Raw genomic sequence first — 143,259 nt, 5'->3', positions numbered from 1 at the left:
CCCTAATCAGAATTCCTTTTTGCTTGTTAAGTGGATTTTCATAAAGGGAGATGGGAAATGATTTTTTTATTGTAAAATAAACATAACATAAAATTTATCGTTTTAGCAATTTTCCAGTGTACAAGTCAGTGGCATTAAGTACATAACCAATGTTGTATAACCATCACTACTATCTACTCCCAGAGGAATGGGATTTTTTTTTTAATTCATCAAGAGAAAAACACTTAAAATGGCTTTCTAAACTGTAAAACTTGATTTTAAGTCCGTATTTAGAGCTGAGCTCCATTTCAATCATCAGTCTCTTTGACCAAGCAAATTAGTTCTTCTATAAGAAAATGGAGTTATGCACATGTTACAAGAAGATGTTGTTCTGGTCAGCCAGGGAAGCACTGAGGCTGTAAATAATGTGATCAGAGTGCCCATTACTGTTGGGAGGTTCCCTGCAGGTGACAAGTGCTCCAAGCCACCAGTTCATCATTCTACACAGCAACCATTGTATTAGATTCTTCTTCATCTTTCCAGTGTGTCTTTAAGGAAATACCAGCAAATATGATGATATCTTTTTTTTACCCCCTTACAAACACACACAGCACAAAATATCACAAAAGGCGGTACATTATACTATATGCCCAGTTCTGCACCTTGGTCTCTGTTGTGGTTGCACTGGGCCTCCCAGGTATGTTGGAGTCCTAATCGCTTTGCCTTTGAATGTGACTCTGTTTGGAAATAGAGTTTTTCTTTTGTTATCAGTTAAATTAATTTTTTTTTTTTTAATTAAACCAGAGTAGGGTCATGTCATAGGTTGAGTTGTGTCCCCTCCAAAATATGAATATCAAATTGGCTAGGCCACGATTCGCAGTATTGTGTGATTGTCTACCATTTTGTCATTTGATGTGATTTTCCTATGGATTGTATATCCTATATAATGTTAATGATGTGGGATAGGTGGCAGTTCTGTTATTGAGGCAGGACTCAATCTGCAAGATTGGATTGTGTCTTGAGCCAGTCTCTTTTGAGATATAAAAGAAGGGAGCAGAGAGACGGGGGACCTCATACTACCAAGAAAGCAGTGCTGGAGGCAGAGTGTCCTTTGGACCCAGGGCTCCTGGGTGGAGAAGCTCCTAGTTCAGGAGAAAATTGATGACAAGGACGTTCTTCCAGAGCCCACAGAGAGAAAAAGCCTTCCTGTGGACCTGACACCCTGAACTTGGACTCCTAGCCCCCTAGACTGTTAGAGAATAAACTTCTGTTTCTTAAAGCCACCCACTGTGGTATTTCTGTTACAGCAGCACTAGCTGACTGAGACAGGCGGGTCCTAATCCTAATCCCTTCTGAGTGGTGTTTTATAAAAGGGGAAACAGAGTCACACACAGGGAAGATAGACACCATGTGACAACGGAGGCAGATGCATCTACAAGCAGCAACGGAACACCAAGGATTACTGGCAGCCACCAGAAACCAGGAGAGAGGCATGGTGCAGACTCTCCCTCAGAGCCTCAGAAGGTATTGACACAGTCAGTACCCTGATTTGGACTTCTAGCCTCCAGAACTGTGAGAGAATAAACTCCTGCTCTCTAGATCCACCTTTAAGCACTTGGCTGCTAACTGAAAGGTTGGCTGTTTGAATCCACCAGCCACCCTGCGGGAGAAAGATATGGCGGTCTGTTTCCTTAAAGATTACAGCCTTGGAAACCCAATGGGGGCAGTTCTCTTCTATCCTCTAGGGTCATTAGGGGTCATAATCAACTCAGTGCAAGGGGCTTAAAGTCACCTACCCCAAAAGATCAAAATACATGTCAAAAGAAACTCTGAAACTCGCTCTTGAATGTACAGTTGCTAAAGCAAATGGAAGAAATGATGAAGTAAAAGAGCTGAACAGAAGATTTCAAAGGGCGGCTTGAGAAGACAAAGTGTTATAATGACATGTGCAAAGACCTGGAGTTAGAAAACCAAAAGGAAAGAACAAACTCAGCATTTCTTAAGCTAAAAGAACTGAAGAAAAAATTCAGGCCTTGAGTTGTAATATAGAAAGATTCTATGCGCAAAATATTGAACAACACAGGAAGCATCAAAGGAAGATGGACGGGAATACACAGAGTCACTATGCCAGAGATAATTGGTCAATGTTCAGCTGTTTCAGGAGGTAGCCTATGATCAAGAACTGATGGTATGGAAGGAAGAAGTCCGAGTTCCACTAAAGGAACTGGTGAAAAACAAGGCTCCAGGAATTGAAGGAATACCAATTAAGATGTTTCAATGAATAGGTGCAATGCTGGAAGCACTCGCTTGTCTCTGCCAAGAAATTTGGAAGACAGCTACCAGGCCAACCAACTGGAAGAGATCCATATTTGTGTCCATTCCAAAAAAAGGTGATCCAACCTAATGGGAAAATTATTGAACAATATCATTAATATTACACACAAGTAAAATTTTGCTGAAGATCATTCAAAAACAGTTGCAGCAGTACATCGACAGGGTACTGCCAGAAATTCAAGCCGGATTCAGAAGAGGATGTGGAATGAGGGATATCTTTGCTGATGTCAGCTGGATCCTGGCTGAAAGTAGAGAATACCAGAAAGGTGTTTACCTGTGTTTTATTGACTATGCAAAGACATTAAACTGTGTGAATCATTACAAATTATGGATAACATTGCAAAGAATGAGAATTCTGGAGCACTTAATTGTGCTCTTGAGGAACCTATACATAGACCAAGAGGCAGTTGTTTGAACAGAACAAGGGAATACTGTATGGTTTAAACCCAGGAAAGGTGTATGTCAGGGTTGTATCCTTTCAGCATACCTATTCAATCTGTATGCTGAGCAAGTAATCTGAGAAGCTGGACTATATAAAGAATGTGGCATCAGGGTTGGAGGAAGACTTATTTTACAACCTGTGATATGCAGGTGACATAACCTTGCTCGTTGAAAGTGAAGAGGATTTGAAGCACTTACTGATGAAGATAAACTACAGCCTTCTACATATGCAAAACCAACCGCCAACATCATTCTTAATGGAGAGAGTCTGAAAACATTCCCCTTGAGAACAGGAACAAGGATGCCCTTTATCACCACCCCTATTTAACATTGTGTTGGAAGTCCTAGCTAAAGCAATAAGGCAAGAAACAGAAATAAAGGGCATCCAACTTGGTAATGAAGAAGTTAAACCCTCCCTATTTGCAGATGATATGATACTATACGTAGAAAACCCAAAAGACTCCATGAGAAAACCACTGAAACTAATAGAAAGATCCAGCAGAGTAGCAGGATACAAGATAAACATACAAAAATCAGTTGGATTCCTCTACACCAGTAAAGAGAACAATAAAAAGGAAATCAGGAAAACAATACCATTAATAGCCCCTAAAAAATTAAAATACTTGGGAATAAATCTAACCAGGGATATAAAAAAACCTATACAAAGAAAACAAAACACTACTGCAAGAAAATGAAACACTACTGCAACAAACCAAAAGAGATCTACATAAATGAAAAACATACCATGCTCATGGATGGATAGACTCAACGTTGTGAAAATGACAATTCTACCCAAAGTCCTAGAAATATATCATAGAAAAATAAGAGCTGTCACATGAATAGACATATGCACACCCATGTTCACTGCAGCATTGTTCACAATAGCAAAAAGACAGAAACAACTTAGATGCCCTTCAACAGAGGAATGGATAAACAAACTGTGGTATATACACACAATGGAGTGTTACGCAACAATAAAGAACAATGATGACTCTGTGAAGCATTTCATAACGTGGATGAATCTGGAGGACATTATGCTGAGTGAAATAAGTCAATCACAAAAGGACAAATACTGTACGAGACCAGTTCTGTAAAAATTCATGAAAAGGTTTACATACAAAAAGAAACAATCTTTGATGGTTACAAGGGAGGGAAGGGGTGGGGTTGGAAAAACACTTAATAGACAATAGATAGGTGGAAACTTTGGTGAAGGGTAAGACAGTACACAGTACTGGGGAAGCCAGCACAACCTGTACAGGGCAAGGTCAGGGTAGCTCCGTAAACAATCCAAGCTCCCTGAGGGACTAAATTGCTGGGCTGAAGGCTGTGGGGACCATGATCTCGTGGGACATCTAGCTCAACTGGCGTAACATAGGTTATAAAGAAAATGTTCTACATTCTACTTTGCTGAGTAGCGTCTGGGGTCTTAAAAACCTGTGAGTGGCCATCTTGGATTCTCCAGTGGTCTCACCCCTTCAGGAGCAAGGAAGAATGAAGAAAACTAAAGATAACGAGGGAAAGATTAGTCCAAAGAACTGATGGACCACATCTACCACGGCCTCCACCAGACTGAGTCCAGTACAACGAGATGGTGCCCGGCTACCACCACTGACTACTCTGACAGGGATCACAATAGAGGGTCCCAGACAGAGATGGAGAAAAACGTGGTACAAAATTCTAACTCAAAAAGAAAGACCAGACTTGCTGGCCTGAGAGACTGGAGAAACCATGAGAGTATGGCCCCTGGACACCCTTTCAGCTCAGTAATGAGGTCATTTCTGAGGTTCAACCTTCAGCCAAAGTTTGAACAGGCCCATGGAACAAAACAAGACTAAACGGGTGCACCAGCCCTGGCGCAGGGCCTGGAAGGCAGGAGGGAACAGGAAAGCTGGTAATAGGGAACCCAGGGCTGAGAAGGGAGAGTGTTGACATGTCATGGGGTTGTTCACCAATGTCATACAACAATGTGTGTACTAACTGATGAGAAACTGGTTTGCTCTGTAAACCTTCATCTAAAGTACAGTAAAAAAAAGAAGGAAAAATAAAACTCTAGGACCAAAAAAAAAAAAAAAAAAAAAAAACCCCAAAACAAGACTACAGCCTTCAGTATGGATTACACATCAACATAAAGAAAACAAAAATTCTCTCAACTGGACCAATAAGCAACATCATTATACATGGAGAAAACATTGAAGTTATCAAGGATTTTACTTGGATCCAGAATCAGTGCCCACGGGAGCAGTGGTCAGGAAATCAAACTGTATGTTGCATTGGACAAATCTGCTGCAAAAGGTCTGTTTAAAATGTTAACAAGCAAAGATATCACTTCGAGGACTAAGGTGTGCCTGACCAAAGCTACAATATTTTTAGTCTTCTCACATGCGTGCAAAAGCTGGGCAATGGATAAGGAAGATAGAAGAAGAGTTGATGCCTTTGAGTTATGTTGTTGGTGAAGAATACTGAATATACCATGGATTGCCAGAAGAACTAACAAATCAGTCTTGGAAAAAGTACAGCCAGAATGCTCCTTACAATCGAGAATAGCAAGACTATCTCAAGTACTTTGGACATGTTATTGGAAGGGACCAGTCCCTTAAGAAGGACATCATGCTTGGTTAAGTAGAGGGTCAGGGAAAAAGGAAGACACTCAAGGTGGATGGACACAGTGGCTGCAACAATGGGCTCAAACATAGCAATGATTGTGAGGATGACATAGGACTGTACAGTGTTTTCGTTCTGTTGAACACAGGGTCGCTATGAGTTGGAAGTTACTTGATAGTACCTAACAACAACAACTGAAAATCAAAACCTGTTGCCGTTGAGTCTATTCTGATTCCTAGGGACTGAATAGAACTGCCCCATAGGGTTTCCAAGGCTCTGGTCTTTACAGAGGCAGATTGCCATCTCTTTCTCCCAAGGAGCGGCTGGTGGGTTCGAACTTCGAATATTTCGGTTAGCAGCTGAGTGCTTAACCACTGTGCCACCAGGGCTCATAAAGCCACCTAATTGGTGGTATTTTGTAATGGCAGTCCTAGGAAGCTAAGGCAATCTCTAACAAAGAGTTAATATTCATAATACACGAAACTCGTTAATAAAAAAAATACCCCCAATAGACCAAAGAAAGAAGGATGTAAGGAGGCCATCAATTCATAGAAGCCTCAAATGATCAAGAAATACAATGAAACGATGCTTCACTGCGTTAGCATGGCTGACATGCAGAAAGCTTAACAATCCAGCCTGGAGAGGAGGGACCTGTGCTCGAATCCCAGCTGGGTCAGAACTGCCCTGCCCTCGCCTGAGAGAGTCACTGACCAGCTGTGTGACTTTGGGCAGGTCACCTAAATGGCTGGTTTCCCATATGTCTGAGTGGGCTGATCCACACTGGCACCTACTTCATAGTTTGTTGTCAGATGGTAAACACAACAAGGACAAAGATCAGCGGGTGGCAGGTGTTCAGCTCCGGCAATGTCAGCTGTTATCTGTGATCGGTGTCATGTACATTAACACCACACCGGCATACGTTTCTCAACTGGGCAACGTTAAAAAGATAGACAACATTTGGTGTGGCTGATGGTGTGGTGGTGTAAACTGATCATGATTTTTGGAGGGCATTTTGGAAGTACTTCTCCAAATTCAAAACGGAAATATTTTGCAAAAAGAAAAGAGAACTGGACAGAAGAGAGGGACATGACCATATCTTCAAATAGAAGGTCTAGTAGGAGGAAGAGGCATCAGACCTGTTAGTCTAGGCGACAGACCCAGGACCTGTGGGTGGGACACCCAGGGAGAAAGACTTTGGCTCAGTATAAGGAAGGAGAAGTTTCCGTTCAATCAGAGTGGTCCAAAGATGGTGTGGACGGCCCTGTGGGTAGTGAGCTCCCTGTCACAGACGCACCACTCAGTCTCGGCCTCCATCCTCATGTGGCGTTCTCTCTCTCTGTCTCTTCTCATAAGGACACCACTGGGATTGAAGCCCTGGTGGCACAGTGGTTAAGAGCTGCGGCAGCTATCCAAAAGGTCAGCCGTTGTACTCTGCCCTGTAGGGTCATTATGAGTCGGAATCGACTGGAGGGCACATACCAACAACAACATATTGGATTAGGGCTCACCCTCATGACTTTATCGTACTTCAATTACATCTTTAAAGACCCTCCTGTTTTTCAAACAAGGTCCTGTTCACTGGTACAGGGGTTAGGAATACAACATAACTTTTTGGGGGGCACCATTTATCCCATAAGACCCAGCAAGCACTCGCCCCCCCAGTTCCTGTAGGGAGAGGATACTCGAGTGTAGAAGCGGATGGGCGTTCCTGGTCTGAACGATGTCATAGCTGCCTGGTCACCCTAGCCTGGCCCTAAACCATCACCTGGCCCAAACCATGGTCCTTGGTGGTACAGCCCTGCCCCAACAGCCATGGCCCCTATATCTGGGTGTGTGCCCAGGGTGGGCTGACCCATTGGGTGGGCACAGTGCCAGGGCCCATTGGACCCTCAGGAGCCCCCGATGGTACTTTAATCTCTTATAATCAGAAGGGAGGCATGAACTTTTAGGTCAAAGAAAACATTTTAATATGCATTATTAATATACTTAACTCACAGTTGTAAAATATACTTTTTAATATTTTTTATGGGGGAAGGGGTCATGCAGGCAAAGGTGCCTGGTGCCCGTGAGAAGCATAACGCAGCCTGAGTGCCTGCCGTCCCTGTGTGGGCCGGACCCACCGCAGGGCTGACCGCACAGTGCCCCCTGCCCCAGGACGTACCCAGGGAGCGGGGTCCGCGTCTGGTGGGCTTTCCATTCTGGGATTATGGCTCTGAAGGAGTCTTTGGGTCTGTTTCAATACAAACACTGGGATGCTTTAAAAAAATAAAACGTCCAAATAAAAGCTCTTAGACCATGGGTTTTAAGCATTAAATTCTCGTGGGTAGTTGCAGAATGAAAACCACGTCAGCTCCTTGGCTCAGCTCCTGGCCTGCAGTGCCAGGAGGGAAGCTGTCCTCTTAGGCGCCTGGAGGCTTGTGGGGCTTCCCCGCCATGACCTTGGGCACCATCGTAGGTGCTTGGCTGTGAGCTGGGCCTTTATTCTTCGCTAGAGCTCGCTCCTTTGCCTGTAAACCTGCATGACCACACCTGGGTTCCCCCTATTTTTACACCTGCCAAGACACCCATTTGTGGTGTTAAAACACTCCAACTCCTTAGCAATGAATGAAAATGCCCCCAATTTGTAAAGGGCAAGCAGTCTTGTGGTAAGTCGGCTGCGTTAGGAGTCCCCCGGATTGCCCCTCAGGAAGAACCTGGCAGGGCCCAGCCAGCCTAGGGGGCACCTCCCCAGCTGCATGGCCACCTCCAGGCCATGCTGAGCCCCCTTTCGCCCAGCCTCCGAAGCCCTCTGCCCCAGACTGCCTGGCACACTGAGGCTGAGCCCCAGAAGCAGGTCCCAGGGCGGGGTGGGTTGGAGCGGCTTCTGCAGAACCTGAGAGCCGATGGTTCAACCTTGAGGAATTTCCCAGCTGTTGTGTGAAAACCAATGTAATACAAGCTAAAACTCATCAATTCCTGATTATTTTCCATTTTACTCCTACCTCAACCCTGGCGGTATAGTGGTTGAGCGCTCAGCTGCTAATCGAATGGTCAGTGTTTCAAACCCACCAGCTGCTCTGCGGGGGAAGTTGTGGCAGTCTGCTTCTCTACGTGTTACAGCCTTGGAAACCCTGTGGGACAGCTGTACCTGTCCTATGGGGTCGCTAAGAGTCAGAGTCGACTCAACGGCAATGGGTTTGGTGTTTTGGTTTTATACCCTTGAGGTCCTGTCTCCGTGTGGCGGAAACACTACCCAGTACTGCGCTGCTGGGCACCTCTTCCCAACTCCTGGTTCAGTGAGGTCACTTTCAGCCGAGGGGGCAGTATGTACACTGTGGACATCGAAGGAGAGAAAATACATTTTCTGTAGTGTTTTAGTATTAAAATAAGAGAGAATATATTTTCTCTTTTAGCTGTATAAGCTGTGATTAAAATCTTCAGTCTTTGAAAACGTCGATTACTTGCTCTGGAATCTGTCTCATAATTGTTCCTTTGTAGAAAAACAAGGTAATCAAGATTTTTTGTTCTTGATTAAACCATGTTTCTCTCTGAGGTGACAAAAACAATGAGCGATACGATCAGTATCCGAGATAATTGAGCAAAACCCGGACCTATCTTGTGACCAAAACCGGGATGGCGTAAAGAGGCCTACAAGACATCAACAACAGATCACTTCGTCAAACAAGAATCAACATTCCTGGAAATCTCTAAACCCTGGCCCTCTCCCTATAAAACTCTCTTGTAGCCCTCTGGGGGCAGACAGAATCTGGGGGAAAATTTGCCCCCTCTGTCTCTTGAACACGGTGTTCGATAAAGCCCTCTTGCTGCTTACCTCCTCCTGTCTCAGTATTGGCTTGCGGCAGGCGACTCAAATCCGAGATTCGTGGTAACAACATCGGCAAATGCTTCGCACGAGGGCTGGACTTACTGTCTGGCTGACGGTCTAAATTTAAGAAGGTGACAGGGTGAAAGTGATGTCAGTCGTGCAGACCAAACTGAAAAGCACGCTGTGGCTGTAGCCGTCACATGGGGAACAACACCAAATACTGAGGATCCAAGAACTGCTGTCCAAGCCAGTAGTCGCTCACATCATTGACAAACGAGTGACATTTCCACCCCCATGTTTCCTCTTGTTAAAATGAATGAAAATATCAACTCAACATTCATGTCAGAACTACCCTGGGTCGTCGGTTCCCACCAGAGGTTGGCTGTGGAGATGTGATCAGCAAAAACCAACAAAAGCTTTCAAAGAGAATCAGTTGGCATATGGAACTCATAATAAATAAAGAGTACTGTATATTTTAAAGTGACGTGCTACACTTTTTATATCAGTAGTATTTTATATATATATATATATATATATATATATATATCTGAAGTCCCTGGGTGGTGCAAACAGTTAACACGCTTGAATGCAAACCAAAAGGTTGGAGGTTTGAGTCCACCCAAAGGTATCTTGGAAGAAAAGCCTGGCCCTATTCTACTCTGACACATGTGGGGTCTCCATGAGTCAGAACAGACATATGAATATAAATGTACACATACATGTGTATATGTACACATGTATATATGCATTTTTTTCAGAGTTGTTAATTTCCAGCACTCCATTGAGAGGTGTCCCAGGTGTCTGGGCAGACTCTGAAAGGCGGGGGGCCGGGTAGCAGGAAGGCCAGGCAGAGAGGGGGTTTCCGCAGGACTCTGTGTTGGCCAGAACCCAGAGCTGGGAAGAGTGGGCTGGGGAGGGGCATGTCCCTGGTTTGGTCCTTTCTGTTCTGACTGTAGGGTGCCGTGGTGGCCCTCATCCCCCATGGGGCAGAGCCAAGGGATGGAGGCCCTGGATAGGGAGGTCTCCTCCCGCCTGGAGCAGCCCTGAGGATCCCATCTCAGCCCCTGGGGATGTTTGCTCACTGCCAGGATGCTCTCCTTCAATAGCAGTCTTCCAGTTGCCTTTCTCCTTTAGCCCCCACGTCCATGAGAAGGGATAGCTGGCTGGATCTAGGGGTGCTATAGGGAGGGAGGTGGGACTACCCCATGTCCACGTGAAGGGATGACTCACTGGATCTGGGAGTGCTGTGGGGAGGGAGGTGGGAATATCCCACCATGGTTCCAGTTCCATCAGTGTTTTTTTTTTTTTAATTTTTATTGTGCTTTAAGTGAAAGTTTACAAATCAAGTCAGTCTCTCATACAAAAACCTCTATACACCTTGCTATGTACTCCTAGTTGCTCTCCTCCTAAGGAGACAGCACACTCCTCTCCACCCTGTATTTCCATGTCCATTCAGCTAGCTTCTGTCCCCCTCGGCCTTCACTTCTCCCCTCCAGACAGGAGCTGCCCACATAGTCTCATGCGTCTACCTGGGCCAAGAAGCTCACAGTATTATTTTCTGTCTTATAGTCCAGTCCAATCCCCATCAGGCATTGTTTTCACGAACAGACACATTAAGGGACCTGAAGGTGGCTTTCCCACCTCCGTTTAGCTGACCTCAGGCTATAGAGGCTTTCTGGGGGTCTGATACTGTCATGGCACAGTCAAGGGTGGGTAGGGGGAATAGGGGATAGCAGGGGTGGTACAGGGTGGAGGGGAGGGGTGAATGAGAACTTGTCACAGTGACTGCATGGGCAGAGTCCCAGCTGCTCTGACCCGGGGTCCTGCTGACCTGACCCTTGCCCAGAAGAAGGGTAGGGGGTATTGGTGCCCTCCCCTGGCACCCAGTGCCCTGTGGTTGATCCCGCTGGCCAGTGCAGCATCAGGCCTGCCGCTGAGCTCAGCGGGCTAAAAAGTGGGGGCACTGGCTCCTGTCCCCCGATGCTGCTTCTTTTATCTTGATGTGTATTGCTTCAGTTTTCTGATTACTCAATATTGATTCATATAGAAAGAAAGCATAAAGAAATAAACGTCACTCGTAATTCCACCTTCCAAAGATAACTCCGGTCTACGTGTTGGTTGCTGGTTTGTATCCATTTCTTCACTTCTTCTTTTTTGAACAATCTCATTTATGTTTTATGTGAGGAGCCCTGGTGGTGCGGTGGTTAAGTGCTTGGCTGGTAAGAGAAAGGTGGGCAATTCAAAACCAGCAGCCGCTCAGTGGGAGAAAGATGTGGCGGTGTGCTTCCGGAAAGATTTACAACCTTGGAAACCCTATGGGGGCAGTTCTACTCTCCCCTGTAGGGTCGCTATGAGTCAGGATCGACTCGACGGCAGCGGGTTTGGGTGTGGGATTTTTTATGTATGTAAGGCACACACACACACACACACACACTCACACCGTTGGGATCATGCTGCCTGTATTGATATGCCTTTTCTCTTCAGTAAACAATTTACTATATTTTCATCATGTTGCTAAGTATCCCCTTAGCTACGATGCTAATAGCTGCATACTATCTCATTGGATGAATACCTTGTTTTGGTACGGTCCTAAATATTTTCTAATTTCCATAGTGATTTCTTCTTTGGCCAAATATAGTTATCTTCTTGTTACTGATTTCTGATTTAATTGCACTGTAGTGAGAGAGAGTGATCTAATACCAATCCTTTGACATGCCTTGAGGCTGCCTTTATGGCTGAGCGCACCGTTCTCATAAATGTTCCCTACAATTAAAAAAAAAAAAACCTGTGCTTTTCAGATTACTGGGTGCCATGTCACATCTATACATGCCCATTCAGTCACGCTTGCTCATTGTGTTGTTCAAATCCATATCCTTAGAGGTATTTTTTCTACTTGATTCACCACTTACTAAGAGAAGTGTTTTAAAGTATTTCACCCACTGTCACGAGCAGTTGGCTTCTCCATGTAGTTGTTGCCTATAGGCATGTAGTTTTCATCCTTTGCCTTTAAGTCTTTCTGAATCCTATTTTAAACAAGTCTCTCGTGAACATGGAAACCCTGGTGGCGCAGTGGTTAAGAGCTACAGTTTCTAACCAAAAGGTCAGCAGCTTGAATCCACCAGGCACTCCTTGGAAACCCTGTGGGTCAGTTCTACTCTATCCTGTAGGGTTGCTATGAGTCAGAATCGACTCAACAGTGACGGGTCTTGTGAACATTCAGTTGAATTGTCTTTGTTTTTACCTGGAGAGTTTATTCCACTTACATTTACTCTTCGGACTTATTCTACCATTTCATGAAGTGGTCTCTACTTTTCGCATTTGTTTCTTCTCAGCCTCCTTTGTCACCTTGTTTTGGAAAAAAAAAATTTTTTTACCCCTTTTTTTCTTATTCAACTTCCCTAGGTCTCTCTAGTTTTCAAAGCTCTGCATTATATGATTGCAACAACAAGAATTTAATGTTTAGCCTAGCTCCTTTAATGCTGGTATTTTACCAAGTCTAACGTTCATCAGGATCTTTAGATTTCTTCCAATAATACAAGGGCAATGACGAGATGGAGTTGGCTTAAATGACAACTGTTTTATTTTTTCTTTTTTACATGGGAAGCCAGAAGGAGTACGTTCCCAGAGAGGCGGGTGGCAGAGCAGCCCTGGACATTTCCCCTTGGGGACAACATGGGGACCTCAGGGCTCTTGGCAGCATACTTTAGGTCCCCTTTCTTTATAAAACTGGGACTTAAACTAAACAGATTTCCTATAGGAAACACACAACCATGCTGCTGCTAGAACTGCTTTTATGGACATTTCCCCCAGAAATATTTCTTCTCTCTGGAAAAATAAATTCACAGGATGTAATTAAAACCATTATGTGTGTATGTTGGCCTGGGCCTTCCTTAAGTGCTTCACCAACTGGGCCACCAAACACAGCAGTGAAGGCCGGCTTTGTTCACAGCCACTGACAGTGTACGCGCTCACTGAGGCACAGGCATCCTCCCGTGAGTTTACGGATTCAGAAACAGCTGTTTGTGGCTGGGCCCTTGCTGAAGGCCTGCACTGACGGTCCCCCTGGGTGACTGCTGCAGAGAAAAGCTCTGTGTCAGCTGGATAAAGGTGACCGTCCGAGCTTCCATGGGCAGGCCCTGTCTGGGCGTTTGTTTTCTGGCTTATGACCATTGAGAAAAGAAAATAAATTTACCTTGATTCAAACATCAGAAAAATTAATTTCTATAAAAATGTGCTTTTTAGAACTTTTTTTTAAATTTTAACTTTTCAGCAAACAATTCAGTGATATTAATCACCTACGCCCTGTTGCGCTGCCATCAACATTCCACATTCCCGAAACTTGTCCATCACGTAAAAGTGAAAGACAAGGTGATAATGGAAATAGAGGTGAGAGACAGAGGGGGACTGAAGGTGCTGCTTGCCTGGAAGGTAGAGGAAGAGGCACAAGCCAAGGAATGCGGGTGGCCTTTAGAACCCGCGTAAGGCAAGGAAACAGATTCTCCCCCAGGGCCTCCAAAAGGAACGCCGCCCTGCAGATGCCTTGATTTTAGGACTTCTGCTCTCCGGATCTGTAAGAGAATACACTTGTTGTTTTAAGCTACCTAACAAGTAACTAAGGAGCTCCTGGGCAGCACAAATGGTTATGCACTCAACTACTAGACAAAAGGCTGGTGGTTTGAACCCACCCAGAGGCACCTCGGAAGACAGGCCTGGTGAGCTGCTTCTGAAAGGTCCCCGCCTTGAAAAGCCTACGGAGCACAGTGGTACTCTGCACATACTTCACAGCAACCATCGACAACAAAAACAACCACTAACCACTTGTTGTGGGGCTGATTCTGCTCATGGTGACCCCAAGTGTGTCAGAGCAGAACTGTGTTCTGTAGGGTTTTCTTTGATATAATTTGTTTTAATTCTGTTGTTGTCATTGAGGATATACAAAGGAGAACGTACACCAATTCAACAATTTCTACATGTACCGTTCGGTGACAGTTATTACATTCTTTGAGTTGTGCAACCGTCCGCACTGTTTCCAAAACTTGTTTTGTTCATTACCCCAAACAGAAAGACAATGCAATGATGGAAGCAGAGGCTGGAGAAAGAGAGAGAGAAAGATTGGAAGATTCTGTGCTGTTGGCTTTGAAGATGGAGGAAGAGGCCACAAGCCAAGGAATGCAGGTGCCTTCTAAAAAATAAAAAAAACAAACCCATTGCCATCGAGTCAGTTGCAACTCATAGCGACCCTATAGGACAGAGTAGAACTGGTCCGTATGGTTTCCAAGGAGCACCTAGTGGATTCGAACTGCTGACTTTTTGGTTAGCAGCTGTAGCTCTTAACCACTACGCCACCAGGGTTTCTAGATGCCTCTAGAAGATGGAAAAGGCAAGGAAATGGATTATCCTCCAGAGCCTTCAAAAGGAAAGCAACATTGCAGATGCCTTGACTTTAGGAGTTCTGACCTCCAGAACTGTGAGAGAATAAATTTATGCTGTTTGAAGCTACCTAGCCAATAACCTCAGGTCCCTGGTTGGCGCACCCTTGTTGGTGGTTCGGCAGTTCGAATCCACCGGCTGCTCCTTGGAAGCCATATGGGGCAGTTCTACTCTGTCCTAGAGGGTCGCTATGAGTCGGAATTGACTTAAGGGCAGCAGGTTTGGAGTTGGCAGTGATTTGCTGCAGCAGCCACGGAAAAAAATTTAGGGATCCTGGTGGTGGAAGGGGCCCTGGGCTCGCAGATGGAGCCTGATCTAGCCTGCCACCCCTTCCTCTGTTGAATGGGGCCACCTCTGGCTCCCGCATTCTTTTCTAAGGTGATAGATAGGAACAAGGTGCCACCTCGCGCTTCTCTTGGAGGTGACGTTTTGAAAAGGGCCTGTTGCCTCTCGCTGCCCGCCTGCCTCACCCCGTCTTTCCATCATGTATTCACTCATTGGCCCCTCCTTCCTCACCCCACCCTGTCCTGCTGCCACCCTCTCTCGCCTTCCACAGCCCCTCACTAGCGCTGCTCCTCCCCCGCCTCCCTTCACGCAGCAGCTAACTTGGACCTTTGCAAACCTGAGTTAAGACAGGGAGCAAAGGCCCAGAGATCTGAGGGTGTCTGTCTGAGGAATAGCAAAGAGACTGGTGTGGTTAGAGGAGAAGCAAGTAAATGAGAGATAGGCTATACTATCAGGGAGGTAATAGGGGGTTGGGTGTAGAACCTAAGGACTTATTAAGACAGAAAACAGAGGGCCCCCCAATTCTACAAACAAAATAACAAGAAATGGGTCAGGGCGCAGAAATAAAGCCATTCCCTGGAACAGTGGGGCAGGGTATTAGAAAATAGCCCGTAAACTTCTTTGAAGTTGCCTTTCAGAGGCAGCTGGAGAAAACCAGCCCCAGGGCCATGCGCAGAACATCCACCTGTGACCGCCGTGTGACCTTCCACCAGGGGCAGTGAGGGGCTGCAGCAGCGGCCAGGGAATAGAATTTGGGGAGCGAGTGACTGCGCAGGCGCGACACCCATAATAAGTCCTGCTACAAATCCCAGAGGCCTCTGGGACAAGAGCCATCTTGCAAAGCTGCTGCAGCACGCACTCTGGGTAACATATCCCCACCTATGCCTGTGAATAAACATGAGTTTCTTCCCGCCTAAGAACTCATAAAAACTCAGGCCACCTTTTGTTCTGTGAGATGAGGGTAAGCGTTGCTCTAGGCCCTCCTGGTCTCCACTTACAAGCCTCTTCAGTAAAGCCTTGCACGTGTGGAGAACTCTGTGTTCCTTACCTGCTCATTCTTGACCAGTGAAAGGCAAGAACCTTACTCTGGTAACAAAGTCTGGACGTGCACTGCCTAGTGCAAACCCCTGGAGACTCCCTTTAATATCAGGACAGAGCAGAATACGTGAACGGGCCTCCTTCGGGCCTTGTCTCAGTGGGTGACCTGTGACTCGGGCCACTCCACCAGACTGTGGGTTCCTTGGGACAGTGCCCGGCTTTGCCCATCCCGTGCCCCTGGACCATGCACAGGGCCTGGACATGGCGTTTGTGGATCCTGGCTGATGAATGATTGTCTATTTGGTCAATAACAAGTCCTGGGCAGGTTCCTGCAAGGAAACCAAATGTCAGCCTGGCCCCGTTTTCAGGGAGCCTGTGTCTGCCGGGGGTGATAGGAGGGCTCCTCAAGGGGCTGTAACTCAAGGTGGGAAGAGATAAGCCCTGCCTGCGGGCTGTGGACACGTGGATGGTGTGGATGGCATGGCAGGGAGCCAGGCACCCAGCTGGCCAGGTGGGTGGGGACCCCAGGAGGCATCTGGAGGGAGGGATGCCACTGGGACATGGGTGTGGGTGAGGAATGGCAGGACAGAGGGCCCCGGGGAGGAAGCTGAGTGTAGACTGACTCAGATGAGAGTGGCAGCCTGGAGGGCTGGGTCCAGACGGCGTCTGGGGAGCTGCAGCAGGGGAGGAAGGTCGGGGCGCTGTTGTTAAGGGTCCTGAGTGCCCAGCTAAGGGACACAGCCAGAGGGGTCCAGACGTGGCAGGGTGGTGAGGGAGGGTGGGGGAGTCTCTGGTACTGCCTGAGGAAGAGGGAAGGAGGCTGGTGGGGATGGAAGGAGAGGCTCACAACTCCCTCTGCTTTAAAAACTAGAAGCTCTATGTTCGGGAACCCTTGCATCCCAGGCACACCTGGCTGGCTGGCCACTCTCCAGCAACCTGCCCCTCTGCTGTGAGTCACCACCCTGGGGTCTGGGGGCAGGCCTCTCCCTGCTCTGGGGACCCAGGGTATGTCTTCATTGCCTCCGCCCCCCACCCTGTATCCCCTGCAGTGTCTGGCTCACCATGGGTGCCTTACGCAGGCATTGGCAGGAGAAAAGGGGCAGGCCTAGGTGGCAGACATGCAGTCTTATTGCTTGCTGTGGAGTTCTCTGTCACCAGGGAAGACAGCTGAGCAGCTTGGGGACACACGTTTAGAGGGGCCCACTGCTTGGCAGGGCCACCACGGTGGCCTAGTGTCCGCCGGTCCTCAGTCATCTCTGGTGGCTGGTTCATCCTGTCCTCCCCAGGGGCTCCACTCCAGGCAGTGGCTGACAGGGCTGGGTCAGGGTGGGCTGTAGAGGGGTCTCATGGGCATTTGCCCTGCTCCCCGGACAGCAGCGCCCCCTGCTGCTAGCCAGGCCCTGACCTGGTGCCTCCCTCACTGATCAGGATGCCCTTCTCCTCCTAACTGCAGCCTCCTTCCCATGGGCGGGTGCCAGGCCTGCTGGCAAATGTCCTGACCTTCCCATGGGCGGCCTTGCTTTGTCTGCACCAGGCGCTCTCCCCTGCCCCTCTGGGGTCAGGGCTCAGGACCACAGCAGTGGGCTGGTGCCCTCCCAGGCGTGCTCCCACTATGCAGGATGCCCAGTGCCTGGAAGGGTCTGGGGGCTCCTGGGCTTCAGGACCCCCACTCACACTGAGACCCCATCATTCTGCATCATATGCACATGGCTGCCATGCCCACAAGGGCACGGGTGCAGTGGGGCCAGACCTGCCCTACTCTCTCCAGCTCAGGCCTGTGACCACACCCCTTGGGTAGACTGACTGTGGCTGGGTCTGTCCCTCTGGGGAGGGGTCTGCTCCCTCTGAGATAGCCCACCTGGCACCCCCGGCCAGTCAAGTGAGCTGGAGGGCTCGAAGAGTCAGCTGGGGACAGTTTCATACTGATTTGTAACCCAGTTTTTGTGACCACTTGATGCTTGGTTTCAGAGAGCCATTTGATTCTTCAAAGCGTGTGGTGACAGCCTGTGAGAGCCCAGAACCAGCTGTGGGTGAGGTGTTCAGGGCAGGACAACTACTGTAGCTGGTGAAGTGGCCCAGGGCAGAAGAGCCTACTGTTGTCATTGTTAGCTGGCGTTGAGTCCGCTCCACCTCATGGCGACCCCATGTGCAACAGAACGAAACATTGCCCGGTCACGTACCGTCCTCAGATTGTTGGTAGGTTTGACCCCAATGTTCCAGCCACTGAGTCCATCCATCTCAAGAGGGAGGTCTGCTGAAAATCACAATGCAGCCCTGACTTGATCGATAAAGCACACATATTCCCAACACAGGCAGATCGACAGCATCATTTAATGGCTGCTTAGAGGCCACAGGAGAAAGACCTGGTGATCTGCTTCCATAGAGATTACAGCCAAGAAAACCCTACGGAACAGTTCTTCACTGTCGCATGGGGTCGCCAGGAGCCAGACTGACTCGGCAGCAGCGGGTTTGGGTTTTTAACGATCCACTGATAATACCTGACTACTGCCGACTCACCGACCGCGCCGTTGTTGGAGGCTGAGGTTGTCTGCGTGTTGAGTGTCCCCGGGTTCTCCCCACCTCCCCTGTCCAGCTTCGGGGTGTCCCCAGGTTCTCCCCACCTCCCCTGTCCAGCTTCGGGGCTGAGGGCCTATTGGGACCCTGTGCTCTGGCTGTGAGCTCTGCTTCTCTCCCAGCCGGGGGAGAGATGGCAGGTGGGCCTGACCTGGGGTGGGCAGCGGAAGGGGACAGACCAGGCCTGCCTCAGCCTCTTGTCTCTGATTCGCAGAGCTGTCCTGGGCACTGCAGCCATGGCCTGTACCCACTGGTTTGGGGTGTGGCTCTGCACTGGGAGGTGTGGGCCTTGCATGGAGTTTCTTATTCTGCGACAGCCCTGCGAGGTGGACGTCGTCTGCCCCACATTGCATGGGAGGAGACCGATGCTTGGAGGAGTTGGGCCTTGTTCTAGGCACTCAGCCAGAGGGGTCCGAGCAGCCGAGTCTGCTCCTTGCCCTGGGAGGGTCCTCAGTGAGAAGGCTCTGGGGGCAGATACGGCTCCCACAGGGGACCCTGGAGCCAGGCAGGTCTGCTGAGCAGTGGCTAGCAAAAGTGTTTCCAGGGGACAGCCCAGGGTTCAAGCTGCCTTTGTCTCCTGGCCTAACCTGGGTAAACCCCCAGAATCCCCTACTTTCTCATTGGAAGCCAAGGGTGGAGGGAGGAGGGGGCAGAGGATAGCCTTCAAAAGAGAAGAGAGACCTGAGACCATAGCCCTGGGAGGAAGAGGCCCCAACCAGCCCATAGGGCCCAGAACCTATTCCCAGTGTCTGCCAACCAAGTCTCCAAGGTGGGCCCCTGGAGCTGCCCACAGTGCCCAGGAACCTGAGCCTGGGTGGGGGAACACACCCCTGGGGGGCTTCTAGCTGCCACCTAATACTTGCAGTGGGTTTCCAGAAAAGGCCTCTGACTCCTGGCAGTATGTGTGTAGGGGTGGGGGAGGTGGGGGCAGGAAGGGACAAGGAGGGGACCAGGGCCTTGTTAAACATGGAGATTCCTGTCCCTTCCCAGGTTGGCTGAACCAGAACTAGTGCTGGACATTTTTAGCTCCAAAATCCTGCTTCGTGAGCACTGCTGTGGCTAAGTCTCCCACATACCTGGTCTTTTCCTCAGAATAGAGGCCAAAAGGAACAATTTCTGAGCTGGGATTATGAATGTTTTATGCTTTGGATAGACTGCCAAGTTATCCTCCAGCGATACTGTGGTCAACTCCAGCAGTGGCCACCTGGGGACACAGGTGCTTTATTTTGGGGACATAAATGAATGAGTGGCTGTGGGGAAGGTCAGGGCCACCAGAAGGCAACAGGAGATGAGGGCTGGTTGTGTGGGTGGGAGAAAGTAACAGGGGGTATGTGAGGGTGATGTGGGGACTTGGGGGGCAAAGACAACCCCTACTTCACCTGAGATAGTGTGGATCTGTGTCTGAGTCTGCAGCTGGGATGGTATGGACACTCCCTTAGGCCGTAGAGCACGGTCTGCATCGACTGACCACCTCTTCGTTGGTAGGTGGGTCATAGGAGGAAGTGGGACCCAGAGAAGGTGCAGCCTGGGGAGGGAGAAGGTCCTGGGTTTGAGTCCCCCTGCCCAACCCCTGTGGGCTCAGCCCTGGGCCTCTCTGACCCTAGTGTCCTCTGAAAAACAGGTCATGGTTTTGGCAGCCTGTGAGGCGGAGTAAGCGTTCACTCCCAGTACCTGATGGCATTGAAAACCCCCTGTGAAGAGACATGAGGTGTGCCACGGGGCATTTAGGGGGAGAGAGGTGAGCATACTTGAGCCCTCTCCCACCATGTGTCAAGGGGGCTGTGGTTCTTCTCAGGAAGACAGGACCCCCAGGGCAGCCTGAGAACATGACCAGGCTCTGCCCAGGCCAACTTCACACCTTGATGCCAAGGCCCCCAACAAAGGGGGCATTCACTGCGGGCCTCACGGGACAGGGAGTCAGCAGGGATAGAAGCTCTCCAGCCTGATTCACCTGGGAGCCAAGGGCACCAGAATCTCAGGGGTGGTGACCCAGACTTGTTTTTTTTTTTTGTGTGTGTGTGATAAATTGTGAAATATATACATAAGATTCACCAATTCAACAATTTTTACACGTATTATTCAGTGCCATTGATGGTGCTCTTCAGGCTGTGCAACCGTTTTCACTCCCCTTTTCTGGATTATTCCACCACCATTACAGGTGTCAGTGTTTTTAAAGCCTCCAGGTGTTTGCGAAGTGCACGTAGGTGAAGATTCAGCGAGCTGGCACCCCTGGCGCCCTGCCGTGCAGTGTCCTCAGTGTCACCGTGTCCCCATGCCAGCAGTGCTTGCTGCTGTTTGTTATCAGGTCCAAACACCCCACAGGCCCTGCCAGGTCCTCGGCGGGTGCATCTGGGCCACACCCCGGTGGGCATCGGCCGCCCTCCTCTGCTCCAGCCTCCTCCTCCTGAGATAACAGCCGCAGCACGCCCTGGGCTGTGCTCACGACTGCGGGGGCTCAGGGCCCCAAGCCCGGCAGTCCCCACCTCCAACACTCAGGCCAGGCCCTTTAGCCTCCCTGCAGTACCCTTCTTCCTGCTCCTATCTACTGAACCCCTCCACCTCCTCCCCATGCTCGGAGCCTTCTCCCTAACTCCACGGGTGCGTGGCCCCAGCCAAGGAAACCCATGCGTAAGACCCCAACTCAATAAGCACAGGTGGACAGTGTTGCAGCATTTGAACTTGGGTTTGTGCAGAAAAAATGATTTGTTCGTTAGCTCATTAATTATTCACCCATTCAACAAACAGTCTGTGCTGTAGACACGATCCCTGCCTTGCGGTCCTTTGGGGGTGCATTCCTCTAACTCCTCAATAATGTACATATCCGGCCCCTAGCGCCCAGGGTGCACCTCCCACCCTCCAGGGCTGTCACTGCCCGCTCCTGTGCACGGGGAGACACCTGTACCAGGTCGGCGCAGGATTCGAACACTGTCCCCTCTCTCGGCCCCGCCCACATGGGCGGAGGCCACGCCCCTCCCGCGAATCACCTGGCGTTTCCAGGGACATGCAAATTAGGCTCCCGAGCCCCACCCACAGCTGGGCGAATTTTCCCAGACTCCTCCGCTCCCTCCGGAGGAATAGCAGCAGCCTCCACACCCCCGACGGCCCTCAGACAACCCGCGTTCCCGGGGCCCAGCGCTCCCGACGGCCCGCGGGGCTTCCGCTCGCCCTTAAGTCTCCAGGAGCGAGGCCTGCGGGGCGGGGGGCGGGGGCGGGGGCGGGGGCGGCACCGGAAGCCCCCTGCTCGAGGCCGGAAGTCCGCCGGCCGGAAGTCACGCCCCGACGGACCGCCGCGGCGCCGGAAGCGGCAGGTCGCGTAGTTTCCGGCGGTGGGCTGCGCGGGCTGGTGCCGCCGGAGCGGGCTGTGGACGTGCCGAGGCCGAGGCGCCCATGGCGGAGGGCGGCCGCCCCGACGGGCGCCCCGGGGCGGGCCTGCAGGCCGGAGCCGGGCCGGGGCCCGCAGGTACCGTGCGCCGGCCGCGGGGCGTGTGGGGCAGCGGGGGGCTGGAGCGCGGCAGCCGCGTCCCCACGGTGGGGCCCGCGCAGCCGGGGGTCGGGGCGGCCCGGCCGAGGACGCGTCCCCGCCCCGGCCCCTCGGGAGCAGCCCTCGCGCTAGGTTTTCTCTCCCGCGGAGCTCGCGTGGTAACCGCCAGTCGGTTGGCCGATGCGGACTCGATATGCCCCAGCTGTGGAAGTAGGACGCGGCTCGCCCTCCGCTTTGAGTGCAGCGGGCAGGTCGGTCCGCAGGGCAGGGACCGTCCCCATCGCGCCTCCTCGGGCCAGCCCGGGGCGGGGAGCGGGGCGCAGGCGAGGGACAGCGGTAACGCCGTTCCCGGCGTGCTTGTCAGTGACACAGCATGTCAGGGCCCTTGGCCGGCAGCAGGGGAGGCAGCCCTGGCATAGTTTGGCTTAGAAAGCTAGAAGGGCTAACGACCACCCCCAAAATAGCCTTCCGACCTTGGGTATCCCTCTCGAGATAATCGTACTACCTAGACGTGAATTTACCGGCGAAGGGAGCCTTTTACCCTAGGCTTTCTATTGCAGTGCAGGGGGCTGGAGGAGGGCTGAGTCCAGGAGGGCTTCAGGGAAGTCAGGGAAGGGAAAGCCAGGGGGCCGGGGCTCTGCAGGGGGCCCGGGGCGGAGGGAAGGCCGGAGAGACTTTGTTTGCCCGGAATCTTCCCAGGGTCTTTGCTCGTGGTCGGGAGAGGAGGGGTCCCTCTTCCCAGTGGTCTGGTCTGATGGGAGAGTTCCCTTCTTGCCTGCTGTCTGAGCTTGTCCTCTGTACCTAATGCCCTCACGTGCTCACCTGTGTCATGCAAAAATCTCGAAAATGGGCTATAATGTTGACTTGGAGAGCAGTGGGAATAGTCCTTTTCACCCATCCATCCGACCACATCCAACTCACGTTTATTGAGGACCTACTTTTGACTGGATCCTTTTGGGGACCGGGGATACCTCAGTTAACAGAGTGAGTAAGACATAGTCCCAGGGTTTGGTGGTTGGTATTGACTTTGACCCCAGGGACAGCCAGGACCCTGTGGGGTTCCAACTGTCATCTCCTGTGAGAATGCAAGTTGGAATGAGAGATGTTTAATTGGAAAAAAGAGGCCCAGCAGCCGCTTCCAGGGCAGAGAGTCATCCTGTGGAAGAAACACCGGCTTTGCCCTAAATGCAGGGCTTTTTTCTATACCCCCACGTGCTACCGGTTCGTTAGTGTGTTAAAGTTTACGTGCTATCCTGGGGTAGTGTTGTCTTTGGAGAAGCTGGTTGGAAAAACACAAGTTTGGAATTGTCTTTGGAGCTGGAACTGGAGGAGAGGAGCCAGCGTTGAGCTGACCAGGCAGTGTGAAATGAAGCCAGCAAAGGGAGTCCCAGAGGAGAACGCCGCAAAAGCTCCTCGAATCCTATGTACCTGTTAATTATTGTCCATGCCTTCTGCATCTTCCTTACCCCCACTTTGAACTTCCCCTCCACAGTAATTGTGATTACGGAGTGATTACAGGGTGTGGCTAAGAGCTTGGGTCAGCAGTTTGAATCCCCAGCCGCCCCGTGGAAGCCCTGTGAGGCAGTTCTTCTTTGTAGGGCTGCAGCGAGTCAGAGTTGGTTTGGTTTTTTGTATAGGGTGGTGCAAATGGTAGTCTGCCCAGATGTGCTTCGGAAGAAAGGCCTGTCGTTCTACTGCTGAAAACCCTGTGGAGCAGAGTTCTGCAGTGACACATGTGGGGTCGCTGCGAGTTGACGTCGACTTGACTGAAAGCGGTTGGTGTCTTGTAATGACTGGGAAAGGGGTGGGATGGCACTCGGTGGCGTTCCTAGGCTCGATGCCTGCCTGCTGATCTGATTCTGGTGTGGGATCGATGTGCGTGACCGCATGTTCGTGGACCTCTGCTGCTTGCCCACCTGCCTGTCACCTTCACCTTACCTTTGCTGGTAGACTGTCAGGTCCTGGAGGGCAGGGATACTGACCTGTTGCTGAGCCTTGTATGCAGTAGGCCCTCAGAGGAGATATGAGTATAAAGAGGAACCTCAGCACCTGCCAAGGCCCGCAGTGGAGTGGTGCGCGGTGCGCGTCGTAGCCGTGTGCTCGGTCTCCTGCTGGTGTAACGTGGCGGGCAGAATTTCAGCTCACGCGCCTTCCGGCGCACCTCCCCGATGCTTTTCACAAAGCCCCACGTTCATCTGGAATCTGTTCTGGGCTGTTGCTGAGGTGAAGAACAGAATTATTTCCAAGCAGGTGTCTCATTGTACAAATCCCGTTTGTTGAGTGCTCTTCCGTCCTCATTGACCCTGAGGCTCATTTACCATATATTAAGTTAGTTATACTCAAGTCTTTCCTGGGCAGTTAATTCAGCTTGGTTTATTTATCTTTTTATCATGATGAGAGAGGAGCTTTATCGTCAGTTACTTCTCATTACTCTTGCAGAAGAAACAAAAAGCTAGTTCCACTTATTTATATTTCTGAATTAACTTTAGAATATTTTTGTCATATCTGAAATCACAATCCCAAAGAGAGTTGTTAAACCTCTTCATTTATTTGATAACATGTTTAAATTTTCCAAGTATGGAATCTTCTCATCCAAGTTTATGGTATGGTTTTTCCATTTATTCTAGTCTCTATTGTTACTCAGCTCTCTAGTCTTCATTATATTGTTGTCAGCTGCCCCAGCTCATGGCAACTCCATGTATGAAGGAATGAAACACTGCCCAGTCCTGTGCCATCTCCGTGACCAGCTGCGATCAGACCGTTGTGCTCCAGAGGGTTTCCATTGTCTGATTTTTGGATGTAGATTGCCAGGCCTTTCTTCCTAATCTGTCTCGGACTGTGTCTTAGTCTGGAAGCCCCACTGGAATCCGCTCAGCCCCACAACACCACGCAAGCCTCCATTGGCAGACCAATGGCTGTGCATGAATTGCGTTGGCCAGGAATTGAACTTGGGTCTCCCACACGAAAGGCGAGAATTCTGCCACTAAACCACCAGTGCCCCCCTTCGTTGTAAAGGACCGGCTTTATATTGGTGTCTGTCACACTTTTCCTTTTTACTGATGTATAACTTACACAGCTAAGTGTCTCACCTAAAGTGTATAGCCTGGTCACTCTTACGTCGGTAGACAGCCCCGTGGCCATCACCCAGGCCGGCGTGGTCGAGAGTCATCATGTTGCAAATAGCAGCGTTTGCAGGCTATGGGATTTTGTCAGATGTCTTCTTTTTGTAAAGAGGAGATGGCTATGTGGTTTCCCCAATATTAACACATTTCTGTATTCTTGGGATGAATTAATCTTATGATGGATTTTTTGGTTCTATATTTCTTATTTCAGTCTGCTAATACTATATTGAGGATCTTCTGTATTAAGCTGGTTTGGTTCATTTTCCCTGACCCTCAAATCTTTTTAAAAGTTGTTTTTGTCAAGTTTCGCGCCAGGAATGTGCTGACTTCTTAAGGGAAGCGTCTTCCTTTTTCAGTGCTCTGGAAGTTTCCATAGCATGGGGCTGATTTGTTTTTTGAGGGTGGCGCCCCCTCCTGGCTGGCCCTGCCAGATTCCCTGAGCTGGTTGGCCTGGCAGGTGCTCAGAGCTGACGGAGGCCCTCTCTTCAGTGCAGGTCCTAATCTGAAGGAGTGGCTGAGGGAGCAGTTTTGTGATCACCCTCTCGAGCACTGTGAGGACACAAGGCTGCATGATGCAGCCTACGTTGGGGACCTGCAGACCCTCAGGAGCCTGTTGCAAGAGGAGAGCTACCGGAGGTGAGTGTGCCGCTGAGTCTTGGGGCCCCGGCGGGTCTGCACCAAGCAGCGGCCTGCAGCGTCCTCTCCTGCTGGGCCCTCACTGTCTGTAAGGGGCCGTTGCTGTCTCTGGCTTGCAGACAAGGTTTCTGCAGCCTGAAAACCCTCCATGCTTTGTGTCTGGCTGCCCGTTCAGGGCTAGGATGGCAGTGGGCTGGTGGAAGGACTGCCTACATCAGTGCTGAAACTAATGCACCCTTGTTCCTGTGAGAGGGATTTCTGACAGGACAGGAATGTATTTCTTCTTTTCCTTCTACTGTCTCAGCATTACTTCATCAGAATAGATATCAGTGTTTAAAAAAGAATCCCTGAGTACCCAGAAAGGATTGTCATACAAAGACATCGGGGGGATTACCCACTAATATTTACTGCGAATGACTCAAGCCCAGTGAAGCCCTTGATTAAACTTGCAGATGCAACAGGAGAATATAAGCATTCAGCAGGTCTTAGGCCACACGTTCGCATGCTGCTTTTCCAAGTTCTGTTTTCCCTTTCTCCTTGCGCTCAGGTTCAGAGGCTTTCCCTGTTTCCCCTTGTGCTCAGGTTCAGGGCTCTCCCCATTTCTTCTCACGCTTAGGTTCTGGGGCTGTCCCCATTTCCACTTGTGCTCAGGTTCAGGGGCTCTCCCCATTTCTCCTTGCGCTCAGGTTCAAGGGCTCTCTCAATTTCTCCTCGCGCTCAGGTTCAGGGCTCTCCCCATTTCTTCTCACGCTTAGGTTCTGGGGCTCTCCCCATTTCCACTTGCGCTCGGGTTCAGGGGCTCTCGCCATTTCCCCTTGTGCTCAGGTTCAGGGGCTCTCCCCATTTCTTGATGATATTTTTGATTGCTGTTTATTTCTTTGGTCCCTGGGTGGTGCAAACGGTTTGTGCTCTTTTGCTAACCAGAAGGTTGGAGGTTCAAATCCACCCATTGGTGCCATGGAAGAAAGGCCTGGCAATCTGCTTCTCTAAGATTACAGCCATTGAAAACCCTGTGGAACACAGTTATACCCTGACACACATGGGGTCGCCATGAGTTGGAGTTGGCTTAGTGGTAACTGGCTGGGTTTCTTTTTCCTTTGGTGATAAGTCCTTGGCACTTTCCTCGGCCTTCCTGGCCAGGTGAAGGGGAACCCAGGCCTGTTTGAGGTGATGTTGCCCTGGGGGTGTTTCTGGATCCCGAGCCTTGTCCTGAGCTGCAGCCTGAAGAGGTGCATGTGCCTTGCTTTGTTGGTGACTTGGTGGATCAGTGAGCTCAGGCCCATGGCGGTCCTTGGGGTGTCTCATTCTGACTGTGACACTGACTCAGAGCCCAGTCTGGACAGCTTGCCTCTGCTGCTGTCAGCCGGGAAGGTGGCCTAACATTGCTGAGGGATTCCTGCAGCCTGTCCCAGTGGTCCTCTGGCCCTGGTGAGGATGCTGAGGCCAGAGACAGCCTCAGCCTCAGGCCTTCTCAGGTGCTTACTGAGGACGGGGCCTTGGGGCCGTGCCTTCAGGCCCCTGTCGAGTGCACTGTCCACATTCCGCACTGCCTCCCTGCACAGGCCCTGCCCTCCTTCGTAGAGGAGAGCGCTCTGCAAGAAGCCCGAGCTCTGATCTCGGTGTGAGTCAATCAGTCTGTACCCTGGCTCCTCATCTGTAGAAGGGGCTGGCGGTGCCCGCCTGCCTGCCTGCCCAGGGCACACTCAGTGAGGTGAGCCTGCCAGAGCGTATCCTAAAGTAGGGCCCAGGTGGAAGCCTCCTGGTCTTTGTGTTTTGTCACCAGCGTGGGAGAAGACAGAGCAGCTGGTCCAGGTCCTAGGGCCGCCCTCACAGCCTCATTCCTCTGTGTTCTTTCTGCAGCCGTATCAATGAGAAGTCTGTCTGGTGCTGCGGCTGGCTACCCTGCACACCACTGCGGATCGCGGCCACCGCCGGCCACGGGAACTGTGTAGACTTCCTCATCCGGAAGGGGGCAGAGGTCGACCTGGTGGACGTCAAGGGGCAGACTGCCTTGTATGTAGCTGTGGTGAACGGGCACCTGGAGTGCGCCCAGATCCTCCTGGAAGCTGGCGCAGACCCCAATGGCAGCCGGCACCACCGTAGCACCCCGGTCTACCACGCCGCACGTGTGGGCAGGGCCGACATCCTGAAGGCGCTCATCAGGTCAGTGCACCTGTGTCTGACCAGCATCGCTGCCCTGCACTGGCCACATGCCCCGTGCCCCTGCAGACACGGTGGCCACGCCAGTCCTGGTTCCCGCAGCCGGTTACTCTGTCCTTGTCGTCTGTGTTTGCTTTTTTCCTCTCTCTCCTTAAAATTAGGCTCCTTAGAGGGGCTGTGTGTTTGTTTCTTCAGAGAGCTATTTCTTAGCTTTATTTACCTGTTGTAGTATTTTTTAATGATTTGTTTGTCTGTTTTTATCCTTATTTCTTTCCGTTTTTGTTAATTTTACTTGACTATGTTTTTTTTAGCTTCTTGGGTTGAATCCTTAATTCATCGGTTTCTTCGTTACTGGTGTAAACCTTCAAGGTTATTAACGTACCCTTGAGGATAGCTTTGGTCATTTCCCCTTAAAATTTTTCCTTGTTTTTTCAGTAGTTATAATTGAAGCCAGTTTCCTCTTTGTCCTTACAGTTATGGAGGAGAAAGTTTTTATACAGATTTTTATAAATTCCTGATTTTATTGTGCTCAGAGAATCTGGAGCATCTAGTTTCCGTTTTGGAGGTACTTTGAGTTTTTGTTTTTTAGTGTCGGGATACATTGTTGAAACAAGATTCAATGAAACGAAACACACACCCGCGGGCGCGTCATTTGCAGAGTGAGATAAATGAGCCTGAAATTCAGTATTCAAATTCTGTCTTTTAAAGCCTGTTTTGCCCTTTTCTTCTGCTCCAAATGCAGAGCGTGTGCCAGTCTCCAGTCCCCGTCGGGCCCTGTCCATCTCCTCTTGTGTTTCTGCAGTTCTCACCTTGTGTGTTTTGATGCTCATTGAGCTCATGGAAGCTCTTGTGTGTGGATCATGCCCAGGGCCTCAGCTTGCTGGGACAACACAGAAATGTACTGCCTCACAGGTACGGAGGCTGGGAGTGTGGACTCAGGGTGTCAGTGGGCCATGCTCTCTCTGGAGGCGCTAGGGGAAGATTCTCCTCGTCCCACCAGCTTCTGGGGCCCCAGGTGCTCCCTGGCTCATAGAAGCATCTTCACCTGGTGTCTGTCCTCAGTCTTTGGGTCTCTTCTGTAAAACATCACTCAGATTGGATCAGGACCCTCCCTATTCTGGTATGTCCTCATCTAACCGATAACATCTTCAAAGACCCTGTTTCCAAACAAGGTCACGTTCACAGGTACTGGGGGTTAGGGCTTGAACCTTTTGGGGATACGGCTCAACCTGTAACACCCATTATCAAAAAGGTCTTGTTGGTGTCGTGGAAGGCCCATGTACATACTCTTCGTGGCTCAAGTCGTGTTGTGTGGGCTCACCTGTCATGTGACCGTCTGGGATTTGTGTTTAAATGCAGTTGACATTGCCATAGCTGATATCGGGTCTGTTTCTGCCATCTTTTTGTTTCTTAAAATTTCTTTTATTTTATACCTTTGTTCCACGATCTGTGTTTTCTTTGCTCTCCCCTTACTGTTCTTTCAGAAGGTCAATGGTTTTGTTTTAATTGCACTAATGATCACCTTTATTCTTTTATTTGAACTGAATTATCTTTTTGTTTTGTCTCCAGTGAATTCCTTTTACCAGAGTTGCTTTTCTTCCCTCTCAGCTCTGGAGGCCAGACCCTTCTGTAGTCGCACAGCATGTGGTTTTGGTAGCTAGTTCACAGTGAAGTAGTTCAGTGTTGAAAAGGACGTGGCAGGGCTCCCTAGTTCCAGGCCGCAGCCCAGGTGTTCTGGTGGGCGGAGGGCTGGCACTCCCCCCTGCCTAGGGCAGAACATGGACTTGAATTAGACACTGAGTGTCTCTCTATCCTGTCCAAAGGCTTTAAATGTGAAGTGGGTCTGGAATTATCTTTGGGGAAGGTAAATGAGAGTAATAAGATTTTTATGTTAAAAACAAACCAAACCCACTGCGTCCAGTTGATTCTGACACGTAGCGACTCTATGTTGTTATTAGGTACTCTGGAGTCTTCCAACTCATAGCTACCTTACGTACAGCAGGATGAGACACTGCCCAGCCCTGCACCATCCTCACAATCGCTGTTATGCTTGAGCCCATTGTTGCAGCCACTGTGTCAGTCCATCTCATTGAGAGTTTTCTTCTTTTTCGCTCATCTTCCACTTTACCAAGTATGGTGTCCTTCTCCAGGGACTGGTCCGTCCTGTTAACATGTCCAAAGTAGATGAGACGAAACTTGCCATCCTTGCTTCTAAGGAGCATTCTGGCCGTACTTTTTCCTAGACAGATTTGTTTGTCCTCCTGGCAACCAAAACAAACAAACAAACAAAAAAACCCATTGCTGTCAAGTTGATTCCAACCCATAGCGACCCCATAGGACAGAGTAGAACTGCCCCATAGAGTTTCCAAGGAGCACCTGGTGGGTTCGATCTGCGGACCTTTTGGTTAGCAGCCGTAGCACTTAACCAGTACGCCACCAGGGTTTCCTTCTTTGGCAGTCCATGATGTATTCAGTATTTCTATAGGGCAGAGTAGAACTGTCTCATAGGGCTCCAAGGCTGTAAATCTTCATGCAAGCAGACCGCCACATTTTCCTCCTGCTGGAGCAGCTGGTGGGTTTGCACCACTGACCTTTTGGTTAGCAGCCAAGTGCTTTGACCACTGCACCGCAGGGCTTTTCAACTTTTATGTTAGAGGGCGATAAGCCTGTGAGGACTTTTTTCTGTTTAAGGATTTCTAGTCTGATAAGGGGTCGTGGGGGCGCAGTTTTTAAGAGCTTGGGTGCTAATCAAAAGGTTGGCCATGTGAATCCACCAGCTGCTCTTTGGAAGCCCTATGGGGCAGTGCTGCTCTGTTCTGTAGGGTCGCTGTAAGTTGGAATTGACTTAACAGCGATGGGTTTTCTTTTGAGTTTTGGTTAGTCCGCTAACCTACACTTCCTCAGTCCCTTCTCTGTGTCTTGGGGAGTGTGAGTTGTTACTTAGGAGATTTTTTTGAGTAGGATCAACCTGTGAAACTTAGCTTCGTTCCAGAAACCCCTTTGGGCATCTCAGTCAGTTCACGATGTACAACTGCCTTAAATTAATGATACAGATGCCCTTCTTGAGAAACCATTGCGAAGTCATCCAACTCCTTCACTGGAGCACAGGGCATCACCTTTATAGCGTGGTACCAAGACCATCTGTTACTCTACTGAAAGGTTTCTGTATTCTAAGCTCCTGGGCAAGGGGTGGTGTTTCTGCATTGCAAAAGTTACGCTGATTTACTGAGTTGTCCCCAGCGGCTCCTGGCCAGCAATATTAAAAGCAGTAGGGGGGTTTTGGAAGCTATTCAGGATGGAAATGAACTGGATCCCATCCAGTATGTTTTTATGAGTGGATGAAGGGCTGTCTTTCCCACAGCTCAGCTAATACCAGATAGTCCTATTGCCCAAAATTACAAACATTTTGGAAGACTTACCACCAAGAATAAGGAGAAAGAAGGAAAGGGAAAAAACATAACCCGCCATTCCGGATCTAGTTCTCCTTTTCTTGGTTGGTTGAATGTGTAAAATGAATTCTCACCTTCTGCTTGGTGCGTGTGTGTTTTAGAGTGCTTCTCGTGGTGTTCGCAGAAGGTCCTGGGAATGGTGCAGTGTCTGAGGTACTCCATGACCCCATTTCCGTTGATGGGCCAGTTGTACCAGCACACGTCATTAGTGTCACGTCTTCTTCCGTCTCCCTCGTTCTGCAGCTGCTCTGTGGTTTCTTTCTTGGGCTTTCATGGTTTGGTCTGCACGCTTCTGAAGATGGGTTACAGGCCACTTACTAAGGAGAATGTTGGTCGGTTTGGGTTTGTCCAAAGTTTACCCAGATCCAGGTGATGCCACCTGGCAGGAACCTCACGGAAGTGGAGCTGTGTTCTCCATCACGTCCTGTCAGGTTGCACGCGATTTCCGTTTGTCCTGTGACCAGTCATGTTCACTTTGATCTTTGGATTGAGGTGGTGTGTGCCAGGCTTTTCCATTGCAAAGTGACTCTTTTCCCCTCTGAAATCACTGTTTTGTGGAGAGGTACTCTGCATCCTCATCCAATTTTTAATTTATTCATTTATGTTAGTGTAAAGTCCTGGTTTCCTGTGTCCTCCAGTGATCTGTAATCCATCGTTGTCATCGTTGTTATGCTGCTCCAGTTGTCTCAGATGTGGTCGCAGGGAGGCCGTCCAGCCAGCTCTGTGTGTGAGGTATTTCCCCATCATGGTTTGAGCACTTCCTTACTATCTCATTCAGCAGTGTATGCTAGGCTCATCTTGCACCTGGACTGTATCAGCCCTGAGATAGGTCATTTCTCCAGGGAAGCCTGCTTTGCTGTAGTGGAGGATGCTACTTAGAAACCAGGACCTGGACGCCAGCTTGTTGTAGTGGAGGATGGTACTCAGAAACTAAGACCTGGATGCCAGGAGAGCTTGTTGTAGTGGAGGGTGGAACTTAGAAACCAAGACCTGGACGCCAGGAGAGCTTGTTGTAGTGGATGGTGGAACTTAGAAACCAAGACCTGGACGCCAGGAGAGCTTGTTGTAGTGGAGGGTGGAACTTAGAAACCAAGACCTGGATGCCAGGAGAGCGTGTTGTAGTGGAGGATGGTACTCAGAAACCAAGACCTGGATGCCGGGAGAGCTTGTTGTAGTGGAGGATGGTACTCAGAAACCAAGACCTGGATGCCGGGAGAGCTTGTTGTAGTGGAGGATGGTACTCAGAAACCAAGACCTGGACGCCGGGAGAGCTTGTTGTAGTGGAGGATGGTACTCAGAAACGAAGACCTGGATGCCGGGAGAGCTTGTTGTAGTGGAGGATGGTACTCAGAAACCAAGACCTGGATGCCGGGAGAGCTTGTCATAGTGGAGGATGGAACTTAGAAACCAAGACCTGGACGCCGGGAGAGCTTGTTGTAGTGGAGGATGGAACTTAGAAACCAAGACCTGGACGCCAGGAGAGCTTGTTGTAGTGGAGGATGGAACTTAGAAACCAAGACCTGGACGCCGGGAGAGCTTGTTGTAGTGGAGGATGGAACTTAGAAACCAAGACCTGGACGCCGGGAGAGCTTGTTGTAGTGGAGGATGGAACTTAGAAACCAAGACCTGGACGCCGGGAGAGCTTGTTGTAGTGGAGGATGGAACTTAGAAACCAAGACCTGGACGCCGGGAGAGCTTGTTGTAGTGGAGGATGGAACTTAGAAACCAAGACCTGGACGCCGGGAGAGCTTGTTGTAGTGGAGGATGGAACTCAGAAACCAAGACCTGGACGCCGGGAGAGCTTGTTGTAGTGGAGGATGGAACTCAGAAACCAAGACCTGGATGCCGGGAGAGCGTGTTGTAGTGGAGGATGGAACTCAGAAACCAAGACCTGGACGCCGGGAGAGCTTGTTGTAGTGGAGGATGGAACTCAGAAACCAAGACCTGGACGCCGGGAGAGCTTGTTGTAGTGGAGGATGGAACTCAGAAACCAAGACCTGGACGCCGGGAGAGCTTGTTGTAGTGGAGGATGGAACTCAGAAACCAAGACCTGGACGCCGGGAGAGCTTGTTGTAGTGGAGGATGGAACTCAGAAACCAAGACCTGGACGCCGGGAGAGCTTGTTGTAGTGGAGGATGGAACTCAGAAACCAAGACCTGGACGCCAGGAGAGCTTGTTGTAGTGGAGGATGGAACTCAGAAACCAAGACCTGGACGCCAGGAGAGCTTGTTGTAGTGGAGGATGGAACTCAGAAACCAAGACCTGGACGCCAGGAGAGCTTGTTGTAGTGGAGGATGGAACTCAGAAACCAAGACCTGGACGCCAGGAGAGCTTGTTGTAGTGGAGGATGGAACTCAGAAACCAAGACCTGGACGCCAGGAGAGCTTGTTGTAGTGGAGGATGGAACTCAGAAACCAAGACCTGGACGCCGGGAGAGCTTGTTGTAGTGGAGGATGGAACTCAGAAACCAAGACCTGGACGCCGGGAGAGCGTGTTGTAGTGGAGGATGGAACTCAGAAACCAAGACCTGGACGCCGGGAGAGCTTGTTGTAGTGGAGGATGGAACTCAGAAACCAAGACCTGGACGCCGGGAGAGCTTGTTGTAGTGGAGGATGGAACTCAGAAACCAAGACCTGGACGCCGGGAGAGCTTGTTGTAGTGGAGGATGGAACTGAGAAACCAAGACCTGGACGCCGGGAGAGCTTGTTGTAGTGGAGGATGGAACTCAGAAACCAAGACCTGGACGCCGGGAGAGCTTGTTGTAGTGGAGGATGGAACTCAGAAACCAAGACCTGGACGCCGGGAGAGCGTGTTGTAGTGGAGGATGGAACTCAGAAACCAAGACCTGGACGCCGGGAGAGCTTGTTGTAGTGGAGGATGGAACTCAGAAACCAAGACCTGGACGCCGGGAGAGCTTGTTGTAGTGGAGGATGGAACTCAGAAACCAAGACCTGGACGCCGGGAGAGCGTGTTGTAGTGGAGGATGGAACTCAGAAACCAAGACCTGGACGCCGGGAGAGCTTGTTGTAGTGGAGGATGGAACTCAGAAACCAAGACCTGGATGCCGGGAGAGCGTGTTGTAGTGGAGGATGGAACTCAGAAACCAAGACCTGGACGCCGGGAGAGCGTGTTGTAGTGGAGGATGGAACTCAGAAACCAAGACCTGGACGCCGGGAGGGCGTGTTGTAGTGGAGGGTGGAACTCAGAAACCAAGACCTGGACGCCGGGAGGGCGTGTTGTAGTGGAGGATGGAACTCAGAAACCAAGACCTGGACGCCGGGAGAGCGTGTTGTAGTGGAGGGTGGAACTCAGAAACCAAGACCTGGACGCCGGGAGAGCGTGTTGTAGTGGAGGGTGGAACTCAGAAACCAAGACCTGGACGCCGGGAGAGCGTGTTGTAGTGGAGGGTGGAACTCAGAAAGCAAGACCTGGACGCCGGGAGAGCGTGTTGTAGTGGAGGGTGGAACTCAGAAACCAAGACCTGGACGCCGGGAGAGCGTGTTGTAGTGGAGGGTGGAACTCAGAAACCAAGACCTGGACGCCGGGAGAGCGTGTTGTAGTGGAGGGTGGAACTCAGAAACCAAGACCTGGACGCCGGGAGAGCGTGTTGTAGTGGAGGGTGGAACTCAGAAACCAAGACCTGGACGCCGGGAGAGCGTGTTGTAGTGGAGGGTGGAACTCAGAAACCAAGACCTGGACGCCGGGAGAGCGTGTTGTAGTGGAGGGTGGAACTCAGAAACCAAGACCTGGACGCCGGGAGAGCGTGTTGTAGTGGAGGGTGGAACTCAGAAACCAAGACCTGGACGCCGGGAGAGCGTGTTGTAGTGGAGGGTGGAACTCAGAAACCAAGACCTGGACGCCGGGAGAGCGTGTTGTAGTGGAGGGTGGAACTCAGAAAGCAAGACCTGGACGCCGGGAGAGCGTGTTGTAGTGGAGGGTGGAACTCAGAAAGCAAGACCTGGACGCCGGGAGAGCGTGTTGTAGTGGAGGGTGGAACTCAGAAACCAAGACCTGGACGCCGGGAGAGCGTGTTGTAGTGGAGGGTGGAACTCAGAAACCAAGACCTGGACGCCGGGAGAGCGTGTTGTAGTGGAGGGTGGAACTCAGAAACCAAGACCTGGACGCCGGGAGAGCGTGTTGTAGTGGAGGGTGGAACTCAGAAACCAAGACCTGGACGCCGGGAGAGCGTGTTGTAGTGGAGGGTGGAACTCAGAAACCAAGACCTGGACGCCAGGAGAGCTTGTTGTAGTGGAGGGTGGAACTCAGAAACCAAGACCTGGACGCCGGGAGAGCGTGTTGTAGTGGAGGATGGAACTCAGAAACCAAGACCTGGACGCCAGGAGAGCTTGTTGTAGTGGAGGGTGGAACTCAGAAACCAAGACCTGGACGCCGGGAGAGCGTGTTGTAGTGGAGGATGGAACTCAGAAACCAAGACCTGGACGCCGGGAGAGCGTGTTGTAGTGGAGGATGGAACTCAGAAACCAAGACCTGGACGCCGGGAGAGCTTGTTGTAGTGGAGGATGGAACTCAGAAACCAAGACCTGGACGCCGGGAGAGCGTGTTGTAGTGGAGGGTGGAACTCAGAAACCAAGACCTGGACGCCGGGAGAGCGTGTTGTAGTGGAGGATGGAACTCAGAAACCAAGACCTGGACGCCGGGAGAGCGTGTTGTAGTGGAGGGTGGAACTGAGAAACCAAGACCTGGACGCCGGGAGAGCGTGTTGTAGTGGAGGGTGGAACTCAGAAACCAAGACCTGGACGCCGGGAGAGCGTGTTGTAGTGGAGGGTGGAACTCAGAAACCAAGACCTGGACGCCGGGAGAGCGTGTTGTAGTGGAGGATGGAACTCAGAAACCAAGACCTGGACGCCGGGAGAGCGTGTTGTAGTGGAGGATGGAACTCAGAAACCAAGACCTGGACGCCGGGAGAGCTTGTTGTAGTGGAGGGTGGAACTCAGAAACCAAGACCTGGACGCCGGGAGAGCGTGTTGTAGTGGAGGATGGAACTCAGAAACCAAGACCTGGACGCCGGGAGAGCGTGTTGTAGTGGAGGGTGGAACTCAGAAACCAAGACCTGGACGCCGGGAGAGCGTGTTGTAGTGGAGGATGGAACTCAGAAACCAAGACCTGGACGCCGGGAGAGCGTGTTGTAGTGGAGGATGGAACTCAGAAACCAAGACCTGGACGCCGGGAGAGCGTGTTGTAGTGGAGGATGGAACTCAGAAACCAAGACCTGGACGCCGGGAGAGCGTGTTGTAGTGGAGGATGGAACTCAGAAACCAAGACCTGGACGCCGGGAGAGCGTGTTGTAGTGGAGGATGGAACTCAGAAACCAAGACCTGGACGCCGGGAGAGCGTGTTGTAGTGGAGGATGGAACTCAGAAACCAAGACCTGGACGCCGGGAGAGCGTGTTGTAGTGGAGGATGGAACTCAGAAACCAAGACCTGGACGCCGGGAGAGCGTGTTGTAGTGGAGGATGGAACTCAGAAACCAAGACCTGGACGCCGGGAGAGCGTGTTGTAGTGGAGGATGGAACTCAGAAACCAAGACCTGGACGCCGGGAGAGCGTGTTGTAGTGGAGGATGGAACTCAGAAACCAAGACCTGGACGCCGGGAGAGCTTGTTGTAGTGGAGGATGGAACTCAGAAACCAAGACCTGGACGCCGGGAGAGCGTGTTGTAGTGGAGGGTGGAACTCAGAAACCAAGACCTGGACGCCGGGAGAGCGTGTTGTAGTGGAGGGTGGAACTCAGAAACCAAGACCTGGACGCCGGGAGAGCGTGTTGTAGTGGAGGGTGGAACTCAGAAAGCAAGACCTGGACGCCGGGAGAGCGTGTTGTAGTGGAGGGTGGAACTCAGAAACCAAGACCTGGACGCCGGGAGAGCGTGTTGTAGTGGAGGGTGGAACTCAGAAACCAAGACCTGGACGCCGGGAGAGCGTGTTGTAGTGGAGGATGGAACTCAGAAACCAAGACCTGGACGCCGGGAGAGCGTGTTGTAGTGGAGGATGGAACTCAGAAACCAAGACCTGGACGCCGGGAGAGCTTGTTGTAGTGGAGGGTGGAACTCAGAAACCAAGACCTGGACGCCGGGAGAGCGTGTTGTAGTGGAGGATGGAACTCAGAAACCAAGACCTGGACGCCGGGAGAGCGTGTTGTAGTGGAGGATGGAACTCAGAAACCAAGACGTGGACGCCGGGAGAGCGTGTTGTAGTGGAGGATGGAACTCAGAAACCAAGACCTGGACGCCGGGAGAGCTTGTTGTAGTGGAGGATGGAACTCAGAAACCAAGACCTGGACGCCGGGAGAGCTTGTTGTAGTGGAGGATGGAACTCAGAAACCAAGACCTGGACGCCGGGAGAGCTTGTTGTAGTGGAGGATGGAACTCAGAAACCAAGACCTGGACGCCGGGAGAGCTTGTTGTAGTGGAGGGTGGAACTCAGAAACCAAGACCTGGACGCCGGGAGAGCTTGTTGTAGTGGAGGGTGGAACTCAGAAACCAAGACCTGGACGCCGGGAGAGCGTGTTGTAGTGGAGGGTGGAACTCAGAAACCAAGACCTGGACGCCGGGAGAGCGTGTTGTAGTGGAGGGTGGAACTCAGAAACCAAGACCTGGACGCCGGGAGAGCGTGTTGTAGTGGAGGGTGGAACTCAGAAACCAAGACCTGGACGCCGGGAGAGCGTGTTGTAGTGGAGGGTGGAACTCAGAAACCAAGACCTGGACGCCGGGAGAGCGTGTTGTAGTGGAGGGTGGAACTTAGAAACCAAGACCTGGATGCCGGGAGAGCGTGTTGTAGTGGAGGATGGAACTCAGAAACCAAGACCTGGACGCCGGGAGAGCTTGTTGTAGTGGAGGGTGGAACTCAGAAACCAAGACCTGGACGCCGGGAGAGCGTGTTGTAGTGGAGGGTGGAACTCAGAAATCAAGACCTGGACGCCGGGAGAGCGTGTTGTAGTGGAGGGTGGAACTCAGAAACCAAGACCTGGACGCCGGGAGAGCGTGTTGTAGTGGAGGGTGGAACTTAGAAACCAAGACCTGGACGCCGGGAGAGCGTGTTGTAGTGGAGGGTGGAACTCAGAAACCAAGACCTGGACGCCGGGAGAGTGTGTTGTAGTGGAGGGTGGAACTCAGAAAGCAAGACCTGGACGCCGGGAGAGCGTGTTGTAGTGGAGGGTGGAACTTAGAAACCAAGACCTGGACGCCGGGAGAGCGTGTTGTAGTGGAGGGTGGAACTCAGAAACCAAGACCTGGACGCCGGGAGAGCGTGTTGTAGTGGAGGGTGGAACTCAGAAAGCAAGACCTGGACGCCGGGAGAGCGTGTTGTAGTGGAGGGTGGAACTCAGAAACCAAGACCTGGACGCCGGGAGAGCGTGTTGTAGTGGAGGATGGAACTCAGAAAGCAAGACCTGGACGCCGGGAGAGCGTGTTGTAGTGGAGGGTGGAACTCAGAAAGCAAGACCTGGACGCCGGGAGAGCGTGTTGTAGTGGAGGGTGGAACTCAGAAACCAAGACCTGGACGCCGGGAGAGCTTGTTGTAGTGGAGGGTGGAACTCAGAAACCAAGACCTGGACGCCGGGAGAGCTTGTTGTAGTGGAGGGTGGAACTCAGAAACCAAGACCTGGACGCCGGGAGAGCGTGTTGTAGTGGAGGGTGGAACTCAGAAACCAAGACCTGGACGCCGGGAGAGCGTGTTGTAGTGGAGGGTGGAACTCAGAAAGCAAGACCTGGATGCCGGGAGAGCTTGTTGTAGTGGAGGGTGGAACTCAGAAACCAAGACCTGGACGCCGGGAGAGCGTGTTGTAGTGGAGGGTGGAACTCAGAAACCAAGACCTGGACGCCGGGAGAGCGTGTTGTAGTGGAGGATGGAACTCAGAAACCAAGACCTGGACGCCGGGAGAGCGTGTTGTAGTGGAGGGTGGAACTCAGAAACCAAGACCTGGACGCCGGGAGAGCGTGTTGTAGTGGAGGGTGGAACTCAGAAACCAAGACCTGGACGCCGGGAGAGCTTGTTGTAGTGGAGGGTGGAACTCAGAAACCAAGACCTGGACGCCGGGAGAGCGTGTTGTAGTGGAGGGTGGAACTCAGAAACCAAGACCTGGACGCCGGGAGAGCGTGTTGTAGTGGAGGATGGAACTCAGAAACCAAGACCTGGACGCCGGGAGAGCTTGTTGTAGTGAAGGGTGGAACTCAGAAACCAAGACCTGGACGCCGGGAGAGCGTGTTGTAGTGGAGGGTGGAACTTAGAAACCAAGACCTGGATGCCGGGAGAGCGTGTTGTAGTGGAGGATGGAACTCAGAAACCAAGACCTGGACGCCGGGAGAGCTTGTTGTAGTGGAGGGTGGAACTCAGAAACCAAGACCTGGACGCCGGGAGAGCTTGTTGTAGTGGAGGGTGGAACTCAGAAAGCAAGACCTGGACGCCGGGAGAGCGTGTTGCATTTGGGGCATCGCTGTTTCCAGGCCCCCAGGTGGACAGATCTCAGGCTGCGTGTGTGCGTACACTACGTCTGTGTTTCTGCGTCTGGATGTATTGACAGTTGTGAGCTCGCAGCAGTAACCTCCCGTCCAGTCTAACCCAGGATTCATCCTTGTTTTCTCCTCTTTCAGATCCACTGCTCTCTTCCCGGCGTGAGAAACCTCGCTCCCCTCCCTAAGTGGGTGTCAGAGTCTCCTCTTGCCAGGGTCTTCCTCCCCTGGAGAGTTGCTCTCCTTACCACTTCGGGCACTGATGGAGCCCCACGCCAGGCAGCTGTCCTTCACGGTGCCCTGCTCGCTTTGCCAGGACTGACACTTGAGTCAGGCTGCCCTCCCTGCCATGGTGCCAACCCCTGCTTAGAGTAGAAGTAACCCCTGGTGGGTGGTTTGCATTTGGGCTGGGAGAACTCCATAAACGCCTGATCAGAAACAAAACAAACCAAGCAGACTAGTTGCTTTTGAGTCCACTGCAGCTTGTGGCGGCCCCACGGGTGTCAGAGTAGAGCTGTGCTCCGTAGCGTTCTCTGTGGCCGTGACCTCAGGAGTGGATCGCCAGGCCTTTCATCCAAAGTGTGTCTGGATGGGTTTGAACTGCCAGCCTTTTGGGTAGTAGCTGAGAGCTTAACTGTCGTGCCACCCTGGGAATCCTCCGTGCCTGATAGGAAGCCATGTGTTTGGGCTTTGCCAAGCGCAGTGACAGGCAGCCTGGTCGGGAGCCTGAGAGCTGTGCTGTAGAGTCACTGGAGACAGCGCCCCTGGGGGAGCAGGAGGCTTCCACGTCAGGCAGCTCAGCGCCTGCCAAGGCGAGACTCCTGTCCTCACATCCGAGCGGTCACTTGGGGGTCAGGAGAGGACAGGTGGGCGGCCATGTGGACTACCTTGTGGCCTGCTGTGAGTCCTGCCTTTGAGGAGGGTACCATTGCCGTGCTGTGCTTCCTGGGCGAGAGGCTGAAGCTTAGTGGTGCCTAAGGGACAAGCATCCGGCACGCATCGCACTGTGGCACCGCTGGGCTCCTTGTTTCATTTTGCTTTCAGTTTTTAGGGGTTGCTTCATTACTTCATCTTGTTCTACTGCATAAGGTATTTTCATGGTTCCAGAGTCAAGCCTGTAAAATGAGATATAGTAAAAGCAGTCTAGCTTCTGTTATTGTTCCCTTCAGCCCGCTCTTTCCCTCCCCTGTAGACAGTCATTCATATTTTGTGGTTTCCGTCCGTTGTTAAAGAATGAGCAAATCCACGTCCGTGTCTGTGTGTGTCTTAAACGTACGTACTGCACCCTCCTTCCTCGGGTGAGCAGTAGTGCACCACATGCGCTCTTTCCTCACCTGCGGCTCTCACTCACGATGAGCTGGGGACATCTCCTTCACTCCGGGACACGCAGCTGTTTTTGCACCTTGGCTGTCGTGGGTGGTAAGGAGGTTTCTAGTGGTGCTGTTGCTCACCGTCTCCTCAGGGTGGCGTGGGAACCTTAGTTGACTGGGGTCAGTCCAGCGCCAGGGCTGATCCCTTGTGTTCCCTCCCTCTCCCTCAGATACGGGGCCGACGTTGACGTCAACCACCACCTGACTCCCGAGGTCCGGCCCCCGTTCTCCCGAAGGCTCACCTCCCTGGTAGTCTGCCCCCTGTACATCAGTGCTGCCTACCACAACCTCCAGTGCTTCAAGCTGCTCCTTCAGGCAGGGGCGAACCCCGACTTCAACTGCAACGGTCCTGTCAACACGCAGGGCTTCTACCGGGGCTCGCCCGGATGCGTCATGGACGCTGTGCTGCGCCACGGCTGCGAGGCAGCCTTTGTGAGCCTGCTGGTGGAGTTCGGAGCCAACCTGAGCCTGGTGAAGTGGGAGTCCCTGGGCCCAGAGTCGAGGGGCCGGAGGAAGGTGGACCCTGAGGCCCTGCAGGTCTTTAAAGAAGCCCGAAGTAAGTGGCTGGGTCTGGCGCGGGTCCGACTTCTAGTCTGTGTGGAGTGGATGATCCAGGATATAGCTTTTTTTTTTTTTTTTAATTAATAGACTTGATTTTTTGAGAGGAGTTTTAGGTTTGTGGAAAAGACGTGCGGTGGGTTCCTGTGTGTGTTCTCTCCCAGTACATGCATTTTCTCCTATTGTTGATGGTTTGCGTTTGCGTGGTGTGTTTAAGTTCAGGAGTGATACCTTACTGTTCATGTACTACTAGGCGTAGTGTTAACGCACTGTAACACACGTTAGCACCACCTAATGTCCCAGTGTGCACTGGGGTTCACCTTAGAGCTCCCTCTCTGGGCTGTACATGCAGTCCCGTGGGTTTTGACAAAGGCCTGATGGCCACGTATCCAACATTGTCACAGGGATGTAGTGTTATTTAAAAAACCTCTAAGCGCTAGGTGGGAGTTTGGTTAGGACTAGACATTTTCCAGAATGGTCTTCCAGACAGGTTTTCTCTTTTTTAGATTCCTAGATACCAAGAGTTGATATAAGCAAACCCGTAAAAATGCTTTTTGTCAGAATTCCTAGAATTACATCCTCTTTACTCTTTTGCTCTCCTTTGTGACCCCAAATTCTTAGCAGAAACGACGGCTTTAAATGATGCCGTATAGGAATTTCACACCCTTCTTCTGGGGCCCTTCTTCCTCCAACTCCACTCAGACACCAGGATTTTAGAGTCTGCTGTGATAAGTCTGCTTCGGTTAGAATAAAGTCTGCGTTTTGCTTATTCATGAAGAAAAGTTTTGCTACCCAATTAATGAATGCTAGCAGGAGAGTTGGATTTGGGGCTGGCCCCTGGCCTTGTCCCCGGAGGCTCTCTCCTCCGCCGGCCCGCGTGGCCTTCCCGCCTGGGTCTTGAGGGCATCCGAGTTAACAGCCTCTGTCTAAGCCCTCACCTCCCAGAGCTTTAAGTTCCTTGTTCTCTTTTGTTATCAGGTTTTTCTAAACCAGTTCATTTAAAATGTACCCTTGTTATTCACCTTCTTAAAAATAGCTGTCTTGTGGTAAGTTGAGCTCCTTGAGAGAACAGAGCTGCCTGTGATGGTGAATATCCACTTGGCGCCCTCGTCACTCGCTCAGGCTGACCCTTGGCTGGGCTCTCTTGACCCAGAGCCAAGCTCATCTGCCTGTCCCCTCACGGCCAGCGTGACAGCCTCCCCCGCCTCCCTCAGAGCCCCCGTGGTTGACCAAGGGCATAGCTGACAGGGTAAGGGTCTGGAGGCAGGGTTCGTTGCTCAGCGGTCAGCTCTGTTTCTTTGTTTAGGAGCTTAACTGCGGCCAGACGGAGTTGATGTCTCCTGAGAGCAGATGCTGTGGTCCCATAGGTGGCAGTGGAGGGCCACATCTGCTGCAGGTGGAAGGAGTCTGTCCCTAAGGAGACTTTCCTGGTCAGGACCGGCTCTCCCCACTCAGAGCAGAGAGTTGGCAGGGGTTAGTGGGCTCTGTCTGTCAGCCCCAGCGACCTTTTGCTTGCAGAGGCTGAGGAGTAACCTCCCTTTCTGTGTTTTCCTCCTCCCCTGATGCTCTAGGTATCCCCAGGACCCTGCTGGGCTTGTGCCGCGTGGCCGTGAGGCAGGCTCTGGGCAAGTACCGACTTCATCTGATTCCCTCACTGCCTCTGCCAGACCCCATAAAGAAGTTTCTGCTTTACGAGTAGGAAGAACACGCAGCCATTGGTGACAGGCAGGAAGAAGAAGTGCTGCGGTGACAGTGGTTCTTCGCCCTGTGACCCACGTCCTGTGCTCCCCGATTGTCCCCTCTGGCTGTGGCAGAGAAGAAGTGGCCTTGTTCTCGTGGGTCGCAGTTCCGTTTCAGGTGCTTGGGGCACTGGGCAGTCCAAGGTCATTGTCAGCGAAGAGGCCCGGACAGAAGTTAATTTTGGTCTTCTTGAATATACCTCTTCTGGCTTGTCACAGTTGCGTATTAGTGAGATGGGCCGTGGAACGTGTGCAGGTGGTGGCCGAAGTTGGAGGCCTGCTAACCCTCCTGGTTGGGAAGACACCTAGCACTCTGCAGGGCTGTGATTCTGTGCATCTTTCAGATTCCAAACCTCACTGTTGAGGGGCGTCTGCTCACTGATCTCCCCGTGCATGGCGAGTTTTGGTGGAAAGAAGTGGGGAACAGAAATGCAGCTTGTGAACTCTTCAGGGCAGTTTTCCCTGCTCCTGGGGTTCACCGACAGGTGGCATGTGTCACACCCCCACTCCCACCACGTCAGGGTTCTCTCCTTGTGGTGGGGTGTCGGGTCAGTCGTCTTCCTTCAGGGATGGCTTCCTGGCTGCACGGCTTGACCACGTTATCGCAGTTGATGCGTGCGTCTGTGCAGACTCTGAGGAGATGACAATGCCTGGCCACGCGCCCACAGGCCTCTAGGCTCTGCCGTCCATCGTAGGGAGCTTTCGGATGTGGTTGGTTTGGGGAGGCCCATGCCGCACTAGCCAGGAAATGACTGCCTGCAGCTGGACCAAGGACTGTCCCAACAGCACTCACTGCCAGCTCTAAGGAGAAAACGCCTGTGGCCTGTCTCCTGGACCTGAACATACCAAGAGTGGAAAGTCCTGTCAGCTGCTGTGGTCTCCTGTCTTGCTTGCCCTGTGTCCTGGGCACAGAACGCCTGGTGGCTAGGGGGTTGCTGTTCACCTTTTTGGGTCTAAGTGTCTTGGTACCTGCTCACAGCATCTCAGAAAGGGACCAGCAGCGAGGCAGACGCCTCTGGCTGCCCTGCCTGTGGGAGAGGGGAGAGCTGGCCTGGTGGTTGGCCAGGTGCCTTTGGCCGTGTGGGCTCTCGATGAAGGGCTTACTGTCACACCCTGGCTGCTTCGTCACTGGCAGGGGGCGGGCGGTGTCTCTGCACTCCCGTGTAGTCTCATAATTTGAGGCCTCAGAGGACCATTGAGTGGTCCTCGGACTTTGGGAGTGTTTAGAACAGCAGGTTTCAAATCTGTTTAGACTTTTCCGTAGTAAGAGAAATTCAAGGTGCAATGTCACATCGATCCGCATGTGAGCTGGTCAGATGGTGGTGGCGCTGCACAGCCCCTCCCTCACCTCCCCCATGTGCCGTGGACAGCTCTGCCGGGTTGCCCAGGCTGACCTTCATGTCTGTGTGAAGGCCTGGGGGCATGGTGAGGCCATCGGGTGATTCGGGAAGACTGAATGCTGTCAGCTGAAATGATGTCGTCTGAGCTGGGACAGCTGTGTACATGCGGGGTTGACTCCTGGGGCCTGAGGTTGGGCTGTGCGCTGCTCCTGAGGGGACGGGGCCCCATGTTGGCTGGGCTCACTCAGAGCTTGCAGCCTTGGCCAGGAGGGTTTTGGGGTGGGGCTGAATTGAGTCAAGAGAGGCCCTCAGAGGGGAGAGGGTTGCGGGCTGTGGCGGCTGAGGGGGCACCACAGCCATGTCCCCGTCCTGGGTAGCTGTAACCCTGGGGTAGTGGGCCTATTCTTTGTGGCACTTAGGGAGCACTAGGGCCAGCCTTAGGCTGGGGCAGGAGCAGAGGGAGGCAGGGCTTTGCCTGGGGGCAGGAAGGACTGAAAGTTTGAGATGGATGAGACCACTCAGCACGTATAGGCCGTGGCCCTCACTTCCTGGCCGGGCTGAGGGGGGCTCCAGGGTGGGTGGTGAGCTCACCCACCTTAAGCTCTTCTCAGCCCTGAGCCCCTCCTCCTGCTGCCCATTTGGCTCCAGGGAGAAAAGGGAGGGTTTCTTTAGGTAGGCTGTTGTGTAGGCTCAGAGCACGCCTGCATCCTCCCTCTGTGTGGCCTCCACAGTCCTCCTGCTGTGCTCTCTGTGGGGCACGCCTGTGTCCTCTGGCTGTTCGTTCTGCGGGGCACACCCGAGTCCTCCTGCTGTGCTCTCTGTGGGGCACGCCTGTGCCCTCTGGCTGTTCGTTCTGCGGGGCACACCCGAGTCCTCCCGCTGTGCTCTCTGTGAGGCACGCCTGTGTCCTCTGGCTCTCTGCTTTGCGGGGCACGCCCGAGTACTCCGGCTGTTCTGTCCTGCGAGACATGCCTACATCCTCTTGCTGTGCTCTCCACAGGGCACGCCTGTGTCCGCCCGCTGCGTGTCCTCCACGGGCATGTTGAGGACAAGGCCTCTTCACCCTCCCCTTGCCCCTTGAAGGAAGGGCAGTTCTGTTCTCAGACCTTCTGGAAAGCAGCACCTGAACGCTGCCAGGGCTTGAGTCCCACCCATGCTGGTGTGACGCTGTGGCCACACAGAGACGGGCCCTGGCCCAACTTGGAGTGTGGTTCCCTGGCCCAACTTGGAGTGTGGTTCTGTTCCTGTGGCCAGGGAAGCAAGTGTGGGCTTGTGTCTGGGGCACGAGCCCTCTCTCCATGGTCTCTAGAAGGAGTGAGCCATGTTGATCCCTCACAGTGGGGCCTTGCCCAGACCCAGCCAGGGAGGTCCTGTGTCTGTGGAGGGGGGCTGAGGGCCAGGCCCTCCCCGCCTTACCCTGGATACTGTGTGCCTGGGGCTGGTCGCAGAGTGTCGGGCCTCAGTTCTTCATTTGCAGAGGACAGGTTCAGCTGCCTCGTGACCCAGGCCAGCCGTTGCTGATCTTCCTGGACCCACCAGCTTTGAAGTTCAGTCTCTTGGTGAAATAAGATCCTGCACGGATCTGAGGAGAGTGTGGGAAACTGTTGAAGGTTCGCGCTTGTTGTCGTGACCATGCCGTTGGCAAAGGTGGGCTTCAGAGTAGGGAAGAGCAGCCCCGCTGTGCACAGTCGTGTTGTATCCCTGGGCACCCCGCGTCCCACATGGCCAGGAAATGTGGGTGTACTTGCGGGGGCTCCCCAGAGAGGCGGCATGATGGAAGAGCAGGGCCGGGCCGAGGGTCCTCACGCACCCGGGGAGCCCTGGGGGCCTGGGTGGTGCATGTCGACTGTGAGCAGGTGGACCAGTAGGGGCAGCAGTGGTACTCCTGAGGGTTCTGGGAATTGAGCCTCAGCATATCCGGGGGAGGAGGCTCGATGTATTCCCAAAAGCCCACCTGCGTCACGCGTGCTCAGTGCCTTCTGTGGCGTGTGTTATTTATGTATTTATTTATTTATACCTTGCTGCGTTCCGCAGAAGGATCAAAGGCAGTGAGGCTTGTGTCTTCTGCATTGACATTTGATAAGCTCAGCAGAAATGCATTTCTTAAAATAAGTGATTTTAAAAGAACACAGTGATGTTGAATGTGTTTCTATTATCAGGTGTAAATGCCATCATTTTAAGTTTTTCTTTCTGTGAATTCATTCTTCAAATGAAAGATTCCTGAGAAATTAGAAAGAGGAACATAGAGCAAACAGAGGGCTGCCCAAAGTGGGGAGTAAGCCTGAGGGAGCCCCTCGTGCTCTGAGCCTCGCTGCTTTTACCTGTGTGGTGAGGCCACGTGGCCTTTGGCACCGGAGGCTGTACTTCCCTATGGGTGGAGTGCCCCTGTGCCTGTCTCCCGGGGTGTTAATGCCACACATGAGAGAATGCCTGAGATAGCACTTGGTGCCCTCGCAGTCCTGTGCAATGTAAATGCAGTCATCAGCTATTGTCCCTGTCCTCAGAGGTGTGCACCTGAGGCCTTCACAGGCCAACAGGGCAGCGTGTGGCCTGCGGCAGGGGGCACTCTACAGAGAAGAGTCAGGGCAATGTGATGAATTATTGATGAAGTCAAGTTTATTCGGCTAAAGGATTGGCTTTTATTCTGAGATGATGTCCTTCCTGCTTTAGGTGATAAAATGTCTTTTATGTAATGAAGGTTTTAGTAGAGGGTGATATATATACATATATATTTTTTAAGTTTGCCAGGCTCTGAAATTCCCAAGTTGGGGAACCAGGGGTCTAGCTATAGTGTATGTCTACTTATTGGTGAGATAGTCTCCTTGGATCGTTGTCGGAGGCATCGCAGCGTGTCCACTGCCTCGCAGTCCAAGAATGGGTTCCAGGGTCACTGTGCACAGTTGTAGGGCATGTATCCCTGTGTCCTGGCACCAATGAGCAAGAGCCTCTGCAGTTCAGACCTCTGGCCGCCCCTGCATCCAAGAGAGATGGAGCTTGTATGGCCTTCTCCAGGAGAACTGTCCCTTACCTCAGGCCTGGGCGCCTGTGGCACCTCCTGTGGTAATGGCAGCAGGGGTCAGTGCTGGCACTGGGGCTGCAGGCTCCTGCTCGGCCACCTCGCCACGCGGTGACCAGGCCTGGCCTCCAGACGTCTGGATCTTGGGCCTGGGAAGTCTGCATTTGGTCACGTGGCACTTCCCTCTCTCCCTTCCTTCCGTTCCTCCCCGCCCCCATACCCGAGTCCCTTGGTGTGAAATAAAATAATTGGTATGGGGGCATCAGTGGTTAGTGAGGTTCACGTCACAGGGGGCGTGCAGATCCTGAGTCGTGCAGTGACTTGAGGAACACCCTATAAATTCTAGGCACAGAGAGGACGGGGAGGCTGGGGTGGTGTAGAGGGGGCCCCTTCCTGTTGCCTTAACACATAACTGCTCAGTGTCTGGGGTGCATGGGGGTCCTTCCTTCCTAGGGTGTTCTGATTTCAAGGTCTCTCAGATGTGCCAAGCACTGTATGAACGTGTGGAAGCCCAGGTTGAGTGGTACTTACTAACCTTGTGTACGGGTCAGGTTGCAGTATGGTGCTGTAACTTAGCCAGCAGTGGCCCTGCTCTGCTGTGGTGTCCGCGCAGCGTGCACTGCTGCTGCTGGCTCTTGGCACGTGAGCTGTGACGTGCAGTGGGGCCTGTGTGCCCGAGATTCGTTGAAGGCAGTGCTCGCTAGCAGCCGTCAGTTCCTCCTTTCTGTGTGCTGCAGCAGCTGGGACCGTGACTGTTTTTGCCTCTGTGCCGAGTTCAGAGCTTTCAGAAGTATGGTGGACACCTTTGATGTGCCATTGTGACTTTAATAAATGCTTTATTTACCTTCGAGTTCTCAAACATGCCTTATTTTTTGTGGGCTGTTTATCTTAATGGGTAGAAATGTTCTCAAGAAGGTGTGGTGTGTGCACTTCAGGTAGAAGCGGCCTGCTCTCTGGAAGATTTCAGATGATTAGAGAGAAGAACCTCTTTAAAACAGAAGTTTTAAGCTCTTCTGAGGGGCCCTGGAGGTCCATGGCCGTGCTCAGAATGCTCCACAGGTGTACACTGCTTGACTGGCCTGTTTCACTTAGTGGGGTTTCTGGTTTGAAGAGAGTTGTGCCCCTAAAAGTATCTGAAACCTGTGGCTTTCGAGCAAGGTGACGTTGTCTCTGCGTCGTTCTGTGGGGTAAGGAGGTGGAGAATGTGGACGAGACAGCTGTCTCTGGCCCCGTTGTTATACGTGACTCATTTTGTTAAGATTTGGGATGAACCCAGGAATGAATGAACTAAATAAAGACACTTATTTATCTCCAGATGAGTCCCTAGCATGTCTCTCTACCTGCTATTTCAGATCTTTTCCTCATTTCTCACATCCTGAAACCCCCATACCTCTTCTGCTGGCAGCCGCAGGCACCTCTGTAAGTGGTTGTGGTAAAGGGTTAAAATCAGGAGAATTGGTTAAGGCCTGTTTCAAACTCTCCACTCCACACAGTTGTGTAGTTGTCCCTTCTCCAGCCCAGTGGAGACTGAAAGGAGGGTGCCGTGTTCAGCCTTCAGTAGGTAAAATCCTCTGCTCTCGACCCCCTACTTGGCTTTGGGGCTCCCGGCATTCAGGCTCTTATCCTCTAGGGAGGAAACGGAACAGAGACTTCTCTCACCAATCTGGAAGGAAACACCTGAAGATACCGATAGTGAATGTGGCCAAAGAGATGCTTGTACTAGATGATGTTACGGTGGATTCCAACATATACTGTATTTTTACGCAAATAACGCACACATTTTTTGTCAATTGCACAACCCTGCACATTTTCCTAGGGTTGCTATGCACGTTGTGTGTGTGGGAACACTTTCACATGGGTGTGTTATTTGCAAAAAAATACAGTAATTTGAGACAATTCTGAGAAATGAAGACTGCGCATTTCCAAATTCCAAGGGCTAACCAAGTGCCAACACTATGGAAGAAGAAAGAATTTTGCCAAGAAACACCATTGTAAGGAAAAATTCTACCCTGGAGAGAATAAACAGGTCGCATAAAAAATACTGGGAATCAGAATAGCTCCGGACTTCTCATCAGCAACATTGGAAAGTAAAACAGTGTAGCATTTTACTTTCAAAACTCTGAAGGAAAATTATTTCTAGCTAGATTAAAAGTCAAGCTAAAGACACGTAGGGTCTTAAAATTTTCATTTTCCACACACTTCTTTCTTAGAAAATTACTGGAGGATGTGCTCCACCAAAATGAGAGAGTAAACCCAAAAAGGAGAAGACATGGCATACAGGAAATGGGGAATCCAACACAGAGAGGCAATATGACTACCCCGGAAAATGATGAAAGGAGAATTCAGAATGGCGGCTGTAAACCAGGCGTGGAAGGCAGCCAGTGTAGATTAGAGGTTAAAAGGCTCCAGAAAAGATTTAATTGTTAAAGCACCTGTTGCATCTGAACATATTGACAAGGAAATTAGATTTAGGGATTTGATAGGAAGTTGGGATTGAATTATTGACAAGTACATGGAAAACCAAGAAACATAACTCCAAGGAAAACAAAAGTTGGGTAAGAAAGAAAAAAGTAATCACAGTATACAGCATGACACAGCTGTGACAGCTGTGATTAGCATTTACATAGTCCTGTGGACAGACAGTTAAGAGCTCAGCAGTTAACCAAAAGGTTGGCAGTTGGAGGCCACCCCGAGGCTTTTCAGAAGAAAGAGTTGGCAGTCTACTTCCAAAAAGACAGCCATTGACTATCCCTATGGAGCACATTTCTACTGTGAAACACATGAGTTGCCATGAATCCTAATTGGCTCAATGGCAACTTTTTTTTTTTTTTTTAGTTTTAATAATGTCAACAATCAGGAGGAACCGTATTACAATAGCACTCTATTAGGGAGGTATGGGAGATGGGAAACGTGTGTGTGTTTGTGTGTGTGAGTAAAAGCTAAGTTTCATTTTCCACAGGAGAGGTCAATAGAAAAGGCCTAAAACTGAAAACCAGGAAGTTGTTACACACCCATATCACGCAGAAATACACAGAGCAACACTCATCACAGTACGATAAGACTAGAAAGTATAACAACATGTTACGAAAAGAAAAAGGGCCCTTTATCTGGCAGTTAAAATATCTATTAAGCAACACTTGGGTGAAAGTGGAAAACAAAATTAGAGAATTTCTTAAAAGAGATAACATGGAGAAACACTGTCAATTTGGGGGTTACATTTAAAGCAGCAGAGGGAAATTCAGATTTAAATATATCAATAAAAATAATTGTTGTTGTTGTTGTTAGGTGCCTTCGAGTTGGTTCCGACTCATAGTGACCCTGTGCACAACGGAATGAAACACTGCCTGGTTCTGCGCCATCCTTAAAATCGTTGTTATGCTTGAGCTCATTGTTGCAGCCACTGTGTCAGTCCACCGCGTAGAGGGTCTTCCTCTTTTCCGCTGACCCTGTGCTCTGCCAAGCATGATGTCCTCCTCCAGGGACTGATCCCTCCTGACAACATGTCCAAAGTATATAAGATGCAGTCTCGCCATCCTTGCCTCTAAGGAGCATTCTGGCTGCACTTCTTCCAAGACAGATTTGTTCATTCTTTTGGCAGTCCGTGGTATATTCAATATTCGTCGCCAACACCAAAATTCAAAGGCATCAGTTCTTCGGTCTTCTTTATTCATTGTCTAGCTTTCACATGCATATTATGCAACTGAAAATACCATGGCTTGGGTCAGGTGCACCTTAGTCTTCAAGGTGACATCTTTGCTCTTCAACACTTTGAAGAGGTCCTTTGCAGCAGATTTGCCCAATGCAGTGCGTCTTTTGATTTCTTGACTGCTGCTTCCATGGGTGTTGATTGTGGATCCAAGTAAAATGAAATCCTTGACAACTTCAGGCTTTTCTCCATTTATCATGATGTTGCTTATTGGTCCAGTTGTGAGGATTTTTGTTTTCTTTATGTTGAGGTCTAATCCATACTGAAGGCTGTGGTCTTTGATCTTCATTAGTTAAGTGCTTCAAGTCCTCTTCACTTTCAGCAAGCAAGGTTGTGTCATCTGCATAACGCAGGTTGTTAATGAGCCTTCCTCCAATCTTGATGCCCTGTTCTTCTTCATATAGTCCAGCTTCTCGTATTATTTGTTCAGCATACAGATTAAATAGGTGTGGTGAAAGAATACAACCCTGATGCACACCTTTCCAGACTTTAAACCAATCGGTATCCCCTTGTTCTGTCCAAACAACTGCCTCTTGATTTATGTAAAGGTTCCTCATGAGCACAATTAAGTGTTCTAGAATTCCCATTCTTCGCAGTGTTATCCACAGTTTGTTATGATCCACACAGTCGAATGCCTTCGCATAGTCAATAAAACACAGGTAAACATCCATCTGGTATTCTCTGCTTTCAGCCAGGATCCATGTGACATCCGCAGTGGTATCCCTGGTACCACGTCCTCTTCTGAAACCGGCCTGAATTTCTGGCAGTTCCCTGTTGATATACTGCTGCAGCCGTTTTTGAGTGATCTTCAGCAAAATTTTGCTTGCATGTGGTATTAATGATATTGGTCTATAATTTCCACATTCGGTTGGATTACCTTTCTTGGGAATAGGCATAAATATGGATCTCTTCCAGTCAGTTGGCCAGGAAGCTGTCTTCCATATTTCTTGGCATAGACGAGTGAGCACCTCCAGTGCTGCATCTGTTTGTTGAAACATCTCCGTTGATATTCCATCAATTCCTGGAGCCTTGTTTTTCACCAATGCCTTCAGAGCATCTTGGACTTCTTCCTTCAGTACCATTGGTTCCTGATCATATGCCACCTCTTGAAATGGTTCAACATCGACTAATTCTTTTTGGTATAATGACTCTGTGTATTCCTTCCATCTTCTTTTTTTTTTTTTAATTAATTTTTATTAATTAATTAAAAAAAAAAAGATGGAGCTTCAAGTGAACATTTACAAATCCAATCAGTCTGTCACACGTAAGTTTACGTACATCTTACTCCCTTCTCCCACTTGCTCTCCCCCATTGAGTCAGCCCTTTCAGTCTCTCGTTTCGTGACAATTTTGCCAGCTTCCCTCTCTCTCTATCTTCCCATCCCCCCTCCAGACAAGTGTTGCCAACACACTCTCAAGTGTCCACCTGATTTAATTAGCTCACTCTTCATCAGCATCTCTCTCCCCCCTGCTGACCAGTCCCTTTCATGTCTGATGAGTTGTCTTCGGGGATGGTTCCTGACCTGTGCCAACAGAAGGTCTGGGGAGCATTGCCGCCGGGATTCCTCCAGTCGCAGTCAGACCCTTAAGTATGGTCTTTTTATGAGAATTTGGGGTCTGCATCCCACTGATCTTCTGCTCCCTCAGGAGTTCTCTGTTGTGCTCCCTGACAGGGCAGTCATCGATTGTGGCCGGGCACCAACTAGTTCTTCTCGTCTCAGGATGATGTAGGTCTCTGGTTCATGTGGCCCTTTCTGTCTCTTGGGCTCTTAGTTGTCGTGTGACCTTGGTGGTCTTCATTCTCCTTTGCTCCAGGTGGCTTGAGACTAATTGATGCATCTTAGATGGCCGCTTGTTAGCATTTAAGACCCCAGGCGCCACATTTCAAAGTGGGATGCAGAATGTTTTCATAATAGAATTATTTTGCCAATTGACTTAGAAGTCCCCTCAAACCATGTTCCCCAGACCCCAGCCCCTGCTCCGCTGACCTTTGAAGTATTTATTTTATCCCGGAAACTTCTTTGCTTTTAGTCCAGTCCAATTGAGCTGACCTTCCATGTATTGAGTGTTGTCTTTCCCTTCACCCAAAGCAGTTCTTATCTACTGATTAATCAATAAAAAACCCTCTCCCTCCCTCCCCCCTTCGTAACCACAAAAGTATGTGTTCTTCTCAGTTTTTACTATTTCTCAAGATCTTATAATAGTGGTCTTATACAATATTTGTCCTTTTGCCTCTGACTAATTTCGCTCAGCATAATGCCTTCCGGGTTCCTCCATGTTATGAAATGTTTCACAGATTCGTCACTGTTCTTTATCGATGCGTAGTATTCCATTGTGTGAATATACCACAATTTATTTACCCATTCATCCGTTGACGGACACCTTGGTTGCTTCCAGCTTTTTGCTATCGTAAACAGAGGTGCAATAAACATGGGTGTGCATATATCTGTTTGTGTGAAGGCTCTTGTATCTCTAGGGTATATTCCGAGGAGTGGGATTTCTGGGTTGTATGGTAGTTCTATTTCTAACTGTTTAAGATAACGCCAGATAGATTTCCAAAGTGGTTGTACCATTTTACATTCCCACCAGCAGTGTATAAGAGTTCCAATCTCTCCGCAGCCTCTCCAACGTTTATTATTTTGTGTTTTTTGGATTAATGCCAGTCTAGCTGGTGTGAGATGGAATCTCATCGTAGTTTTAATTTGCATTTCTCTAATGGCTAATGATCGGGAGCATTTTCTCATGTATCTGTTAGCTGCCTGAATATCTTCTTTAGTGAAGTATGTGTCCCTATCCTTTGTCCACTTCTTGATTGGGTTGTTTGTCTTTTTGTGGTTGAGTTTTGACAGAATCATGTAGATTTTAGAGATCAGGCGCTGGTCTGAGATGTCATAGCTGAAAATTCTTTCCCAGTCTGTAGGTGGTCTTTTTACTCTTTTGGTGAAGTTTTTAGATGAGCATAGGTGTTTGATTTTTAGGAGCTCCCAGTTATCGGGTTTCTCTTCATCATTTTTGGTAATGTTTTGTATTCTGTTTATGCCTTGTATTAGGGCTTCTAGGGTTGTCCCTATTTTTTCTTCCATGATCTTTATCGTTTTAGTCTTTATGTTTAGGTCTTTGATCCACTTGGAGTTAGTTTTTGTGCGTGGTGTGAGGTATCCTTCCATCTTCTTTTGATGCTTCCTGTGTCATTTAATATTTTCCCCATGGAATCCTTCCCTATGTCAACTCGAGGCTTGACTTTTTTCTTCAGTTCTTTCAGCTTGAGAAATGCCAAGTGTTTTCTTCCCTTTTGGTTTCCCATCTCCAGCTTTTTGCATGTTATTGTAATAATTTACTTTGTCTTCTCGAGAGGCCCTTTGAAATCTTCAGTTCTTTTACTTCATCAATTCTTCCTTTTGCTTTAGCTGCTCGACGCTCAAGAGCAAGTTTCAGAGTCTCCTCTGACATCCATCTTGGTCTTTTCTTTCTTTCCTGTCTTTTCAGTGACCTCTTGCTTGCTTCACGGATGATGTCCTTGATGTCATTCCACAATCCGTCTGGTCTTCGGTCACTAGTGTTCAGTGCATCAGATCTCTTCTTGAGATGGTCTCTAAATTCAGGTGGGATATACCCAACCCAGTGCCGTTGAGTCGATTCCGACTCATAGCGACCCTATAGGACAGACTAGAACTGCCCGATAGAGTTTCCAAGGAGCGCCTGGTGGATTCGAACTGCCGACCCTTTGGTTAGCAGCTGTAGCACTTAACCACTATGCCACCAAGGTGGGATATACTCAAGGTCATATTTTGGCTCTCGTGGACTTGCTCTGATTTTCTTCAGTTTCAGCTTGAACTTGCATATGAGCAATTGATGGTCTGTTCCACAGTCAGCCCCTGGCCTTGTTCTGACTGATGATATGATTTCCATCGTCTCTTTCCACAGATGTAGTCAATTTGATTTCTGTGTGTTCCATCTGGCGAGGTCCATGTGTATAGTCGCTGTTTATGTTGGTGAAAGAAGGTATTTGCAATGAAGAAGTCATTGGTCTTGCAAAATTCTATCATTCGATCTCCGGCATTGTTTCTATCACCAAGGCCATATTTTCCAACTACTGACCTTCTCCTTTGTTTCCAACTTTCGCATTCCAATCACCAGTAGGTATCAATGCATTTTGATTGCATGTTAGGTCAATTTCAGACTGCAGCAGCTGATAAAAATCTTCTCTTTATCTTTGGCCCTAATGGTTGGTGCGTAAATTTGAGTAATAGCTGTATTAACTGGTCTTCCTTGTAGGCGTATGGATATTATCCTATCACTGACAGCGTTGTACTTCAGGATAGATCTTGAAACGTTCTTTTTGACAATGAATGCAACACCATTCCTCTTCGAGTTGTCATTCCCAGCAGAGTAGCCTATGTGATTGTCTGATTCAAAATGGCCAGTACTAGTCCATTTCAGCTCACTAATGCCTAGGATATCAATGTTTATGCGTTCCATTTCATTTTTGACGATTTCCAATTTTCCTAGATTCATACTTTGTACATTCTAGGTTCCGATTATTAATGGATGTTTGCAGCTGTTCTCATTTCAAGTCGTGCCACATCAGCAAATGAAGGTCCCGAAGGCTTTACTCCATCCACATCATTAAGCTTGACTCTACTTTGAGGAGGCAGCTCTTCCCCAGTCATCTTTTGAGTGCCTTCCAACCTGAGGGGCTCATCTTCCGGCACTATATCAGACAATGTTCTGCTGCTATTCATACGGTTTTCACTGGCTAATGCTTTTCAGAAGTAGACTGCCGGGTCCTTCTTCCTAGTCTGTCATAGCCTGGAAGCTCAGCTGAAACCTGTCCTCCTTGGGTGACCCTGCTGGTATCTGAATACCAGTGGCAGAGCTTCCAGCATCACAGCAACGCGCAAGCCCCCACAGTACAACAAACTGACAGACATGTGTAAAAATAATTGCATAATGTGAATTCAATTCTCAATTAAAACAAGTGGGAAAATAACAAGCTAAAAGAGAATAAAGATAAAGATGAAGAAAAGGCAGAAATTGATGGCGATCAGAAAAGCAGAAAGAGTAATTAAAATCTTGCTTCTTTTATAAATTAGCAATTTAGATAAACCACTAGCTAATCTAAACATTAATTTTGGGTATGTGTATGTGGGTATGCGCACACCTGTATTTCTGTAAATGTTTTTACTGTGCCCTATTTTTTAGGAAATTGGAAGTTTGGGGTTGACAAGTAACAGTTTTTCCCCCATTGGAAAATAGGCTCCTGGTTAGATTTTTCACACACCAAAAAACCCCAAGCCCACTGCTGTTGAGTCGATTCTGACTCATAGCGACCCTATAGAACAGAGTAGAACTGCCCCATAGAGTTTCGAAGCAGTGCCTGGCAGATTCGAACTGCCGACCTCTTGGTTAGCAGCCATAGTACTTAACCACTATGCCTTCACACATAACATCTAATTTTCAGGGATATATTGCTGATATTAAGTGGGAGATACCTGTAAAGAGCAGAAGTTCATTAAAAAACACAAATGTACAGCAGAGGGCAGTAACAAAGCAAAAAACTGGTTCTTTCTAAAGGGCAATAATGATGAACCTCCAAGGTAGTCTAATCAGGACAAGAACATCCAAATCACAGTTAAAACGGGGGCATTTCTACATACGCAATACTAAAAGATGGTAAAGTATAAACAACTAAATGTGAAAATTTAGAAGAAATGAACAAATTCTTCGGAAAATACAACATCAAAACTGATTGAAGGAGGGGCTTGACCTGGGAGCACAGCAGCCATCATCCTGGCAGGAAATGGCGTTTCACTGCAGATCCTGGGAATCTTAGTGTGTCTCCTTAGGGGGAAGTGAAGCCTGTCCCATTGGAAACAGCATCTGCCAATGCCCCTTGTGATGTTGAAGGCTGTGTGCCTGTGTGCCATGCGGCGCTGGGCCAGTGAAGACACAGAAGGAGTGTTTCTATGCATGTGGGCCACCTTGGGATGAGACTTCCGGTGCCCTCCTCTTGGTCATTTTGTCTGCTCTTGAATGTCACCCAGTCACACTCTGAAGTGCTCAGTGGGGACTGGCTCTGGGGGGTTCCTTGCTGGCGTTCCTGTGGAGGCAGAAGTGCTTATGGACTGCACAGGGCTGTGTGGCCGCTGAGGACGTGGCTGTGTACTTCCCCCTGGAAGAGTGGAGGCTCCTTTATAAGGCTTGGAGTCTTCTGTGTTGTGATGCTGGAGGACTTTGCCTTTTTGGCCTTCCTGGATTGTTGCTGGAGTGTAGGACAAGGCATCTTCTGAACAAGGTGCTTTTCTAAGAGTGTCTGAGGTCAAGACTCCCAGGGCAGGCCCATCCACTCAGAAGGCCCGTGCGTGTGAGTTGCGTGGCCCAGTCTTGAAAGATGTTTTGCCCTGCCTCAACACCAGGGAACATGCCCCAGGGAAGATCTGTACATGTGCAGGGCATTTGGGAGAGGCTTCAGCTTCAGTGTAAATCAGCACAAGAAGAAGCACAGAGAGAGAAATGCTATAGAAGGGCAGTGCCTTGTTTGTGAAGAGCTGTAGGTCCACATGTCAGAGAAGCCTTTCTGGTGCAGAGAGAATGGCAAGGACTTCCCAACCAGTGCTGAACTGCTTGAGCACCAGGCCACTCACAGTGGGGGAAAGCCACACAGGGGCACCGAAGGTGGGGAGGCCTTTTACACTGGAAAAAGCCATTTTAAGTGTAGCAGATGTGGGAAAGCCATCAGCTGCAAATACACAGCCAAAGGCTTAATCTTAGCACTGGAGAATCCGTGCTGAAGAAAGACCTTAGGAGTGCACTGAATGTGGGAAATTCTTTAGCCAAAGCTTCAACCTTATTGAACACTTGAAAATTCGCACTGGAACAAGGTCTGTGGATGCAGTGAATGTGGACAGTTCTTTAGCCACAGCCCCAGCTTCATTCAGCTTCAGAGAGTTCACACTGGAGCAAGGCCTTACAGTGCAGTGAATGTGGGAAAGCCTTCATGCTCAAAACACATGCTTGTTTAATACCAGAGAATCCCCACTAGAGAAAAACCTATGCTTGCAGCCAATGTGGGAAAGCCTCTAGCTAAGGGTACACGTTCGTTCGGCACCAGAAGCTTCACACAGAAAGGCGTTGTTAGTGCAGTACATATTGCAGAACCCTTAGCTACATCTCTGGGCTCATTCGGCATCAGAAAGTTCACACTGGATAAAGTCTTTATGAATGTATGGAATATGGGAAAGCATTCAGTCAAAGGTATGCTCTGATTTAGCACTGGAAATTTCTTTATCTTGCTTACTGGGTCATCTGCCCTGTCAGGATAGTAAATTTGAAAAGAGGCTTTGATTTTGTAGGAAGGTGCTGTGGGATTGGGACAGAGACAGATGCTAGCCATAACTAGAAGTAGAATCTTCGATGTGGTGAAAAAATGTGAAATTGTTCACCACAGATGATTTGGTAAGCAAGGTGAGTACTGTGTTTACTTGCCTATCGGCTAATCCACCCCTGCCTATAGCCACGGTCACTGTCAGAGCAGATAATCTAAAGATTTTATGGTGGTTGCAGCCCACTACAGGGCAGGGAAGTTCATGCAGTTTGTTTCTATTTGGAGGGCCAAGGCTGGTGGGCCAGAAACCATCTGCGGGGGCGCCAAAGAAATTCGCTGGGAAGCTGCCTGCAGAGGGTGCTGTTGAACTTGCTGGGAAGCTGGATGGTGCAGATTGGTCTCCCGGGAGTGCTGGGAAGCCATCTGTGCAGAAGTGCTATGGGAAGCCAGCGGGGACACTGCAGAACTCAACCAGAAAGCTACCTGCTGGGGTGCTGCTGAGACTTGCTGGGGGTGGGCTCCACTGGGTGTCGCACATGCCAGCCAAGTGCCTCAGGAGCAAGAAGGAAGGACAGCACGGTGGAACCAGGGACAGAGCCCCTTACTTCTCCAAGTGTCCTTCCAGCACCTTCTCCTGACAAAGTTTAACATCATGCCACCTGGTAAGGAAGAAATGATCCAGTATGAGTGCAGTGAAGAATGGATTTGGAGCTGAGAGGCAATAAATTGATAACTCGAACAGCTCCGCGTTTGTCTACTCAGCTTTTATATACACCCTCTATATATACTTGAAACAACTCTGTGTTTCCACCTAACAACGTACAGGCTTTCTTTGTACAAGTGAAGTAGTTATCACTGTTTCCCCAAATTAAGTAAACACAGTCCCAACAGTCATCATATTCATTATCAGCTCTATAAATTACTTCTCAAATTCAGTTACAGTCCTGCTGAATATACTATTACTGAGGACTGAGCTGTAAAGTTAACCTCCAACAATCTGTGCAAAAATAATGGAAAGAAGAGCAAAGAAAATGATCAGCATATACAAATAAACAATACGGTTAAGTAAAAAAAAAAATATATATATATATATGTAAAACTGCTGTACATATAGAGGGTCAGCAAAAAAGAGGAGGACCTTCAGAAGATGAATTGACACAGTGGCTGGAACAATGGGCTCAACCATAACAACGATCATGAGGATGGCGCGGGTCCAGGCAGTGTTTTGTTCTGTTGTACATAGGATCGGAACTGACTCGATGGCATCTAACGAAAACTATAGTCCTTATTTCTGTAATTGGTCATGGGGTCACGGTTGATATCTATGGCTTTCTTCATTTCTCATTCCATATTTCCCTTGCTGTCAGCCAGAACCTCAGCTAGTTGGGGTTCTTAATGAAGTGACCCAAACCTTCCTTCACGAAGGATCTGAATCCTTGACTATCCTGCCTTTGCTTGGGTTGCTGTAGCTTTCCATAAATCTTTACCTACTATTGGACATGGACAGTGTTCTGCTATTCATAAAGTTTTCACTGGCTAATTCTTTTCAGAAGTAGACCGCTGGGGTCCTTCTTCCAAGAAGCTGGGCTGTATGAGGAAGAACGGGGCATCACGATTGAAGGAGAACTCATGAACAACCTGCATTAGACAGATGGTGCAACCTTGCTTGATGAAGGTGAAGAGGACTTGAAGCACTTACTGATGAATATCAAAGACCACAGCCTTCTGTATGGATTGCACCTCAATATAAAAAAAACAAAAATCCTCACAACTCGACTGATAAACAACATCATGATGACCGGAGAAAAGATTGAAGTTGTTAAGGATTTCATTTTACTTGGATCCACAATCAACAGCCATGGAAGCAGCGTCAAGAAATCAAAAGATGTATTTTATTGTGCAGATCTGCTGCAAAAGACCTTTTTAAAGTGTTGAAAAGCAAAGACATCACCTTGAGGGCTCAGGTGCGCCTGACCCAAGCCGTGGTGTTTTCAGTCTCCTCATATGCATGTGAAAGCTAGACAATGAATAAGGAAGACCGAAGAAGAGTTGGTGCCTTTGAATCATGATGTTGGCAAAAATATTGAATATACCTATGGACTGCCAAAAGAACGAAAAACCTGTCTTGGAGGAAGTACAACCAGAATGCTCTTTAGAAACAAGGATGGTGAGACTACGTCTCACATACTTTGAACAGGTTATCAGGAGGGATCAGTCCCTGGAGAAGGACATCATGCTTGGTAAAGTGGAGAGTCAGTGAAAAAGAGGAAGACTCTCAACAAGATGGATTGACACAATGGTTGCAACAATGGACACAAGCATAGCAAGAATTGTTAGGATGGCACAGAACGAGGCAGTGTTTCTGTGGTGCATAGGGTCAGTATGAGTCAGAATCGACTTGACGGCACCTAACAACGACAACAACGTTGGATATAGGAGTACTCTGAGTACTACTGGCAGAGAAACCCTTGGGTTCCAGACATAGCCCTCCTTGACCCCACTGTAGCAGCCACTCAAGGGCATCTTGGTAATTGGGATCATGGCTGCAGCCAGTGGAGTAAGCCCTTTTCCCACCTGTTGCTTCACTGGCCTACGAAGCCCGAAATGGCCAGATGGCAGGCTCAGCTTCTCACTCAGTCAGGCTGTTGTGCAAGCATTCTCCCTGGAGGACTAAGATGCCCAAGTCAGCAGAGCTCGAGATTGCGGGGAAAGGGAAGCAAACATTCCGTGAGTGGACTATTGGGTGTCATAGTGAGAGGAGCCACTTCTGCATCTACCTCTTGCCCCAGACCCATGAGTTATGGCTGTGGAGTGGCAGTGCCATATGTTCTCTGAGTCAAAGCGTATATTGCATCCCGTAATATATAACCCTGCTCTTTCAGGGTGCTGTCTCACAAATGGTGCTGTAAACTGGATCTTTAGTTACCCTTTCTGTGTGTGGGTACCCAAAACCAAACCTACTGCCATCGAGTAGATTCCAACTCATAGCGACCCTGTAGGACAGACTAAAACTGCCACATAGGTTTTCCAAAGAGTGGCTGGGGGAGTTGAACTGCCGACCTTCTGGTTAACAGCTGAGCTCTTAAAACCACGGCGCCACCAGGGCTGTCCATGTGTGGTAGCCACTTGGAGTTCTCTTGCTTTGGATGTCATTAAGAGGAATCAGTTGCTGGAGGAAGACATCACATTTTGTGAAGTAGTGGGCCAGCGAGGGCGAGGGAGACCCTGAGTGAGGCAGACGGGCACAGTGGCCTCACAGTGGCCTCCAACATGGCTGTGATTGTGAGGATGACACAGGACCGGCAGTTTGGTTCTGTTGTCCACAGGGTCACTGTGAGTTGCCACTCGACCGCAGCTGATAACAGTGGTAGTGGATGTTTCCTCTGGAGACCAGCGCCCTTGGTTTTGAAAGGGGCAGCCACTGCATTTGCTCTGTATTCTTGGTCAATTAATTGTTCAGGGCCTGGTTCACAGTAGGGGCCTCATACCTGCTGGTTGAGCGCATGATGGAATGATGGGTTTCAACAACAAAACTCATTTCGTGGATTGACTTGGCCTCCAGGGAGCCCCTTTGCAGGGACCCCACCATGCAGGCCCCTGGCCCTGTCTGACTGGACCACGGTGCCCCAGAGCTCTGTCCCCCTAGGGTCTTGTATCTGGGGTGTCTGGCTTTGCATTCTGTGCCTGGGGATGGACTTGGGAACACTTGGTTTTATGAGTTTGGAATCACAAATGTGATCTCCACATTGCTCTGGCCCAGGGGCTGCGGCCAGGAGCCAAGATGTGGGAGCCATGGACCTGGACAGCTCTGGAGGACCACAAGGCCTGGCGCCTGGAGCCATGGCCGCCTGGCAGCTCGAGTTTCATGGCTTGTAGAATCCCAACGCAATTGCAGGTGTGAGAGATAAAACCACACTTAACGGTAAAGTAAGGTACCGGCCTGGCGACTTGGGGATGACCTTGAAAAGCTTTGTCTATTTGCATGGCCAAGGCAAGCTGGCTCCTTACTCCTGACCATTCCTGCGGCCACATGGGGAAGGTACCCGGCCTGTGCCGGACATCTCAGGGGTTTGTGACTGTAGGTGGAATCTGCTCCACAGGCTGGGGGCTGGGGAGCTCCCTAGTCTTGGCGTTACTGGTGCCCACCTCATGCTGCTGTGTGGCCTGTCTGCCTCCTGCCGTCTGCTGCTCCACCCTCCACCACCCGCTGCGGGGGGGTGCCCTCCCGATTAGCCCCAGGCCCCTCTGGATCTGGCCTCCCGAGCAGCCACATGCCTGCCGCCGTCATCGTGCCCCTCCCACCTTTAGCCACTAATTCCCTTCCCACCACAGGCCGAGTGTCCCCCTTCCCTCCCACTCCAGGCCTTTGCACCGCTGTGCCAGGAACCTTCCTCTCAGCATCCCCCCTCCCCAATCTTTCAGCTGTCGCTCTGCCAGGAAGCCCTCAGTTATGGGTTGAATTGTGTACCCCCCAAAATAGGTGCTGTAAATCCTAATCCCTTTACCTGTGGCTTAATCTCATTTGGGAATAGAATTTTCTTTGTTATGTTAATGAGGCTGTATCAGTGTGGGGTGTGTTTTAAACCAATCACTTTTGAGATATAAAAAAGCAGATTAGGTGGAGCTAAAGAAGCACACACAGAGGGAAGACGGCGCCATGTGGAGACTGCCACACAGGGAAGACGCGCGCCACATGGAGATTGCCGAGGAGTGCTGAGGACGGCAGAGAAGCTGACGCAGGGGCTTTGCCCCAGAGCAGAGAGAGCCTCCTCCTAGAGCCAGCGCCCTGGGTTTGGACTTCTAGCCTCCTGAACTATGAGACAATGGCTGTTTGTTAAAGCCGCCCACTTGAGGTATTTCTGTTACAGCAGGACTAGGTGACTAAGACACGCTCCCAGCTGAGGGGCCCCACCGTGTTTCTGGAGGCCCGTAATCTTGGACACCCTGCACCCATGTGTCTGTTGTGACTGTCTGGGCACAGGTTTGTGGTCCCTACTCCTCGAGGGGCGGGGTCTGGAACAGATGCTGGTGAACACGTGTAGGTCACTGGCCCAGGGTGGGGAGACAAGCTTAGAGCATGTGGGGGTAGGGTGGGAGCTGGGCAGAGAGTTGGGACAGCGTGCAGTACCCGAGGCCCAGAGTCCCTGGTGTGGAGAACCCGAGGGCTGGGCAGGGGCCAGAGTCACCGCTCAAACCCCAGTCCGGTGAAGAAGCAGGAGGCTGGGGGAGCAAGGTTTCCTGTGGCCAGACTGGATGAATGTAAGGGCTCTGAGGCCGTGACTCACCTGCTTTCCTGGTGTCTCATCAGGACGCAGCTGGTCTAAGCGTCCATCCTGGGCAGAGGAGGGGCTGACCCTACTCCTGCAGCACACGAGCTCACCTGAGCCAGGTTCCAAGTGAGGTGTGGTCCTTGCCGTGGGGAGCTGTCGTTCTGGGAGCCAGCGAGGACTTAGACATGGGGCTTGTGGGGTGACACACAATAGGAAGGCAGACCCGGCAGGTGGGGTGGCTGCATGTGGGGGTCAAAGAAGGCTGGCTGGCAGGGGCATTTGAGCCCACACCTGAGAAGAAGGAGTGGCTGTACAGGTGTTGGGGGAAGGAAGACCCCTCTGGCAGGGAACAGTGAATGCAGAACCTGGGCTCAGGGTGGTATACTGAGCACCAGTAGATGGCCAGTGTGGCAGGAGCACAGTGAGCAAGAGGGGTGCTGAGTAGGAGCAGAGGGGGGCCTAAAGGTGGGGGGCCTGGGTCATGCCAGCCTCTTGCACCCAGAGGCTCCCACATGTCAGAGTAGGAGGGCAATGGGGGTGCCAGGTCTGGGCAGGAGGAGTGAGGAGCTGGTCAGCGGTGGGCCTGGAAGCCCGCTGCAGCAGGTGTGGGAATCTCATTTCTGCCCTCTGGGTCAAGACACCCTTCTGAGTTTCACTGTGCTATTCCCATACAGTCCCAGGAGAGGGGCAGGGTGCGGGGGAGGGGGGTGGTGGTGCGATGGGGATCAGAGTTGTAGGGCTTGAGGCCCCACACTTCAGTCCTTGTCTTGGCCACCAGCCCCACTGCAGGGTCTCAGGAGGAACCTCTCCCCTTGAGCCTCAGTTTCTTCTGGGGCAAAGTGAAGGTGTCTGACTTGATGATGTCTGAGGTCCCTGCCCCCCATCACAGCATGCCTGGCCACCAACCGGTCTTGGAGAATGTCAGTTCTGACACAGTGAACAGACCAGGGCAACAGAGCTCTCAGCTGATTGCCCAAGGGCCACTTGTCCTAGAGACAATGGGCTCCACTCCACACATGGTTAGGTAGGATTCTGAGGGCCATAAATCAATGTCTGCTTCATTCACACAACCCAAGCTGACCTCCGCCCGATAGCAGCTTAAGAACTTTTCATCTCTTCTTCGAGGGCACTAGAAGTAGATAGTTTTTACCTTTGCATGAAAAAACTTACAACATTTTCATAGAGTTCAGCAGTATACAAGATCAACATGCAAAAATCAGTTGTTTTATATATCAGCCATCAACAGTCTGAAAAGGAAGGAAACAGTTCCACTTACAACAGCATCTAAGAGAATAAAGTATCCTGGGATACATTTAACCAGGGAGGTAACAGAAGACTTGTACACTGAAAACTGTAAAACATTGCTGGGATTAAAGAAGACTTAACGAAATGGAAAGGCATCCCATGTTCATGGATTGGAACCCTTAATATTGTTAAGATGTCAATACTACCCAAGATGATCTACAGATGCAATGCAATCCCCGTTAAAATTCCAACAGCCTTCTTTGAAGAAATAGAAGAATCAACCCTCAAATTCATAGGGGTTTGCAAGGGATCCTGAATGGCTAAAATAATCTCAAAAAAGTAGAACAAAGTAGGAGGACTCACACTTCTTGAGTTCACAATGTATTGCAAAGCTATAGTAATCAAAACAGTGTGGTGGTGGTCTAAGGATACACAGATAGACCAATGGAATAGAATCGAAAGGCCAGAAATAAACTCACACATCTGTGGTCAGTTGGTTTTTGACAGATGTGCGAAGTTCATCCAATGGAGTGAAAGAATAGGCTCTTCAAAAAATGTTGCTGGGACAACTGGATCTCGACATGCAGAAGAATGTTTACAGTGTTTTTGAAAATTAACTAAAAGTGGATCAACAATCTGAATATAAGAACTAAAACCATAAAACTCTTATAGAAAAACATGGGGGTAGAGCTTCAGGACCTTGTTTTTGGTGATGGGTCTACAGATATGATACCAAAAGCACAAACGATAAAGGAAACCACAGATAAGTTGGACCTTGTCAAAATAAAGAACGTTCATGCATCAAAAGACTTTATCAGGAAAGTGAAAAGACAGTCTACAAAATGGGAGAAAACATTTGCAAACCATATATCGGAGAAGGGTTTAATATCCAGAATGTGTGAAGAACTACAAGTCACAACAAAAAGACAAACAACCCAGTTAAAAAATGGGCAAAGGACTGGAATAGACATTTCTCTAAGAATATCTACAAATGGCCAATTAGCACATGAAAAGATGCTCAACATCATTAGTTATTAGGGCAATACAAATCAAAACCACAATAAGATACCAATTCACACCCACTAGGATGGCTATGATTTAAGGAAAACACACACACACACAGAAAATAAAAAGTGCTGGTGAGGATGTGGAAACGCTGGTGGCATAGTGGTTAAGTGCTACGGCTGCTAACCAAGAGGTCAGCAGTTCAAATCCGCCAGGTGCTCCTTGGAAACTCTATGGGGCAGTTCTATTCTGTTCTGTAGGGTCGCTATGAGTTGGAATCGACTCGATGGCAGTGGGTTTGGTTTGGTTTTTGGTTGGCGAGGATGTGGACAAATTTGAACTTATCTAGCTTTTCCATTATTTTTGTCAGGGAGTTTGGTCTGATAAAACCTCTTCTACCCTGCCAGAAGCAGATTGATGAAATAATTCCAGGCTCATTTCCGTAGTCGTGTGCATTTTGCAAAGTATTATCGGATGATTTTTAAATTTGATTTTCACCAAAGTCCTGTGAGGTGGTTAGCAGAGTCCTCATTTTGCAGATGGGGACACTGGGGCTGGGGTTGGGTAAAGTGGTTGACCGAGTCTAGGCAGCTGGTGTGTGCAGGGCCATCTTCCCCTCTCGCTGTTGCTGACACCATCTAACGGGATCCAAGCGGGGCTCGGGGGAACAGGAAACAGCAGTCACCGAAGAAGAATCTGGTGGGGGCAGTCCAGTCACTCCGTTAAAAGGAAGGCTGTCCACGAAACATGAGTGGAGTTCTCTGTGAACAAACACCGTGTGGATTCGGAGTGACTGGGAAGCCCCAGCGGGAAATAAACCTGGGGCGCTTGCAGCAAAGCCAGTTGTCATCGGAGCGAGGCCCTGGGAGGCCGAGAGCCTCCGCCTTCCTGGTCAGACGCGGCTGGGGGCTGGGGCGCCCTCTGGTGGCTGCCGGCTTCGGGACAGCCTCTTCGTGCAAAGGGCAGCCTGGGTGAATCCTGGTCTTGGCCGGTGTTGTTGGCGGTGAACTGATCACAAAAAAAAAAAAAAAAAAAAAAGATCACAAGGAGAGTATTATTTGGTCCGCCTTTCCTGAGGGAAGTAAAGCTGACAGGCGAGGCAGTCAAGGCCCCTCGGGTTGATGACACCCCCAAGATACAGAGCCATAGCAGCGGGTACTGGGACCTGAGCCTGGCTCCCTCTCAGGAGGGGCACCAAAGGAAGGACCCCTTTATTGTTGCTGCACGTCTCTGCGGGAGGCAGCCCACCTCGGGGGCTCCCTGGGAGTCCGCTGGGACCTGGAGAGCGAGGGCAGGGCTTGCAGAAACTTCAGGAGAGTCTGGTGTTCCTGGAGGTGATGGAGTAGGGCCCCTGTGAGTGTGAGGAGAGCACGAGGGGACAGTGGACGGCGTTAGGGAGCGTGAGGAGAGCACGAGGGGACAGCAGATGGCTCTAGGGAGCGTGAGGAGAGCACAAGGGGACAGTGGACGGTGTTAGGGAGTGTGAGGAGAGCACGAGGGGACAGATGGCTCTAGGGAGCGTGAGGAGAGCACAAGGGGACAGTGGACGGCATTAGGGAGCGTGAGGAGAGCACGAGGGCACAATGGACGGCATTAGGGAGCGTGAGGAGAGCACGAGGGGACAGTGGACGGCGTTAGGGAGCATAAGGAGAGCACGAGGGGACAGCAGATGGCTCTAAGGAGTGTGAGGAGAGGACGAGGGGACAGTGGACGGCATTAGGGAGCGTGAGGAGAGCACGAGGGGACAGCAGATGGCTCTAGGGAGCGTGAGGAGAGCACAAGGGGACAGTGGACGGCATTAGGGAGCATGAGGAGAGCACAAGGGGACAGCAGATGGCTCTAGGGAGTGTGAGGAGAGCACGAGGGGACAGTGGACGGCATTAGGGAGTGTGAGGAGAGCACGAGGGGACAGTGGACGGCATTAGGGAGTGTGAGGAGAGCACAAGGGGACAGCAAATGGCTCTAGGGAGCGTGAGGAGAGCACAAGGGGGCACAGTGGACGGCATTAGGGAGCGTGAGGAGAGCACGAGGGGACCTTGGATGGCGTTAGGGAGTGTGAGAGCACGAGGGGACAGCAGATGGCTCTAGGGAGCGTGAGGAGAGCACAAGGGGACAGTGGATGTCTATGAGGAGAGCACGTGGGGACAACAGATGGCATTAGGGAGCGTGAGAGCATGAGGGGACAGTGGACGGCGTTAGGGAGCGTGAGGAGAGCACGAGGGGACAGTGGACGGCATGAGGGAGCGTGAGGAGAGCACGAGGGGACAGTGGACGGCGTTAGGGAGTGACGAGAGCAGGAGGGGACAGTGGACGGCGTTAGGGAGCATGAGGAGAGCACGAAGGGACAGTGGTCGGTGTTAGGGAGCGTGAGGAGAGCACGAGGGGACAACGGACGGCTCTAGGGAGCGTGAGGAGAGTGCTGGGGGACAGTGGATGATGTTAGGGAGCTTGAGGAGAGCACAAGGGGACAATGGACGGCTCTAGGGAGCGTGAGGAGTACTGGGGGACAGTGGATGGTGTTAGGGAGCGTGAGGAGAGCACGAGGGGACAGTGGATGGTGCTAGGGAGGGTGAGGAGAGCATGAGGGGACAGTGGACAGTGTAGGGAGCATGGGCTTCTGGTCTGGGGACACGTAGTGCCACTCTCCTGTCACCATCCCTCACGTGGAGCACCCAGCTCTGAGTCTGCACAGCATCTCCTGCGAACCCCAACTTCAGCCCCCTCAGCGTGTGGTGCCAACCCACAGAGATCCCAGGAGGGGGCAGGCGGTGTCACAGACGCTTACCCTAACACCCCTCACATGAGCCTCCTGAAGCTGCTGGGCGTTTCCCATGGGCACAGCCCGGGGCAGGTCCTGGGCAACCTCCAAGTGATCACACCAACCTGAGGCCCCAGGAGTGAGTGTGTCACATGGGTGCGCTTTCACCACCACCCAGATGCCCTGCCTCCGCAGCCTCTGCGTCCTTTAAATCAAAACGTGGACGTTGTGACCCACTTCCCAGAGGACGTCTCAGTACCAGCCACGACCTGAAACGGACCCCCACCCCATATTGGGAAGCTGCTGCTCACCTGGTTTCCCAAAGGCGTTTAGCTCGTGGAGCCCACAAGTCCTACAGTCTCCCCAAGTGAGCAGAATGAAGAAGGTATTACACGTATGTATGTACACACACATGCTCACACTCACGCACACGTGCACACATGCACACAAACATGCGCTCACACATGCCTGAAAAATGCACGTGCCTGACCACACGCGTGAGCTCCCACAGCTGTAGGTTGGCGTGTGCATTTGTGGCCAGTCATGATGACTGAGCAGTGACTTGTTCTTGACTTGGGTGCAGGCCCTGGGCTGCTCAGGGAGGGCCCTGTGGCCTCGCCTTTCTGATTGTCACCTGGTCCCCAGCACTCATCTGTACAGCAAGTGCTCACCACCTGAGGCCTGGCCTGGGACCACTTGTTAGGTCACCCATCCTGGAAGCCTTTCTTGAGCACCAGCCAAGTTCTGGTGTGTGCACTGGGTGACAGGACAGACCTGGTCCTGCCTGCAGTGACACACACAGAGAAGGGGATGTTTGGGAAAGTGCTCTCACCGGTGTCCTGTGGGCCCCAGGAGGGTTTCACCTGCGCCCACAGGGACCTGGCTCATGGGTGACTCGTCAATGTCCTGGGGCCTGGGGACGTCAGAGGAGCCTTGGCGCATGCCTCAGGAGGCCTCAGAAAGGAGGGGACCTTTGGTGCTAGGACTTTTCCAGAACAACCTAGAAGATGAGGGAGGGCAAGGGCAGAGAGATGGCCCGGAAGGGTGAAAGGGCAAGGTCCAAGGTTCAAGTTTAATGATATCATCCTCGACATGGCCTGAATCAGTTTTCAAGTGATGGTGGCTCCAGACATGTTCCTTTGGGGGACTGGTTGGTGTCTGTGGGACCTCCCCGAGGCTGCCACATGTGCGGGCACCCCACATTCCCCACATCTTGCCAGTCTTTGCTTCTAATGAGCCTTACCTTTAGCTTACATGGCAGACCTGAGGTGGGCCCCCATTCCTACAGCGTGTTCACGATTGTTCAGACTCCTGACAAACGACTACCCTCCCCCTTGTCCCAGCCATCCCCTCTCCGCGTCTCCCCCTCAGCCCAAGTGGCTCCTCAGGCTCGGGGGGCCTTGGCGACAGTGCGTAGTGGCAGACCGTTTTCAGGAGAGTGTTCCTTTCCTCTTGCCCTAACGCCCCCTCAGAACTGCTCAGAGGAAGAGCCTGAGCGGCCAGCAGCGCTTCAGAGGCTGACGTGGAAACGAGACGTTCCTCTGCCAGGATTGATGTCCGTCCAGCATTGGTCTCTGTGTGACCCCACCCACTGATTCAGAGGCAGGAGCATCTGTGTCGCTGTCCCCTGGGCTGGGCCTGGAATCTTCCCTGGTTCCAGTGGCCAGCTTGTGTTTGTCTGCTTCCACATCTCTGGAGCCAGGAGGGGCAGGATGAACACAGGACGGATGGGTGGGTGGGTAGGGGGCGAGGGGGCTTTTCTTCAGGGATTGCGGTGATGTCGTTATGAGGATGACGTGGTGGGGGGCTGCCGGGCGTGTGAAGCCCCCCGCCACAGCGTTTTCACAGCCCGAAGTCTGGTTTTGAGGGTGTTCTCCAAATGTCTGGAACCCTTGCAGGTGTGATGGGAGCTTTACAAAAACACCCCCTCGTGGGAGAAAAAAAAAAAAAAATCAGTTACCTTAAAGTCGACTCTGGCTCATGGCGCCCCCAAGTGTGTCAGAGCAGAAGTGTGCTCCACAGGGTTTTCAGTGGCTGATTTTTCAGAGGTAGGTTGCCAGACATTTCTTCCGAGGTGCCTCTGGGTCAGCAGCTGAATGCTTGATCATTTGCACCCCCAGGGACTCTCTGGGAACAAAAGGGAGGAGATTTTATCATGTTTCAGGCCTTTAGAGCTGGAGCCCTGTGCCCACCAGGGCAAGGGACCACCAGGTGCAGGGACCAGCCCAGTGTCTGTCTGCTGGGCCTGTGCTGGCACCACCTGGCCAGGACATCGCATTCTTTCCACCAGGCCTCTGGGCTCTTGCAGTGGGTCTCCTGTCCCCATGCCTGCTTGACGCCCCACCTTGGGCCCCTGGACCAGCTCAGGCACAGAGTCCCCAGGCCCCTACCTTCTGGGCAGGATTTTCTCTACGTCTCTGACCCCTCCCTCCACAGTCACTTGCCCTGACTGTCCATGCGTGAAGAGCACCTACTGTGTGCCAGGCCCTGTTCTCAGCCCTGGGGAAGGGGCAGGGCCCTCAGGGAGCCCACAGGTTGGACAGCGAGCTCCCGTGTCTGGTGTCTGTGGTCTGTGGGGCTCCTGAGGCCTTCTTATCTGACGCCCATTGGGTGCTGGCACCTCTCAGGGCTGGGCCGACCTGTGGGCGTGACTCATCCTTGTCTCTGTTGAAAGGGGGCAGCCCAACCTCGGAGCTCTCCAGGGCCCCCGGCGAGACCTCGTGCTGCCCAGGCCTCCCTCAGGAGTCTGCAGGGTGGCAGGACTCCAGGCCACCAGCAGTGCACCTGCCGGGATGGAGCAGGTCCTGGCTGACCTCCGACCGTGAGGTGGCCCCTTCCCGCCCCGTACCAGCAGCCCCCTGCTTCAGATATGGGTGTGGGGGCCATGAGGCCATGCAGGGCTGGACCCCCACCTCAGCAGTCCAGCATCCCCAAGAGAGGCTTTGCCCCGTTAAGGGGACACACTTTAGAAACATCTTCAGCACCTTCTAATGCTGGAGGTGGGTGAAGTTAGCACAGTTAAGGCAGGAATTAAAAGACAGGGTTGAAGCCCATTTTCTGGCACCCAAAACGAGACTTTCAAGTCCACGGTGAGGTCAGAGGCTTGAGGCTGAGGCTTTGCGAGGAGGGAATGGCTTTTCTGCTCTTTTACTCAGGAGATGACACCACCTAATTTGTGTTTTGGACCCTCACACTGGGATGGGAATGGCTGGGGCCGAGTGGCCGGTGAGGAAGCAAGGATGGGGTACAGGGGGTGGAGGGATCTGGGCGGAGTTTGCAGGTGGACTTCTCAGGACCTGCTGGTGGGCTGACAGGGCCAGGGATCCAGGAGGACTGAGTTTCGGAGGAGCAGGTGTGGGGTGGCGGAGGGGCAACTGAGTGGTTCATTTGTGGCTTGTCAAGTTTGCGGGCCTTTGAGAGGCCCAGGAGCTCCTGAGGGGTGCAAACAGTTAACACACTTGACCACTAACTGAAAGGTTGGAGGTCCAAGTCTACCCAGAAAGCACCTCAGAAAAAAGGCCTGGCAATTTACTTCTGAAAAATCAGCCACCGAAAACCCCGTGGAGCACAGTTCTACTCTGATAACATATGGGGTGGCCATGAGTGGGAATCAGCTCCATGGCAAGCGGTTTGGTTTGGTTTTTGAGAGGCTCAAGATGGGGGTGGAGGGTGAGGCTGGAGACCCTGGTGGAGTGCTGTGCTGTGTGGGAGGTGTGAATCTGGGAGTCTCCAGGGCACTGTGGGGGACAGAAGTCTTGGGCAGGGACGAGAAGGTCACCCCCTCCTTGGAACAGACGCAGAGAGAAGGGAAGGGCCAGGCCCTGTGGCAGCACAGCTCCTTCCTGCCGAAGTGCCATTCTGACCAGGCCGGGCCAGGCCCCGTGGGCATGGGCAGAGCTGGGCGTCCATCCCTTCCCTGTCCCAGGGGTCTGCCTCAGTCCATGGAGCCAGGAAACAGATGGCATGTGCACTTGGCCTGACCCCTGGCCTCAGTCCCTATCTGCCCCTCCTGCCACCTGGGCAGCCCCGCCCTCCCATGCTGGCTCCTCCAAGGCATCTTTTCCAGTGACAGGGCCGATATTTTGACCTGTATCTCACTCCTGTAGGTATCTGTTTCTCTATAGGTTCAGAACCTGGAGGGGAGGGAGTCCCCATCCTCCCTCCCTCAAATGCCAGAAAGAGTACCGATCTGAGGGGGGAACGCCTGTGGGCAGTCACCTAAACCACACTGATCTGATCACACAGACCAGCTCTAAACCCTAGTCCCTTCCACCCCTTGCTCACCTGTGTTCTGTCTCTGCTCCTGAAGCATTGGCCTCAGACCCTGCCCTTAGTCCCAGCCAGGCCGTGCCGAGACTTGGCATCCCCTCTCAGCTCTCTTTAAGAGTCCAGAATCATTTTGTTCCCTGGCCCCTGTTTTAGGTGAAACTGTGCTGCCTGAATTTGAGTCTTTCTAATGAATCCCACCTCGCCCCCAGCCCCATGGGGGAAGAATGAGAGCTCAGAAATCACTCTTCTGATGATGAGACAGCCATCCTGTTGTCCCCCAAGACCCTGCACCCTTTCTCTTTCCTGTAGAAGCTCCATGCCCTCCAGCTGCATGTCCCAGGACCCCTCTACACATGATACCCTTTCATCCCTTCAGGACACCCAGCCTCACATGTCCTGCTCCTGATCCACAGGGCACTGACTGCCATTCTTCTGTCTTGTTCTTTCTTTGAACTACGATTCTACCTCCCCACCACAGCAGTACCTGCACAGGGAATCCTCAGTCTGACATGTCCTGATCCTCCTGCTCTGGCCTCAACCTAGGTCCCACAGACCCGTGGTGTCAGGGCAGCCCCATGAGGCCAAAGAGTCACTGGCCATAGGATGGGTTGGCACACCGCTCAGGCATGTGGAGATGGTGTGAAGCCCGAATGCTCCTTTGCCTGGTGCTCCAGCCATTCCCTGCAGGCTCAGCCTCTTGAAGCAGGACTTCAGGTCTCACTTCCCAGGTGGTGTTCAGGACAGACCTCAGCCAGGAAGGGGAGTTGCCTCCTCTGGTGAAGAGGGGCCTTGCTAGCCCGTGACTAGCCGTGACAATGGGACTTTGACCCTTAAGACCAAGTGTGGGTGGGATTGCTGCTTTGGATGCTATATATCAGACAGAGCTGTCCAGGTCTCTCCCAGCTAAACTGGACTCATGGCTTCACAGGGTAGCCTGGCAGGGCTGGAACAAAGGACCAAAGAGGCTGAAGAGGAACCTTTCTAGCAAGAGGGGCCTGCATGCTATTGGCAGGAAGCCACTTAACATGTGGGGTTGCTGGCTGCTTCCCAGAGGGGTGTGCTCCCCAGAGTGCCCTAGTCTTCCTGCTGGAAAATGTAGGCACTGCCTCAGAGTGCATGCACGGTGCACACACAGTATACACATACAATACACACTGCACACACAGTGTTCACATATACATACAGTGTGCACACTGCACACAATACAGTGCACACACAGTACATACGATACACACTGTACACAGTATACATATAATACAGTGCACGTAGTGTACACCCAGTGTATACATACAATACACACTGCACATACAATACGGTGCACACACTGGACACACACTGGACACAGTACATACATACGATACACAGTACACACAGTGCACACACAGTATACACATACAATACACACTGCACACAGTGCACACAGTGTACACATACAATACAGTGCACACACCATCACAGTGTATACATGTGATACAGTGCTCACTGCACAGTGCACACACTACACACAGTGTACAAAGATAATACATATACACAGTATACATATAACAGTGCACACAACACACTGCACAAGTGCACACACACTGCATGCACACTAAATGCACAGTGCACACAGTGCACACATACAATACAAACTGCACAAAATATACACAGTGCAAACAATGCAGAATATAACACACTGCACACAGTGGGCATTGCTTGCACACTAAATGCACAGTGCACACAGAGTGCACACAGTACACAAAAGTGTACATACGGTGCACACAAACACTGCAAACAGTGCACAAACTGCCCACATAAAATACAGTGCACACAGTGCATGCACACAGTACACAACAGTGCATAAAGTGCACACACAATGCACATAAACACTGCACACGTAGTGCACATACAGTGGGCACACGGTGCACACACAGTGCACACTGCACACTACATGCACACTGCACACACTGCATGCACATGGTGCATACACGCTACATGCACACTGCACACACTGCACACACACATAGTGCACACCCTGCACACACACTGCACACGGAATACACACTGCTCTGCTCTATGCCATCCCTCAAGTCCCCCTGCCATGGTGACCTGTGGGGCCTAGGGGCTGGGGGCTGCAAGGCCAGCGCCGGCTGCAGTGGGTGGCGGACCCGCCCACAGGACGGCCCACCTCGTATGGTCCCTGCCTCCTCTCACCGCCAGGCCCAGCTGCTCTTACACATCACTGCTCAGCGGCTGGGCGCCCGCGCCCCGGGTGGTGGGGGCACGTCACGTCGCAGGAGCGCTGCACGCGCACAGCTGATGCTTCGGCCACTGTAAACATCAACAGGGTTAAAGAACAGCGACCAATCGGGAAAATACTTGCAGCAAATAAGGCAAAAGGCTCATCTGCTTAGAACTGAAAAGGGCTCAGAGCAAAGGAGAGAAACATTAAGATCCTCAAATAAAGGACGTGAAGACAAGCCCCCAAAGAGAATGTACAAATCGCTAACACGTCAGACTCAAAGGAAAGCAATTCAAACTACTGGGGGGTGGGGGTGGGGTGGGGCGGAGGGCGGTTATTTTTCCTTAAAAAGTTGGTAAGGATTTGAAAAAAGAATATTTAATGCTGCGAGTGTGCAGAGAGGTGTGAATGTTGAAATTTCTGGCAGGAATATAAAGTTTTGCAGTTTTTCCGAAAGCACTTGGGCAAAAGCTTAAAAAAATGGTAACTTCTAATACAGTAATTCCTTTTCTAGGTATTTAATCTAAGTAAATTATTTGAAAATGCGTACAAAACTATATGCATAAAGATTGTAAATAATAGGGAAAATGGGAAAGGATTTAAATAAGCAACAGGAGAGCAGGTCTTTGTAGATGCTTTATCAAGCTGAAGTTTCCCTCTTTCCATTTTTTCTGAGAATATTTTTTTTTAATCATGAATAGGTATTGAATTTTATCAAATACTTTTTTTGATTATATGATTTTTCTTCTTTAGCCCATTAATATGGTGGATTACTTTGATTTTCAAATAGTGAACCAGGCTCGCAGCCCCTGGAATAAGCCCTCGTGGCTCCTGGTGTATAATTCTTTTTATATATTGCTGTATTCTATTTGCTAACATTTTATTAAATTTTTTTGTGCCCGTATTCCCGAGGGATATTGGTCTGTAGTTTTCCTTTTTTATGCTGTCTTTATCTGGCTTTGGTGTCAGGATAATACTAGCTTCATAAAATGAATTAGGCAGGGTCCCCTCCTCTTCTATAATCTGAAAGAGATTGCATGGGATTGGTGTTAGTTCTTTAAGTTTGGTAGATATTTCCAGTGGAACCATCTAGACCTGGAGGTTTTTTTTTTTTTTTTTTTTTCCTTTTGGGGGGTGGTTCAAAATTATGAATTTAATTTCCTTAGGAGTTATGATGTTGTTAGGTGCTGTCAAATCAGCTCCAACTCGTGGCTTCTCCATGTACAACAGGACGAAACACTGCCCGGTCCTGCGCCATTCCCGTGATCAGTAGGTGTTCCACCCCTGTGATCCACAGAGTTTTCATTGGCTGATTTGTGGAAGTAGATTGCCAGGTCTTTCTTCCTCATCTGTCTTTGTCTCTAAGCTCCACTGAAACCCAGTCAGCATCATAACAACATACAAGTCTGCACTGAAGTGTGGCAAACACAAAACAAAACAAAAAACCAGACCTGTTGCCATCAAGTTGATTCCAACTCATAGCGACCCTGTCGGTTGGCAGCTGGAATCCACCAGCCACTCCTTGGAAGCCCTGTGGGGCAGTTCTCCTGTGTCCTCTGGGGCTGCTATGGGTGCAAGGTGCACAGGACTGTTCAAAGGATCGATGTCATGTTGAGTGAGTTGCAATTTTCAAGGGGATGGCCCGTTTTGTCTGAGTTGTCAGGTTTATGTGTGCAGAGCTGTTCATAGCCTGTCCCTTATTATACATTCAGTGTCGAAGGCTCTGTAATGATGCCCTCTATTTCATGCCTTATTAGGCAATTTGAAAATCGGTATTTTTTCCCTTTCTCTTTATCAATTTTATTGATATTTTCAAAGAACCAGCTCTTTATTTCATTGATTTTTTTTTCTGTTTCTTTGTTGAAACTTTCTTTGTTGAGGCTTTCAATCTTTCATTTGTTTCAGTCATGTTTAGGATTGCTCGTTGAAGCGTTTTATCAGGGTTGCTTGAAATGTCTGTCAGATAGTTCTGCCGCCTCTTGCTCCATCTCTTGATTGTCTTTTTTCCATTCACTTTGAGATCCTGCTGGTTCTTGGTAAGAGGAGAGACTTTGAGTTGAAATCTGGACATTTTCTTATTATGTTGTGAGCCTCTGGCAGGAGGAGGAGGGCGCTGCCTCGTGACCGCTGGGTGGAGGCAGAAGTCTGCGTTCCTTATGTGGCCACCACTGACCCTGAGGGTTGGATGGGCTTCATTGCTGCTGGGCGTGGGAGGGTCCCAGCTCCCCACATGGTCTCCGTTGACCCTGTGGTGGGGGCAGCCTTGTCACCACAGTGGCGTTGAAAGTCCTGCCTTTGCGCTTGACGTCTGACCCCAGCCTGGGGGCGTATATACCCTCACGAGGGGCGGGGTCTAGGCTCCCAATTCAGCCTCAGCTGCAGTGGGGGGGGGGGGGGGGGTGGCAATACAGCGTTTCTGTGGCATCTGGCCGAGGTAGAGAAGTTGTTGTCTAAGCGTTCTGTCTTGCCAGGATGCCCCTTCTGGTCTCTTGGCTGGGGGAGAAGGGTTCTGTTGGAGTCCTAACCCCTGTACCTGTGGAGGAGCCCTGGTGGGGCAGCAGTTAACAGTTTGGCTGCTAACCAAAGTTGGCAGCTCAAATCCATCAGCTGCTCCTTGAAAACCCTGTGGGGCAGTTCTGCTGCGTCCTGTAGGGTCACTGTGATGCGATGGGTAAGCACCTGACTGCTAACCACAGGGTCAGTGGTTCAAACTCACCAGCTGCTCCACAGGAGAACGACCTGGCGATCTGCTCCTGTAAAGATCACAGCCTAGAAAACCCTATGGGGCAGTTCTACTCTGTCACATGGGGTCACTATGAGTTGAAAATCGACTTGATGGCACCTGCCAACAGCTACAACATGCCTGTGGATATAATCCTATTTGGGAATAGGGGTTTCCTTATGTTAATGAGGGCATATCAGTGTAGGGTGTGTCTTAACCTAAAGACTTTCGAGGTAGAAAAGAGCAGATTAGACACAGAGAAGCAAGCACAAATGGGGAAGATGGATGCTTACACAGCTCTCTAAGGAACCCGAGAAGAAAGCTGGAGAAGCTGAGGCAAGGCTCTCGCCTCAGAGCCGACAGAGAGCCTTCCCCTAGAGCCAGAGCCCAGAGTTCGGACTTCCAGCCTCCCGACTGTGAGAAAATAAATTTCTATTCCTTATAGCCACCCACTTGTGGCATTTCTCTTGTAGCAGCGCTGGATAACTAAGACAGCACCCGCTGGCATTTCTGGTGGCTGGCGTTTGGGGCCTCTTCAGCTCCAAGTCTGGGACCTGTGGGTCCAAAAGAACACCCAGGGAGTTCACCACGATGCCGATCCTCGAGCCTGAGGTCTCTAACTGGTCTGCCTTCTCTCCGCCGTTCAGTCTTCTTGCGTTTATTTTAGCTATAACGTCCAGGGTTTTTAGTTGGGCTTAGTGGGAGGGACACGTATGCCTACCCCATTTTCCTGGACGTGAATTCTTCTTATAATCAGAAAACATCAAATGCAGGAGTGTTTCATCAAGTGTGGCACAGTAATGGGTCTGAAGAAGTCAGAGAATGAGGAGAGGATCGCCGTAATCCTGACATAACTCTCTACCAGAAGGATTCGAGGGGCTTGTTGTGACAGAACGAATAATAAAATCACTGTTATGCTCATAAACTTCTCAATTTAGATATTCTGACCAGAACGGCCAGTGCAGTTTGCACGTCCATATTCATCAGCGTGAGGGAAGCCTGCTGCGGGGAGACAGCGTGGCCCGCGCTCCCTGACGTTCATACCTGAGGAAGGAAACTTTGGCTTCTCCACTTTTATTTCGCTCTGGGTTTAATCTGGACCAATTATTTTTCTACCAGCAATCCTTCCCAGAAGGTCTGCTTGAGTGGTAAAGCAGATGGGGCAGCGGTAGAAAGCAGGGCACAGGCGGGATTTCCTTCTGCACCGTGCCTGCAGGCCTTTCTCTGCAGAATTCCAGGCGCAGTGCAGGCCCGGTGCCCCCTCATCTAGCTCAGACCGTTTCCTCCCTCCAGGAAGGAAGGCAGGGAGGAGGTTTCCAGATTCACAGGGAGGCTGGAAACTATCTCAGCCCTTTTTATGGCACTTCCTTCCCTGGGCGGCACATGCCGGGGAGGGTCAGTGGGTTCTGAGCACCGAAGGTGAGTGAGGCCAGCCCTGCGTCTCACTGTGGTCCTGCTCTCTTCCTGCCCTGACTTCTCATCTGTAACACCAACCAGTTGTATCCCGTTGACCCTAACTCATGGCGACCTCATGTGTGTCAGAGGAGAACTGCGCTCCATAGGGTTTTCAATGGCTGATTTTTCAGAAGTTGCTTGCCAGGCCTTCCTTCCAAGATGCCTCTGGGTAGACTCAAATCTGCCAACTTTTGGCTAGTAGCCGAGCACATTAACCGCTTGCACCACCCAGGGCCTTTCCCATATTGGACGTCGTAGGTCTAAAAGGCCTAAGGAGGGCTGTGGCTAGGGACAGTGGTGCCCGGGTCCTCTATGGAAGGCCACACAGTGAGGGAGGGTCTCTGTTGGTGTGCCCTCCACAGGAAGCGGAGCGGGAGGGACTGTGTCCAGTTGGAAGAACACCCTCCTGGTCTGATTAGCTATAGCATCATTTTTCCTAAAGCCACACACTCATTTTCTTGGGGAGATTGGCAGAACATGAGGGGCACCCCACAGTGACCCTCAGAGCCCACAGTGACATGGGAAGCCCCTTCCCACCAGGCTCTGGGCTCCCTGATGAGGGGTTGTCTGCTTTCCATGGCTGGCCTGGTGAGCGGGTCTTGGGAAAAAAGTGGGTCTTCCTCACTCCCGGGAGAGAAGGAGTTGGTTAGAAGCTCTGAAGATGGAGGCCAGCTGAGAGTCCACAGGCAGCTCAGGACACCAGTTCTAATCCCCAATAAAGACATCTGGCTCCCCGGTCAGTCACTGACTCCCCGACAACTCTGACCCCTGTGACGCTGGTAGATGCTGGAATACTTGTTTTGACCTTTCAGATATGATAATCATATGTGTTAAAAAATAATCAAAGGGCATAGATATATTTACAACAACAACAACAACAAAAAGGAGCAGCTGCTGAGGCTGCTTATGTACAACCACACACCTCATGGGATTTTGTTCCTTGGTTTGGAGGTCTAGGGTCATGGTTTCACGAGACATTCCAGTTAATTGGCCTAATATCATGTTTCGTGCTTCTATTCTACCTTCCAATTCTGTTGCGTAGTTCCTGGGGTCTTAAAAGCTTGCAAGCGGTCATCCAAGGCACAGCAATTGGCCTCTATTTGCCTGGAGCAATAGAGGAAGGAAGAAAATCAAGAATAGGAGGAGGAAATGGAAAGTGTGGCTAGTGGCCTCCATGAACAACTACCCCCTTTGCCATGAGACCTGAAGAACTGGATGGTACCCAGCTACCATTACTGAACATTTTGACCAAAGATTTATAGCAGAATTCTGATTAAAAGGGGAAATGCAGAACAGAATTTCAATTTCTTGTTGAATCCAGGCTTTCTGGAGCCATGAAGCCTGGATGACCCCCCAACTATTGCCTTTAGATAATCTCTAAACCTTAAACTGACAAAAAACACCCCCATATAGTCTTCTTAAAACCAAACAACAGTTTAGCTTAACTAGTGAAGAATGTCTGCCTTGAGGATTATGCTTCTTAAAGAACTGTCTATATGAGATCAAATTGGCAACAGTAACTGGAAAGATAGGAACCTTAGGGGGCAGTGAGTTTATGTTAATGGCGGAGGAAAATTTGGAGAAGGAGGGTGAGAATGGTCGCACAACTGGAGTGTAGTCAGTGTCGCTGATTTGTGCGTGTAGAGATTGTTGAATTAGTGTATGTTCTGCTGTGTATATTCAACAACAACGAATAAAATAAATTACGAAAATAATCAAAGCACAAGTAAAGTGTACGAGGCTGATTTGAGCAGTTATCCTGTATGGATACTGTATGGATACATGTGGACCGTTTTGTTTCTAAAACAACAAATGGCTCAGTGCAGGCTGGTTGCAATGAGGCTTTTCAGGAGAAGGGAGGGAACACTAGAAAACTAATCATTGGCTAGGTTGGTCAGATGAAATCAGCCCCCTTCCTGAGATCAGCTGACACCAGGTCACTCAGGCCTGAAGTCAAACTCTTTGCACAAGATAAACTTGAAATGGGTTCATGATTATCATAGTTGTCCCATCCAAGAAGGGGTTTGTGATTTGATGATCACCTGTCACCACACTGGGAACTCTGATGGCACAGTGGTTAAGAGCTGCAGCTGCTAACCAAAAGGTCGGCAGTTCGAATCCACCAGGCGCTCCTTTGGAAACTCTATGGGGCAGCCTCTAGTCTGTTCTGTAGAGTTGCAATGAGTCGAAATGGACTCAGTGGCAACGAGTTTGGTTTGGTTTTTGTCTCCACGTTATTTCTTTGTGTCTGTTCTTGGAAGCTGTCGTGAAATGAGTTTCTTTATGTGGCCTTTTGCCTTGATTCTTTGGAAAAACAGCTTGGGAAGTTTTCCTCTAAGCCCTGAGGATAGAAACTTTGCCCTAGTTTTCTACTCCAGAGGGTTTGTTACATTTCCTGTTTAAGTCATAAACAACGAGAGGTTTGTTATTTTTTTTTGGCCCTGGACTGCAGCCTGCCTTGTGATTGGTCTATTTTATGCACTTACAGGGATTGGCCAATATACTATAGACTATGCAAATGAAGTGACTGTGGTCCACCAAGGGGACTGGTCAGTTTGTTGCCCTGCTGGGAGGGTCATAGCTTGAAATTAACAAGGAATTTGCTTACATATGCAGCCAACCCCATGGAGGTTTTTAGAAAGGAGAAAAGACAAGAGAAGAGAGAAGAATAGAAGCAGCAGAGAGAGAGCAGCCAAAACCAAACCAAACCAAACCCACTGCCATCGAGTCGATGTCGACTCACAGCGACCCTATAGGACAGAGTAGAACTGTCCCGTAGGGTTTCCAAGGAGCACCTGGTAGATTTGATCTGCTGACTTTTTGGTTAGTAGACATAGCTGTTAACCACTACACCACCAGGGTTTCCGAGTAGGCAAAGAGCCTCCTAAAAGAGCTGTAACACGGGCCAAAGGCTGTAACAATGAGGACAGCAACAGGCCTGGAAGGGGCCCTGTGGCAGAGCCGGTAGTGACAGCAGAAACCTGCAGCTAGGAATGCAGCTAAGAGAGCTGAGCAAAGCTGCTACACTGGCTGTGAGCTGGGCCAGTTTGCAGTGGAGAGGCTGAGGGTAGGGAGGCCAAGGCAGAGAGGCCTGCACGGCTGAGAGGGGATGTGCATGGCCAAAAGGAGACCTGTCCTCAGGGGGCCAGGAGGGGGCCTGCACAGCTGAGAGAAGGGCCTGCTTGCTTGCATGGCCGAGTGGAGCTGAGAGATCTGTCCTGCACTGAAGAAGGGAGACTTTTCCTACGTGCTTCCTCATCCTGATCCTGAGTTATAGCCTGTTACTTCCTAATAAGCCACTTAACTGTCAGTATGGTCTGTGAGTTCTGTGTGGCCATTGCAACGGATTAGTGAGCCCAGCAGAGAAGCAGAGAGTGCCGTGGGGAGGATGGCTGGTGTCAGGATTGGTAAAAGGTTGGAGAGTGAGGTATGTTTGACCTCCACCTCATAGGAATCACCTAAGGAATGTAGACCAGCTCTGCTGCTTTTGTTACTACTGCTGTTACTACAACTGTCACTACTAATATTTCCACCGTTACCGCTACTATTACAGCTACTATTACTACTACTATTACCATTACTGTTACTACTACTATTACCACTACGGTTAGTACCGCCATTTTGTAGATGCATTTGATGTTGGTCAGTGACCTTTGGAAGTGTTCCTATACGTTCAGAGGAATCTGCTGATTTGAGTATCTGTCTCTGTTAGCATGTGAGAACATTGCTGGTTTTCTGCCCAAGACAGGGACGGACCCACTGTAAACTCTGCAACCTTGTGTTTTCTTTAATACCTGTTGTGTTTTCATTGGTCAGCCATTCTTCTTGCAAACCTTATTTGTAGGTAAAATTTCTTTTCTCAATGCCTTTGCCTCTGTCTTCCTTTGATGTAATTAGGATCCAAGCAGGGTCCAAGCACCACTGCCCAATGGTGCAGCTAGCACAGTGGGGACTTGACCACCAGGGTGCACCCCTCTCCCTTTGGGCCTCAGGGAGTCCTGGGAACGAGCACCAGAGCTGGCCTCATTTTCTCCCTCCTGGTGGGAGAATAAGGAACCCTGGTGGTGCGGTGGTTAAAGTAATTGCTAACCGGAAGTTTGGCCGTTTGAAACCACCAGTGGGTCTGCAGGAGAAAGATGCGGCAGTTGGCTTCTGTAGAGATTTACAGTTGGGAACCTTGTGGGGTCGCTATGAGTCAGAATCTACTCGAGGGCGGTGGGTTTGTTTGGGGGAGGGAGAATGTCTCATTTTTCAGTGAGTGTAAAAGGTCAGTCAGCCACAACAGGCCGAAAAGAGGTTCATAGCCAGGAAGCGGACTCTCCCAAGCCCAGCCCCCCACAGGGACCTGCAAACCAGCTCACCTGCTGGCTGTAGGTCAGGAGGGACCCTGGCTGCAGGGTGGGGGCTGGGAGTGGGAGCCATGTCCAGGGCCCCCGGGGCACACTGAATGGGCCGTTTGTGTTTTATGAAGGGCCCAGTATCACAGGAATGCAGCCGGCCCCACTGCCCCAAGCGAGAACCGAGAAATCATAATAAAACACCACTCCCGGGAAACCACTTAAATGAATCACTGCTAAGGTAATAATAACCCTTTTGGCAAATGCATTTTCTTTGCCTCAAGCCAAAATATATTCAGTCATACAAAGGGCCCTGTGACGGTTGGAGGGGTGGACCCCACCAGTGGGCGACTCCTGGTTCTTCAATTCTGTGCTTTTCACAGGGCAGGTCTGATAGGAATTCAGGAGGACTCCCACCGCACCCCACGCTTAATGAAACATTCTGGGGCTGTATTTATTTAACAGATACAAGTATTTATTAGGGTCCGAGTGGAGCAAAATAAACTTAAAAAAAAATATCCTTATATTGATCTCATTTGTAGTTTCATATTAAAAAACACTTTTTTTTGGCCAGAAGAATTGAAAATACTCTGAAGAGTGGCGTGTTGGCAGCCTGAGTGGGTTGAAGATATTGAAAGGACTGTCGGACATTTTCTTATATTAATCTAAACGCCATGCATTCAAGTCTCATTAATTTTTCACCACCTCTTACCCTGAGAGAAAGTGCTTAAGAAGCAGAACAGGTAACCATACAGAGTGCATGTTATCTGAGCGTCTAATTATGTGCCAGTGTAGCGTGCCGGGGGGCCCGAGATTAGCCTGAAAAACTGTGTGTGTGTACTGTGCCTCTGTATCATCCGTCTGTCTGTGTCTACCATCTGTCTATCTGTTTTATGGATTGAATTGTGTCCCCAAAGTACGTGTCAACTTGGCTAGACCATGATTCCCAGTATTGTGTGGTTGTCTTCCATTTTGTGATCTGATAACAGTTTTCCTGTGTGTTGTGAATCCTAATTCCTGCCTGGGATTAATGAGGCAAGATTAAAACTGCTGCCGTTGAGTGGACTCTGACTCATAGTGACCCTATAGGACAGAGGAGAAGTGCCCCATAGGGTTTCCGAGGAGTGGCTGGTGGATTCAAACTGCCGATCTTTTAGTTAGCAGCCTGAACTCTTAACCACTGCGCCACCAGGGGTCTGGTTAGGAGGCCAGTTTAGGTTATGTTAAAGAGGATTAGGGTAGGATGTAACATCCTTACTAAGGTCACAGCACTGATCAGATGTAAGGGGAGTTTCCCTGGGATGTGAACTGCATCACCTTTAATCTTACAAGAAATAAAAGCAGAGCGAAGCAAGCAAAGAGATAGGGACCTCCTACCACCAAGCAGGAAGAACCAGGAGCTGAGCGTGTCGGGAGCCCTGTGCTGAGAAGCTCCTAAACCAGGGGGAGATTGATGAGAAGGACCTTCCCTCAGAGCTGACACAGAGAGAGAAAGCCTTCTTCCCCTGGAGCTGGTGCCCTGAATTTGAACGTGTAGCCTCCTAGACGGTGGGAGAATAAATTTTTGTTTATTAGAGCCATCCACTTGTGGTATTTCTGTTATAGCAGCACTAGATGACTAAGACTATCTGTCTGTCTATCTTTTGGATATGTTTGCCTGCTTATCTAATTTTACTTTTCTAATTGTAATTGTAGTACCTATTTATTGTAAAAAAAATTGGGAAGTACAGAAAATATAAAGAAGAAAGCTTAAACTACCCATTGCCCCACCATTAAAAATGACTGTTACTATTTTTATGTGTTTTCTTTCTCCTTTCGTGGCCTTTGCATGCACACGATTGTGTCCTGGAGAGGCCCTGAGGTCCAGGTGCCAGGGAGGCAAAACGCCCGTTGGGAAGGTGTCTTAGTCATCTAGTGCTGCTAAAACACAAACACCACAAGTGAACGGCTTTAACAAAGGGAAATGTATTCTTTCACAGTCTAGTAGGCTACAAGTCCAAATATTAGGGTGTCGGCTCCAGGGGAAGGCTTTCTGTCTCTGTCTGCTCTGGACGAAGGTCCTTGCCCTCAATCTTTCTCTGGTTGAGCAACTTCTTAGGTGCAGAGACCCTGGGTTCAAAGGATGCGCTCTGCCCCTGGTGCTGCTTTCTTGGTGGTATGAAGTCCGCCCCCCTCTGCTTGCCACACCCCAGGGAGATTCCCTTTACATTGGATCAGGGATGTGACCAGGGTAAGGGTGTTATATCCCACTCTAATTCTCTTTAACAAAATCTAGTCTTGCCTTATTAACTACAGGCATAGATTAGGATTTATAAAAAACACAGGGAAATTACAGTAATCACAAAGTGGAGAACAACCACACAGTAAATACTGGGAATCATGGCCTAACCAAGTTGACACATATTTTCGGGGGACACAGTTCAATCCATGACAGAAGGAAGCATGGTCTCTGCATAGCCCGCAGACTGTTGGGGCCACTCCAAACCATTGTCCGTGATCCTGGTGCCCTTTGCGCTTCCACCTGGCACCTCTGGCCCCTGGGCCTGGCGCCCTCATCTCAGTTTCCTTCGCTGGCTCCCTCTCATCCCCTCAACTTCTGGATGTGCTGGCTGGCAGCAGCTGGTGCCCACACCCTTCCTGGTCCTGATGCCTTTGCCTCCAAAGGGGGTGCATTTTCACCACATCCAAGGTGGACCCCAGGTTGCAGAGCTTGGGCAGCTGCATAATTTGCTGGCTCAATGCAAAAGGAAAATATGGGGCCCTTGTCCAAAAGCAGGAAAAAAGCTTTCCATGGTCTCTCTCTTGGCTTCTCATGGTGTTTTTTACAGGGCTTCGAACTGGTTCGTTTCTACCCTAGGTATACTCAATCAGAATCTATATTTTAACAAGATCCCCAGGTGATTCTTATGTATAATAAATTTTGAGAACCACTGCTCTACCTGTGGCTCTCAGAAGTAGTCCCTAACCAGGAGCATTAGTATCGCCTGGGAACTTGTTGTTATGTGCCATTGAGTAAGTTCTGACTCGTAGCAACCCCACGTACAACAGAACAAAACACTGCCTGGTCCTACACCTTACTCACAATCATTGTTATGTTTGAGCCCGTTATTGCAGCCACTGTGTCAACCCATCTTGTTGAGGGTCTTCCTCTCTTTTGCTGACCCTCTGCTTTACCAAACATGACATCCTTCTCCAGGGACTGATCCCACCTGATAATATGTGCAAAATACGTGAGACAAAGTCCTGCCATCCTTGCTTCTAAGGAGCATTCTGGCTGTACTTCTTCCAAGACAGATTTGTTCATTCTTCTGGCAGTCCATGGTATATTCAATATTCAAAATGACTTGTTAGAAATTCAGATTTTCAGCAGGGGTTTGAACTGGGACGAACTGGTTTGAAACCCTGGTTTTTTATCTGTCATTTGATGTGGTGCTCCTGGGGATCCCGGGCCCATCCTTTGACTTGGTGGGCAGAGTATGCGCACCTGTCCCTGCCCCCGCCTGCCCCTCCATTCCCTGCACCTGTGCTCAGGTCCCTGAGGCGGCCGCAGTGGTGGCTGGGAGGACGTAGGGGCAGGGGCACCAGTGGAGAGGTGGTCTTGGGAGGCGGTCCACACTCCATTGCCCTGTCAGACTTCATCTACAAAGCACAAATTCAAAGACAGTTATCAAGAATTTCAAAATGGTGACCGCAGAACATAACCCCAAGTGTAGGGACCCTCTGCTGTGACTGTCCTAGGTGCTTGAGAAAGGACAGCGCCCCAGGACTGAACACTGGTGCAGGCTCAGGCCAGGACCCAGACTGAGGACACCTGAGCCTCCTGAGATGGGCTTCTCCATCAGCCTGGGGTGAGGTCCTGCTCTCCAAAGGCAGCCCACGAGAGGCATTTGCCTAAAACACACAGGTTCACCTGCTGCTCTTCTGCCCTTTTATAACCTTTTCCCCCTAAATCTTTTTTGCAACGCCTGAAGGAAGGAAGGGCGCTCACAGATAGTCACGTCACTCTTGCCTGCTGTCCGCAATGGGAGTTGGCGGTGCTTGGTGGCTGCAAATGGCTAACTCTGGGGTGCAGACAATTTACGGGTCAGATGAGCCCTGTGCGAAACCTGTATTTAAAAGCCCCGAGAAAGAGCCACCCCTAGGGGGAGTCCAGCTGGGCCAGGGAACTGCACATTCATCACAGAGCTGCTTGAAAGAAAGCACCCGAGGAACGCCTAGCTGTGCTGGGCTAACAGCCCACAGAACAAGCCAGAACGGGGGTGGGGTGCACAGATAGGAAACACCTGCTGCAGCGGCCGTGTGGCTGGCCGGGCACTGTTTTCGTATTCGTGTGTTTTCCTTTCAGTCCGTTCAAACTCAACATAGAGGCGAAATGAAGTCCGGTACATCGTCAAGCCCGATACCTCAGTGGAGGATTTGAGAGCTATGTCTCGGCCGGCGAACCTGGCCTCCCGCCAGCTGCAGGCTGCACAATGGCGCACTGTGCCCCCGCCCTGGGCCAGGAGATCCACAGCCGGGAGTGGCATCCACGCTGGGGTGGCCTGGGATGGGATCAAGTCAGGAAGGCCCCAAGGGAGCAGGGGGTGGAGCAGGGCTCTAACCTGCAGATGGACCCCCAAAGCCAGCTGTCTTTGGGTGGGTGCCTGGGAGCAACGCCTGCGGGAAGCAGGGCGCCGGGACCTGCAGGGGAAGGTGTGGACATCCGACACAAACGCCAATGTTGTACCTTCTAAATCACCCGGACTTCGCAGCTGAAACCCACCCTGAACTTCCAACCCCACATTTCTTGTGGAGGCGGGGAGCCCAACCTGCTGCTAGCTTTCAAAGTCACAAGTCATAATTCTTTCTTGCTGGCGCAGGCTGGGTCTTGAACGTGCTATGGAGACGGCGCGAAAATCCCCATGGATGGCCTGGGATCTGCCACCTCCGCCCGCCTGGACTCCCCAGGAGAAGACCAAGTCCTCAGTGGTGTCCCAGGCAGTTCTCTTTGGGGTTGAACTTGTCTAAGGCTTCCTTCTGAGGGAGTCCTGGTGGCACAACAGTTAAGCGCTCGGCTGCTAACCGAAAGGTTGGTGGTTCGAACCCACCTAGCAGCTCCATATGGCAGTCTGCTCCAACACATGGAGTCAGAATTGCCTCAATGGCATCCAGCAACAACAAGGCCCCTACCAGCCAAGGGAGCCCAGGGCTCAGGTCACCTGGAGGTGAGCCATCGCCGACCTTCACTGAAATTGGTCTGGAGAGGACTGAGGGCCAGGAAAGTAGGCTGATCCCAGGCCACATCTCATCCTCCTCACCTGCGCCCGCTGTGTGCAGACCTGTCCATGCTGAAGGGATTGCAATGGCTAAGGAGCCATCCCAGCACGTTGTCTGATGTGCCAGATGCCTGACACTCCCTGGTGGGCTCCGGGGTTGGGGCCTGTGACCCTGTTCTGCAGTGACGGACCCAGCGTAGAGCCACCTGCAGGCACCTGGGTCCTGGCCCAGCCTCTCTCCTGTTTCGTCTTTACCTTGGTCTCGTGGTCGCCGTGGGAAGGCGGCTTCCAGGAGTGGTGTATGGGTGTCCTGTTGTTGCTGTGACAGACGACCACATACTCAGTGATTTACAACACCACACGGTCATTCTCCTACAGATCTGGAGACCACAAGTCCCAAATCAGCCTCACTGGCCTCAGGTCGAGGATTCGGTAGGGCTGGCTCCTCCTGGAGGCTCTGGGGGAGACTCTTCTCCCTGCCTGTCCCAGCTTTAGAGGCCACCACGTGCCTTGGTCGTGGCCCCTTCCTTGTGTCCCTCCAGCCTCTTGGCTCTGTTGTCACATCTTCTCCTACTGGACTGTGGTAGCTGAGTAACCATCCCCCGAAGTGCCCACGTCCTGATGCCCAGAACGAGCAAATGTTACCTTACGTGGTAAAAGAGGCTTAGCAGGCGTGGCTACGCTGAGGACAGGGATGACCCTGCATTACTGAAAAACCGTGTATAAGTTGTGTGTGTGTGTGTATGTATGTGTGTATGCATGTACATGTGTATACATGTATATGTGTATGTGTATATATGTGTGCATGTATGTATATATGTATGTATACACCGATGGTGCTGAAGGAAGAAGTCCAAGCTGCTCTGAAGGCATTGGCGAAAAACAAGGCTCCAGGAATTGAGGGAATATCAATTGAGATGTTTCAACAAAGAGATGCAGCGCTGGAGGTGCTCACTCATCTATGCCAAGAAATATGGAAGGCAGCTTCCTGACCAACTGACTGGAAGAGCTCCATATTTATCCCTATTCCCAAGAAAGGTGATCTAACCGAATGTGGAAATTATAGAACAATATCATTAATATCACATGCAAGCAAAACTTTGCAGAAGATCATTCAAAAACGCCTGCAGCAGTATATCGACAGGGAACTTCCAGAAATTCAGGCCGGTTTCAGAAGACGACGTGGAACCAGGGATATCATTGCTGGTGTCAGATGGATCCTGGCTGAAAGCAGAGAATACCAGAAGGATGTTTACCTGTGTTTTATTGACTATGCAAAGCCATTCGACTGTGTGAATCATAACAAATTATGGATAACACTGCGAAGAATGGGAATTCGAGAACACTTAATGGTGCCCGTGAGGAAATTTTACATAGATCAAGAGGCAGTTGTTTGGAGATCAAGGGGATACTGATTGGTTTAAAGTCAGGAAAGGTGTGTGTCAGGGTTGTATTCTTTCACCATACCTATTTAATCTGTATGCTGAGCAAATAATCTGAGAAGCTGGACTGTATAAAGAAGAGCAGGGCATCAGGATTGGAGGAAGGCTCATTAACAACCTGTGTTATGCAGATGACACAACCTTGCTTGCTGAAAGTGAAGAGGACTTGAAGCACTTACTAGTGAAGATCAAAGACCACAGCCTTCAGTATGGATTAGACCTCAACATAAAGAAAACAAAAATCCTCACAACTGGACCAATGAGCAACATCATGATAAACGGAGAAAAGGTTGAAGTTGTCAAGGATTTCATTTTACTTGAATGCACAATCAACAGCCACGGAAGCAGCAGTCAAGAAATCAAAAGACACATTGCATTGGGCAAATCTGCTGCAAAGGACCTCTTCAAAGTGTTGAAGAGCAAAGATGTCACCCTGAAGACTAAGGTGAGCCTGATCCAAGCCATGGTATTTTCAATCACATCATACGCATGTGAAAGCTGGACAATGAATAAGGAAGACCGAAGAAGAGTTGACGCCTTTGAATTGTGGTGTTGGCGAAGAATATTGAATATACCAGGGACTGCCAAAAGAACGAACACATCTGTCTTAGAAGTACAACCAGAATGCTCCCTAGAAGCAAGGATGGCGAGACTGTGTCTTACATACTTTGGACATGTTGTCAGGAGGGATCAGTCCCTGGAGAAGGACATCATGCTTGGTAAAGTAGAGGGTCAGTGAAAAAGAGGAAGACCCTCAATGAGGTGGATTGACACAGTGGCTGCAACAAAGAGCTCAAGCATAACAACGATTGTAAGGATGGCGCAGGACCCGCCAGTGTTTCGTTGTGTTGTGCATAGGGTCACTGTGAGTAGGAACCGACTTGACGGCACCTAACAACAACAATGTGCGTGTGTGTGTATGCATGTGTATGTGTGTATATGCATGATTGTACATGTGTACATGTGTGTACGTGTATGCATGTGCGTATGTATATATGTGTGTTTGTGTATATGTGTGTATGTGCACATATGTATGTGTGTATGCGTAGTGGTTAAGTGCTACAGCTGCTAACCAAAGGGTCGGCAGTTTGAATCCGCCAGGTGCTCTTTGGAAACTCTATGGGGCAGTTCTACTCTGTCCTAGAGGGTCGCTATGAGTCGGAATCGAGTCGACAGCACTGGGTTTTTGGTTATGCATGTATATGTGTGTATATGCATGTGTGTGTATGTGTGTACATGTGTGTATGTGTATGCATGTGTGTATATGTGTACATATGTGTGTATGTGTGCGTGTGTGTCCGTGTGTGTGTGTGTGTGTTGGGGGGTAGGGTTGCCAGATTTAACAAAAATACAGGATACACAGTTATATTGGAATTTTAGATAAACAGCGCATACTTTTTTTGCCATAAAACCAGTAACCCACGGTATGTCCCAAATATTGCATGGGGCATACTTACACTAAAAAATTATTTGTTGTTTATCTGAAATTCAAATTTATCTGGATGTCCTGTATTTTGTCTGGGAACCCTGGGTGGGGATGTGTTTCACCTGCTCTGGCGGGACACTGGGCTGGGAACCCTGATGCAGTCCGTTAGGCCTTCCCTCTCACCTGGAGGCTGTGTCTGGCTGCAGCATTTGGAGCCCCCTGAGGAACGGGGTTGCAGGTCTCTGTATAATGTGCGTAAACTTGTATTTGCGTCACTGCTTTCAGTATGGTGCCCCTCTCTCCTCTCCATCCTTCAATCCAGAGACCTTCCATCTCACTCTCTCCAGGGAGATGTCCGGTCTCTGCTAGGGTGGAGGAGGGCACAGGGGGTGCTCACGGCTTCCTGTGAAGACTTTCACCCACTCCTTCTGTTTGTGGTCCCTTGTCCCCTATGCCCAGAGATGGCTGTGCTGCCAGTGTTGGCCCTGGATGTCCGAGGGGTTAACCGGTTTGGTCTCCGCTGTCCTGACGCCTGGCTCAGGGTTCAGCTTCTTGCATTGGCTCCTTCAGTTCCAGTTGTCCATTCCTTGTGTGGCTGTTGTCTGTCCCCTTCTTGTCTTTATGCCACTTACACAAACCTTTGCTGTCATCTGTGTTGGGCTTATGGAGGGGGCAGATGAGATGTTTTTGCTCATTCTGTCGTCTGGGAGAGGAGCTCTCCCCAATTCCACCTCTAAGGTGGTCTGCCTCTCCCAACGAGTGTGTTTTGTCAGAAGTACCTCTATTCAACAATAATGTTGTCCTTGTTGTTGTTAAAAAATTAGCTGCTATCAAGTCAGCCTCCGACTCATGCCAACCCCATGCACAATAGAACGGAACACCGCCCAGCCCTGTGCCACCCCGTGACCCACTGCGGTTCAGACCGTTGTGATCCATAGGCTCTTCTTTGGCTGTGTGCAGAAGTAGCTCCCCAGGCCTTTCCTCCTAGTCTGTCTTAGTTGGGAAGCTCTGCCGAAACCTGCTGAGCATCACAGCAACACACCGCCTCCCCTGACAGACAGGTGGTGGCCGTGCATGAGGTGTTTCGGCCTGAAATTGAACCCAGGCCTGATCAGGAGGGTGAGAATTCTACCACGGAACCACCAGTGACCTCAAACCTCAATGATCAGTTACTAAACAATAATAACAGCAGGTATTTATCACAGAAGAGCTGCTGTTGCGTTCCAGGCCCTGTAATGGGAACTCTGTACACATTACACACACCTTCCTCTAACCCTCTCAACCCCGTGGGTGGGAGGTCATAGGTCCCCCAATTTTTAGGCAATTGAGAAAATTCAGTTCAGTGGCTTAAGTCACACCCCTGGGGTCCCACAGCTAGTGAGTGGGCAGAGCTGGGCTCTGGACTCCTGCACGTGACCTCTGACACACTGCCTCTCCAGGGGGTCCCAGCCCCCTTTGGTTGGACAGCTGACTCCGTTCCTCTTTGTGATTCCCACTACCATAGCTGGGCATGTTCGCCCAGTGGCTCTGGTGGGTTATGCTTGCTGGGGGTGGGGGTGATGTGTACCCATTTGACTTTGTGTTAAGGTAGTGCTCCTGGAGAGGAGCCTCAGGGAGAGAGAGAGGGCTGTTCTTGCTCTCCCCTCCTGGGCTCCCTCCCAGCCCTCCTCCCAGCCCTCCTCCCAGTCCTCTTCCCAACCCTCCTCCTAGCCCTCCTCCCATCCACCCAGCCCTCCTCCCATCCACCCAGCCCTCCTCTGAACCCTCCTCCCAGCCCTCTTCCCATCCTCCCAGCCCTCCTTCCATCCACCCAGGCCTCCTCTCAACCCTCCTCCCAGCCCCTCTCCCAGCCCTCCTCCCAGCCCACCTCCCAGTCCTTCTCCCAGCCCACCTTCCAGCCCTCCTCCCAGCCCACCTCCCAGTCCTTCTCCCAGCCCACCTTCCAGCCCTCCTCCCAGCCCTCTTCTCATCCTCCCAGCCCTCCTCCCATCCACCCAGTCCTCCTCCCAGCCCTCCTCCCCGCCTACCTCCCAGCCATCCTCCCAGCCCCCCCTCCTCCCAGCCCACCTCCCAGCCCCTTCCCAGCCCTCCTCCCAGCCTTCCTCCCACCCCTCCTCTGGCACTCCCTGCTGGAGAGGGTCCTGGAAGCTCATACCATTTAGCTGCTTTCTTTTGTGTGTTTTTCTCCTTAATTTTTTGGGAGGAGGCCTAGGATGCTGTTTTTTGTTTTTAAAGCAAGCTTTGTTTCTTCTCACTGTTTGAATACCATAAAATGCGTAAAGTTATTTAAAAAACTCTCCAAACTCTAGCTTTTATGTACACGATGGAGAATACTGATTTTAGAAATTGAGTGGGTGATTTTTATGTTGTGTGCACTTAGCGTGACAAACCGAACAATCTGAACAGACCTGAGTGCCCTTTTGTCCTCATGTTTATGTCTAATACTGAAGGTTTTGTGGAAAAGCTACATTTTTATGATTCTGAAGTACCTACCTCTTTCCCTCCCGTGTAAAATTTCATCGCGTCTTATTTATTGCACTGGGTATTAACACTCATAGTTTATTAAGGAATTTTCTCTAGGGCTTGTTGAATACTAGAGGTTGTGAAATGATGCATTGGTGGATAGAGGGAGGTTATATTAAAGCCCAGACGTTGTATGGCAGGGGAACAAAATATTAGCTCTGAATTCCGGGGAAAACATTAGCTGCCGAGCCCCCTGGTTCCTATCCAGGCAGGTCTCACCTTTCCAAACGTTTGGATCCCAAGGCTGCCGATTTCATTTTCCCAGCTTGAAGAATGAGGTGTGGAACTCCAAGCTAGTTTTTTTTCCTTCTGTCTTTCACTCTGTGAGAGGTGTTCTATGCTGCTATCCCAGGAAGCTCATCAGGACAAGGCCCCACAGAGCACATCTCAGGTCCCGAGTGCGGGCAGTCGACCCAGCTGCAATTCAGTACTGATAGTGCCAGAAGGAGCCCTGGTGGTGCAATGGTTAAGTGCTCAGCTGCTAACCAATAGGATGAGGGTTCAAACCCGCCAGCAGCTCTGCAGGAGAAAAGACCTGTGCTTGTGAAGATCACAGCCTAGGAAACCCTGTGGGGCAGTTCTGCTTTGTCACATAGGGTTGCTATGAGTTGGAATTGACTTGATGGCACCCAACAAGAATAGTACCAGAAGGAGTGCCAAACCAACCCACGACCCCTTGGGGGTAGGATTATCTAGGGAAGGCTGAGCAGGATGGTCCCACATTGGCCATAACTACACAGCTTCTCTCTGAGGTGGGCTAGACCCTCAGAGGGGCTTTGGGCAAGAAGAAGGAGAAAAGCCAGAACTGGGTGTGAGACACATGGCGAGGGGACTGTGCCTGTTACATTAGGCTTCTCCTTCTGAAAAGTGGCCGGAACTACCTACCTCAGTGTCCAGAGGCAGTGGTGAGGGTAGATCCAATTTTGGCTGTTTCCAGGAGCAGGAGCCTCTGGGCATGGGATGCTCTTGGTCAGGTGGGTGGCACGACTGAACTGCAAGTTCTCTTGCATTTGAGGCAAGAGTCATGCAGCAGTAGCAGAGGCGAGTGAAGTTTGGGCAGGTGCCCTCCACCTGCACATGGGAAGGCTTGAGTGGGCAGAAAAACACGGTCCAGCAGTCTGAATGACAGGAGGTTGGGGTCAGGATGGGGAGTACTGATGACCTGATCTGGAGCTGTGTTGGGCTGTGATCGCTGGGCATTTCTGGCTCAGCAAAGGATAGGCATGGGAGGGGGTCAGACTGGGATGGGCCAGGCCAGGCTCTTCCAAAGTTCACCAGAGCTCTTCCAGGACATCCTAATGACCATTTTGCGGGAAGATCTCTTTGTCCCAGCTGGTAACCTCCTCATCATGGTGCTGGACAGCAGATGGGACACTGCTTCAGGCAGTCAGTGAGTGAGTGGGTAGGACTTCAGGGTTCCACCGCCATTCGCTGCGTCTGGGTCCAAAGGCCATCCACAGGCAAGAGAGGACTCCAGGATGATGCTGCATCGTTGCCACATGGTGGCAGTGGTGTTGTGTGTGTAGGTATATGTGCAGGGAGTAGGGATTCAGATACTGTGGCGTCTGGGAGATGCTCAGGAAGGGCAGTGCCATTGTAGTGGTTTTAGTTTCAGATGCTTTGGCTTCCGCTGCAATAGGGATGTCCAGGGATGGGAGATGAACCATGACAGGTGATGGACCATATCAGGAGATGGACCATAACAGGTGATGAACCATGGCAGATGATGGACTGTGGCAGGGGATGGACCATGGCAGAGGATGGACCGTGGCAGGTGATGGACCATGACAGATGATGGACTATGACAGATGATGGACCAGGCAGTTGATGGCTCATGGCAGGAGATGGACCATAACAGGTGATGAACCATGGCAGATGATGGACCATGGCAGGGGATGGACCATGACAGGTGATAGACCATGGCAGAGGATGGACCATGACAGATGATGGACCACGGTTGATGGACCATGACAGGTGATAGATCATAGCAGATGACAGAACATAACAGATGACGGACCATGACAGGTGATAGGCCATGGCAGATGAAGACCATGGCAGGCGATGGACCATGACAGATGAGGGACTATGGCAGGAGATGGACCATGGTAGGTGATGGACCATAGCAGATGATGAATCATGGCAGGGGATGGATCATGGCAGATGATAGACCACAACAGATGATGGATTATGGCAGGTGATGGACCATAACAGATGATGGACCGTGGCAGAGGATAGACCATGACAGATGATGGACCATGACAGATGAGAGACCATGGCAGATGATGGATCATGGCAGGTGATAGACCACGACAGATGATGGACCATGGTAGATGATGGATTATGGCAGGTGATGGACCATGACAGATGATGGACCATGGCAGAGGATGGACCATGACAGATGAGAGACCATGGCAGATGATGGATCATGGCAGGTGATAGACCACGACAGATGATGGACCATGGTAGATGACGGATTATGGCAGGCGATGGACCATAACAGATGATGAACCATGGCAGGGGATGGACCATGACAGATGATGGACCATGACAGATGAGAGGCCATGGCAGATGATGGATCATGGCAGATGATGGATCATGGCAAGGGATGGACCATGATACGGGGTGGACCATGGCAGGTGATGGGCCATGACCTGTGATCTGCCTGAGCTTCCTATAGTCATGGAAGCTAAACTAAGGAGGCTTCCTTTTCCATTATTCCTTGAACCTCTGAAATCCTCAACCGTGACTCATGGCCATGGGATCCCAGAAAAGGTCATACAGAATCCTGTTGAGCCTAGTTCCTTCTGAGGCTGGGCAGAGCGGCTCAGAATTCTCATGGCCCACATGATTCATGCAGAGAATTAGGGCTGAGGTTAGGGTTTGAGATGCTGGAATTCAACCACGGGTAAATATGGAGAGGAAAGAATGGTGGTTAATGAGATGTCCGGTTTCTTTAATGCATGACATGGCTATCCTATATTCAATCATTGAGGAAGGACCCCTATTGTGGGGGTTGGAGACCACAGAGAGACACATTTTGGCTTGAGGCAGCTTGGGTCACCAAGCAGACACTGAAGGGACAATGGGAAGGACAGCTCTGTCCAGTTGTGGCCTGCCTGCCTGCTCCATGCCCAGGAGCCTGTGGCAAAGCCTGTAGACACCCCTTCACGAACGCAGATAAAAATCAGGATAGCTTGACATTTGAGGGAGACTGATAGCACAGGAGATGGGTACAAAGACAGACAAACAGAACATCTTTTTGGCTTTGCCTGGCGTTCCTTCTGCCTCAGCAGCCTCAGCTGAGCTCTTCCAGACCATCTAGCCTGAGGCTGCATCTTTCCTGATTTCAGCATCCTTGACCTTTCCTTCTTTATTTTTGGTGACAGTGGGTAAGAGGGAGGGTGTTTTGGGGTGGATGATTTGTGTAAGAATGTATGGTATTTTGATAAATGTACATTATTATGCCATTTTTCTTTCTTTCTTTCGCCATCCAGGATGAAGCAAAACCCTGCCTCAGCTCTGGAACTTGCTGCAGCTCATTAGTGGAACATCTCCCTGGATCCCTCACAGGGCAGCTGCGTCTGTTAACCCAAATGACGGCACTTCTCTCACATCAAAGCCAATGTTCCCGCAACAGGAGCAGAGACTCACTGGGAAAGAATTCCCATCTTGTCGGAGGTCCAGGAAGGGCTGACATGAATATGACATGGTTCCATCAGAATCCTTCAGGATCGCACTAGTTTCCATGGAACTAAACGTCTGTTATGGATTGAATTTTGTCCCCCTAAAAATATGCACTGTAAATTCTAATGCCTATGGTTCAGAGCTCAGGCTGCTAACCAAAAAAGTCAGCAGTTCAAATCTACCAGCCACTCCTTGGAAATCCTAAGGGGCAGTTCTGCTCTGTCCTATAGGGTCGCTATGAGTCAGAATTGACTAGAAGGCAATACTTTTGTTGTTTATACTTGTGGTTATAATCCCATTTGGATATGGATTTTCTTTGTTATGTTAATGAGGCAGTATTATCGTAAGGTGTGTTTTAAGTCAATCTCTTCTGAGATATAAAAAGAGCAGATTGAGCAAGCAACCAAGCAAACAAGCAAACAAGAGGGAAGACAGATGCCTTACCATGTGAAGATCGCCAAGGAACCAAGGAACAAGGACCTTCCCCCATAGCTGACAGAGAAAGAAAGCCTTCCTCTAGAGCCAGCACCCCGAATTCAAGCTTCCAGCTCACTTAACTGTGAGAATATGAAATGTCTGTCTGTTAAAGGCACCACTTGTGGTATTCCCGTTAGAGCACTAGATAACGAAGTGTCCTCTTAGACTCAGGAGGTTTAAGGGAACAATCCGCCAGACGTATGTGGTGGGATAATGGTCAGCATCTTCTTGTAAAAGTGCAGCAAACCTACAAAAGCTGCTGAGCATGGGGCAGGGGTCGTCTGGGTGCCCAGTGAGGGGGGAAGGAGGAGGCACATGCTTTAATTAGACTTGGACTTTGCTGGGACGAGTCTGCATCTGATTTTCACTCAGAGCACTTCTGCCTCCTCAGGCAAACAGCGGACTGAACACTTGATGTCAGCACACGCTTCACACACACACCATGTATTCACTTCCATAGGCATGCACGTGCACACACGGGGACCCACACGCATTCCCTGACTTGCCATGTGTGGGGCAGATTCCAGCTCCCCCTTTCCCGCTCTCTTTGTGATAGGAGGCAGGGCTGAGTCCTCTCTTTGTTTATTTGTACAGGGAGGAATTCATCAATTAAATGTCTAGCTTTGAGGTCTGGCCTATCAGGAGCGATTCCTGTAAGGCTAACTCATTCCTTTAATCTCCATCCTGGGCCTCTCTTTGCTGTTCTTCAATTAACAGTATTTGGACAATTACCCCACTGCTTTTACTATGCAGAGGGAGCAAAGGAAAAGTTGGGGTGCTCTCATCAGTCTGCATGGGCTCCTGCTGGCTGTGGGGTTGGGTTTGCTGCCTGGGGTGCCCCTGCCCCACCCAGGGAGGCTGCACCAGCTGCAGTAGTTGGGGTGTTGAGTCTGGAGGTTCCTGACGAGTACCTACCACTGTGGCTCTTGCTCAGTGTTCAGTCCTGGGCCCCTCTGGTGATCTGTTGAAAACCACAGAGCCTCTTTCTGGGAGTGTGTGCATATATGCGTGCACACACACAAACGCGTGCGCACAACTTCTGGTATATGGTCCGGCCCCACTATTGAAGACCAGGAAGCTGAGCCCCAGAGTGGGTCATTTGCCCCTTGGTGATTAGAGATGGGTCTGGATGCCGTCTTGGGTTCATGCCGGGAGTCTGCCCTCCCCTGGCCCAGGTTTTCCCTCTGAACCAGAGATATCTTTGCTTGCTGCCATTCAAGCAGCCTGGATTGTGCATCTCTGGAGGCTGGTTCAGCCCCTGGAGAAAGGTCATGGGGAGGGGTCTCCCCAGGTGAGGTCTGGCCTGAAGATTGTCCCAGAGGCCCACCCTTCCATTCACATTGTCTCACTCACCTGTGACCCTGCCCTCTGGGGCCCAGCCTCCAGCCCCCTAGCCCCAGAGGTGACCCCAGCAGCAGGCTGACGGGCCTATGGTGTGCTTCCCTCGGTTCCTGCCTGTCTTCATGGAGCCCACAGGGACAAGCACATTCTTTAGGCCCTTCTGGAGGTGCAGTGTTTTACCAGGCAGCCATAGGGCCTCATTCAAGTCTCATGATAACCATTTGGAGAAACAGGCTCAGAAAGGACAAACCCATGTGGTAAAGCTGGGACTGGGATTCCAGGAGCCCTGCTCCCTCCCCCCATGGGACACAATTGAAAAGTCACACAGCAGGGATGTGGTACACATGCTGTCCTGCACCTACAGACCATCATGGGAGAAGAGGGGCAGGAAGGGGTGTGGCCGCACGTACTGGCTTCTGCTCTTCCTCTTCTTTCTCCACCTTCGACTGACTCCTGCATGGTCAACTTGAGTGAATGAATGAATGAATGAGTGCAGCCAAGGCTCCTGCTGACCTGCTCTGCCATTGCTGACCTCAGACAAGAATGAGAAGACATCAAGGGTCCACAGGAGACAAGAGAGGGAGCAGCTGGGTGGCTCTTCCTCCTGGGATTGCCAGTGGATCCCCAGGGCACTCCCTGGCTGGATTCCTGCCTTCCTCCATCAAAGTAATGGCTTGTTAGTACCAGCATTGGGAAGACAGGCTGGACGGGAAGCCAGCCTCACTGTGAAGCTCCAGCTCCGGGCCTCTTTGTTTCTCTGCTTCTTCCAAAGTGGCAAAAGATCAAGGCCCTGAGCTTGAAATAACAAGAGGGAAATAGTTTGCAGACCTGCATCTGGAGGCCAGAGGGGCTTTAATCGTGGTGCTCGCAAGAGCGCGGGGAGGGCGGGTTTGGATCACTGGTTCATAAACTCATCTCTGTGGCTTCACACGGCAAACTCAAGAGAGGCCCCGTCCCAGGCTTGGATGTGGCCCTGGCACAAAGCTTCCTCTCTGGTTAATGAGACAAGGCACACCTGTCTGCTGAGTGCCACGCCCAGCCCGTGTCTCCCGGCAGGTCCCGGCCTCCTTACCCTGCATTTCAGCGTCTCTGACGCCATGAAGACACCCCTTCTTAGGTACAGACCCTGTGACCTTCAGCTGAATCCTCCAGGCATCGGCTTTAATTCAGGCCTGCTGTGGAGTCCCTGGGTGATGCAAATGGTTAATGCGCTCGGCTGCTAACCAAAAGATTGGGGGTTGGAGTCTACCCAGAGGTGCCTCAGAAGACAGGCTTGATGATCTACTTCTGAAAAAATCAGCCATTGAAAACCCTATGGAGCAGTTCTACTCTGATACACATGGGGTCACCCTGAGTCGGGGGTGACTCGGCAGCAGCTGGTTATTGGTAGGGTCAACTGCAGGGTTGCCGTGGTCTGCCTGTTGACATATGCTGACATACGTCTGCAGTTTACTCGAGGCTGAGAAAAGCCCAGAGTACCCCTGATGTCCCTTGAAGCCAAAACAGGCCTTGTCCTGGGGGAAAGGGGAACTTGCAGGGCATCACCATGCCGTGGTTGGGGTGACGGGAGCCTCCAGGGTGTCATACTCTGGATAAAGAAGCCTGTCACTTTTCCGTTTGTCTTTGGATCTGCAACTTTTGGAGATCTTCCCAACCATGAGTTTACCTAGCACATGATTCTCCAGCCTGAGGCCTTCTGCTTATAATCAGTGACAGAATTGAGAAGGGGGCCCACAGATCTCAGGTTCATGGAGAGCACCTCTTTGCTTCTTGCACTCTGCACTGGCCACTACCAAAAGGGCACCCAACTCACAAGGTTGTAACGAAAACATACCTGAGCCACGATACACGCTGAGGTGATAGAGTCCCAACTACCAAGTGCACCAGGGTTCCTGGGCTGCAAAGCAAAGTGACACAAGATTGGGGCTTGTAAGAATGGAAGTTTATTCTCTCCTAGTTCTGGAGGCTGAGAGTCCAAATTCAAGGTGTCAGCAGGGCCATGCTCTCTCTGAAGGCTCTAGGGGCAGATCCTTTCTTGTCTCTCCAGCTTCTGTAACCCCAGTGTCATTGGCTTGCAGCTGCAGCATAAATCCATCACCGTATGGCCGTCTCCTCTGTGCCTGTGTGTCTCTATGAGGACACCACTCAGGTGGCATTAGGGCCTACTTTGAGGACTAAGGTGCACCTGACCCAAGCGATGCTGTTTTCAATTGCCTTATATGAATTTGGAAGCTGGATAATGAATAAGGAAGACAAAAGAATTGACACCTTTGAATTGTGGTGTTGGCAAAGAATATCGAATATACCATGGACTGCCAAAAGAACAAACAAGTCTGTGTTGGAAGAAGTACAGCCAGAATGCTTCTTAGAAGTGAGGATGGCAAGACTTCATCCCACATACTTTGGACATATTGTCAGAAGGGACCAGTCCCTGGAGAAGAGCATCATGCTTGGTAAAGTAGAATGTCAGAGAAAAAGAGGAAGACTCATTGAGATGGATTGACACAGTGGCTGCAAAAACGGGCTCACACATAGCAACGATTGTGAGGATGGTGCAGGACTGGGCAGTGTCCGTTTGTTGTACATAGGGCCATTATGAGTTGGAGCTGACTTGACGGCACCTAATAACAACTACTCTGGTATGAACTCATGTTGACTGATAACATCTTCAAAGACCCTATTTCCAAATAAGATCATGTTCACAGGTTCAAGGGTTAGGACTTCAATATATCTATGGGGCGGGTGGGGCACAATTCAGTCTATAACACTGAGGATCTGTGAATATAGTAGGCATGACCCGCCTGGGGTTGCATCCTTGTATGACCTGGGCCAGGTAACATTTCCATTCCTGTTTTAGGGAAGAGGAGACTGGTGTTGGGAGGAAGGCTGGTAAGTTGTTTAAGGCCACATAGCTCCTGAGAGTCAGAGTCAAACTTGAATCTAGACCTCCTTAACCACAAACCTGTGGGCTTTCCAGAGCCCTTCGTCTCCCAAGGTCTCAGTTATCCAATCTGGTCTACATCCATCCTTGGAGTGAATTCTTTTCCTAAAATACAGTGAGGACCCTATCACCTCCCACCTCAAAAGCTGGCAACCACTTCCATTTCTTGGGTGGGTCCTTTGGATTGCTGGAGTGACCAATGACCAGGGAGGCTGCAGCTGTTCATGTATCCAGCACTTAGTGCGAAGGTTACGACGTGGCAGAGGGAGATGGAATTGGTGGGGATTGTGTGTCCTTCCACGCTGGGTCGATAGACAAGTATCCAGCTGTGTAGATTCCTGAGATGTGCTGACTGTGGTGGAGGGACGGAGTCTTGGGCCAACACATCCATTGATTTGTATGCAAATTCAATCAGCTGCTGCAGCCAGGGAAAGGAGAAGAAGGTGAGGTCTGAAACTAAAACCTCATCAGGCTACATTGACTGAGCCCTTTGCTATTACAGATGTCCAGAGAGACACTGACTCTTGGTTAACATGCTGAATAACTTCCCCAAATCTGCTGATATTTTACAACAACCCTGTAATTTCAGTTAGTGTACTAGTCACCAATGTGAAGTTTCTGGTTATAGATACCATGATAGGGAGGGCTGTGTCATTTGCTAAGGGTGGCATTTCAAATGAGTAGGGAAAATTTAATGCATCATTTTTGACAACTGTCTGTCCACAGGAAAAATATTGCGTAAAAAAGTGACACCCTTCCACCATCTGTACCTTAAAAAAAAAATTCCAGCTGGCTTAAAGATCTAGGTGTAAGAAAGACTCTGTTGCCTGAAGGAGACATAGGAGAATGTTTTCGTATTTTGCGGGTGGAGAAGATGTTTCCAAGCAAGGCGTACAAATAATTGATATTAAGAATGAGACAGACTAATAGCGGTATCTCAGAGGCTTAACCCAACAAGGTTCCTCCTCCGGCTCCATGTTAAGCGTAGGTCAGCAGGGGCTGTGTTCCACACAGATATCCGGGGACCCAGGGTGAGACTCCGTCTGGGATATTATAGCAGGGGAAGAGACTCTTGGAGGTCATGCACCAGCTCTTCTAGGTTTTGGCTTAGAGTTGACACATGTCACTTCTGCCCAAAGCCCACTGGCCAGAATCAGTCATGTGACCCTGCTGAACCACAAGGGGAGGGGCAATGTGGGGAATAAGTTGAATGTTTATGAACACTGCTCTCTGCCACAAACTCTATCCTAATACATTAAAGTATTGGATGGAATGAGAGATTTTCTTGGGACATGGGTCAAAAGAGATGCTTAAGAAGAAATGAAAATAGATTCTAAGAATTACCGTCAAGAAATGGATTTCATCTAGGTGGTTTTATTGAAAGAATATCGAGCATGTGTGTTCAGGGAGGAGTGGTGAGATGTTCCCAGAATTCCCCGGGGGCTGGGTACCAGGTGTGGAATTAACAAACCTCAAGGGGCTCTGAGGCAGGAAGCAGGAGGTAGGACACGTCATAACAGGACGTTAGGGGAGGAAGTGGGCCACCTGCACCTCCCTCCAGTTGTTCCAGACCTACTGAGAATGTGCTCAGTTGGCAGATCTGGGGGTGCCCCTGGCTGTCCCAGGCCTTGTCACTTCTGTAACAAGCTGATTATGCAGAATTATCCTCTCAGCCTGTGAACAGGGGAGAGGGCATCCCCCAGTAAGAAACTGAGGTGCTGGTATAGGCGCGGAAAATGAAGCTCAGCAGTCAAAGAGGAACTAAAGGAAAGAGAGACTGACACCCATGTGGCATCAGCTATTGAAACTTTGTCAGAGAATAGGTAAGAGATACGACGAGCTCTGAAGTCATATGATGCTAACAGAATCGCAAAGAAAAACGTTATTAGATGCTATTTATAAAGGTATATATTTAAAGTGTCTCTCCGTTAAGGATCAGAAATGGATATGCTTCTAAGTTCTTAGATTAGGTAGCTACTGTGTCGAGGCTTCCGTGTTCATGGTGCTTTCATATTCAAGGCCCCACCTCAGTGCTGGGGGCCCAATGGCTCTGAGGCGTCACAGCTGCACTTGGGGTCTAAGAGCAGATGCGGTGTCTCACAGGGTAGAAATGGACAAAATGACACCATGATGGGTGCACCAGGTGATGGGCCCAGAGTGCTGGTGACTCCAGAGCAAAATGGCTGACCATGGGAGTCAGATTGGTAGAGAAAACATTCCACAGAGGAGAGGTTCACTGGGACCCTTCACTAAAGTGCCCCAGGCATCTGCCTCTTCAGAGCACCAGAAGGAAGTTGCTGGTAGACAGCCATCAGCCGAATGTTGAACAGAATGGGCTGGCCTTTGGCTTAGTAGCCATTGGTGCCTCACGGAGTGACCCAGGCCCCACTTCCCCATCTCTCTGCTCTCCGGGGCCTCTGAACCTTTTGTGCTATCCAAAGACCCAATTAAAGGAAGATAAAAGAGAAGGATGACGGATTCACAAAAACGCCTGCTCAGCCTGGACACCTGTGACAGGAAGGAACATAGAAAAGGGAAGGAAACATAGACCAGTGATAATGAATACTGATTTTTGTGCAAATCCAGTCAGCAGCAACCTATGAGCCAGAGCCCCTGAACGTCACTCCAAATCAAAGCAGTGTAAATACTGCCGCTTCAGGTCTGCCTTGAGAGGCAGCTGTCTGCCGGCACGCGGGGACTGCGGCAAGCAGCGTTCCAAAGGTGTCTGCTGCCTTCGAGTTTATTTATTTGCCTCACTTGATCCCAGTTACGTTTAAGCATGGCGTGATTATACATCTCACACTGATTTAAGACCCCGGGCCTGCATGGTGGGCAGGGAAAAGACGAGGGGGAGGAAAAGGCTTCCTAGCTCCATCTAATTTAAAGCATCTTTAGCTGAGTGGCGCAGTGAAAAGGATGTGGCTAAAACAAAAATCAGAGCGAGATCAAAGGACATGCACAAATTTATTCCTTCTGGAAGCAACCTCTCCTTTTTCCCTGTCTCTGCTTCTTCCCTCATTCAAATCCCAGGATTCTTCTGTGGCAGAGCTCCAGGACTCCCTGGTCTCTGAGCAGAGTCCCAGTTTCATCTTTGATTGATGGGGCGGCTTGCGGGAGATCTGAGGGCCTTCGTGATTTCACGGTGGGCACGTGAAGCGTCACATTAATCAGTGCTCTTTAAAAGCAGTTCAAAGACGGTCCTAGATGCTGGTAAGACTCTTGTTTGAAGCATGGAGCCAAGGGGCTTCGTGATTTTATCAACAGCCTGCAGCTTCTTTCTCCTCTCTCCAGAGCACTTCTTGCTGAGTCGTGCTGGGTGGAATTTTACATGCGAATCTCACGGAGCCAAAGGAACCTGAAAGATTGTCCAGTTCCAAACCCATGCTTCACATCCACAGACGCTTGAAGAGGGAAATGGCCTACTTAGGATCAACGGAAAGGGGCTCCTAGTCCACAGGCAGCGTGTTGCTCAGGCTTCCTGGTGGCCTGTGACAACTCAGAGGAGATTGAGCTCAAAAGGGGAATTTTAGCTCCTGTAATTGGGAAGTTGAGAGGATGAGCTCCGAGTCCAGCAGGATCTGGGGTGCATGCTGTTGGTTTTCCCCTTTCCCTCCATCTCCCATCTGTTGCATGGTCTGCAAGCAAGAAAAGACCCCCCTGCAGCCCAGGCTGACATCACAGCTCACAGAGCCTTTTTTTCCCTCCTCCTTCCCCTGCCCACCACACAGGCCCAAGATCTTAAGTCAGCATGAGATGTATAATCACGCCATGCTAAAGTGTAACTGGGATAAAGTGAGACAAATAAACGCACAATCTCTCCTGATGCACCTGTTTACCTAGTCTCAGGGCAGGACCTTTACCAGCTCTGCTTGTCACATGCCCCGCCCTGGACCAACTATTGTGCAGAGAGATGGAGTTCTGTAACTGGCCAGGCTCGATCACGTGCTCACTCCAGGCCTAGCTAAGGTGTCAGGGGACTATGGGTGACAGTCCCAGCAAAGCCACCTGTGTGTGTGCGTGAGCATGTGTTTGTGCGCGTATGCATGTGCGTGCGTGTGTTATCTAATTAAAAGAGGGGCCGTGGGCAGAAAAACAGCATTCATCAAGTGTCTGGAGAGTTACTTCCTGCACCATCACCCAATGGATGGACTATGGAACACTGATCTGAGGAGATGTAGTAGATGTTATGTGATCAAAGGATCTGTGATCTATGTATTGGGAAGTTCTGGCTGAAGCTTGGGTGAAGCATTTCGTTTCATCATGCCAATGTGCATTGGAATCTCTAAGACAGGGCTATCGATGAGTGTTTCCCATGTTTATTTGACTAAGAAGCCACTTCTTAGCTATGAGACACTGTAAGGAAAATGAGGCTTTAGGATAGAAAGTTTAAACTGAAAGAAACTTTAGACATCATATAGCCCTTTCGGTTTACAGATTCATAAAGGTGAAGTTATCTGCCTGGTGGTGCTAAGGAAGAACCCTCTCTAACATGCACACCAGCCAGTCTGTTCTTACCCGATGACCCGCAGTCTGACTCCAACTTGTGTATTTGCCACTGTAGTGACTTAGCTTATGCTGTTCCCTCTTCCTGGAATACCTCTATTCCCCATCCCCACTGGCCATTCTTCTGGGCAACTCCAACCTTCACGACTGGGTGGCCTTCTCCACCAGCTCGTACCTACAGTGGGGAGACATGCCCTTCTGTACCAGGCCTTTCCAAACTCATAACTGGAGCTAAGAGCTACCAATCCCTTCCAGTGGAAAGTAAGCTCTTCAATCTCCAAATCTCCAGATAGAATAACAATTTTATGGCAATTACATTCTAACCTGTGGCATAGACGTTTATGTAATTGACTTACAGCCTTTTCTAGACAATAGACTCTTATGCTATAAATGATTTCTTCTGCTAATCATTTCTTCTGAGACCCCCATTCTCAAGTCTGTATGGGAGTGAAAGAAACAATTCACAGTTTGGTTAGATCAGATGCTTTGTCTTACACTGCTTGGTATGGGATCTGGACATTTCTTGGAATCCAGTTACTTTGGGGAAGCAATGCTGAATTAAATGCTTTTGATTTTACATGGGGTCTCTAATAAAACTCCAGAACAAAAATAAGGATAAAGCATGTCATACAACAAAGAAAGAGCATGGTTTTAAAGATTATCCAGAAAACAAAAAATAAAAATTTAGATAGAAATTAAATGCCTTGCACCCTCAAGGAAATTAAGAAACATAGACCCTTTGAAAAGACAGGAAATATAAGATGAAAAAGTAGAAAGATTCTAAGGGAGCTGACAGAAGAAAGATGTTAAAGAAGCCGATAGGCTATTGCAGTAAGGAGAAGTAAGACATGGAATAAATACTCTAGGAAAAACAATCATTGGTATTACAAAACCAAACCAAAAATCACTAGAATTAAATAAATCAGGGAGGTGCTAAAAGATATGAATGGCTGGCAATGCAGATGCAACATAAGGAGAATTGGTGTGCTTGAATAAGAGAACGGACCAACAAGAGCAGAAATAATATTTTTGAAGCTATACTAGAAGAACATTTTTGGAACTGGAGGGAGCCCTGAATCTACATTTCAGTAAGTATCAAGGTGCCTGAGAAAACATTAACAACAACACCACCAAGACACATCCTGGTGAAGTTTCTCCATTTCAATGATGAAGAGCAGAATCTCACAGGTATCCAGTAATAACAACAGGATCATTTAGAAAGGCAAGTAATGAGGCTGTTGTCAGAATTTTCTCAATTTTGGGTGACAGAAGATAGTGGGTCAAAATGTACAAGTGTTGAGGGGAAGCACCTGTGAAACCAAAAATTTTGTTTTTCCCCAGCCATATGCTTGTATGTAATGGCAGCAAAAGACATTATCTTCTGTAGGAGAACAGGTTACCCCTGTGTATTCTTTCTAAATTAAACAACAACAGCAATGAAAACTACTCGAAGATCTGTTGTAACCGAATGAAAGATGAATGAAAGTAATAAATTAAAAAATGTGAATTCGGGAAAGAAAGGGCAGGCGGTGAGCACAGAATCCGTGTAGACTTAGAGTTAGGTCTGAATAATGGAGTAAATATGGTTACGCATCAGAATATAAAAGTTCTCTTGATTCCTGATCTAATCAGGTTTCCACTTGAATGGTGGACATTATAAGATGTCATAGATTTTAAGATAACCCCGATCTCAAGAGGCTGAAAAGGAAAACAGTGCAATTAAGAACTGAAGTTGACTACACGTCTATTTGTGGGACAAGTCACTTAACCTTTGTCTTCCTTTATAGACTGAGTCTTCGAGGACAGGGGCTTATACTTTTTGTGTATTGCTGTACCACCAGCAAGAGCAGGGTCCGGCACTTAGCAAGTGGCCAATAAATATTTTTTGGATAAATATTAATAATCTTTAGTAAAATAAAATCACAATAGTTTAACTGAATAATGTAACGTAATGAAAAGCTGTCAAGCCCACTTACCGATTGTCTGCATAATTTAACACTAGAAAAAAAAACTTATGGAGCACATCAACCAAAAATAGGTGGATGGAAAAACAGGAAAAATTGTAGTTATGTTAATTTCCTCGTGCTGTTTTTTTTCTGAAGATAATGCATTCAGAAATACAGATTTAAGCAGTCTATTTAAAGGTATAAAAATAACTACAGCTAAAACAACAACAAGAACATTAGACTGTATTCTTCCAAACTATAAGAAAGGACAGAATGAAAGAGAAGGCAAACAATACAGCACTATATATAAAGGAACAATATAGGAAAACTGCTAGGAAGCTGTCAGGGTTCGCACTGTGTCTGTAGAAATGTGTGTCAACTTGGCTAGGCCATGATTCCCAGTACTGTGTGATTGTCCACCATTTTGTCATCTGATATGATTTCCCTATGTGTTGTAAACCCTACCTCTATGATGTTAATGAGGCAGGATTAGAGGTAGTTATGTCGGTGATAGAAAAACTCTGGAGATTGCATGATTGAGTTTTGCAAGACCAGTGACTTCTTTATTGCAAATACCTTTTTTCACCAACGTAAACGGCGACTATATACTTGGACCTCACCGGATGGAATGCAGAGGAATCAAATCGACTACATTTGTGGAAAGAGGCAATGGAAAAGCTCAGTATCATAAGTCAGAACAAGGCCAGGGGCCGATTGTGGAATAGACCACCAATTGCTCATATGCAAGTTGAGGTTGAAGAAAATTAGAATAAGTCAGCGAGAGCCAAAGTACGGCCTTGAGTATATCTCACCTGAATTTAGAGACCACCTCGAGAATAGATTTGATGCATTTAACACTAATTACCAAAGATCAGAGGAGCTGTGGAATGACATCAAGGACCTCATACATGAAGAAAGCAAGAGGTCATTAAAAAGACTGGAAAGAAAGAAAAGACCAAAATGGATGTCAGAAGAGACTCTAAGACTTGCTCTTGAATGTGGAGTAGCTAAAGTGAAAGGAAGAAATGGTGACATGAAAGAGCTGAAGAGAAGATTTTGAGAAGACAAAGTAAAGTATTATAATGAAATGTGCAAAGACCTGGAGATAGAAAACCAAAAGGGAAGAACACACTCTGTGTTTCTCAAGCTTAAAGGACAGAAGAAAAATTCAAGTCTCAAGTTGCAATATTGAAGGATTTTACAGGGAAAATACTAAATGATGCAGGAAGCATCAAAAGAAAATGGAAAGAATACACAGCCATTGTACCGAAAAGAATTGGTCGACGTTCTGTCATTTCAGGAGGTAGCATATGATCAGGAACCGATGTCACTGAAGGAAGAGGTCCAAGCTGCACTGAAATCATTGGTGAAAAAGAAGGCTGCAGGAATTGATGGAATATCAGTTGCGATGTTTCAACAAAGCGTGCATTGCTAGAAGTGCTCACTCTTCTGTGCCAAGAAATTTGGGAGGCAGCTACCTGGCCAACCGACTGGAAGAGATCCATATTTGTGCCAGTTTCAAAGAAAGGTGATCCAACAGAAGGCAGAAATAATTGAACAATATCATTAATACCATAGACAAGTAAAACTTTGCTGAAGATAATTCAAGGCTGGTTGTACCAGTACATCTCAACAGTGAACTGCCAGAAATTCAAGGTGGATTCAGAACAGGGATATCATTGCAGATGTCAGATGGATCCTGGCTGAAAGCAGAGAATACCAGAAGGATGTTTACCTGTGTTTTATTGACTATGCAAAGGCATCTGACTGTGTGGATCATAACAAATTATGGATAACATTGCAAAGAATGGGAATTCCAGAACATTAATTGTGCTCATGAGGAACCTTTACATAGATCAAGAGGCAGTTGTTTGGACGGAACAAGGGGATACTGATTGGTTTAAAGTCAGGAAAGGTGTGTGTCAGGGTTGTACCCTTTCACCATACCTATTCAATCTGTATGCCAAGCAAATAATCTGAGAAGCTGGACTATATGAAGAAGAACGGGGCATCAGGATTGGAGGAAGACTCATTATGCAGATGACACAATCTTCCTTTCTGAAAGTGAAGAGAACTCGATGAAGATCAAAGACCACAGCCTTCAGCATGGATTACACCTCAACATAAAGGAAACAAAAATCCTCACAACTGGATGGACCAATAAGAAACATCATGATAAATGGAGAAAATATTGAAGTTGCCAAGGATTTCATGGAAGCAGCAGTCAAGAAATCAAAAGATGCATTGCATTGAGCAAATCTACTGTAAAAGGCCTCTTTAAAGTGTTGAAAAGCAAAGATGTCACCTTGAAGACTAAGGTGCACCTGACCCAAGCTATGGTATTTTCAATCGCCTCATATGTAAGTGAAACCTGGACAATGAATAAGGAAGACCAAAGAAGAATTGACTCCTTTGAATTGTGGTGTTGGCCAAAAATATTGAACATACCATGGACTGCTAAAAGAACGAACAAATCTGTCTTGGAAGAAGTGCAATCAGAATACTCCTCAGAAGCAAAGATGGAGTAATTACGCTCACATACTTTGGACATGTTCTCAGGAGGATCAGTCCCTGGAGAAGGACATCATGCTTGGTAAAGTAGAGGGTCATCAAAAAAGAGGAAGACCCTCAATGAGATGGATTGGCACAGAGGCTGCAACAATGGGCTCTGGCATAGTGATTGTGAGGATGAATCAGGACCGGGCAGTGTGTCATTCTGTTGTACATAGGGTGGCTATGAGTTGGAACCAACTCGATGGAACCTAACAACAACAAAATGCTCTGGGAGTCCCCGGGTGGCTCCTACAGTTAAGGACTCAACTACTAGCTTAAAGGTTGGTGGTCTGAACCCACCAGAGGTGCCTCAGACAACAGGCCTGGCAACCTGCTTCTGAAAGGCCACAACCTTGGAAACACTATGGAGCAGTTCTACCTTGCACACATGAGGTTGCCAGGAGTAGGAATTTTCTCGACGACAACTAACAGCAACAACTTTCTGGAGGGCAGCACCCTCGCACCTCGTTCCCCCTGCAGTGAGAAACAGCGACGGGAACTCAGCCCTGAGCCATTGGCCCTGAGCATCCTGTCCCAGTGTGGAGAAAAAACCCGAACAGAAACTCCCAGGGTGCCCCTGTGTCTGCTGTACACTGGGAGAAGGCCCTGGACCTTGCCTCTGTGCTTAAATCCATCACTCTAAGTGCTCTGGGCTTTATGTGCTCGGGGCCTCTCTGTGTGGGGACCTCGTCCCTGTGCTTAAATCCATTACCCTAAGTGCTCTGGGCTTTATGTGCTTGGGGCCCCTTGGTCTGGAGAAAAACCTTTTAATAAGTCATTATTAAAACCATTTGCCTTTCGACTGTTTGCATATATAATTCCTGAAATATCTCCTCTCTAATTGTCCAGGATAGTGATATTCAGCAGAGCTCGCTCCCCTTGGAGGCCATCACCCTTCTCATAAACCTGCCATGAAGAGTTTGCGTGGCTCATGCAGGCCCGGGGCCTGGGGAAGCCCCCATCTAGCCGTCCAGCGCCCAACTGGATGGGGAGTAGCGCCTCCAGCCCCCTTGCCCAGCTCGGAGTTTCAGGACCTACAAAATATCCATGGGTAACTGTAGGGAATTTCCCAAATCCCCAGTTTCTCACTGTGGGGTGGGGGTGGGGGGGCTGTAAAAAGAGCTGGCTGCCTAGTTCTTGGGGGTGGCGATGCTGCTGGAATCAGTCCGGGACAGCCAGAGAGCCAGCAGCTTTGGGCTACAATGGATCAGGTCATCAGTCACTGAGGAGCCCAGGATAGGAAATGCCACCAACTGAAAAGTCACCCGGACCAGGTGCAGTGCATTGTGTTTTTGCACTAATTCTCTCAGTGGCCCCTCAGGTAGGTGTTGTCAGGATGGCTACATACTGTATGGGGACCAGTGCAAAATCAAAGTGTGGGCCCTTGTTCAAACAGAGCTCAGGCCTCCAAGATGGTGGCACAGAGCGTTAAGCTAGTGCAGGCCCTTATGGATGCAGGGACCCTCCTCTAGGTGCAGTGGCCTCTGAGCTCAGGTGACGGCATAGTTTGAATGCCTGTGAAGCTGGTCCTGGGTACTACCATCACCATCTCCCCCTGCCCCTGTCCACTCATTTTGAGGTTAAGGAGCAGAGGCCTAAGTGGTCATGATCCTACCACTGTCAAGCATTGGAGCTGGGTCTGGAACCAGGCCGTCTGACTCCAGAGTCTCTGGAGGTTCACCCACACCCAAGCTATAAGTCAGCTGTGGTGGGCTTGGGACACACAGAAGTCTGACGAGGGCAGCCCCACCAGCAGAGGAGGCTGGAGGAGCCTTGGGCCCTGGTCTGCCACTCCTGAGGGACACTAGTCAGGCTGTACTTCCTCGCTTCCCACTTTTCCCCTCTCCTTCTGTCCACATAGCACCTGGCCTTCTGTGTCTGCGGGGAGACTCCACCTGCCAGGCACAGAGTGGGGAAGGCCTAGTGGAGCTGTCCAGCAATGACGCATCGAGTGCTGTCCTTGTGCTTGGCACCGAGGGGAATGACGTGGACAGTGTGGGAAGGCCTCTGAGGGGAGACGGACATGAACACATGAGCACACAATTTCATCACTGTATGGGTTTCCTGTGGCTGCTGTGACAAATGATCACAAACTGGGGGAGGTTTCTAGCAACAGAAATGTATTCTGTCTCAGCTCTGGAGGCCAGAAATCTGAAACCAAGGTGTCAACAGGGCCACACTCCCTACAAAAGCTCTAGGGGAGAATCTGTTCCCAGTCTCTCCTAGCTTTTGGTGGTTGCCAGCAATCCTTGGTGATCTTTGGTTTGTAGATGCATCATTCCAGTCTTTGTCTTGTCATCACACCTTTCACTGGGTCTCTCCTCTCCTTGTAAGGACACCAGTCAGTGAAGTAGGGCTCACCCTATGACCCCATCCTAACTGGATTACATTTGCAAAGTCCCTTTTTCCAAATAGGGTCACAGTTACAGGTACTGGAGGTTAGAAGGTGGACATATCTTTTTCTGGAGACACAATTCAAGCTACAACGATCATCCAGGTGAGAATGCTGTGAGATGTTGCAGGGGACATTGAAGCTGAGTGGCGGGGGTTTCCGGAGACTGGAAGAACGGAGTAGTGGCCAGACCAGCGAAAGGAAGGCAAGGAAGAGTGTAGGAATCTTGGCAGAAGACCGTGAGCTGGGCAAGGGCTTGTTGCAGTCCAGGAACTGACAAGGCCGGGGGAGGGGATCAGGGCAGGTGGCCGGGGGCAGTGAGAAATGAGATTGAAATTGCCAGCAGGGGCCAGAGCATGAAGGCCTTGTTAAAAGTTTTTAATTTAAGAGCACCTGAGGTTTTTGGACAAGGGTGATGCCATGATCACAATTGTGTTTTCAGAGGTTCCTGCTGGCTGCAATGGGAGTTGACTGGGCAAACAGGAAACCAGATGACCAGGGAGAAAGCTACCGCATAAGTCCAAGCCTCTCAAGAGGGGCATGGTGTCCTCAGACTCTGAGCAATCTCTCCTTCCGGATGAATAAACAGGGGGAAGAAATCCGACAGGGACCTATAACAGAAACCTGCAGCACATACGACCTTGAAGACAAGGGGAAGAAGCGTTTCTCCGGAAATATAAAATGGACTTGCCTCACTTAATTTCTATTGCCTTGAACTCTACCTGAAGGGCATCAGCATTTTAATTTTAACAGGAGTTGCACCCAGTTTAAGCACCTTCTGCTTAAAAAAAATGTTTGAAAACTACTTGTTGTTGTTAGGTGCCGTCGAGTCAATTCTGACTCATAGTGACGCTACGTACAACAGAACAAAATACTGCCTGGTCCTGCACCATTCTGACGGTTATTGCTATGTTTGACCCCATTGTTTGCAGCCACTGTGCCAATCCATTCCATTGAAGGTCTTTCTCTTTTTCAATGACCTTCTACTTTACCACTGTGATGTCCTTCTCCAGGGACTGATCCTTCCTGATAACATGCCCAAAGTAAAGGAGATGAAGTCTTGCCATCCTCACTTCTAAGGAACATTCTGGCTGTACTTCTTCCAAGACAGATTTGGTTATTCTTCTGGCAGTCCATGGTATATTCAATATTCTTGTCCAACACCACAATTCACATGAAGAGGACTTCGGTCTTCCTTATTCGTTGTCCAGGTTTCACATGCATATGAGGCAATTGAAAATAGCATGACTTGGATCAGATACACCTTAGTCCCCAAAGTAACATCTTTGCTTTTTAACACTTTAAAGAGGTCTTTTGCAGCAGCAGAAGACTAAATCTTCAATAGTCAGATTAAGACCCTTGATCCAGGAAGGGAAAGATTTGAAATATGGCAATTTTTCTGGCAATGTCAGCCTCCCAACACGTGGTGGCCTTAGGAACAACTTACACATAAAATCTAAGCAACGTTTAACTCTTTTAAAGGGAAATGGGAATGATGTGAACTGACGGGGTCATGATGTGTCTTTTTCATCTGGAATGTTCCAATTGAGCAGACTCACCATTCTTAAACAAGAAGATTGAAAGACATCATGGTAGATGGGCAGTCTGGACAATGTAAGGCCATGCCGAAGGCTCCCTGTCACTTTATGTAGGTGAAGAAACTGCTTTCGCTTTTCCAGAAGCAGCTGTTGGAGAACATTCTCTCTTATGACAGCTTTGGAGAGTGGATAAGTGTGTATTTCCCGCACAGAAGAGCACAATCACTAGTAGTCCTTGATCCTTCTGCCTTCTGCCAAAAGCATTTCCAGTCTTTATCTTCATTTGGGGAAGAATTCACTTCAGGTAAGCATTTCCTGAGAGGTGATATTGGCCAAGCTGGTAGTCTTTGATGGTTCCTGCTTTTGAAGGGAAAGCGGCCCTTTCTCTCTCTCTCTCCATTCAACCCTTACTGATAGTAATTGGCTGTTACCTCTCATGATTTCTCCAGAGAAATGAAAATAGCAGCTCCGAGTCTTAAAACAATGTCCTTTGATCTGAGTGCTCCAGGAAATAAAACACCTTTGCTGTTATGAAGTCCAGACAGGGACACATTTGCGGAGGGTCCCCTGAGCTGCATTGCTGCCCTTTCTTGCCAACGACAGCATCCTCAGCCTGGACTGATGTGATGAGTCCTCTTTAAAGGCTAGCCCTTTTCCCCATTCACGAATGTTTGTGGATGATTCCACGGATGACCCGTGCCTTTGTGGCCTGTATGTCCTGATTACTCATTATCAGGACAATTGTAGCAGCCTCTGAAGGCCTCTTTTGCCTCTTCCTCAAATGCCAGAGCCTTTGCCTGGAATCTATGTGAAGCGTGGGCACTTGGCAAGAACCAGCCTCGTACAGGCAGCTGAGGCGGGGGGCGCTCACCTGCATCTGCCCGCTGGATACCGCAAGCCTGGCTAGTTCTGTTTGAGGGCTCATCCTATGTCATACTGCTTTCTGATGGAGCCAGCATCCTATACAAGGTGTTGCCTTAAACTTGGCACCAGACTCTAACTGTCAGATAGGATGTACTGGGCCAATTAAACCTAGGGGAGTCCCTCTAACTTTCTGAATATAGAAAAGGGTTGGATGAGATTTTCTGAACCCACCCAGTAGAATGGGAACTAGGTACAGTGTATTTAAAACAGTCGTACAGAGTGTAGAGCAAGCTGTAAGTCAATAGTTCTCCATGTGGAGATGGCCCCACCCCCATAGGTTCTGGGGTGCAGCCTGGGCTCTGGCGGAAGCTAAGTTTTCTAGGTTGATTCTAATGTGAGCTGGGGTGGGGAGGGGCACTGCTACTCTGGAGGGTCTTCTGTGTGTTCTGTGTTCCGTCTCCAGCTCTCTCCATCAAGGACTCCTGTTCCCATGTTCAGCCTGCTGGACCCTCTCTTGGCTGAGGGCCTGGTGTTCTTAGAGGCAGGGACCTCCCTGCAAGGTGTGTCTGTGAGGGGGTCTCTAGAGGGATTTAAAACCCTTGTTGGCAGGAAGAGGCATTTCCTGTGCAGTGGCAAGAATATTTTCACCGGCCACACGCACACTGTTTAATGAATAGCTATTTTTTAATGAGTGTCTTCAGCGTGTGAAAAATTCATTGCTCTCTGCAGTTAAGGTATGCCCTTTTCTGCCTCTATGCTACACTTTAATAGAATGTTTCAAATTGAATGACTTTTTACAACCAGGCTGATTTTCTGAATCAGGGCTGCATGCCACCTGACAGTAGGGACATAACCTAATTTCATCTACATCAGCCCCTTATTTAAACTCTGTCAGTTCAGGGATTCTCCTCCTTGTCTTCCTGCAGCTGGGCAGGTACTCCCTGGCATTGGTGGGGAGAAGTGGCCGGATCTGCTGTGGTCTTGCTGGCCAGTGTCTGCCCACCTGCTGCTGACATCTCGGGTCCTGGCTCAGGCTCCAGACCCCAGATTTGGTCTCAGGCCTGTCTTCTGTGAAATGCACAGAAAATGGCTGAGCTGTGGCTGGCTGGAGAGCTCCCTGCCCCGGAAAAGAGGACTCCATGGAAAGACAAGAGGGATGAGCTATTGGGAGCAGGTGCTGGGGAACATCAGCCATCAACCAGCTGCCTGAGGTTCCCATGTGTGTACCCCCAAAGGACCAGGAGAGTGTCCACAGGAAACCCGGCGACGGCTAACTACTCATACAGAAGCCCAACCCGATTAGAACAAGGGACTTTGACCTCAGTTCTTGGTTTTGCCTTAAATCTTTATGGACTGACTTACAAAATCAAGTCACTCTTCATAAGTTCCACGAAGTGGCATAATCGAAACGAAACAGACTTGGGAGCCAGAGAGGATTGACCTGATGCATGTTACTTGACCTCTCTGAGCCTGTTTCTGCATTTTGGAAAGGAGATAACAAGACCTGGCTCACAGTAGAGCTGTAAGAACTCAATTAGATAAAATGCTCCAGGTCCCGAGCACGGGTCCTGGCAATAAATTGTGGCAGTTGTTAGTATTGTTATGTTGCCAGCTGCTGTTGAGTTGGCTCTGACTCATTGCCTGGTCCCGCACCGTCTTCACAATCATTGGTATACTTGAATACACTGTTGCAGCCACTGGGTATTTATTTTGAGTGCCTCCCAACCCAGGGGTCCATCTTTCAACGCTGTATCAGACAATATTATCAGTACACGTATCATAAATGTTTAGCCAGGAGCAGGGGAATTAAACTCAAGTGTGGGTTGTTGTCCACTTTTGGAAGGAATATCCAGGTGCGGGGGCTGTTTAGTCCTCTCTGGACAACTTCTGTTGAGCAGAAACAGTGTGTGAAGCTAAGCAGGGGCAGAGCTCCCTTTCCAGAAACACGTTATTGACTCAGCCCCCTGTGAGGACCCCACATATGTTCGCGCTGGCAGTGAGTCCTGGCCTCCCATAGAGCACCCTTCCAAGAGCTGAGCCTGACCCAGCTCTCCACCTACCACTCACACGTGGATGGGCGCTTGGGCCTGAAGGGGAGGAAGGCAGTGGGGTTGTAAAGCTTCCTTTTTGGAAAAATAAGAATTATGTGGAATGACATTAATTTAAAAGCTTTTAAGGAGCCAATTCACCTGTGAAAGTGCTCCCCAGGTGACAGTCTTCCTGTGTTGAAACAGCCCGGTCTTTAAAAGGATTTTAATTAATGTTGCTGAGAAACATACCAATGGCATTTCAGCCTGAAGCTCAGGAGCTGAGGTGCCAGCCAAGAGTTTTATGACATAGAGCTCATTTTCTTAAAGGCAGATGAAATAATATTCCCACACACTTAGCCTCAGCACTTAGTTCTGGAAATGGCCAAAAATAAGCGCTGGGATCCTTGGCGGCCTTATGCCTGCTCCCCAGATGGAATGTTACTCCTCAGCCAGGACCTACTGGGCTGAATTTCACAGGCATTTCCAGGGCTCCAGCTTCCCCTCACCTTCTGACCGGGACTCACCTAGCTGACGGCAGCCGGCTCCTCGATCGGGACTCACCTTGCTGACGGCAGCCGGCTCCTCAGCACGCCAGCCCAGCACGGCGGGAATCTGAACTTGAACTGACCTAACTAGTTGCTGTTGAATTAGCTCTGAGTCAGGGTAGAGCTGCGCTCCGTAGGGTTTTCAGTGGCTCATTTTTCAGAAGTAGACCATCAGGCCTTTCTTCCGAAGTGCCTCTGGGTGGGCTCATACCACTAATCTTTTGGTCAGCAGCCGAGCACATTAACTGTTTGCACCACCCAGAGACTATTGAAAGTTATGAAGAGTGAGTTGATTGTGTAAGCCCATAACAATTTAAGACAAAATCAAGAATTGAGGTCAAAGTCCCATGCTCTAATCAGTTTGAGCTTCCACATGAGTAGTTAGTTGTCCTTGGGGTGCCATGTTTCCCGTGGACACCCTTGTGAGTCCTTTGAGGGTGCCCTCATGGGAACCTTGGGCAGCTGGCTGATGGCTGATGACCTGTAAATGAATAAAAGCCAAAGCCTGAAGGAAACTCGAAAGAGGATGATGGGGGGCAATGAGGGCATAGGTCCTGCACAGATCTGCTTGGACAATGAGCTTGCAAATGCCAGAGCATGGTACAGGCTTGCCTGGGGATCGACGGGCATCCTGCGGCTCACCGTGTGGCCAAATTACTGTGGATTCTGAGCAGAGTTCATGATAGGTCTTGGGGCTGGGAAGACAGTGGGTTAAGGGAATTTTATTAATGGAAGGAGAAAGAAAATAGGTGATATGATTGGATGGTGTCCCTCAAAAGATATGTTGAAAATGTAACCCCCAATACCTGTGAATGTGACCTTGTTTAGAAATAGGGTCTTTGAAGATGTTACCGGTTAACCTGTGGTCATACTGGAGTAGGGTGGGTCCTAATTCCAGTGTGGGTGGTGTCTTTATAAAAAAGGAGAAGAGACACAGAGATGGAGAGACACACAGAGGGAAGATGGCCATGTGAAGATGGAGAAAGAGTTTGGAGTGGCATCTAACAAGCCCAGGCATGCAAGCATTGCTGACAACAAACAGAAGTTGGAAGAAACAAGGAAGAATCTTCCCCCAGAGACTTTAGAGAGAGTATGGCCTTGCTGACACCTTGATTTCAGACTTCTGGCCTCCAGAATGGAGAGATAATGAGTTTCTGTTGTCTCAAGCCACCAGTGTAAGGTGCTTTGTCATGGCAGCCCTGGGAATCTAATACAGTAGAGAAAGGTAATGGGAAACGCACACCTAGAATGAGTCCTGGGAAGTGGACCAAGTTGCTGAGCAGCTGCTTAAGTTGGGGTTCAGTTAAATGGGGTGCAGTCCACTGGAAGTTCCTCGTGTTTCAGGGGCCCTCATGATGGCTATGTTGCTAAAGTGTCTGTGGTTAATGAGTTTGGGAAATTTTGGGTCCAGTTTTCAGGACAGGTGGCATCTGCCCTTTTGAGGTAGGCAACTTCCCACTCCCTCTGTGCTACGCTGGGCCAAGGATACCCCTTCCTTATGCCCCCAAGGTCACAGCTGTTGATTCCCGATTCTTGTAAACACATATTCCTCCATCTCCCAGAGCCTGGGTCTCTTGGGATTGCAAGGGCAGACACGGCCTGGGCTCCAGAACCAGAGCTCCAGTCGGTTCCCTTTCCTCAGCTGAAGATTCACACCTTCAGGGCTCAGGCAACATTTCCTTGCCTTTCTCCCCACCAACTTTCATTTTGAAAATTTTCAAATCCGAACAAAGTTTGAAAGAATAGAATAATGAATGCTTAGATTATTAGCAGTTTGGGCAGATTTTCCTTTTCAATCTCAAAGCATAGATGTTCTGATTGCACCTTTTTCCTAGGCAGTGGGCCCCCTGCTCACTCTCCCCCAATTGTCTGTTGTTGTTGTTAGGTGCTGTCGCGTTGATTCTGACTCATAGTGACCCCATGTGACAGAGTAGGACTGACCCGTAGGGTTTTTTTGGCTGTAATTTTTACAAGAGTAGATTGCCAAGTCTTCCTACTATGGAGCTGCTGGGTGGGTTTGAATTGCCAACCTTTCGGTTAGCAGCCAAGTGCTTAACTGCTGAACCACCACGGCTCCTTTCAATTGTCTGAGGGGGGCCTTTGTCCCTCCTAGGAAGAAACCAGGTGACTTTCTAGCATCACCTTTACCAACTAAAAGGGTAAGAGTGGGAGAGAACACAAACAAGCTCTCCAGGGGGCCACCTCCCTTCACTGCTGGTCTCCATGTCGGTGTGATGTTGCAGTCTCCTTCCCGAGGGTACTTGCTCAGACGTTCTGTCTTTTCCACCCTCCTCCCCTCCTTAGGAACGCTTTTCCAGTGTCTTTGTATGAGGCCGTGATTACCTTCACTCGCTTCCTTCCTCGATCCACTCTCCCAGAAGGGTTACCACCCTTTCTCTACTCTTTTTAGATTTCTCATAATCTTTCTCCACTCTCCAATCTCGGTTAACGTCTTCACTCCTTATTTGACTGCCTGCCTTAACAGAGTCCTCGTTATCAAATCTACATATTCACTTGCATCTAAACCCATGTGTGTGTGCTTTCTGCTTGTTACAGAGGATGAACTATCTCTGCTCCCAGGGACAGCCCTCCCTCTTCAAACACTCCTCTCGCCTGCTTAAGGAATTGGCTCTTGAAATTACTCCTTTCTACATCATCAAGATTTCTTCTGTACTAGAGCTTTCCATTGCCTCAAAAAGGTGCTGTAATGGTGTGCACCTTTAACCATAACCTTCTCCTAGCTCCATGTCCTCCTTTAGCCCTCAAGCCATTTCTCTGTGCTCCTCAGAGCAAACTTTCTTGGAAGAGTTGTCTATGTGCTCTTTCTTTTCACCACTACTTCACTCTTATTTGTCCCTCAGTCCATTCCGATTGACTTTCACACTGAAGGATTTAAGAATGATCCAGTTTAAGCTTGAGAAATTCCCACTGGCTGATGTTGAAGAGTGGTGGAAGTGGGGTGAGTGGAATGGGAGGGAGGAAGAGGGAGGCCAGGTGAGAGGTTTGCAGCAGCCTAGAAAGAGATACAACTGGAAATCTCCTTAGAAGGGAGAATGGTGAGACTTGGTCTTGCTTACTTTGGACACATCATCAGGAAAGACCAATCTTTAGAAAAAGACATCGTGGTTGGTAAAGTAGAAAAAAAAATTTTTTTCTTGGGGGGGGTCACCTAAAATGAGGGAAGCCGTCAACGAAATGGATTGACACAACAGCCACAACAACGAACTCAAACATACCAAGGATCATGGAAATGGCCCAGAACAGAGCAACTTTTTGTTCTGTTACACCTCAGGTAGCCAGGAGTTGATGGCAACTAACTACAGCAATAGCTTGGACCAGCGTGGTGGCAGCAGAAGGGACGCTGTGGGTAGATTGAGAGTTTTGTGTGCAGAGGAGTGTGGTCATCCTGGCAATTTCTTTTATCTAAAAACTCTTCCCTCAAAATGTGGCAGCTGCGAACGTTGTCCAAGATCCCTGCCTCAAAGAAGACAGGCCACCACAGAACAATGGAAAACAAGGTTTCCATTTGAAAGTCAACTTTTGAGTTCCAAAATAAACTTTTGAAACTTCCCAGAGGAGCCAGTACATTAAAAAAAGGTTTTTGTAGTCTCAGAAGGTTGGATTTTGTGCACCCAGTGTTATAAAGATGCCTTCTGCCATAAACAACAGATTTGAGAATAACACATAACGGATGCGAGTGGCAGCTTTTCCACCCTCAACTTGATAAACACTCCACAGGCTGGGGAAAGAGATTTGGAGGATAAACAAATAAACCGGGATGTTAAAATGGGACTCAGTCTTATCTGAGGCACTGAGGACAGATGCCACCTTCCAAAACCAGCCGTGAGACCCCCGTGCTGTTGTTAGATGCCATGGAGTTGGTTCTGACTCGTGGCTACACCATGTGCAACAGAATAAAACACTGTCTAGTCCTACGCCATCCTTCCAATTGTTGTTATGCTTGAGCCCATTGTCGCAGCCACTGTGTCAATCCATCCCTCCAAAAGAGGGTCTTCCTCTTTTTCTTTTTTTTTTGTTTATTGTGCTTTAGGTGAAAGTTAGCAAATTAGTTTCTCATTCAACGTTTTTATACACAAATTGTTCTGTGACGTTGGTTGCAATCCCTGCCACATGTCAACACTCTTGCCTTCCCCACCCCAGGTTCCCTGTTTCTATCCATCCATTTTTTCCTGTCCCTTCCTGCCTTCTAGTCTTTGCTTTTGGGCAGGTGTTGCCAATTTGGTCTTTTATACATGATTGAACAAAGAAGCACGTTCTTCACGTGTGTTACTCTTTGTTTTATAGAACCGTCTAATCTTTGGCTGAAGGGTGAACTTCGGCAATGGCTTCAGTTCTGAGTTAAAAGGGTGTCTGAGGGCCATAATCTTGGGAGTTCCTCCAGTCTCTGACAGACCAATAAGTCTGGTCCTTTTTTTTGTGAATTCGAATTTTGTACTACATTTTTCTGCCGTGGGGCTTCCTCTTTTTTGCTGACCCTCTACCTGATCAAGCATGATGTTCTCCAGGGACTGATCCCTCCTGATAACATGTCCAAAGTATGTGAGAGGAAGTCTTGGCGTCCTTACTTCTAAGGAGCACTCTGGCTGTACTTCTTCCAAGACAGACGTTCGTTCTTCTGGCAGTCTATGGTATATTCAATATCCTTCATCAACATCGTAATTCAAAGGCATAGATTCTTCTCTTATCTTCCTTAGTCGTTGTCCAGCTTTCAGATGCATATGAAGTGATTGAAAATACTATGGCTTGGGTCAAGTGCACCTTGGTCCTCAAAGTGACATCTTTGCTTTTTAACACTTTAAAGAGGTCTTTTGCAGCAGACCTGCCCAATGCAATACATTGTTTGATTTCTTGACTGCTGCTTCCATGGGTGCTGATTGCTGATCCAAGTAAAATGAAATCCTTGACAACTTCAATCTTTTCTCCATTTATCATGATGTTGCTTATTGGTCCAGTTGTGAGGATTTTTGTTTTCTTTATGTGTAATCTGTACTCAAGGCTGTAGTCTGATTTTTAGCAGTAAGTGCTTCAAGTCCTTTTTGCTTTCAGCAAGCAAGGTTGTGTCATCAGCTTATCACAGGTTGTTAATGAGTCTTTCTCCAATCATGATGCCATGTTGTTCTTCATATATTTCAAAACAAAAAAACCCCTAACCTGTTGCTGTCGAGCTGATTCCAACTTATAGTGAACCTATAGAACAAAGTAGAACTGCCCCACAGGGTTTCCAAGAAGCAGCTGTTGGACTCGAACTGCCAGCCTTTTGGTTAACAGCCCGAGCTCTTAACCACTGTGCCACCAGTTTCTTGGATTATCTGCTCTGTATACAGATTGAATAAATATGGTGAAAGGATTCAACCCTGACCCACACCTTTCCTGATTTAAACCACACAGTATCCCCTTGTTCTCTTTGAATGACAACCTCTTGGTCCATTTACAGGTTCCACATGAGCAGAATTAAGTGTTCTGGAATTCCCATTCTTCACAATGTTATTCATAATTTGTTATGATTTACACAGTCAAATGCCTTTGCATAATCAATAAAACACAGGTAAACATCTTTCTGCTATTCTCTGCTTTCAGCTAAGATCCAGCTGACACCAGCAATGATAGTCCTTCTTCTATGTCATCTTGTGAATCTGGCTTGATTTTCTGGCAATTCCCTGTCAACGTACTGCTGCAACTGTTTTCGAATTATCTTCAGCAAAATTTTACTTGTGTGTGGTATTGATATTGTTTGATAATTTCTGAATTCTGTTGGAACACCTTGCTTTGGAATGGGCACAAATATAGATCTTTTCCAGTTGGTTGGCCAGCTAGCTGTCTTCCAAATTTCTTGGCATAGACGAGCGAACACCTCCAGTGCTGCAGTTGTTCACTGAAACATCTCAATTGAAATTCCATCAATTCCTAGAGCCTTGTTTTTCATCAATGCCTTCCATGCAGCTTAGATTTCTTCCTTCAGTACCGTCGGCTCGTGATAATATGCTACCTCCTGAAATGGTTGAAACTCCACCAATTCTTTTTGGTACAGTGACTGTGTGTCGTCCTTCCATCTTCTTTTGATGTTTTCCGGCTCATTCAATATTTTGCTCATGGAATCCCTCAATACCGCAACTGCAGGCTTGCATTTTTTCTTCAGTTCTTTCAGCTTGAGAAACGCTAAGCGTGTTCTTCGCTTTTGGTTTTCAGATTTCAGGTCTTTGCACATGTCATTATAATGCTTTACTTTGTCATCTTGAGCTGCCCTTTGAAATCTTCCATTCAGCTTTTACTTTATCATTTCTTCCATTAGCTTTAGCTACTCTACTTTGAAAAGCAGGTTTCAGAATCTCTTCTGACATCCAGTTTGGTCTTCTCTTTCCTTTTTGTCTTTTTAATGACTTTTTGCTTTCTTCATGCATGTTGTCCTTGATATAACCCCACAACTCGTCTGGTCTTCAGTCATTAGTGTTAATTGTGTCAAATCTATTCTTGAGATGGTCTCTAAATTCAGGTGGGATATCCTCAAGGTCATATTTTGGTTCTAGGGGACTTGTTTTAATTTTTTTCAGCTTCATCTTGAATCTGCATATGAGCAATTGATGGTCTGTTCCACAGTTGGCCCCTGCCTTGTTCTGACTGATGATATTGAGCTTTTTCATTGCCTCTTTCCACAGGTATAGTCAATTTGATTCCTGTGTTTTCCATCCATTGAGGTCCACATGTATAGTCACCCTTTATGTTGTTGAAAGAAGGCATTTGCAATGAAGAAGTTGTTGGTCCTGCAAAATTCTATCATGTGATCTCCTGCATCATTTCTATAACAAAGGCCTTATTTTCCAACTACAGAGATCTTTCGTCTTTGTTCCCAGCTTTTGCATTGCAATCGCCTGTAATTATCAATGCATCTTGATTGCATGTTTGATCAATTTCAGACTGCAGAACTTGGTAAAAATCTTCAATTTCCTCACCTTTGGCATTAGTGGTTGGTATGTAAATTTGAATAATTGTATTAACTGGTCTTCCTTGTAGGTGTATGGATATAATCCTTTCACTGACAGTCCTGTACTTCAGAATAGATTTTGAGATGTCCTTTTTGGTGATGAATGCGACGCCATTCCTCTTCAATGTGTCATTCCCGCCATAGCAGACCATATAATTGTCTGATTCAAGATGACCAATACCAGTCCATTTCAGCTCATTAGTGCCTAGGATATCAATGTACGCAGTCCAATTCATTCTTGGTGACTTCCAGTTTTCCTAGATTCATACTTTGTACATTCCATGTTCCTATGATTAATGGATGTTTGCAGCTGTTTATCTCATTTTGGGTTGTGCCATATTAGCAAATGAAAGTCCCAGAAGTTCAGCTCCATCCACATCATGAAGGTTGACTCTATTTTGAAGAGGTAGCTCTTCTCCAGTTGTATTTTGAGTGCGTTCAAACCTAAGGGGCTCATCTGGCAGTATATGAGACAATGTTCTGCTGCTATTCATAATGTTTTCACTGGCCCATTTTTCCAGAAGTAGACTGCCAGGTCCTTCTTCCTAGTCTGTCTTAGTCTGAAAACTCCATTGAAACCTGTCCACCTTGTAACCCTGCTGGTATTTGAAATACTGGTTGCAAAGCTTGCAGCATCCCCCATGTGTCTGTCAGTTTGTCCTACTTTGGGGGCTTGTGTGTTGCTATGATGCTGGAAGCTATGCCACTGGTATTCAAACACCAATAGGGTAACCCATGGCAGACAGGTTCCAGCTGAGCTTCCAGATTAAGACAGACTAGGAAGAAGGACCAGCGGTCTACTTCTGAAAATAATTAGCCAGTGAAAACCTTATGAACAGCAGCAGAACATTATCTGATATAGTCCTGGAAGATGAGCCCCTCAGGTTGGAAGGCACTCAAAATACTACGGACGAAGAGCTACCTCCTCAAAGTAGAGTTGACCTTAATGAAACGGATGGAATCAAGCTTTTGGGACTTCATTTACTGATGTGGCACTACTCAAAATGAGAAGAAACAGCTGCAAACATCCATTAATAATTGGAACCTGGAATGTATGAAGTATGAATCTAGGAAAATTGAAAATCATCAAAAATGAAATAGAATGCATAAACATTGATTTCTTAGGCATTAATGAGCTGAAGGGGACTGGTATTGGTCATTTTGAATCAGACAATCATATATAGTCACTATGCTGTGAATGACAACTTTAAGAGGAATGACGTTGCATATACAGTCAAAAAGAACATTTCAAGGTCTATCCTGAAGTACATGCTGTCAGTGATAGGATAATATCCATATGCCTAAAAGGAAGACTAGTTAATACTAAAAAGAAAAAAAAATTTTTTTTTTTTCAAATTTACGCACCAACTGCTAAGGCCAAAGAGGAAGAAATTGAAGATTTTTACCAATTTCTGCAGTCTGAAAACGATCAAACATACAATCAGGATGCATTGATAATTACTGGTGATTGGAATGTGAAAGTTGGGAACAAAGAAGGATTGGTAGTTGGAAAATATGGCCTTGGTGACAGAAACGATGCCAGAGATCACATGATAGAATTTTTCAAAGCCAATCATTTCTTCATTGCAAGTACCTTTTTTCACCAACATAAGTGGTGACTCTACATGTGGAGACCTTGCCAGATGGAACACACAGGAATCAAATGGACTACATTCGTGGGAAGAGACGATGGAAAGCTCAGTATCATCAGCCAGAACAAGGCCAGGGACTGACTGTGGAACAGACCATCAGTTGCTCACATGCAAGTTCAGGCTGAAACTGAAGAAAATTAGAGCAAGTCCACGAGCGGCAAAGTACGATCTTGAGTATATCCCACCTGAATTTAGAGACCATCTCAAGAATAGATTTGGTGCATTGGATACTAATGACCAAAGACCAGACGAGTTGTGGAATAACATCAAGGATGACATGAAGAAAGTAAGAGATCATTAAAAAGACAGGAAAGAAAGAAAAGACCAAAATAGATCTCAGAAGAGACTCTGAAACTTGCTCTTGAACGTTGAGTAGGTAAAGCAAAAGGAAGAAATAATGAAGTAAAAGAGCTGAACAGAAGATTTCAAAGGGCAGTTTGAGATGACAAAGTGAAGTATTCTAATGACATGTGCAAAGACCTGGAGATAGAAAACCAAAAGGGAAGAACATGCTCAGCATTTCTCAAGCTGAAAGAACTGAAATAAAAATTCAAGCCTCGAGTTGCAACACTGAAGGATTCTACGGGGAAAATATTAAATGACGCAGGAAGCATCAAAAGAAGATGGAAGGAATACACAGCGTCATTGTACCAAAAGGAATGGGTGGACATTCAACCATTTCAAGAGGTGGCATATCATCAGGAGCTGATGGAATTGATGGAAGAAGTCTAAGCTGCACTGAAGACACTGGAAAAAACAAGGTTCCAGGAATTGACAGAAGACCAATTGAGATGTTTCAACGCTGAAAGCACTCACTCCTCTATGCCAAGAAATTTGGAAGACAGCCACCTGGCCAACCTACTGGAAGAGATCCATATTTACGCCTATTCCCAAGAAAGGTGATCCAACTAAAAGGGTAACTTATCAAGCAATATCATTAATATCACACACAAGTAAAATTTTGCTGAAGATCATTCAAAAACAAGTATAGCAGTACCTCGACAGATTATTGCCAGAAATTCAAGCCAGATTCAGAAAAGGACATGAAACCAGGGATATCATTGCTGATATCAGATGGATCTTGGCTGGAAGCAGAGGATACCAGAAAGATGCTTGCTTGTGTTTTATTGACTATACAAAGGCATTTGACAGTGGGATCATAAGAAATTATGGATAACATTGTGCAGAATTGGAATTCCACAGCAATTTAATTGTGCTCATGAGGAAACCGAACATAGATCAAGAGGCAGTTGTTCGAACAGAACACGGGGAATACTGTGTTGTTTAAAGTCAGGAAAGGTGTGTGTCAGGGTTGTAATCTTTCACCATATTTATTCAATCAGTATGCTGAGCAAATAATCTGAGAAGCTGGAGTATATGAAGAAGAACTTGACATCAGGATTGGAGGAAGGCTCATTAACAACCTGCGTTATGTAGATGACACAATCTTGCTTACTGAAAGTGAGGAGGAGTTGAATCACTTATTGATGAAGATCAAAGACCACAGCCTTCAGTATGGATTACACCTCAACATAAGGAAAACAAAAATCCTCACAAATGGACCATTAAGCAACATTGTGATAAATGGAGAAAAGACCGTAGTTGTCAACGGCTTCATTTTACTTGGATGCACAGCCAACACCCATAGAAGCAGCAGTCAAGAAATCAAACAATGTATTGCATTGGGCAAATCTGCTGCAAAAGACCTCTTTAAAGTGTTGAAAAGCAAAGATGTCACCTTGAAGACTAAGGTGAACCTGACCCAAGCCATGGTGTTTTCAATAGCCTCATATGCATGTGAAAGCTGGACAGTGAATAAGGAAGAAAGAAGAAGAACTGATGCCTTTGAATTGTGGTGTTGGAGAAGAATATTGAATATACCATGGACTGTCAAAGGAACAAACAAATTTGTTTTTGAAGAAGTACAACCAGAATGCTCCTTAGAAGCAAGAATGGCAAGACTACATCTCACATACTTTGGACATGTTGTCAAGAAGGATCAGTCCCTGGAGAAGGACATCATGCTTGGTAAAGTAGAGGGTCAGAGAAAAAGAGGAAGACCCTCAATGAGATGGATTGACACAGTGACTGCAACACTGGGCTAAAGCACAACAATGATTGTGAGGATGGCGCAGGACTGGGCAGTGTTTTGTTCTGTTGTACATAGGATCTCTATGAGTTGGAATCAACTTGAGGGCACCTAACAACAACAACAAGCTTCCAGCATCATGTATCTGTCAGTTTGTTGTATTGTGGTGGCTTGTGTGTTGCTGTGGTGCTGGAGACCCCCATGGAAGTTTGCAAAAAAGAGGGGCAAGAAAACCAGTTCTATAAGCTTAAGCTTACCACCCATTCCCAGCCTACAGAAGAGTAGAGAGGCTAATAAAAGGCTCACTGGAGATTAGAAGCATTTTCCTTTGGAAAGAGCTGTCCTGGCAGTCCCGTTGCTATGGAGTGAAAGGGGGTAAGGAGTGTTTCATTCTGCCCCCAGGCTTAGTGAGAGCAGCTTTATGACTTTACTGGGGAAACTTGGTACAAGCCCCCTGTACTTGGGAGATACTGACCTAAGAAGTCTTAAGGGTAAGAGGCTGAATGAAGGGGCTGCAGGAGCAATGCAGGAGTTTTTGTCTGGGAGACACTGCATTCCCAGAGTGCTTTGGGGCAGGTGATGAGATCTCACGTGGGACAGATACACAATTGTGAGGGAACTGACTTGGGGGCAGCTTAGATCCTGTCCATGAGGGCCATATGGGGGGGGGGCGGGTGTGAAAAGACTCAGCAGAAAGGAGCTTGAGGTACTGCTAGCATCCGAGGGCTGTGAAATGGACGACTGATAGAAAAATTTTCACAGCTATTTTCCCATGATAGCTGAACAAATAATCCGAGAAGCTGGACTATATGAAGAAGAATGGGGCATCAGGATTGGAGGAAGACTCATTAACAACCTGCATTATGCAGATGACACAACCTTGCTTGCTGAAAGTGAAGAGGACTTGAAGCACTTACTAATGAAGATCAAAGACCACAGTCTTCAGTATGGATTACAACTTAACATAAAGAAAACAAAAATCCTCACAACTGGACCAATGAGCAACATCATGATAAATGGAGAAAAGATTGAAGTTGTCAAGGATTTCATTTTACTTGGATCCACAATCAACAGCCATGGAAGCAGCAGTCAAGAAATCAAAAGACGCATTGCATTGGGTAAATCTGCTGCAAAGGACCTCTTCAAAGTGTTGAAGAGTAAAGATGTCACCCTGAAGACTAAGGTGCGCCTGACCCAAGCCATGGTATTTTCACTCACAGCATATGCATGTGAAAGCTGGACAATGAATAAGGAAGACCGAAGAAGAGTCGACGCCTTTGAATTGTGGTGTTGGCAAAGAATATTGAATATACCATGGACTACCAAAAGAACGAACAAATCTTGGAAGAAGTGCGGCCAGAATGCTCCTTAGAGGCAAGGATGGCAAGACTGCATCTTACATACTTTGGACATGTTGTCAAGAAGGATCAGTCCCTGGAGAAGGACATCATGCTTGGCAGAGTACAGGGTCAGCAGAAAAGAGGAAGACCCTCAATGAGACAGATTGACACAGTGGCTGCAACAATGAGCTCAAGCATAACAACGATTTTAAGGATGGTGCAGGACCGGGCAGAGTTTCGTTCTGTTGTGCATAGGGTCACTATGAGTAGGAACAGACTTGATGGCACCTAACAACAACAACAACAAAGCCCCAAACTGGAAGCAGACCCCCCCTCAAAAAAACCAAACCTGTTGCCATCAAGTCAATTCTGACTCATAGCGACCCTATGGGACAGAGTAGAACTCCCCCATAGCATTTCCAAGGAACGGCTGGTGGGTTTGAACTGCCAACCTTTTGGTTTGCAGCCTGAGCTCTTACCCACTGTGCCACCAGGACTCCAGAAATGGCCTGGGTGTCCATTATGAGGAGAACAAGTGTGTATATGTACGCAATGGAGCAGTACTTGGCAGAAAAAGGAATAAACTATTGATACGTCAACATGGGGGAATCTTAAAAACAAGATTCCAAGTGAAAGAAGACTTACACGCAAGAGAACATACTTTATGATTCCTTTTACGCACAGTTATAGAGTAGGCAAAGCTATCGTATAATAGACAAAAATCAGAGCAATTGCTGCCCCTGGGGAATATGGACGAGGATTGGCTGAAGGTTGATAGTAATATTCTACCTCTCCATAGGAGTTTGGATAACACAGGTACATGCATTCATCAAAACTCAGCAAATATATATTTGGGATTTGTGCACTGTGTATAAATTTTACATAGAATGAAAAAAACACTGACATAGAACCCTATTTAATGATAAGCATGTTGAGATACTTAGGAGGAAGTGTACAGATGTCTGCCATTTACTTTGAAAAGCACGAAAATCCAAGGTAGAAGAAAGGATGATTGGAGGGGTGGGTGGATGGATAGGCGAGCGACATGGCAAATGTAGTGAGCACACGTGGTAAAACCTGGTGGTGACTATCTGGGTACTCGCTGTGTGCAAGTGTGCTGAGGCTGGCTGCTGTAGCAAAGTACAACATACCTAGTGGCTTAAAACAATAGAAGCTGGTGATCTCATGGTTCTGGAGGCCAGAAGTCTGAGATCGGTATCACCTGGTTGAAATCCAGGTGTCAGCAGATGTGCTCTCTCCACAGGCTCTAGGGGAGAAACATTCGTTGCCTCTTCCAGCTTCCAGCCACTGCCATTATTCCTTGGCTTGTGGCAGCATCCCTTCAATGTCCGCCTCCGTGGTCACATTGCCTTCCCTTCTTCAGCCCGTGTCAAATCTCCCTCTGCCTCCTTCTTCAAAGGACACTTCTGATTGCATGTAGGGCCACACAGATCATCCAGGGTAATCTCCCCACCTCAAGACCTTGAAGTGAATCACCTCTTCAAAGCCCCCTTTCCATGTGGGATTCCAGGGATTAGGACCTCATGTCTTTCCGGGCCATTATTCAGCCTAGGAGCCCTGGTGGTGTAGTGGTTATGAGCTCAGCTCTAACCAAAAGGTCAGTAGTTTGAATCTACCAGCCACTCCTTGGAAAGCCTGTAGGGCAGTTCTACTCTGTCCTATAGGACAGTAGGAGCCAGAATCGACTTGACGGCAACGGGTTTGGTTTTTTTGGTATTCAGCCTAATGAAAGCCAAACCAAACCCATCACTGTTGAGTTGATTCTGACCCATAGCAACCCTATAGGACAGAGTAGAACTGCCCGCTAGGGTTTCCAACGCTGTAATCCTTAGTGAAGCAGACTGCCACACCTTTCTCCTGCGGAATGGCTGGTGAGTTCAAACTGTAGACTTTTCGGTTAGCAGCCGAGTGCTTAAACACTGTGCCACCAGAGCTCCTTCTACTCAGCCTAATACACATGGTAAACTTCTTTCAGTTTGCTATATGTTTGAAAATTTCCATTAACAAAATGTCGGAAAAAAAGGGACTATCTTCAGATGATAAGTTGCTGTTCGTTTAACTTTTTTTTCTGTGACGAACGTGTGTAATTTCTATAATAAAATTGTTCGCTTGAGTCATTAAATCTTAAAGCGAGATCATACTTTTGACCAGTACTTACGCTTTTGGGTGAAGGGAGGCAAAGATTTAAGGGCAAAGTTGTCTGCAGCAGCCGCCCTGAATACTCCGGAACTGGCATGGGAGACTAAGGCCAGGAGAAAGCTTGCATAAACTGTGCTATAACAGAACCATGGCTGCAAATGTGGAAAGGAGGTTTAAAAAGCTGCAGCACAGCGTGAAAAAGCCCCGCCTGAACTTGTAAATTCAATCCGCATCTCAAAAGTTTTTGTAGATTCCAAATTTTCCGTAATATAAATATTCGTTACATTTATATTTAGAAAAGATATAAAAATGTCACTCCTTGGAAGGACCTCTAGCCTTCCTGCCTCCCTCCCTCCTCCCCCTGGTGTCCCCCCACCACGCGCTGAGTTGTGGCCAAGCCTCCAGGTCTTCCAGGTCTCAACTGGGCGGAGGAGCCTCCCCCTGGGAAGTGCATTTTTGCCCCTTTCCAGTTCAAGCTCCTGAGGTCGATCTGTTTGGGGGGATATGGCTTCCTGGTGGCTGAGTCTAAGCTCCAGGTTCTGCTGTTCAGCTTGGCAAATGTCTTCATTTGTTGTCACTGGTCTTCGGCCCCAGCTGCCCGCCTGCCCCCATGTTCACATTCTTCTAGGAAACTGCAAACAGCAGTGCGCCTGACCAGTCACTAGGCACTCCTGCCAAGACAAACAGGATGGTCAAGATCACTGGCCGGGGCTGTTCAGAGGCAGGAGAGGCAGAGAGCACCCAGGTGGGGTGCCAGGGGACAGTGGGATGGGGCACTGGGGACATGACCGGGGTGGTGTTGTGGGCCGGGGGTGGGGCACAACAGGGCCAAGGCTCTGACTGATGACAGGCAGGTCTCCTCCCACATGTGGTTCCAAGCCACCCCACCCCACAGCAGCATTCCTGCTCTGATGACACGTTTCCCAGTTGGATTGATTCCTAATCAGTTCAAGGAATCTCTGCTCCGACTGCAGGCTCTGTGCCCACATGCGGGGACACAAGCAGGTGTCCCTGTGCACCCCGAGTGCCCATGTGGAAAATTTCAGACATGAAAAGCAGGCGGCTGGCCTCTGGCTTGCTTCTCGAACATTTGAATTAGCGACCCGCCTGCCAAGAACATGTCCTGAATGGCTGTGTTGCGTGGCAGGAAGGTTCTGTGCTGATCCGAATCTAGATTACTGCCAGAAAATGTGAAGTGTCTGACGATTTGGGCAGTAAAGCTTTCCAGGCTTCCTTGCAGGACTCACACGGCTTCCCAAACAACAAAGAGCATGTTTTAGCTGACGAGGGAGATGGCTAGGGCACTGCCGTTGCCCGGGGCTTAGTTTGGGTTTTCTTGAAAACAGACCCACAGAAGAAGACCTGGATGCAAGTAGTTTATTTGGGAGGAGATTCCAGGTGAGGTGTGGGGAAGGTGAGACAGAGCAGGGAGGGATGCTGGGACAAGGGTCAGTGAGCAGGTCCTCCCTGGGCACTGGGTCAGCCCTGGGGTTCTCTGAGGAATTATTGTCCTGCCAACGGACTTGAAAGCTGGGGCGCTTATGCAGTCCTGTTCCCCTGGATGGTGCAAATGGTCAAGTGCTTGGCTGCTGACTTAAAAGGTTGGTGGTTGGAACCCACCCAGAAGCACCTTGGAAGACAGCCCTGGCCATCTGCTTTGGAAATATCATAGCTTTGAAAACCCTATGGAGCACGGTTCTCCTCTGACACACACGGGGTGTGCCTTGAGTCAGAACCAACTTGACAGCAACTGGTAGTGGTAATCCCCTGGGACATCTGGACTACCCTTCACGAGGGCTAAGCAGCTCTCAAGGCTGGAAGCAACGCCCAGGTGGACACTGACAGCAGGCGTGGGGACCGTCCACTATGGAGATGACAAAGCATGGAGCCTCAGAAGGAGGAGAACCTGGAAATGCAACAGGCAACTGGGTTCTAGAAGAGTCCCCAACTGAAACGCAATCCACGAATTCGGTCAAGGAGCACAGCTACGTGTCGGGCAGTGGCCTGGGGGCTTGGGGGTGGCAGGGACCATAAAAGACCAAGGCCCCCACTCTCATGGAGCTTTCATCCTAGCAGGGGATAATTGGGCCAACAAATACATTTCCATATATTTTTTAAAATGCTTGCCTGGAATTCTGAGTAGCTCATTATTAAACATTTAGGTTGTTTTTTATTTTTGCTGTGATAATACTGATATTAACACGCTTATAGCTAAATCTCTGTACTGGAAGGTGAATCAGTTGAAAGAACAAACTTGAAGTGGAAACGTTAGGTCAAATGCTGTGCATATTGTTAAGGCTTTGGACTTAATTGCTGAACTGTTCTGCACAAAAGTAACAATCGCTCTCTTACCAACAGTGTACACAAGTGACTGTTGCCACCATCCTCAAGGTGTGGAGTATCATGATTTTTAAATCCTTGCCAATTTCTTTTATTATTGTTGAAAAGATATTTAGCAAAACATACACCAACTCAACAATTTTAACATGCACAATTCAGTGTCATTGATTACATTCTTCAAATTGTGCAGCCATTCTTACCCCTTTTCTGAGTTGTCCCTCCCCTGTTGAGATAAACTCACTTCCCCTAAGCTTCCTAGCTAAACTTCCGAGTTGCTGTTGTCAGTTTGATCCCATAGAGATAGTTCTTTAAAAAACACAATGCTCACCGCAGACCTTTTTTTTTACTGGTTAAGCTAGACTGTTGTTTGGTTTAAAGAAGACTTCAGGGGATATTTTTGGTTTAAGGTTTCAGGTTAAACATTATCTCAGGGCAATAGTTTTGGGATTCATCTAACCTCAATGGCTCCAGGAAGTCTCTTGTCAATTTTTGGCTTGGTCTTTGCGCTTTGAAAGAGGGAGCATGGCATGGGAGATGGACCCAGGGGACTGCTTCATTGACTCAAGAGAAAGCCAACCCTTGCGCTCACACCACCCAGGAACTAGCCTGTCAAGGTTAAGTCCCATTCTTCAGGTTAAGCCTGAAATCTCAGCTGTGTGCATTTCTTCTTCTGAGTTTTCTTTCTGAAGTGCACGCCGTTAGGAGAGAAGCTCCTCTAAGGGGCAGAAAATAAGCTGATCGCGCCCGGGAAGCAAACTCATGCCCCAAATCCGGTGTCAGCCTCTTTGGGGAAACAAGATGGGGCCTTGTGTCATGTTTCCTTTGTTTCGTTGTGTAACGTGAGTTATGATTGCAGCTGGGCTCCTCAAACCCCAAACACCGTCACAGCCTAAAACCAAGCAGTGTGCAGAAAAGTGTCAAAGAACAGAGCGCCTCTCCAGCCCCGGGCCTTCCCCTTGGAACCTACTTGGAAAGATGGTGGAGATTTCTACCCCACGGGCATTCTCTTGCCTGTGGCTGGCTTTCTGGTGCTCCTGATACCGGAGCCGGGGCTGCCATTTTCATCTCACCGTGGAGTTCCAGGAGCCGGCAGGTATTTTCATGTGATGTGGAAATAAGTGGCTAATTAGGATGAGTAGAAGTTTATTAGATAACAAGTACGTGGTGGAGATGCAGACCAGAGCTTCACCAACGATTCCTCTCAGTGTCGTCAACTTACCAACCAGGTAGGCCCACTCTTTGCTTGTTATCTTCTAGAATGATCCTGCTAGTTTTTTTTCCCCAAAGCTAAAGGGGCCTCCACTCAATCCACCTCAGCTCAAAGCCCCCCAGTGGCCCTGCAGCCCTCCGGAGTAGCCCACCTCAAAGCACTCCTGGAGCCCTTGCTTCCCCGTCAGAGGCACTGCTGCCCACCAGGCCCAGATGGCACCTTCAAAGGGGCAAGAAGGAGACCCTTTATATGTTCTGTCTGTATTATCAAAATTTATCCGTTTGGTTGAAAAACTCAGAGCAAGGTTTTCACTGTTGTTCGGCCTGCATTGCACTTGGAGTGTTAGTACTTCCAGGACTTCTAATGTGTCTAGTACTTCTAGTTCTTCCTTCTGGTTCAGCTAGTACTTCTGGCACTTCCTCCTGGTACTTCTAGTACTTTCTTCTGGTACTTCTTCTACTTCTTTCTGGTTCTTCTGGTACTTCCTTCTGGTACTCCTAGCATTTCCTTCTGGTACTCTGACTCAATTGGCACCTAACAACAACACAACAACACATGGTATATATTGCCATGCTTATGCCTTTGTGCTTTAGCACATGCTGCTACTTCCTGGAAATCCCTTCCTGGTCACTCTTTCTTTGCTTGTAACGGTGATCTGCCAGCCCTAGGAAAGGGGTCATGGTTAGTCTGACCAATGACACTGTGTGTGCTGAGGGGTTTCTGGGGGAAGTTTTTGCTTTTCTGTAAAAGGGGACAGATGTGGTTGGCACAGCCCCTTGTCACTTCCCTTTTCTTGCTGCTTTGAACTCAAACGTGATGTCTTGTTCTGCCTGCAATCATGAAGAAGCAAGCAAGAGGACAAAAGCTAATTTGGTGGGATGATTGGTGGAAATACTGGAGTGCGCCTTGGTCTCTGAAGGCACCACTGAGCAGCTAAACCTGCCTCTTGTATTCTTGTTACGTGAGAAGAATAGCTCCTGCGATGGCGATGGCGATGGCTAGTTGTTCATCGAAATCTGTTTCCCTGTCTTTCTGGACACAAACGGGAAGACTACATTTCCTATCCACCATTGCAGCTTGGGGTGCTCTTGTGACTGAGGTCTAGCCAATGGAGCACAAGCAGAGAGGTGTGTACCACTTCCCAGCCTGGGCATCCCCAGCCGCTTCCCCCTTTCCTGCTGGGTGCAGGTTATGGGGAAGCCTCCAAGGGGGTTGGTGAAGCCAGGATATGGAAGCCTCCTATTTCTGAATTACTGTGGGGAGGTGCACCCTCTCCCATCTGAATATCTGCCTTGGGCAGTTGCAAGAAAGAGAAAGAAAGCTTCTATTGTGCCAGAGCCATTATATATTTTGAGGAGTCGGCAGTAGGATAGAGAATAGAGATTCTTGTGGTCAGTGACATGTTTACAGAATGAGCTTCATGTTACCACTGCCTATGTGGGGTTTCCCGGTATGCACATGTACCTTTGTGAGAGAGGCGTTTGGATAAGTGCCCCCAAGGAAGCTCACCCTGGGCAGAATCCTGCCCCTTATGTCAAATTCCGCTCACCTATCCCTTCCCTGGCCTGGCATGTCATTCTTCCTGTGGCCACATGCCTCTTTCCTGGCTGAAACTTAGACTGGCTTCCTGCTTCTGAGTTCATTGTGATGCTCTCTGCCACAGTCAAGGTCCTGGGCTCTGGGGCCAGCCCATCTGGCATTGGCCTTGCCATGTTGGCTAAGTCCTTTAACCTCATTGAGGCTAAGACTCAGCCCTGCCTTGTAGGGTTGTGATGAGGATCACAGAGAATGTGCACGTTATGGATTGAATCGTGTCCCCCAAAGATGTGTGTCATCTTACCTGGGCCACGATTCCCAGTATTGTGTGGTTGTCCACCATTTCGTGATCTGATGTAATTTTCCTGTGTGTTATAAATCTTATTCTGTGCCTGTGGTTAATGAGGCAAGATTAGATTATGTTAAAGAGAATTAGGGGGTGTATGTAACACCTTTACTCAGATCACAGCCCTGATCCGATGTCAGGGGGTTTCCCTGGGGTGTGGCATGCATCACCTATTATCTTACAATAGATAAAAAAGAGAGAAGCAGAGAAGAGGGGAACCTTATTATCACCAAGCAAGGAGAGCCAGGAGCAGAGTATATCTTTTTGACCTGGGGTCCTTGTGCTGAGAAGCTGCTAGACTGGGGAAAGACTGATAACAAGGACCTTCCTTCCCTCAGAGCCAACAGAGAGAGGAAGTCTTTACTTGGAGCTGGTGTCCTGAATTCAGACTTCTAGCCCCTTGAACTGGGAAGAATAAATTCCTGTTTGTGAAAGCCATTCACTTGTGTTATTTCTGTTATAGCAGCACTAGATAACTAAAACAGTGCTTGCCGAGGGCTTAGCACCTTGTAAGCACTCAGTAAAATGATCTATTTTTGTTAGTGGTATTCTTATTAAACATAGGAATGGATCCCCACGGGCCTCAGCATCATTCTGGCTGTTACTTCTACGCATTTCTTCTACGTCCCTGAGAGCTTGGCCTGTGTGCAGTAGGGGCTTTCAGGAGGGAGGTAATGATGGAATGAAAACGATATTCAAAGGGGGATATTGTAACTTGGGATCGTTCTGGAGTGAAAAGGCAAGCCACCATTTGTGACTCTTGTGGGGGTGTGAGAAATGGTAGTCACTCTCATGTATACTCATTATTATGCCCATTTTAGAGATAAAGGGACTGAGGTGTAGAGTGCCCAACATCACATAGCTAGGAAGGGGCAGGGTAAGGGTGGACTTGGTGTTCTTAATCCCCAGATATCCCAACTGCCTTCTTCTCCACCTGGCAATGATGGAAAAGTGGAGTGTGTGCCTGCACCCCTTGGCTTGCTCCCTGCTCTCTGGGTGACCAGTAGCACACCTGTGTGGGGCAGCTGCCTGGAGGCAGATGGTGCCCTGTGATGCTGGAAGAAAGTCACATGGGCAGGCCCAGGTGGAGATAAAGCAGTGGCCTGATCCTCATTAACACCATGGTGACAACCAAAGAAGAGAGGGAAAAAAGAAGGGTGAGGAGCCATGCATAAGGGACGGCCTTCGAGCTCCACTGTTTACTCTTGGTAGTGGTCCTGCATAAATCCAGACAGAGCTGTTTCCCAGGTGAAGTCGACTGAACACAGTCCTTGCTGGCCCGGGGTCCGTCCCCACGCAGTCTCTCTTTTTTCTGTTTTCGGGACCAGGTTTCAAAGGGTCTCAATAAAATGTTTAAATATATCTCATGCAGGGTGCAAATAAATATTTTAGTATAATTGGAAGAATGCAGAGAATTGTAAAAAGTTATAGAAGTTTTACTTCTGACTGGCCAGGACTCAATCAGGTCCGGTTTGATGTACTGAAATTTACAGGTGTGCCAAGCCGGCTCCTTGGCATCGAGCAAGGCTGTTAATGTCGTAATGATGTTTAAATGCTGACAAGTGAACTGCATGTGTGCACCGTCAATGCCGACAAAGGCATCCTTAGAGTTGGAAGCTCTGGCTTTTCCAAGTTCCCTGCCTTCCTCTTTTCACCTATGGAACAGGTTAGGGGACAGAGAGGACCTTGTGTCAGGGATGGCTGGGTTTGCCGGCAAGGCCTGGGCACAAAGAGAACAGACGGTGCTGCTCCTTTTTCACTCTCTCACTAATTATGGACCTTCTCATTAAAATAACAAGGGCCATGTCTGCTAGGAACTCCTACACATGGTTTTACTTTCCTTGGCCGATGGAAACCACATGTAGAATCGATCCCATTCTTTTTTCCCTCCAAAATGAAAGTGGAGGATCTGGTCCAGGGGTCCTCCTCGCTGCTGAGCTCAGAGCAGAGGCCAGGGGAGCACACCCCGACCCCAGCCTGAGAATCGGCTTCCTTCTCCCGGGAGGTGGCCCTTAAGGAGTGGTGGGCTAATTTTAACCGTCTGATTTGTCACACGTGGCTCCTGGGCTCCAGGTCTCCCTCTGCTCGCTGGCGTGGTGTGTCTTCCCGTGGCAGGCGTAACCCAAGCAGACCTGAGCGGTTATTTATAAACTCTTCTGAATGCCAAAGCGCCCTGAACGAGCCATCCCTCCAGTTTACTGGAACAGTCAAAGTGCTCTGAACATATTTTCAGCATAACTCATCACTTTGAAGATGGGTCCAAACTTTTGTTCACGTTTATTGAGAGGAAGTTGTTTTTCAAAGCGCAAATCAGCAGGCAGGCCGCATGCCAAGCAGCTCCGGCACCTTCTCAACGTGGTGCTGCTTTCTTGGCCCATAAATTGTGTGCCCTTCCACCCACCCACCTCTTTCTCTCCCCTTTTTTCCCCTAGAATTTGCCTGGAGGTAGGACATTACTTTTTCCTTTTGTAAGATTTTTTTTTTTTTCTTTTCTAAGCTATAGTTTTTTTTTTTTTTTTTTAAAGGAAAAACCACTTATTGGAATTGTTATAGGTTCCTTTCCTCTCTGAATATCTTCACGGGTTTTAAGAGTTTTCCCAAACTTTCTCTCTCCTGTTTTGGCTACTCTGTGAGAGCACCTAATGGAACTGATTTTACTCAGCCATGTGTTCTCTTTCCTACACCTCTGAGTGCAGAACCTGAATGCCACCATGGTCAGCTTGACCCTTTCTGTGGAGAGGCTGTGAAAAGAGCACTGTCCTCCTCTGAGTCTGGAACCCTCTCTAAGCCTCTGTCTGCCCAACTGTGAAGCCGGAATTCTGAGAAGGGTTCCAAGGCCTCATGGGAGCACTGAGAAGAGGGGCCACTGGTATGGGACCTCCCTCAGCATTTTCCTTGGCCCTTTCTTCTTAGAGAACCCTACACGCACTTCCTGTGGAACCCTATGCTTGGTGACAGCCTGGATGTCCGTGACCCTGGACCTCTTTGAGCTTTAGACTTGTATGTCCAGTCCTCTGAAGGACAGCTCCCTGAGTGCTCTGGAGGAGTTCCAAAGCCACCCAGCCCTCAACGAACTTCCCGTCACTCCCCACAGTCTCCTGCTCATTTAAACCCAGCCAGAAACCTACAAGTCACCCCATACCGCTCCCAGTTTCTCTCCTTAACTTGTCGCCAAGTCCCACGTGTTTCTTGGCCTGAATCCCTCTTCCCCAGCCCCTCTCCCCCTACCTGGTTTCAGGCCCTCATCGCTTCTTTTCCAACCTTGGGCAGGTCATTTTCTCTGTGTGTCAATGTCCTTGTCTGTAAACTGGGGATAATACTAGCACCCACCCGATTGGGTGGTGACAAGGATTTATGGATTGTTGTTAGGTGCCGTCAAGTCGGTTCCGACTCATAGTGACCCTATGCACAACAGAACGAAACACTGCCCGGTCCTGTACCATTCTCACAATCCTTGTTATGCTTGAGCTCATTGTTGCAGCCACTGTGTCAATCCACCTTGTTGAGGGTCTTCCTCTTTTCCACTGACCCTGTACTTTGCCAAGCATGATGTCCTTCTCCAGGGACTGATCCCTCCTGACAACATGTCCAAAGTATGTAAGATGCAGTCTTGCCATCCTTGCCTCTAAGGAGCATTCTGGCCGCACTTCTTCCAAGACAGATTTGTTCATTCTTTTGGCAGTCCGTGGTATATTCAATATTCTTCGCCAACACCACAATTCAAAGGCGTCAACTCTTCTTCGGTCTTCCTTATTCCTTGTCCAACTTTCACATGCATATGATGCGATTGAAAATACCATGGCTTGGGTCAGGTGCACCTTAGTCTTCAAGGTGACATATTTGCTCTTCACTTTGAAGAGGTCCTTTGCAGCAGATTTACCCAATGCAACGCATCTTTTGATTTCTTGACTGCTGCTTCCATGGCTGTTGATTGTGGATCCAAGTATGGATTAGCATTGGTAAAGCACCTGGAGTGGTCCCTGTGCGTCTTCCT

At 49.2% G+C, this 143,259-nt stretch overlaps 1 protein-coding gene across 3 annotated transcripts; it reads left to right on the top strand.

Moving 5' to 3' along the window:
• The first annotated feature begins 21,874 nt into the window (after positions 1-21,874).
• Positions 21,875-113,229, top strand: ASB1 (ankyrin repeat and SOCS box containing 1). 3 transcript variants are annotated; one of them, XM_064286441.1, is made up of 5 exons: positions 21,875-21,947; positions 25,585-25,726; positions 27,587-27,889; positions 41,339-41,724; positions 43,298-49,135. In XM_064286441.1, the coding sequence occupies exons 1-5, from the start codon at positions 21,875-21,877 to the stop codon at positions 43,423-43,425; spliced, it is 1,032 nt and encodes a 343-aa protein (XP_064142511.1). In that variant the 3' UTR covers positions 43,426-49,135. The 3 variants fall into 3 exon arrangements, with proteins under 3 accessions (XP_064142511.1, XP_064142512.1, XP_064142510.1); XM_064286442.1 differs by lacking the exons at positions 21,875-21,947; positions 43,298-49,135 and adding exons at positions 22,069-23,743; positions 98,273-113,229; XM_064286440.1 differs by lacking the exon at positions 21,875-21,947 and adding an exon at positions 22,079-23,743.
• The last annotated feature ends 30,030 nt before the right edge of the window (positions 113,230-143,259 follow it).

Source organism: Loxodonta africana, chromosome 6 (assembly GCF_030014295.1).
Source record: "Loxodonta africana isolate mLoxAfr1 chromosome 6, mLoxAfr1.hap2, whole genome shotgun sequence".
NCBI classification, from domain to species: domain Eukaryota; kingdom Metazoa; phylum Chordata; class Mammalia; order Proboscidea; family Elephantidae; genus Loxodonta; species Loxodonta africana.
The sequence above is the reverse complement of the archived record's forward strand: the minus strand, read 5'-3'. Positions and strand labels throughout refer to the sequence as shown.

Bases quoted from the DNA above. Each gene is read 5' to 3' on its own strand.
- ASB1 (XM_064286440.1), top strand. From the start codon at position 23,632: ATGTGCTTCGGAAGAAAGGCCTGTCGTTCTACTGCTGAAAACCCTGTG. The intron at 27,890-41,338 runs GTCAGTGCACCT...CCTCTCCCTCAG, and splicing joins ATCCTGAAGGCGCTCATCAG to ATACGGGGCCGACGTTGACG. The intron at 41,725-43,297 runs GTAAGTGGCTGG...CTGATGCTCTAG, and splicing joins GGTCTTTAAAGAAGCCCGAA to GTATCCCCAGGACCCTGCTG.